This window comes from Cyprinus carpio, chromosome B13 (assembly GCF_018340385.1).
Source record: "Cyprinus carpio isolate SPL01 chromosome B13, ASM1834038v1, whole genome shotgun sequence".
In the NCBI taxonomy this organism is placed as follows: Eukaryota; Metazoa; Chordata; class Actinopteri; order Cypriniformes; family Cyprinidae; genus Cyprinus; species Cyprinus carpio.
The window spans coordinates 26,151,316-26,295,494 of NC_056609.1; the positions used below are offsets into that span (position 1 = coordinate 26,151,316).

The 144,179-nt window shown below is 35.5% G+C and overlaps 4 protein-coding genes across 7 annotated transcripts in view; 2 read left to right on the forward strand and 2 right to left on the reverse strand.

Moving 5' to 3' along the window:
* LOC109100451 (dapper homolog 2-like) overlaps positions 1-4,801 on the forward strand; it is a 5,727-nt gene extending 926 nt beyond the window's left edge. For both annotated transcript variants that reach the window (XM_042737466.1, XM_042737465.1), the window contains exons 2-4: positions 1,630-1,762; positions 1,964-2,257; positions 2,415-4,801. In XM_042737466.1, the coding sequence (XP_042593400.1) occupies positions 1,630-1,762; positions 1,964-2,257; positions 2,415-4,243 (2,256 nt within the window). In that variant the 3' untranslated portion in view covers positions 4,244-4,801. The remainder of the gene's footprint in view (positions 1-1,629; positions 1,763-1,963; positions 2,258-2,414) is intronic.
* A 26,957-nt stretch (positions 4,802-31,758) lies between these two features.
* On the reverse strand, positions 31,759-76,974 carry LOC109100450 (actin-binding LIM protein 1-like). The gene is given in 25 exon segments (XM_042737467.1): positions 31,759-32,984; positions 33,637-33,717; positions 33,916-33,990; positions 34,192-34,199; positions 34,400-34,460; positions 34,575-34,636; positions 35,330-35,438; positions 35,516-35,601; positions 36,524-36,670; positions 40,310-40,348; positions 41,652-41,781; positions 41,966-41,992; positions 43,213-43,257; positions 43,602-43,757; positions 44,691-44,768; positions 46,006-46,064; positions 47,080-47,129; positions 47,131-47,165; positions 49,337-49,430; positions 49,520-49,646; positions 51,132-51,244; positions 52,094-52,280; positions 58,553-58,687; positions 73,200-73,615; positions 76,839-76,974. Coding segments are annotated over 24 exon segments (2,115 nt in total). The 5' UTR covers positions 73,297-73,615; positions 76,839-76,974; the 3' UTR covers positions 31,759-32,870.
* Positions 76,975-79,738: 2,764 nt separating this feature from the next.
* On the reverse strand, positions 79,739-91,464 carry LOC109061487 (FHF complex subunit HOOK interacting protein 2A-like). 2 transcript variants are annotated; one of them, XM_019078591.2, is made up of 17 exons: positions 91,161-91,464; positions 89,868-89,946; positions 89,604-89,773; positions 88,554-88,658; positions 88,328-88,450; positions 87,985-88,233; positions 87,699-87,895; positions 87,046-87,160; positions 86,789-86,865; positions 86,474-86,666; positions 86,095-86,267; positions 84,985-85,128; positions 84,780-84,870; positions 83,514-83,657; positions 83,115-83,255; positions 82,710-82,813; positions 79,739-82,523 (listed from the first exon to the last, which is right to left on the reverse strand). In XM_019078591.2, the coding sequence occupies exons 1-17, from the start codon at positions 91,203-91,205 to the stop codon at positions 82,412-82,414; spliced, it is 2,262 nt and encodes a 753-aa protein (XP_018934136.2). In that variant the 5' UTR covers positions 91,206-91,464; the 3' UTR covers positions 79,739-82,411. The 2 variants fall into 2 exon arrangements, with proteins under 2 accessions (XP_018934136.2, XP_042593402.1); XM_042737468.1 differs by having other exon boundaries at positions 79,739-82,544.
* Positions 91,465-92,108: 644 nt separating this feature from the next.
* Positions 92,109-99,200, forward strand: LOC109061463 (zinc finger FYVE domain-containing protein 21-like). Of its 2 annotated transcripts, XM_042737469.1 has the most exons (8): positions 92,109-92,342; positions 93,630-93,680; positions 94,849-95,017; positions 95,515-95,590; positions 95,792-95,883; positions 97,300-97,350; positions 97,735-97,865; positions 98,500-99,200. In XM_042737469.1, the coding sequence occupies exons 1-8, from the start codon at positions 92,124-92,126 to the stop codon at positions 98,533-98,535; spliced, it is 825 nt and encodes a 274-aa protein (XP_042593403.1). In that variant the 5' UTR covers positions 92,109-92,123; the 3' UTR covers positions 98,536-99,200. The 2 variants fall into 2 exon arrangements, with proteins under 2 accessions (XP_042593403.1, XP_042593404.1); XM_042737470.1 differs by lacking the exon at positions 97,300-97,350.
* The last annotated feature ends 44,979 nt before the right edge of the window (positions 99,201-144,179 follow it).

Sequence of the window (144,179 nt, forward strand, 5' to 3'; positions counted from 1 at the left end):
GATCTTTTATAGTCAGTTCCTACATTATTAAGTAGATTTCCCAGCAGCAAATGAGAATCTTTGAATAAAACCTACATTCACATGTGCTCTTACTGTAGTGAGGATTCACTGGTGTGTGTATTTTGTGCATGGTTCGGCAGTGCCCTTGATGATTGGATCCAGTGCTGAATCACAGGCTCAGCTGGGGGTCATGTAGTGAGGGGTCATAAATCAAGGGCTCTGAGGGGGGCCAGTCTGTTTCTGATGATTAACCCAATTTAATGAGAATGGCAACAGAGGAACTGTGGCCCGGTCGGCGACACAGATTTGACCCCGCAGCCAATGCACGTTTGAACCTTTTGGACTTTTGTTGAACTCTTCTAAAGCTCGACGGTCAAAGTGACTCTGGTCTATAGACATATTAGACACTGGCAGTAGTGTTCATTTAAACCAATCACGAAATGGAATCTTTTTTCCAAAGCACATTGTAATTGCACAGTGGATATAATCTACAATAAGAGCTCTACCAATGCAGATGTATGTGTGCATTAAGATTCTGATACGCTGTTTAAGATAAGTACACTTCCAAAATTAACAGAAAGCTAAACAAAATATCAGTACATTTCCAGGAATAGTAATTTCCTGAAAAACTTATGAAGGTTTTTGTAGTGAATTACATGGTTTTTAGTTATGCTCTGCTCTAAATTTTCAGACAGAAATTGCTCATTTTGCAATGTTTAAAAAGAAAGGTTTAATTAGTCATATCTAGGAACCTTGAGAAAACATCTGGCAGGTTTACCTTCATATTCATTCAAATATCAGTACCCAGCTACAACAAACCCCTTAAGTTTAGAAAACCCTTCATCATAATATTAAACCTATTATCAGTAAGGATTTTCTCAGTTTAAGTGGTTTGTTTTAACTGGTTGCATTATCCACACAACCATAATTTACAGTAATACCCTCAGATAAAATCGGATTAGTGTTCCTCATTCTTCTGTTTCACTAACCAGCAAGTACAAAGAAGACAGACTAAAATTTGTGCATTGTCAGAGTTTGGCACATTTGTGACTCTTTACTTTGCAAATCTGGTTTACAGTCAACCATTATAGATTTTCTGTATTTGGCATTGTCATTTCCTCTTGTTCCTATACATTTGGTTTACACAATAGTTTGTGTTCCTCTCCAGGAGAGAGATTAGTAATCTTACAGCACTTCCCCCGGGCTACCCTTTATCCTTGCCTAGTTAATAGTAAACCTCTTTCCTTCTTTATTTGCTTCCTCTCTCTATGTCTTTTCTCCTCTTGCCTACGTCGTATAACAGCAGGAGTCATATGAGCCATTAAATGTCTGGAAGCTTCCAGTTTTCCATGTTTTCCTGTGGTTAGTTTGGAATCAGAATGAAGAATACCAAAGCACACTTAGTTCTGTTGTGCTTGACTGACTTGGAGTTTAATGCACTTCATAATTCTCAAACTTTCAGCTTAGTATTTGTTTTATGAATACCTAGTTTATATACAAGTCTGAAAATGTTGTTAATAAATGTACTAAACACTGCATGGTGCATTAAATAAATTGTATGTGATAATGCATGATATGAAGGCGATTTATTTGCATACTAATATTTGTGAATGTGTGTTGTACCTGCAGACACGCCTGCGCAAACAGGATGTGGGATTGAAGACTCATCTCCAGCAGCTAGATCAGCATATCAATGACCTGAAACTGGATGTGTGTAAAGCATCCACTGAACACCTAGAGAGTGACAGCAGACCCAGTTCAGGTGACTAAACATACCCATTCACATATCACTAATTGTAATTTCTGCTCCATTTGCCAACACCAAATGGAATTGTAATGTGTTTGACATAACAGTGACAAATTGCACACATCATCTTTAAAAAGATCAAGCAACATCAAGCATTTTTTTGTTGCACAAAATGAACTCTGTATTGATTCTAACAGTGCTAATTTCTACTCCCAGGGTTCTATGAGCTCAGTGATGGTGGTTCAGGCTCATTGTCCAATTCATGCACCTCCGTCTACAGTGAGAGTCTCTCCTCCTCATCTCAAACCAGTCTGCTTCCTCATCTCCCCACCTCATATGTGCCACATGGCCGAAGTGGTTCCAGACAAACCATTGTGTCCCGTCGTTGTTCTGCTGATGAGAGCACTGCCCAGTCCGATACACCACGATCAGGAGTGAAGCTCGGTAGCAGCTGTATACGAACAACATCAGCTCGAGCTGAAAGAGCAAGACAAAGACCTGTTTCCACAGGTAAGTGTGAAAATGTGTTATTTAGGTAAAGTTTTAACAAAAAATTATGGGTATAAGGGTAGAATCTTGTTCCAGGCACTATAGTCATAACCAGCTTAACTTCTGAAATGTAAAGTACATTTTCTTGATGCCCATTTCTCTTGTGTGTTTCTTTCAGGGGACCTTGACCGAATGATTGCACCTGGTTTTGGCTGCTTCAAATCTACTGATGTGAAGAGCTCCACCCCTTGTGGTAGCCTCCAAAACCCCTCAGTAGACCCCAAATACCAGAGTAACCTGGTATCTAGCAATGGGACAGAAGTGTACTGTTATCCCAGTCCACTGCATGCTGTGGCCTTACAAAGCCCCATCTTCAGTTGCACCACTGTTCAGGGAAATCCAGTAGCACTTGATGGAATGTCTGGAGTGGGTCTTGAAGAGGAAACCCAAAACCCAAATGAATGGACGACAAATTCCAGGACTGCTGGATACATCAACAAGCTACTACAGCGAAGCTCCAGTAAGATGAACCTGTTAAGCATGAAAAGAACTGACACTGTTAGCAGTACACAGGAGCAAAGACCCAGATCACAAGAAATGTCCTACGGGCAGCTGAATGGTCCTCAACTGCTAGGATGCCTTCAGCAAATATCAATGCCCTTAGAAAATGCACTGGAGACTGGGCAAAAATCTTCATCACTACAGAGCAATCAGCAGCAGAGGAATGCACCTGGTATGGAGCCCAATTCCGAAGAAACTGAGGTCAAGACATTGTGCCATGGCACACACTCAACACCTTCTATGGATCTCCAAAAGAATTACTTTCCCATAAAGAATGCCTCAAGCATGGCTGGTACTGAGTCTGAGAATGGACTCTCAGATAAAGGGGGTGGACAGTTTTCCAAGGACCCATCTATGATCCCAAAGCCAGTAGAGAGGAGATCAAGAGAAGATGGTAGAGCTTATTTTGGTGATAAAGGCGGCGCACCTCAATCAGAATTTGTCCATGCACAGTTTGTTCCGGCAGGGTCTCAGAGGGTGAAAGTGCGTCAGGCAGACAAGAAAACGAAATCTGTAAAACTGAGAAAGAAGAGCTCTGAGAAGCCTTCAGCCAAGAAACAGCAGCATAAACACTTGTCTCGGGCGTTCTGCACCAAAACCCAAGCTGACTTAAAACAGTCCAGCTCATGCAAAGAGAGAGTAACACATCTGGAAGAGTCCCAAATGAACTGCTCAGATTGTAGTTGTAATGGACTTTTCAACTCACACTGCATCCAGAACAACCCTCACCTTCAACAATGCCAAACCTCCAAGTCCAGTAAGTCCCGTAAAGCCCCAGAACCTGTGCACCTTCCTGTAGACCAAGCCAAAAAGAAACAAAGTTCTCGGAAATGGCCTTCCTCCTCTGAGATCCCTTTGCCCCCAGCTCTCCAAACCCAGAAATCCAAAGAGGTGTTAAACTCTCGAAAGGGGGCCATGGTAAGGAGTGTTAGTGCCAGGCCTCGCTCAGGTCAGTGGGGTTGTCCTCCACGGGCCCTTCCCCACTCACTTTCCACCTCCTCTTACTTCAGTTACTTGGAATCTAGATATCCAGCAGCTCCAATCTCCAGCCGCTACCCTGCTCGTTGTGAGTCAGAGTTTTCGGAGTACTCTGCAGAGTGTGCATCACTCTTTCACTCTACTATCGCAGCAAGCAGTGATGGAGAGATGAGCGACTACACCACAAACCGTTTTGGAGACAGCGAGTCCAGTCAGGGCTCTCAGACAGCCTCAGAATCGGGCAGCAGTCTCTCGCTGGATGAGGAGGACCTGTTGGAGGAAGAAGAGGAAGATGAAGGTGGTTTAGTGTGGGCTCAGGCTGCGATGGGGACCACAGCAGCGGGCTTTTCTCTTCAGCAACACCATCGCCCAGAGCCAGCAGCCTGTCGCATCAAAGCTTCCAGAGCACTGAAGAAGAAGATCCGGCGCTTTCAGCCAGCGTCACTCAAGGTTATGACTTTGGTGTAGCTTCACCAAAGCTTAGAATGGATCCTGTAAATAAACCTTTAGCTCTACCTGAAATTTGGCACACACATGGAGCCATATTTAACAAACTTGGACTAGTCATGGCTTACCTGCACTTGTGAGCCAATCAAACTCGTAAGAGTATTCGGAGACTTCTAATCCAAAAATGGCCAAACACGATCACTGATCTCCACCCAACTTTACCTTGAACATGACAGTGATAAAAGTTTCATACATAGACATGGTTACTTTGTACTTCTCAACAACACCAACAACTGTTGATTTGTATAAAAACTTTATGCCTGTAGCTTTCCAGTAACTCTTAGAACTTGTTTAGCTTATTAAGGTATGATTGATTAGGTTTGGAGCTGAACTATGCAGGACTGTGGATCTCCAGAACTGACGTTCGCCACTCCTGCTATATACTGTAAATAAGGTCTTTGAATATCTTTGCAAAATTACTTGTAATCAAATCCACCGTGTAAATAGCACAATGAAAACTTCTTTGGGAAAAAAACTGTACTTTATGTAACGCAATAAAATGTTGCTTTTTCACATTCATTTCAGCTGTGCATCTTTCCAAATAATTTATTTCTCTCATATTATTTAAAGACGTTTTCCTTTACCTTCTCATCCATCTATCACACTCTCAAATTATAGTGCAAATACAACTTACAGAAACATTTAGCAAATTAATTATTATTACTGAACCAGAAGAGTTTTCAAGAGTCCATTGTCCCACCTCAGATTGTCTTTGTATCTGTGTGCAGGCTTTTTATCCATTCAAGACCAGATCCATATACAGGACCTCTATTGTTTTCAATTAATCTCTGTATGATATGGATTTATCTGAACAAGGTGAGGGCTTTGAGGCTGCAGAGCTGTTATGGAGAAAGAAAAAAAAACAGTTAAAGGAACAGGCAATGAAAGATGAGTATTAAAGACAGACAGACATCAAAGAGTGGACAATCTCTAAATCTCATTCTTTTACTCTGTCTCAGAATCTCTATTAAAATTCCTGTAGTGTCACAGAGGTTAGAATGGGGTTTAGGGTTCTGAATAGACTCAACACAGGTGAAGACCAGATGGACCTTGGGCCCCTGGATGTGTTTTATCTTTGCTAGTCTGGGTTGAAAGGAGCTTAACTCTCTAACAGACTCTAATTTCATCAACTATTTATTGCACTGCTTGGTCTTATCACCATGGCAATGTACACATTCAACACATCTGACCATGTATTTTAGGGCTGTTTCTGCCTCTCGGAAGTGGTTTTTATACAAAAAGCACCTGTTTGACGAGCATTGTATTAAAAGTCCTTTGTAGTTTTTCTCCTCCCTTGTATCTGCAAACTAAACTGACTCTGATACTGACTCTGAACCCTAACCCTAACTATATCATTTTAATGCAACTTAATGTGTAATGTTGTTTCTTGTAAACAGCTAACAGAAAAAAGACAAAGGTTGTTAATAGACTAACTTTGATGAAGTCTTACAATGCAACACCTGATACTAAAATATTATTGTTAGTTCTAGCTAGTTTTATTTTGAGATTTTGAACACTAATTTCCTCTAAGTACATAGTGTCATAAAACCCAAAAGTTGCATTTGTGACTGAAAACAGTCTTTTCTTTCTTTTCTTTTCTTTTTCTTTTACGCTGGGTCAAGGCCAGCAAGCCTGACCCTGTGTTTGCATTCACCTCCACCAGCTGTCTAGGTGTTTCATCTCACACACCCTGATGCCTTACTATGGAGCTAGTCAACAGGTTCAACACAGAGGTCATGACCACACACTACCAAACCTTTCTTTCTCGTTTGGCCTCTAACCTTGACCTTCCAATGCGTTTAGTTGTCTAAATGAGTTGCATTGTGCTTACCCTTCATTTTAGATGTAGATTAAAGCCTGATTTATTAAAATGTTTAACACAAGTAAAGCTGTTAAATTATTCAGATATGTTATAGTCTACAGTTGCCCCCAAATAAGTATTTAGGATCTTAAACCACTGGTTATAAGTGTTCAAATATTTTGATGTGACAAACCCTAATACACTGCTTACTTCTGTTGCATATTGTAGTATCTAGCATATTAGTTGTTTTGTGTTTTAAATAAATTTTAAGTATTATTTTTGCAAGTTTTCTGTCTAGAGAAGGTTTAATAAATCGTGCCATGATAACTTAAAGGGATACTCATCAGAATAGTCCATCTGCCATCAGTGGTTAAACCATAACGTTATAAAGCGACGAGAATACTTTTTGTACACTAAGAAAACAAAAATAATGACTTTATTCAACAATTTATCTCCTCTGTGTCTCTCCACATCACCGTAGCATCATTTTGGAGAATATCTGCTGAACGCAAGCAGTTTACGCTCTTCTGTGTCAGCCACGCTGCACTGATGCGCTGTTTTCGTTCAAATCAAAGTGTAAATACACATAGAAAATGTATCCTTGTCTCGCAGCTGACACAGAAGAGCGTACGCAGTTCACATTCAGGGGATATTCTCCAAAATGGCGCTATGCTGATGTGGAGAGTCACAGAAGAGACAAATGGTTGGATTTGGTTGTTGTTTTTAATTTTTTTTTGTTTGCGTAAAGTATGTATTCTCGTCATTTCATAACGTTATGGTTGAACCACTGATGGCAGATGAACTATTCTGACGATGTCTTTCATACTTTTCTGGACCTTGACAGTGTAATTTACTTGGCAGTCAATGGGACAGTCACAAGCTTCCCGGTTTTCCTCCAAGATATCTTAAATTGTGTTCCAAAGACGAACACAGCTTTTAAGGGTTTGGAACGACATGGGGGTAAGTGATTAATGACAACATTTTCATATTGGGGTGTAGTTACCCTTTAATGCCATACTCTCTGACCTAGTTCTACTATCCCATGCCATTCTGTTGTGCGGTTGACCCTTTAAAATGCTTGTTTAATCATGTAAAATCTTATGAGGCAGTCCTATTCAAGCAACACAAAAGCATGATGAACAGCTTTGAAATCTTGTTTCAGAGTATTTTCACATGTATGGTACTTACGCCAATTATTCTTAATTACTTGAGAATGTATATAAAAAGGTCATGTAAATGCCTTAAACATTGTTCTTCTATCAGATAAACATCATAAACGATCTACACAAAACCTATTGGCACACCTAGATGTTTGTGTATTACCCTAATTTCATGCTGCATCAAAACCGGTGACAAAAAAAACCCCTTCAAACTCAGCTTGCATAACTGCTTCTGACTTAAACAGTAGTAGTATTGGGGCTTTTATATAGCAAATAATAAACCTCCAACATGTGACCACTCTACTGTTAATGTGTAAAACCAGGGGTTTTCATGCTCCTCTATAGTGCAGAAAGATGAGTGAGAAAGGGAGGAGAAAAGGGTAGTGAGAGGATCAATACACATCAGGAAGATGCTTGATTCTCAAAGCAAACCTAAAGAAAATTAGACATACAGGACAAAAGATGAAGAAACAGACAGACGGCTGGAATAGCTGTGATTTCTGGTTATCCACAGGAGGGATATTACTCTGAAGGGTTACTGCTGTTATTAGGGATCTCATTATGGCTCAAGTCTTCCATGCACAGTCAACACCCGCTGGGACTCCAGCCTCCACTGACCTGGACAGCCTTTGAAAGATTAATCCACATGGATGATTCGGTTTGAACATGCAAAATTATTCCTTGGAGGTTATTTTGATACTAATGTTTAGATAAACTAATAAACTAATGCATTTGACCAAACAAGACTTGTAGATTCAGATAGTAAAACTTTTAAACAATGGTTTACATTGCCAAAAAAAAAGGCTATATATAAATGACATGTTGCACAAATCTGTTTCCTATAAAACTGTAGCACTTTACTTTTTAGCGTGACTCTTTGCTGATACTACTGTGTTGTGTTTGGTTTAAAAGTGTGCTGCTAACTGCTCTGTGTCAATGTCACATCTCTAATACAATGTTAAAGTGACAGACAAGTGAAACAGAGTTTTTAATGGGGTTGAGAGATAGAGAGAGAAACCACAAAGGAACAGTGGCCATCCAACAGACGGGTGATAATTAAAGCCAGGATGGCGGGAGGGAGAAAAGCAGAGAGGAGAGGGGGGATGTAAGGGTCTCTGCTTTCTTTTAGTGATGAGGTAATCCCCAGTCCAAACACATGGCTGCCCACTGTCATCTGTGTCACAATTCACTGACTGTCCCCCTGTTCAACAGATGTCTCCTCTAGCAATGCTACAAGTCTCTCTCTATTCTTTCAGCCTGTAATTTTGTGCATGCACAGAGCATGAAACTTGGTCATTGTTGTTTTGTAGCAAAACTTAACAGGAAGACAATTTCATACAGTTCTGGAAACCTTTTCATACGTAGATGCATTGCGAGAAGGAGGGGTCTGATATAAAGCTTGCATTATACGTGTTGACAGGTGGGAGATCGGAGGCGTCCGTGATGAGAATGATTTAGGCGATCTCTGAAAACCAACACATATTATTGTCAAATTTATTGTGAAGAGGAAAACCCCTTGAGATGTAACATCTCGTTTTCGAGGGGACCTCAAAAAAACAAAAAACAAAAACAAAACATACTTCACATACAACATAGCCTACATACTAACAAAAACAAAGACAAAAGCTCTTCATCACATCAAAACCACCCATTTCGTCTCCAATTCAACCATTAGAAATTAAACAAACAATTATTAGAGTCATTCATATAGACAAATATATTCCTGTCAAACATTAGGAAACAGTTGCAACTGGTATGCAAATGATTAAGAAGAGAGAATATTAAACTGGTAGAAGGAGGAAATTGATCTAAAAGACCTAGGTAAAGCATTCCTATCAGGAGGGGCTTTAAATTTAAATGCTCTCCTACCACTTTCCTTGGATATCTTTGGTACAGAAAAGAAAAGATAGTCCGTGTCTCTTAGGCTATAAGATGTTTTGGTATGGAAATCAAAATATTGTTTCAAATAAGATGGGATAGTTTGAAAAAAATGCATTTGTAAACAAACTGCAACCAGTGAAACTGCCGTCTAGAATTTAGTGAAAGAAGATTCAATGACTGATACATTTGGCAGTGATGTGTTCTAAATGGACACCTCAAAACAAATCTGATATACTATTATAAATCACATCAAAGGTTTAAGATTGAGATCAGCTGTGTTTGATGATAAACAACATCCGCATAATCAATTACGGGCAATAATAGTTGAGTAATAATTTTTAATCTAATCTGTTTTGTAAAACAATTAATTGAGTGGTATAATATTCTTAAACTACATTTATGTTTTTTACAATAGAATCTATATGAGTTCTAAAGGTAAGTTGGGAGTCGAGCCAAAGGCCTAGATATTTAAATTCCTCAACATTCAAGAGGTGTACCATCCACAAAAAACATGAAGAGAATTATTTTGCTTATGGAGTGCAGATCTAGTTGCAAAAAGCATCCTATAAGACTTTTTTTATATTCAGCAGAAGTAAATTAGAAGAAAACATGTTTGAAATAAGATTAAAAAATCAAATTGAAGTGAGGTTTGAATCTTAGATATATCGTAGCTGGATGTATACACAACTGTGCCATCTGCATATAGATGAATCTGACAGTCTGAGCATAATTGTGGAAGATCATTTATAAAAATGGAAAATAAAAGAGGGCCCTAAGGAAAGAACCTTGAGGGACACCTGTTTTCAATAATTTCTAGTCTGGGAGAGAACATCATTAAAAGACACGCTTTGACATCTGTAAATGCAGATATGAATTAAACCAGAGAACAGCTGATTTGGAAAAGACCAATAGCATATAGTTTTGTCAAGAGGAGAATATAATGATTGACCATGTCAAATGCCTTAGTGAGGTCAATAAAAGTTTGCACACCAGTAGACCTGTTATATCTTGTGCTGAAAAAATATCATTGGATAATGTAAAGGCTGTTGTTTTCGAGTGATGAGGTCTAAAAATCTGATTGATTTGGTGTTGATTTGGAGGATAAGAGGGAAAAGTCATTAATATACTTAGACAATTGCCTAAAAATCAGCTTTTCAAATATCTTAGCTACATTATTGATTATGGAAACTGGCCTATAATTATTGACTTCAAGTGAATCACCCCCTTTGTGTAATGGTATTACCTTTGCAAATTTCCACATTAATGGGATTACACAGGTGGAAAGTGATAAATTAAATAAATCACATAGTGGAACTGCTAGTACATAAGAAAAAAAGTTTAATAAACTTCATGTCCAGACCATCAGGACCAGCACCATTAGAAGATTTTATTTCTGAGATAACCTGTAGGACTTCAGAGGGATAAATTGTTGAAAATTAGAAAGATATATTGTTCACAATATTTGTTGTGGTAGAGTAAGAGAGCTTTTTTTAAATACCAATAATAGGAGAAGTGTTTTTTTAAGGCATTAGCCATTAAAATAGGGTCAGTGATAATGTTATTATTCACTCTAAGTTTAGAAGGAGGACTTGTCTTGGTTTTGTTAATTAAAGAGTTAAGTCTCTTCCAAAATTGCTTAGGGTTTTTGATGTCATCTGATAAAGAGTGCTTATAGTAATTTGATTTTGCATTCCTTGTTTTAGTTGTACAAGCATTCCTTAATTTCTTATAATCAGACCAATCAGCAGCTTCCTTTTGTCTTACGAAATCTGACCCAGGCTTTATCACGTTGTTTAAATAAATATATTAAATCACCATCAATCCAAGGTAAATGACTACCCTTGACCTTTACAGATGTCCAAGGTGCATGTTTATCAATGACTAAAATTAAATCTAATAAGTTTAGCTAAACATATCATGGATTCGACAATTTGAGAATGCAACATCCTGCATATAAAATTGTATTTCCCTATATAATCTTATATGTCAAATGTTTAGACACATCTACTCACTAACATGTATGTATTTAGCAGACATTCTTCTCCAAAGCAACTTATATTCCACTGAAGGGCTACATATTATCCACCCATGCATTCCTTGGGAATCAAACCTATGACTTTGTTTGAACTAGGAACACCTGATGAACCCTTTTACTTAAAATATTAGTCAAGTATATTTAATATATACATTTATTTTAAATTGTAACAATCTTCCACAATATTTAACAAAAAAATGTAACTTTACTGAGCATTAGAAAACAACAACAACATATTATATAAAAATCTTACCAACCAAAACTTGTCAATGGTATAGCAGTGATCAAAAACATTATTTAAGCATTTAAAGCCATAATCAAGAAACATAAATTCAGTCAAGTGTGTCAAAACTTTTGACTGGCAGTGTTTATGGCCGCAAATGTAATATAATGAATGTGGAAAGCTGACCACAGAGTGCTCATTTCCTTACTGCACAGACACACATACACACTTCTAATAACCAGTGAGACCCGCTCGTCAGGCCGGTGTCCTGACTCCATTCACATTCATGAGTTCAGGGGTTCCTGTCCCTGCCTGCATCCATTCATATGTACAGTAACCAGAAGGACAAAGGGTATGACCGCCCCTCCCCCCGAGTGTGAGTCTGTGTGTGGGATTGTGTGTGTATCCCAGAGAATGGGGGCTGAGGTAAAGGAGACACTGACGAAAGAGGACACTGTGAGATCTAAAGATCTGACTGGCCTGTGTTTGAGTATGAAGAGCAATAAGGGTAAATTCAACTAAATATTATGCTTGTTGCTCTCTCAGGCTCTTATAGGGATGTTTTAGACACACGTGAAGGTCTACTGACAATATATGATGATTTCCTAGATCAATTATCCAAAATAAAATGTAGTTTTAAAGCAAAAATTAAGGATACTCTAACGTACATTAGATGTAAACAGGGACCAGTGTTCTAGAAGGCTTAAAATCAGAAATGTTTATTTTTGGGCTAAATATTCTACTTTTTGTCTAAATCATCCTACTTAAGAAAAAACAGCAAGAAACACTGAATTAAACATGAAATTTGGAAGTAGAAAAACAGAATAGTATTTTCTTTTAAAACATACTCCAATCATCTTTTTTTTTCTTCTTTTTTTTCGCAACTTTTAAAAATCATATTTTACAGTCTAACTGTATAGTTTGAGCAATGCAAACAGACTTGTTCTAGTGTGATTCTACCCTCTAATCTCAAAACATATTTAATGTTTAAGCATCATGGTATATTTCTACAACAGTAAAGATTTCAGTGTTTATTGTGGTCACATTTTTAAGTGCCTTACTGTAAAAGGGATGAGGCAACATTTTTTTCTGTGGTAATCAGCGTTACGCCACAAATGCAGGGTAGTTCAAGAGTTCACAGTGAGCCCAGGGACACCAAACTCATCCAAAGTGACTCTCACCAACAGGGCATTGTTAACATAAAGATGCAATGTTCATTTGCATGAATGCATGTGTTGTCTTCCACATTGCTTGCCTGTAAATGTGGCGTTTGGGAGAGAGGATGTTGAGTATTATGTCAGAGCATATCCTCAGTTCCTCCGTTGTCAACAGCTCCAGACAGGTGGTGTTCTCCCCCTAACAGCAGCCGTCCAAGACTACTAACCCTCTAAACAACCTCCAGATGTTTCTTCAGCACTTCCTTTAAGCCATTTAAGAAAAACGGGAAATGGATTAACTAACCAGCTCTATTCTCATGCCTTTGTTCAGTAGCGGTCAGATTACTTCCCAGGATTACCCATAATTCCAGCTCACTCCCCAGGAATGGTCTAGTCAGGAATACATACACTCTAAAAAAATGCTGGGTTGTTTCAACCCAACTTTGGGTCAAATATGGACTAACCCAACTGTTGGGTTACATTTTTTAAATAAAATTTTTAACCCAGTATTTTTTATAGTGTATGTAACATATACACCATTGAAAAATTTCAGTCAGTATTTTTTTATTTTATTTATTTTTTTATTTTTTTTGGAAATTGAAAATTATATTTAGCAAACACGCATTTAACTGATCTAAGGCAGAGATGCACAATTTAGGGCCGTGCCATGCTCAACACAGGAAGAGGGGGAAACACATGCGATTGAAGCATATCTTCAATTATGATTTCTTTCCTTTTAACTTTTTTTTTTTTCATTGAAATGTAAAAAATAAAAATAAATAAATAATGCAATTAAAAATAATTTAACATTTAACACAAAAAAATGTATTTATATTGTTTAATGATTTAATTAAAATAATAATTTTAATGTAACTGGATAAAATGCTAAATTTACTTTTGGCCCATGGCCCTCGGTCAAGTTTGAGTTTTGGTCCTTTATATTAACATTTTGGGAACCTCTGATCTAAAATAACATGGATTAGAAAAGAAGCCAAAAATTTTTTTTTGATATCAAGGGGTCTTGAAATAACTTCAAATGTACATTCTCTGAAGAAAAAAAAACAACACAAATCACACTGGTAGTGGTTCCTAGATGTTCCTAGAGTGGCAAAACACTGTGGGACCAGTTGCACACCAATGTTTTATTCTTAGAGTTTGACACATGTTTAAATCCCTCACCCTGAGTATGTGCAATAATAATAGTGATCCTTGCCTTTGCATCCTGATGAGTTCAGAAAGCCTTTTCCATGGCTGTTGTGGGAAACAGATAAGTGTTAAAATAAGGTTCATGTGTTGGTGTTGACCACATCAAAGACCCTGCAGAAGAACAGATGGTCTTTCCTGTCCTCCGCACCGTGCAAGGTCTCAAGATAACAGAAGCCTCAGAGGAAATTAAGGATATCCCTGAGGTTTAACTGAATCATTCTGTTCCACACCGGTTGATGAATTTTAACTGTGTCTCTAAGGTTCTATATATGGGGAATTGAAGAGGAACAATTAGGATTTCCTCCCAAGCTTCAGTCAGGATTTCCTTCCTTTTTTGAAACTTCCAACCACTAATGAACGTGCCAAGGAAGTTGCAGGTCTTCTGAAACAGTTAAAACAGTTTGGTTTAGGTTGTTTCTCTGTCTGGAGTGCTAACTTTTCAAAGCAGTATTTTTTTGTTTTTAAAAGCATCCTAAAAGTCATGCCCTGACAAAGAGACACAGTGTTTTTATTGAAGCTTCAACACTCCTGGTTACATCCATAACACTTCAGCAGACAATAAGCTCAGACTCAGCAGGACGTGTCTTTTCATCCTCCTGAGGAAAACTGCCCCAGTCAGACACCTCTCTCTCCTCCCTTCCTGTATCTCCTCCTGCACGTGCCTGGACAGAAACCATAAAACCATTGGAAGTGCTGCTACGATGACTGCTTGAAGGACATTGATCCTTCAGATCATGACCTAATGGACTCTTAAGCCTGTCACCAGTGAATGATACTTCCGTTATATATGTATATATATATGAGTGAAAAGGAGGAGTGATACATGAGTGATACATGATACACCCTGTAAAAATGATTTTTGGAAGATGTAAACAAAACTACTGGAGTAGGTTTTACAATAAAATAGCCTACTTCTTTCTACTTAAAAATGTAATGTTTATTTCAGTGTTGTTGTTTTTTGTTTTTTTTAGATTTTTTTTTGTGATTTTCGAGAGATTTTTGTGTTTTAATATTTTTTAAATATATATTATTATATAACAGTTTTTCAGAGTAAATGTAAAATCATTTGCTTGGAGCAACTGTCAATTATATAGTTTAGTGTAGTGTTTCAGCTGTAGAATGCTGGAATTGGCCAATCAGATTTAAGTATTTATCAGCATTGTAATCATCATCTCTCTTGACTCTTCTCTCGTAAAGTAAGCTGTGACCTGCTGGTTCTATGATCAGGTGATTGGGGCTGAATGGTATGGACATGTCCCTGCAAATGCAGACAAACCATTACTTTTGTTTCTTTCAATGGATCATTAACACTCAATCTTGTTGCCTGTCTCTGTTGAATGAACAGGAGAGAACACATTACAATTCATATGCATTCTAGACAAGCTGTTGCAAGTTTCAAATGCCAGCGAGGTGAATGGGCAATACCAGGAATCTTATCATTCTATATCATCTGCCCAGATTGAGAAAGCAGGGTATTCGAAGTTCAAAAGCAACAATAACCGATAAGCCTCATAATCACCCACACATTACATACATTATTGCTGATTATACTGATAGGTACTTGTAAGGGATGCCAAAGTGACAAGATCATACAATTGTGTGCAATTTACAGGGATAGAGTGTGGTGCTCTTTAACGGAAAACACAATATATGTGACAAACATGGGGCCATAATTATCCACAATTATTAACCATAGACTTATATAATTTAAATGTATATATGGCATTTTACTGTTACTGTTCAAAACGAATAGTTTTATTTAGCAAGGATGCATTAAATTAATCAAAAGTGATAGTAAAGAGATTTTTGATACATGAAAATATTATTTCAAATAAATGCTGTTCGTTTGAACTTTATATTAAAATCCTGAAAACATTTTTTTTAATGGTTTGCACCAAAATTTAAGAAACACAACTTTGATAACAGTATGAAAAGTTTCTTAAGCAGCAAATCAGCATATTTGAATGATTTCTGAAGGATCATGTGACACTGAAGACTGGAGTAATGATGCTGAAAATTAATCTTCGCATTACAGAAATAAATTACATTGTAAAATATAATCAAATAGAAAACTTTTATTTTAAATTGTAATAATATTTCACAATTTTACAGTTTTTTTTTTGGATTCATTTCATCAAATAAATGCAACCCTAGTGCACATAAGAGAATTACTAAAAAATTACAGGTTACAATAACATTATACTTTCATTTGTTTATTTGCAAAGATGAAGTTTAGAGTTTTAATTGGGTTGTTTAAAAACATGGCAACAACAAAACTTGATCTCTTCCAGTGTTTAAATCAAACGTATGTCTTCCTCACAAGCTCTCAGAGCAAACAGTCTCACTGGTGCTGACCTTTCATTTGTTTGCCGTCTCAGTTTGAGTTCTCCACCTACTCCTTCAGACAACGTTGAGCATCATTACTCTGTTTACTCGAAGGGAAAAAATTAGCATATTCTATTTATCACTTTCAAGGAATAAGTGAACCAAAACAGCTCGACCTACAAGCTCATTGCTCAAACTTTAGGGAATATCCAATTAAATTTATACCAAGCATTCTGTGTTTAATGCTTGTTACAGAGGAAAACATCATCTCCTCTGGGTCCCGGGACTCTCTCTAGAATTGTATTTCAGCGTCTCACAGGAGGAGCGCAGCATGAGTGGGCATCTTCTCTACCAAAATTGGGGCGTGTTGGTACATGCCTTGATTTTAGGCTCTTGGACTCACCTCATCTCCCAAAAACAGAGCTGCTGAAGAAAGACTGAAAGGGAAAGACGACACAACTTTGCATATTCATAGGGAGAATATATCGGGGTGGAAATGGCTGCTGTTTATCCCGTTAACAATCATCCTGACACGACTTTTTTATAATGGAGTAAATCAAATGTTTTTTTTTTTCTTGTTGATTTTTGATAACATTTGGATATGTTATGCTTGACAAATTACAGGTGAACTTGTTAATGATGTCACTTCATCTTTAATATGTCATTTAAAGTGACAGTTCACTGTTGTTATAAGGCAAATAAGTGGAGTGATGGGGGAAATTAATTTACAGATCCAAAAATAATATGCACACTATAATTGATTTTTATATATAAAATGTAATTGACCTAGCAAAAGCCATATATATTTTTATCTTAGCAAATTAAAAACGTTTTTATTTTAAGAAATATTTAATAGAATTTTTATTAGAATTTCTATGACTGACTCTGAATATATGCAATATGTTATATAAAATTTTAATAAATAATACATTTGAATTAATCTATTTACGCTAGCAAAATAAATAAATAAATAAATAAATAAATAAATAAATAAATAAATAAATAAATAAATAAATTCATTAAAAAAAACTGGCAATTGGCAGAATTACACACTCACACCAAATAATTACAGAATTTAAGAGGTTAATGAAACTTATTTGATACATTCTTTGTGTATTTATAATCAAAATGGTTTCATATACTTTTAATATTTTAATTCATTGTTCTGTTAATCACTAAGCCATATTCACTCAACATTGCTGGTGGTAACATCCACAAACCTGAGGTCACCTGGAGAGGTGAGGGTCCAGCGTCTGTCATCCTCTGTGTGGCCCATTCCATTCAGTTTCTGCTCCAGAATAAATCTATGCAGTGTTGACAAATGATAATGTCAGCAAATTTCTCAGCTTCACTGAATCAGTGACTAAAATGCAAAATGCCAAAAATTTGCTAAGACTTTAGACTGAAGCATTAAAGTTAAACTTCCTTATGTGGACATTTAAGGAATATAGTCAATACCCCAAAATGAAATTCCTGTCATTAAGAGAATTCAACTCAATTCACATAGTTTTTTAGATGTTAGATGTGTCTTAAAAAAAAAAAAAAAAAAAAAAAAAAAAAAAAACTTTAAACACATATACAAAAATCAGGAAATGCAGGTCAGAGATTAGCAACCTTAATGAGTTTATTGCATTTGTTTTCATCCACCTCTATCTGTTCATCTTTTCTCTTTGCTTGTTTTTTTGCACTAAAGTGCATGTTTGAAGACAGATTGCTAAGTTTTTATTTGCCTTTTTCATTATGTCCCATAAATTCCAGAGGAGATAACATTTTCTGGATACTTTGTTCTGGCCATAAAATCCCATAAGACATTGCCATTAGCAGAGTGTTGACATGAGGCATGCGACAGCTGAATGATGGATGTTAAAAGCCCGACACGCTGCAGCAGTTGCAAAATGAGGACGGCGAGAAAAAGGGAGACAGAGAGAGTTAAAGAAAGACAATCCACACTCTCTTTGCAGCAGATAAGACGTCTTTGTTCTCTGCTGTCAGTGATACACGTGAAAGACTTTAGACAGAGCTGCATGGGTGGGAAATTAAAAACATCTCCAAATCTCCACTCATCCACTCAAAACAAAGCGCCTTCATTAGCACTAAGTACAACATCTCCTGCAACACATTAATCCAGCTCAGAAGGATTGTCTCACAAAACTCTGTTGTTCTGAAGACACTTTTGAGGTATTACAATAATTACTAGATTTTTATATGATCTGAATAAGATGGTGCTTGCCTTTGCAAAACCCGCCGGCACAATGTTAGGGTGCAGTGGTTGTTAACACATTGCAAGGTTGTTTCTAGGTGGTTAGTAAGGGTGGTTGCTAGGTGGTGCATGTTTTACGGTCTTTCACACAAAAATTGTAAGTTTGATCATTTATAAAGTTAACCATCTAACACAAGCTACAATTTGAGGTGTCATTCATGTCTAGCACAAACAATGTGAGATGAATTGCATGCCTAAATTTTTAGGTCAACCCAAAAATGAAAATTTGCTTACAATTTACTCAGGCCATCTTAAAGTGTGTTGCTTCATCAGAACAGATTTGGAGACATTTAGCATTACATCACTTACTCACCAATGGTTCCTCTGCAGTGAATGGATGCCGTCAGAATGAGAGTCCAAACAGCTGATAAAAACAATTTTAATTTGTTAATTTTTTTATATATAAATTGTGTGTGGCTAATACGCAACTAATATTTATAATCTGCATATATTAAGGTTGTTTTGAGTATTCTGCACCTGATTAAAGTTGAATTAAGATGCTATCAATGTAATTATGCAATGATATCCCCAATCTGCCCTGAAAACACAAGGATTTTTATTGCCATTGCTTTTAGTTTATTGTTGTTTGTGAGTGAACCATTAGTAAACATACCAGCTGAGTCACACATCTGGAGTCAATTATGCTTCATTAGACGGAGTCTATCCATCATCACATGCAGCGGTTAATGGCTCTGGGATTATAGTGTGTGTGTGTGTGTGTGTATGACTTAACACTGTAGCTCACACACCCTCAATGAAAGCCATTTCCCATGGAGCTCAATGTAAACAGTAATCCTATCGGCTCTCAGCAGGGTGGCGTCGGAGTGTCTCCCCTGCACGGACTCCCAGCATGCACCTAGCTGGCATCAGGCCAGCGGCCTCCTCGAAACTCTGGTACCAGTCTGCGACCAAAGGATCAATGGCCAGGATCAATGGCATTAACAATAAATTAGTCATTCAAAAAAAATTGTTGCTGTTCATCTTCAAATCAGTTACTATGAACTCATTATCCAACAAATGGAAATTCACCCAACATTGATCTCATCTGCTGAAGTGGACATATATGAACCACATTGTTCTGCTTTTTATGTCGATGAGATTCAACATTCATATATATATGCACACTATATATACACATATATATGAACACTATCATTACTATGTAAAATGTTGAAAAGAGTAGCAATTTCCACAGTATTACAACATTTCCTGTTCTCACCTGTAAGCTTCCATCAGTCTTTAGTGGTCACTCAGACTACAGTCCAGACAGCAGGTGACTCATTTGTAGAGTAAACTGCCCCAGAGAGTAATATAAACCAGACAGAGGTCAAAACTCTGGCACATCCTGAGGGCGAAGGGCACATCGGGTCAGTTATAGGTCTGCTTTACAGACCTTGGTCAGTCTGGTGGATGGTCATCTTTAGGGAAAAATATATTAATATAAACATTTCAGTAAGATTTTTATTAATACATTTATTTAACAAGGACACATGCAATTGATCAAAAGTGACCGTAAAGACAGTTACCTCACATGATTATGTTCATAGATTGTGAGCTTTGTTTGGATTGGAAATATGTATATTTTATTTGCAAACATCATACTTTTTTTACTAATTTCATTTAATGCCATAAAACTAGCAAGCTATATCAGTACTACTGACAGTGTCATGTAAACATGGTAATAAAGATGCTAAAAGTGGAGGAACAGACAAACCAATTCAATTGAGTGAGTCATTTACGCTGGATCCGCTCCATTTGATTCAAATTAGTGACTTAAATCATTCAAGTTCAAGCGATTCACTAGCAAATGACAAATCAAAAGAGCACCAGAGCTTTCAGAACTGTCTGAATCAGTTAAACCATTGCAGTTTGTTGTGGTGGGTGGGTGCAGGTCTGAGGTCGGTGTGTGGTGCACTCTGGTGTTCCCCAGGGATCAGTTTTGGGCCCTTTACTTTTAAGTTCTTACATTTTTCCACTTGGCCTACTTTTAAGAACACTTGGTGTTAACTTTCACTTTTATGCCGATGACATTCAGATCTACATGCATTCAAGACCTGATTTGTATTTTCTTTCTCAAAGTTTTACTGGGATTAAAAATGGATGGTTGAAAATTTTCTCTGTCTGGGGAAATCGTGGGCTAATGGTTAGAGAGTTTGACTCCTAACCCTAAGGTTGTGGGTTTGAGTCTCAGGCCAGCGATACCACGACTGAGGTGCCCTTGAGCAAGGCACCAAACCCCCAACTGCTCCCCAGGCACTGCAGCATAAATGGCTGCCCACTGCTTTGGGTGTGTGTTCACTGCTGTGTGTGTGCACTTTGGTTGGGTTAAATGCAGAGCACAAATTCTGAGCATGTCACTTTTTTTTATTGGTTTGCCTCACCAGTTGCACAAAGCAGAGTCTGTAACCTTAAGTGTGGATGGCTCTGCTTTACAGTTTCAAACTAAACTAAAAAAATCTGGGGGTGATATTTGACACCAACTTATCATTTGATCCACATATTCGTAATATAGTCAAAGCATCTTTTTTTTTCATCTCAGAAACATTGCCAAATTACGTCCCATGTTGAATTTTTCTGTGGTTGAAAAGTTAATCAACACTTTTGTTTTTTCACTTTGCACTTTGCTGGCTGGAGTTTCAAAAGCTACACTAAGCAAATTACAGTTCATACAAAATTCAGCTGCTAGAATTCTGACTAGGACCACTGCAAGGGAGCATATCACACCTATCTGTGAAAAATTGCACTGGCTTCCTGTTAGTTTTTGTATTGATTTAAAAATTCTCATGCTCACTTAAAAGGCCTTGAATAATTTGGCTCCTCAATATTTGTGTAAGCTTTTAACCCCTTACACCCTTACACTTGTTCTACGCTCTTCTGAAGCTGGTCTTTTAACTGTTCAAACAACTCTGCTAAAAACTGGCTTTTTCTTCTTTGGCTCCTAAATTGTGGTATTCCCTGCCCTCTGAGATTAGGAATGCAGAATCCCTTAGTGTTTTTATATCGTCCCTTAAAACTTACTTTTTTAGGATAGTTTTTATGTGATTACTTTGTCTTTTATTATATTAGCATTGTATTGATTGGTTAGTTCTTTACTGCCTGTATTGTTGTGTTTATCTTTTAACTTCATATTTTTATATGTATGTAAAGCGCTTTGAGATACTGCTTTTAAAGGCGCTATATAAAATAAAGTTTATTATTGATTCAGATCAGGACATCGCTGCGGCCCTAGGAGCGTGGATCGCAAATCATTTAGATTGGGACTTTAGAGCAGGTTCCCAGATCTTTTGATTTAGATCGGAAATTAGAGTAGCTATGGGGAATCATTTGTTTCAGATCAGGCCCTCAAAGAGCCGATCTCAAATCATTTAGTTAGGGACTTCAGAGCAGGTTCGCAAATCTTTTGATTCAGATTGTAACTTCAGAGTGCCTATCGCAAATATTGTTCTGACTGCTTTTTTCCTATTAAACAGTACAAAACATTAACCCCAATAAGACCCCAAAATATATATAAAACAAAGAAAAAGAAATACTAAACTACAAATACCTTGCTTGGTTAAACTATGGTTAGTGTAGCAATACCATGGTTAATTTATAGTTGCCATGTTTTAACTATTAGTAACCATGTTTTGTCACCTTATGAAGACATGAAAATAGAGATGCAGATTTTACAGCTTTATGATTAACAGAATTTTGGATAGTTTCAATATACTTGTCTAGATCAACTTTGAATGAAGAAAAGAGAGATTTGGAGCCAGATTTTTCTTTATGTATGTGAAATTCAGCTAGCAGGAAACTATAGTTTCCAAAGTCAGACATTAATTGTTATGACTTTCAAGGAATAGAATTTAGTAGGGACTCTATAACATATTCCTACCAATATCCAGTCACTACTAAATTGACCCTAGCAATAATTTTGATCAAACAATTAAAAGTCTGTTGTCTGCAGTTATGTCCCCACCAATGCCAAAATCAAACCTACACATACACCGTTGCTGTCGGCACATCCAGGGAATCTCAGGACCATTCTCCCTACACCTGCCCTGCGGTAGAGAGCACTGAGCTCATAGGGTGGGGTCTGGCTGTAAAATCCTGTGCTGACCTCAGACTACGTACCTGCAGGGTGTAGCAGCAGTTCAGGTCACAGGGTCACGAGCTCTCATTTATCAACTTCCTGCAGTCTTTCTCAACATGTGTTTTCATTGTAGGGTCACAGCTCATCACACACACATGTGGATACAGGCACTCAAGCACTGATGGATGAATAACAAAAATGATTTGATTGATCCCTTACGAAAAAGAAGTTTATACAAGTGTGCTATTAGTATACTTCTTTTAAACTAAAAATTGGAAAGTATGCTTTTAGTTTACTTTTTTTGTACTTCTCAGAAATGGGCTTTATGTACTCCTCAGAAATATACTTAAAATGACATTTAATTAAATTTGACTTACAAAAAGTCTAAATATATTTGAGCTATACTTGTGCTCCTAGAATCCGTGTTTTCATTATTATATGGTAGAGGGCGCTAGTACACATCTTCTGTACATAATTTCCAAAAAAACACAAGTGAAGAAGAAGAAGAAGAAGAAACAACAGATACTAACACATGTAATCTAACACAATCATCTGACGTGAAACCGCATCAAAACTGTAACGTTATGGAATAAAATGTCGACCGATGAAGAGGTTATAATTACAGTCAAGCTTTGGGGTGTTGATCGATCATCCCATCTACGTTTTGATTATCATTCTGAATCCAATTCATATTCTTTTTTCAGCTTTTTGTTCAAAATATTATTTCTTTATTTTTTATGAAAAAAAAAAGATTGCATGAAGCTAGAATAAAATGTTTTTGTTTACAAGCAGATACCTTGTTCTTTCTTTGGATGTTTTGTATGTTCAGATATTCATATAACAAAATATATACAAATTAAAACCTCAATATAGGGACCTAGTAGTATACTTAAAGTATGATGTAAAGTTCACTTAAAGAAAACTTATGAGTATACTTGCAGTATAAAACTACTAAACTAGTAGTTTACTGAGACTATACTTCAAAGTGTACAAAGTATTTAATTAGTAAACTATCAGTAACCTATAAGTTCACTTTTAGTATAAATGCAATACAAACTACAAACATAGAGGTAAACTAGTTTGGTTTGCTACTGTTATACTTTAGAGTTTTCTTTACTTATAGTTTTATTTATTTTATTTGATAGTGGGTGGGTTTATTTAGTTGAATTATTTATTAAGTACGTTTACTTGTATGTTTATTTATATATGATTTTTGTTTGTTTGCTTGATTAATTATGCTTAAAGAAATACTTGAACTTTACTCGAGTATACTTAATAAAATGAACTTGAAGTATACTAATTTTTGGTAAGGGATAAGGCAAACCTTTGCTGTTTAATGAATCAGTCAGTGCAAACTGGTGTCTATGAGTATATACAACATTAAAACCTCTCTATAAAGTGAAGTTTCCTGTGTCCTGTGACATGAAAAATGTGCACGGCTGACAGAAAAAAAGTATCTTGATTGTCTGAAGTGGCTCTGATGTGGTTTGCAAAGACACAGAAAGAGCAGACAGGTGTGTGACAACCGTGTTGCCGCAAGACTGAAGGAGGCCCACAAGAGTAAAAGCAAGAAATATAATCCACAAATCCAGTGTTTCATGGCTGAAATCAGACATTAGTTTAAATCTTAACTAAACCATTCTACATACAAAAAGAACAGGGCGTTTCTCCAACTACAGGTACTTTTGGCCCTCCCAATACTTTTCACACTCTAACTATGGTTTTGTCCAATATTAACAAATTTTCATCACCTATATTTTGTTTTGTTTTGTTTTTTCCTAAACAGTAAAGAACAAATGTAATTTCAACAAATTCTATAAAAATCTATAAAATCAATAAAATATGAACAGCTTCATATTTTTTATATAACATTCTTATATAACATGCAGTAGTTCACATTAAGTTGCAAAGTCATTCACAGAGACATCTGGGATTTATACATTTCTACTGAACAAAGAACTTGTTTTTTCTCAAATTCTAGGCCATGCATTTACATGTTACAGTGAATCTAAGCATGGTTCTGCGCTTCAACTCTAGGCTTTGTAAGTGCACTGAAGCTTTTATTCAAAAGGTGTTTGAAATCACAGCTTGTCCCCACAGTGGGAACCCCTGTCCAAACAGTCAGAGGACAAATCCCCTCACTTCCTGCACCATAAGGCACATTCTCCACGGCAACCCACAATGGAAGCTTTAGAGGGACACATTTACAGAGTGCTAAAGGCTAGTACAGTCTAGCCTAAAAGTACTAAAGAAAGCTTAGAATGCCTAGAATTAAGACCAAAATTGTAATTTTAAGTCATGGTGAAGATTTAGGACACATATAAATATTTTTACATTACTGCATGTATATCTTCTCTCTTACAAGTAAACCATTTTGACCACTGATAGCTGGATATGTCTGCCATGGTATTAAATATACATACATTTATAATAAAATATACCAGTTTATACTCACTTTACTTTTGCACTGAAAAAAAAAAAGGATTTATATATATATAAATATAATTATCTAAAAATCCTTGAAACAAAATAAATTTACTTGAGTAAGACAACATGCATTTATATATAAGATACAATCAATGAAACTGCAAAATCTTAATATCATATTCAGTATTGCTTCTCTGGTTTATTTATCCTGTTTTAACTAGAAAACCTGTCAAACTTTAATATATTTCTTAAGCAAAACTGCATAAGATATACTGCATGCACACATACGTATTTGATTAAAAATGCAGTAAAATTGTTAAATATATTTACAACTTAAAATAAATTTAAGTTAAATTTAAAATATATTCAAAAATATTTTAAAATGTAATTGATTCCTTCAATGCAATCATTAGTCCAGTCTTCAATGTTGCATGATCCTTCAGAAATCATTCTTATATACATTCTAAATACAAATACTCACATTACTGTAATAAAGTTTTTTTTTTTACTGTAATTACCTTTTTTAAATATTATACAATGCATTCGATGAGTATGTTTACTTAAATACATTTTAGGGCATCTAACTCTACTTTTAATTGACTATTTTCACTCCGTATGTGGTTGTTACACCCTTGTCCTAATTTTATTTTCAGTGAGCATACAAGACTTCATTCAGAAACATTACAAATCTCTATTATTTCAATCATTTGAAACCAGTGTGTGTGTAAAACAAGTCAAAAAGTCTAAACAAAAAATTTTTTGCAGTGTAATTTTGCATGGTAATTATTTCACCAAGCTCTATAGTCAGTCATCAGTAACTCAGCTAGAAGCAGTTTTAGTGGATTTGGTCACTTACATACAGTTTATTTATATCAGACTATGCACTATCCACATGCTTACTTTAATATGGCTTATGCATATAATATATGCCTTGAGACGGCAAAAACCTGAGGTGAGATATCCTGTAGCCCAACATGTCAGGAACATTTAGCTACCATACACACGCACACACACACACACACACACACACACACACACACACACACACACACACACACACACACACACACACACACACACACACACACACACACACACACACACACACACACACACCAGCGTTAATGAGATCCGTTTAAATGGCAGCATGAGGTCAGCGTTGTAGACACAAGCAAAAACACTTATTAAATTACATGAACACCTCTTACGTTGCTAAAAAACCAGGTGCTAACAGGCGGCTAACGTTTTCTTCCAATGAAATATGTAAACAAACAAACTAACTTGAATGTGAGGGGGAAAACTGGTTTATGCTGGTTAGTGCTGGTCTATTTAGCAGGAAACAATCCCAAGAGGCAAGGATTGTTGAGCTCAAGTAGGCTTGAGATCTAGACCAGAGACGTGACTCTGACTGAAGGAAATTTATCACTGTCAGCTGTCTTAGTCATGGGATATAGAGGCTTAATAATGTTTGGGTTACTAGGGAAACCTTCTCTCGTGTCATATCGTAAGCCTCTTATTTTACCCGTGACCCCTGGTCCAGTCTTATTAATTAAAGATGCCATAATTTAAAGCAGTAATAAAAGTCCAATTACAGACATCAGATAAAATCAATTCAAGAATCAATAGCAGCTGAGCTAAATCTGCTTCTTTTTCATTTGAACAACAATTTCCTGTTAGGAGATGAGCTTCACAGTCAGTCCTGCTTTATGAAGGTGATAAAGTGAATGCTGGTGTGAATGGGTTTCTGTGCTTGAGTTTCATTTGGATTAGCAGCTGTTTGCATGTGGCCATCTTTTGCATCCTGAATAATCAATAGCACTGAATATTGAGCACTTTAGCCAAAGGTTGCTCGTAAAGACCCTTAACAAGGTTCCAGTTCTAATAGTGTGCCCTTTTTTTCTTTTTATTTGTGTCACACTGATTAATAAAGTGTTGTTTCCATCTTTCAACAGATGCAAAACCAAATAAATCCTGCAATTATGCAGAGAACGTAATTTACCTTTCTTCATTATCTGTACAGACTTTATATTGTATTTATTTATATTAAACTCCATTTATTGCCTTATTTACAGTAGTTTTTAAATGTTATTGCCAGTGTGGATTGCACAATATATTACTATGGAAGCCCGTTTCAAAACGGCGTTATTACTGGAAAAGAAAGTGAAATGTAAAAAAAAAAAGTAAAAGAAAGTGAAATGTAAAAAAAAAAAGTTGATGAAGTCTCACAAAAGCACATATTTAAAGTTGATGAAGTACCATAAAAAACAAAAAAAGAAACAGTAAAAACAGTAATGTTGTGACCTATTATGAAAATTTGACATAACTTTTCAAATTGAATATTTTTTTTTAATGTAATTTATTCTTGTGATGGCAAAGCCGAATTTCCAGCAGCCATAACTCTAAAGCATTTATTTAAAATATAAATCTTTTGTTAGATCATCAGTGTGCATCCTTGCATAAATAAAAACTGACTTCAAAATTTAGTTATCAGAAACTGTGAAATTAAACATTAAAACACAATAAATAAATTCATTGCTTCGCTGCATGGCTACGATAAAGATTAGTATACAACATTATAGTTGCAAAATATTAATGATCTTTTTAAGTGGAAGCAGAATCCATCCACGACTGGAAAATAACAACATAACATTCTTGCTGATCCAAAACGTTTAAAAGTGCAAATCTTCCCACATAATTACAATTCAAAGACATAACTAGACTTTTAGTTTTAATCACAGTCTGAAGGATCTCTCCTGCAGTGCTCCTTAATCACACGACCACATACCAATGCGGTTTTATCAGACGGCCCCACACTGAGGAGCAAAGGACAAACACGGCAGATCTTCACCCCCCTCAGAGAGAAAACAACCCATCGGACAAACCAGAACCATGCGTCAGGGAATCTGGAGATAATCAGCTCTGAAAGCGGTTTGAGTGAGTCACAAAATGTTTTGAACCCTGTTTACACTCGTATCTAAAACCAAACTGGGCCATTTTTGCACCACTAGTGGCACCAAACAAGTTAAAGAATAAACTCAGCAAGTAGCATCGCTCTAAACTAGGCTATAGGTTTATTATTATCTAAAAAAGAAATAGATTACAATTCCATTTTGTGCCACTAGTCACATAGATATTGCACACTTGATCTTGAATAGTAAATAGGGCCTGTATATGACTCTGTATAACTGCCAAATGTCTGGACTCTTATCTCAGTCCTGCAAACAAATCAACAAGTAGGAACATGACATAAAGTCATCATCAGTCAAAGCAGAATATGTTAAAAACACATACCAGAAATCATATGTGAGATTAAGACCCATTCAGGGAGACGTCAGGGTTCCTCATCCGCTCATAAGGTCAACTGTCACATATTGTAGTTATGAATATGACAGTGAATAGAGGGGTTTGGGAACTGGCTTATTCTCTGTGAGCTTTGACTCGGACGGGAGGAAACTCTTTCTGCCTCACTGACATTGAAAAGTTCATATGACGCACTGACGTTTCGTTAGCATGGCTCTTTTTGTCTCTGTGAATTGTGTGGATTTGTAATGTTACGTAAACCTGTTGTTGATTTCTCAGTTTATTCTGAAATGAACAATGCAGTGCTGAAAATCTAATGGTGTTGTGGCCAGAAGCAAGACAAGAAACCAACTGAAACAACTCAGGGATGTCTGCAACCAACACAAAATGACAGAAAACAAAAAAAGAAAGAACAAAGGATAGACAGAATGATCGATAGACAGAACGATAGAACGATAGAACGATAGAACGATAGAACGATAGATAGATAGATAGATAGATAGATAGATAGATAGATAGATAGATAGATAGATAGATAGTCACCTGCACCAGATCACTCTAAGGTCAACAGTTTCAAGATTCACTGGATAAGAAAAAGCTGGAAAGAGACTCAGAAATGGATGTGTATTTAAAAATATAGAAGGGTGTCTGCATCTCCATTTATGTAGGAAAAACAATGCATAAGCAGATATTCAGATGCGTCCAGACAGAAAACACCCAGAATGAGTGCACATGAGAGAGAGCACTGTGTCTGCTGAGCTGGACAGTAAACCCAGACTTAATGGCTTTTTATGATCTGTTTGCTCTTTCCTGCTTATCCAGGTCAACATCTGACAGATGACACACAGCACATACATACCTTTCAGCCATCAAGGCACACACACAGAGAAAGAGAGAAAACTCATAAGTAAACAATTTGGAAAACTCTACTTAAACTCGACTCTATCCATCACATCACTTAACCCAACTCAATCCGAGCAGCTGAATCCTTAGCCATCTTCAAAAAATCGGCTAAAAACACATCTTTTACATCTTTATTTGACCCTCTAACTCTAGCACTCTCTATTCTAATTCTATTCTCAAAAAAAAAAAAAAAAAAAACTTTTATTACCTTTTAGATGCTCTATTCATTTACTAACTGCTTGTTTAACACTATTCTTTTTGTATTCTATTTATTTTATTTTTAATTATTACAATTAACAAAAGCAAAAGAGGCCTCTAACACTAGCTTTTTCTATTCTATCTTTTTCCTTTTTATTTAGTATATAATAATTATAAAAAAAAAACTTTTTTGTGTACTGCTTTAAGCTAAAGGATACTTGTTATAGCACTTGCATATCATTGCTCATTTGTTGATTTTGACTGCTTCCAAAGTCCTTATTTGTAAGTAGCTTTGGATAAAAGCGTCTGCTAAATGACTAAATGTAAATGATAATAAATATATAAAATTATCTTTAATTATTTTCATGTACTAAATTAATTTCAACAACATTCTTTTTTTATCTGTCATCTTGGATGTTCTTTAATTATTTTCATGTACTAAATTAATTTCAACAACATTCTTTTTTTTATCTGTCATCTTGGATGGATTTTGTTTACACGAAAGAAGAAGAAGAAAAGAAAAGAAAGAAATGTAAAAATTAATTTCAAAAAAGAAAGACTCAGGAAGAAGAAGAAGAAGAAAGAAAGAAAAACAAAAAAAGGCTAAAGATTAATACATGCCCTGCTGGTCCACATGAGTTTAATTAAAGACAGGACTGTTAATAGCCCAACCTACAAAGACAAACAGGAGTCACAGAACTGATCACTGTCTGGCACCACACACACACACACACACACACACACACACACACACACACACACACACACTACATGCATTCTTATGTCATCTGTTTCACCTGCACCTAGTGTCAACATATAGCATCATCAAGACAGTGTCTCTGCATTAGATTTTGCTATATTATAGAAACCAAGTGTTCATAAAAGTATAAGTAATCTGAAATCATCTTAAATATTCATGCTAAAAATGTGCTGCAAAATCTAAGAAAAATTAAAAAGGTTTCTCTGAGGGCTTGTGGATAGAATAGCCTACATAACTAGCTCATTATGAAAACAACTGAAGTCAACGGAAAGTCCCTACACGAAAGAAAACAAATGTATGTTTGAGCTCTAGAAAGCTGTTAAGTTTCACCAATCATACTGTTTGTCTGCTAAACGTCTTTTTGCATGACCCACGTCATTCGCTGGTGATATTGCACTATTTAATCCAAGATAAATATCCGTTATAGGTTGGACTGTTTGCTGAGACATCATCATAAGATCTAATACAGCTCTATTGTGATGGGTTTTTCTTATGATTATGACTGAGGCTAAATCGGACGGTTAAGAAATACATCATTTGAATGTCACAATTTAATTAATAGAGATTTAGAGTTAGTTACTAATTTGCTAATTACCTGTGTGTCTCTGTTAACCTTTATGGCAGTTTTATGAGTTGTGATTTACCATCCCCATTCATGCATATTATTATTGAACTTTTTTTAAAATCAGGGTCAAATGATTGAAACCAAAAGGTCATATGAAGCTGCACTGATCCGAGACAAAGAGATATAATCATTGTAGAGGATTCTGATTTACAAAAAACCTGTAAGACAGACTTTTATGTTCGTATGGACACCTGCAAATATACACAATGAGACACTGTGGCCCTCTAGTGGAGAAAATCATTCCTATGCAGGACCTTTTGAAATGTAAAAATAAAATCAATATACTTCTGTTGTAATTTAAAGAATCATTATAAAAGGGCAAACCAGACATACAGAAATAACTTAACAAGGAAATATCATCAAGCCTGACCGAATGAGAATAAACAGTCACTGCTCTGTGATAGAGTAAATGTTTGTTTACAGCTTGAGGTTCATTTTGATATATTTAACCCTCTTTAATAAAATTTTATTAGATGAGATGAAATGTTAGAGTGAGACAAACTAACAAGTAAAACAAAACACCACAGAGCTGAATAAAAACACATTGCTTACTTACTGATGTTTGATTTGTGGAATAATTCCCTCCAAAATAATGTCATTTCCTGTTGAATGATGTCATTATTATTGAGAACAGCCCAAAACAACAACAACAACAAAAACATTGGACTAGCCTAGTCCTTAATTAATTGCCGGTTCTGCTCAAACCAAAAAAAAAAAAATTCACCTGATTTTGTGTTGAAATATAGCTGCCATAATCTCGATATTTTAAAATTAATGTTAAAATTAGTGTAATATTTTATCCAATATATTAAGATGCATTGCATAGAATAGTCCATAAAAACTACTATAGCCTACCATATGTTATAAAAACTTACAATATCGCTGAATAATAAAAGATGGGATGTAAATAGTATGGTTTCCAGCCATGGAGAAGGAAATATGAAATCTATTTTTAAATGACAAATTTAAAATATATGGAAATATTTAAGTGTATTAACTTATTTCTTCATGCATCCAGTCTCAGTAAAATGATTAAAAGATGGAAATAATGGAAACTGGAAATTCATTATTGACAACCACCCCAGTCAATTACACCTAATAACATGAATGTTTGTAAGAAGAAAAAGAGAGAAGAGGAGGAAGTAAATGTAATGTTTCCCCAAATTTTATTCAAACCTGTCAATGTAGTAATCATGGTGTTTAATGGTAATATTTTCATCTGAATTCATTGATTTGGTCCAGCTAATAATTCACTGTAGTCCAGTGCACTCTAAAGAAATCTGATTTGATGAGGATGAAAAAAAAAAACAGCTGTAGACTACAGCTCTCATAGAGCCAGTTTTTTTTTTTGTAATGCCTTTGGTTTTTACTGAGAGTTGCACATTGAGATATTGCCCTTTACGCAGAAATACAATTGAAATACAATAAATTGGCAGTGTAAGTATCCACTCTTAAAAAAAATCAAAATCAAATGCAGTTCATTTTTACTTTACCTCTGTATTCTATTATTTAAATATACAATATACTAGGGACATCAGCATTGATTCAGCAGTTTAATCAGTATCAGAAAGTGTAAAGGTGAAGTGTGTCACTTCTGAACAATTAGTGGCACCAAATGGAAAAATGACCAGTTTGAAAAGCCAGTAATGATGTGGGTTTAACTGATGAACGTGCATCAATATTTGTTCAATTCCGTTTAGTGCTGCTGTTGGCACAGAAATGAAACACTTGACCTTTAATTAACAGATGTTAACTGGAGTCTGGTACAGTAGCTAAGGGTGAATACATGGATATGTGTTAGTATTGATTAAGTCTCTTTGAATGCATTACATGAACAGGTACAAAGACTCATTGTAGCATCTACAATCCCTCCCTGAACTAAAAGTGACGCAAATGGAAGAGTCTTTACTGGAACAGAATTAAAAGGATTATAACTGCAAATTTACAAAGGTTTGGATAATCCGACCTGCATGAACATGATTCACAAAGATATGCAAGAAGAACAAAGAACAAAGAGAGGAAGACTCATTTCTGGAAGAGGGGAAATTAAAGCGACAGAGACAAAAAAAATATAAAGAGAGAGGGAGATTTGAGAATTTTGGAGATACAGCTGAAATGTTCTGTTCTTTATAAACTGACATCATATTGCAGCAAAAAGCTTCCTTCTGGCTATACTTTTAGCAAGAATTAACAGAAGAGGTGTAAACAGCTGGATGATACATCATGTGAGTGTGTGCAGATGTTGTAGACCCTGGTCAGAAGAGTCTGGCTTTCTTCTTCAGTTCATTGCGTTTCCACAGAGGCAACCTGTCGAATTCCTGAATTTCCATCCCAAAGATTTCAAAGAATGTCTCCGGAGCCAGATGGCGCTAGAAATGCAGGTGAAAAAGAAGAAAAAGCAAAAATCACTCCAAAAAAGTAATCAGCCTTGTTATGATTATTATCTTATACAAATTCATTAAATTTGGCAAAACAAGAATGGCAAAGCCTAATGATGAAGTGTAAAAGAAGAAAAGGGTTGTATCGGTTGATTGTGTTTCTCTGCGGCTAGCTTGTCAGTATTGAGATTTTTTCCCCCTCACTTTTATTTAAATTCGTTTTTTCATTTTATTACTATTATTATTTTTTTAAACCCTGTGGTGGAAACTGGTTTCCATGTAAAATTCATAAATGAAACAGGTAAGATTTCTGCACTAAAAAAAAATCATGGCATAGTTTAGGCTATTATTAACAGTTTGCATCTCTTTGATTTTAAATGCAGTTTATATTATGCAATTATTTAAATTGCTTATAATCAGCATAGATGTGTTTACATTTAATTAAAAGTGAACATATTTAAAATATGGCTAAATCTTGAATCTTTGTTTAATTATTGGGTTAAGTACTATTTCCAAAATCTTACCCCTTTTCAGTTCATTTATGTATTATGTTTATTAGTTTGTTAATACTGTGTTAAAACTGAGCAATCCACATGGGTGGAAATTTAGCATGCAATTTAAATCTTAAAATCTTAAAAATTACCTCTAGTCTGGTTCTGTCCACATCTCTGGGCAGTCTGGAGCGACTGCGGCTTGTTACCACAAGCATTTCATATGGATATACCCAATCGACACACATCAATCAATACAAAAAAATTAAAACTCTCCACAAACTCGTTTTAATGTCTGAAATGTAGGGTCTAATAAATCAGGCCGCATAGTTGCATTACATCCAAGTAATTTGCTGAATGCTGAACAGCCTAATAATTGAACTCATATTTAACATTAGATAATGTTATGCTAGTTTATATGTTACACTTGCTTTTGGTTCCAGCATGTTAGGCATAGACACTCCTCTGTCCATTCTGGTGCCTGTACGGTAGCCATCATGCATGGGCTAGAAACAAATCATTAATAGAGAGAGAACATGAAGCCAGTACTTTAAAGGGAAGTCAACTGTATCTTTCAATCTGATGTAGGATGAATGAGTATGAACGTATTTTTGAAAGAATATTACATATTAGTTTCAATAAAGGTGCAATAAGGATAGATGGAAACACACATTGAGTGATTCAAACAAGTAATCATATCTACATACCTGAAACTCTGTTAAAAAGAAAATAAAAAAGATTTTTATTTTTATATTCATACATTAAATTATAATGTATTCAATGCACTATATGATGCTTTATCATCTATATGCATTATATTACTCCCACAATATACATGCCTACATGTGATTACTGTCGCTGTCATTACTAATTAATGTATTAAAGTTAAATTAAATTAAAAACAGATAAACTAACCTCTCATCCCACCACACACGTCTCCATAACTGTTATACTGAGTGAAATCAGTCGACTGAGGCTGGAGCAAAATATACAACAATTCAATAACATATCTTTTATCATTATTATATTATATTATATTATATTAATAAGTAATATTAAATACTCAACGACAATAATAAAGCCATCTTACCCGATGTAGTCCATTACGCCCATATCCAGGCAGAGAGCCTGTTTTAGAGGGTGAATTTCTATCTGCAATTTTATTAACATAGTACACATTTACTATGAAAGAAATGGGTTCAATAATGCACATATATGTGTAATTGTAAAAGTGTTACCATTATTCATTTTTAATGTACTTTAAAAATGTATTTAAAATATAACTTTTAAAAAAAATATATATAATATACATATTTAATATGTATTTAACTCAATTCATTCTGGATAGTCCCCCCGAAAATCAAACTTCTGTCATAATTTAATCCCCCAATGCATTTCTTTCTTCTCTGTGATATACAACAGAAGATATCTTGAAGAAGTTTGTAATCAAACAATTTAGACAAATTTTTATGCAAATGTAAAATAAAATTTATTCATAGAACTGTTTCGATCCCACTGACATCCACTGTATTTTATGGCCGTCTTATGGATGTCAGTGCCGTTTTGTTATTAACATTCTTTAAAATATCTTCTAATGCATGCAGGTTTGGAACGAAATGAGGGTGAGTAAATGATGACAAATGTTTCCTTTTGGGGTGAACTACCCCTTTAAATTCAAATTTGAATTGTGCTATTTGCTACCTCAATTGAAATTCAAGAATTCAGGTGGAATTGTAAATTCTCAGTTATATTCTGAATGGCTCACAACCCTGTTTCTGACTGAAGAAAGTCAAGACCTAGAAAATGAACGTCTAATATGCAGTCTATTGTACTGAGGAGCATTACTGCTTCCATGTTCGTAGCGCTGTGCTGAGAGGCTCCGTGCATGATGCTCTCGGGTCATCTCTTTCTCCATCTCCTCTTTAAGAATCATTTTCCCCAAACCAGATTGGATCTGGAATCAGAAACAAGAATCATTTTAGACTTTGAATTGCATCGTTGAGCTGGTTGCGTCAACAGACATCTCCAGACCTTGTTGAGATGTTCCTCCTGAATCTGTCTGCGTTTCTGGAGCTCCTCCTCATCCTCCTCTCTTGACCTTCTCCTCCCGTCTGTTCCTGAGCAGCACAACAACAGCAACACAAACATATGAATAGGACACATTCACACACACAAACGTATGACTCAAAGATGGAGACAGGAGAGCTAACGTATGACTCAAAGATGGAGGAGGAGAGCTAATGCAAAAGACTGAGTAGAAAGCCAGTCTATGTTTTTCTACCTCCTGATACTGACAAAGCTAAAGTTTACAGAATAGAAATGAAATAATCATGTGTATTACATCAAGAAAAATGATTACACAGTAACACATGGACAGAAAGACAGAAACACAGACGTTTGAAGTCAATCTCTGTATTCAACCAGCTAACAAATATGTTCTGAAAACATTTTGCTACAGTAGCTTTCACATTAAGTTATGAAAACTATATAACTGAATGGTATCTGAACCCAGTTGTTGAAAGTTTTTTTTTTTTTGTTTTTATTTAATTTTTATGCCAATTCACCATTAGAAAGATGCTGTGTGTGTGTGCGTGTGTGTGTGTGTGTGTGTGTGTGTTTGTTTAATGGAAAGAACAGCATCATTTAAATAAAAGAATAAACAATAAACAAACTCTTACAGCACTGTGAGAAAAACTACTATATATAAGAATTAAATTTGATATTAAATATTAAACTATATTTTTTTTTCAGAGCAAAAGCAGCTTAATTAACACTAGTATTTTACTTTTTCTGCAAAAATCTGTTAATACATCTGCTTTAAATCCTCAGATCAAGGTTTTAGTTCACTGAAAATTTTAAATTTACTCTTTTTTTTCCTTTTATTTTTGTGAAACACCTCAATTGTGTAATAAATAATACAGAGCCTAAGAAAAACATGTGGGTGAGTAAATGATGGGAAATTGTTGATTTTGGGTAAACTTGAACAAGGCAGAAGCATCGAGACTGTGGAAACAGATGTATCATGGGTGACCACAGTACCTAGGGCAGCATGGAAGTTCGGGAAGGACCAGCTGTCTGTCTGTATCTTTGCTGGGTAGTCTGGACCAGGGGTGTACGCTGAGGGGAATTTGGCCGATTTGATGATGTCATCAGCAGACTTGCTCTGGGCTGCAAAGGCAGCTAAATCTAGATCAATAAACCGGGGGGAGGCTGTGGACCATTAGTGTGGCTAGAACAACATCTAACCAACAGATAGCAGAAAAAGAATGCTTGATGCAATATGTGTGTGTTATTTGGTGGTTTTTTTGTGTCTTATGATAACCCACATTCACTATTTACAAAATGCAATATTACTAATGGAGGCTACTGAATGTCTGCTTGCATGCTAAACATGCATAGCTATATCATAAGCCATAGCTCATCACTCAGCCAAAATTAACCATGCATCAATCTGACAAACCAACACTGGTGTTAGAACACATTGCAAGAGTTAATACGCAGACAGTGGGATCCGACCTGCTATATCCATCTATGGATAAATATAGCAACATTTAATTATCATGAATAATCCAATTTCTCTTTAAGGTAAAAGAGTTTAATGTACTATGAAATCACACAGGAACAGTCAGAAGAAAAATGTCCTTCATAATGAAAAAAAGACAATTGAAACTAAGCTGAAATAAAACCCCCCTCTTGTTCTTAAATTACTGACATCAGATTGATTATAGACTAATATTTACATTATTTTCAATAGTATGGATGAAGACACATTCAGCCAAACATTGCGCTGTTCCTGGCTGTGTCAACAGTTTTATTTTTTTAATTATTATTATTATTATTATATTTTGAATTAGATTTTTTCATAATTTGTGTTTTCTTTTTTTTTGCATTTTCATTTTAGTAATTTTGTTGTATTTTTGTTTTTTATATATCTAAATAATTTTTATTAACATTTTATTTCAGGTAAAACTAAATGAAAAATGTTGCTTTGGTAACAGCTAATACACACACACACGCACACACACACACATACTGTACACACACACAATTTCATTTGAGTTAAAGTTAATTTAATTTAATTTTGCTTTGAAGTTAACTATAGAAATCCTGGCATGAAGCACCTACATCTCTGCATTTGGTTATTACTTATTTTCAAAAAGATCCCATCATTTTAATGCTGATCATAACAGATTTAGCTGCACATGCAGATTCGGTGGGGATTAATTAGGGATGGAGTAGAGCAATATGAACTCAACAGCAAACCTGCAGCTCATAAACAAGAGCAAAAGCGTTGTATCATTTCACATGCGAAGAAGGCATTTACATACAAGGAACAGCAGCGTACAATAAATTAAAACAACAACAAAAATATAAGAAGAAAAAAACAACCAGTTTGATTGTAAGGGTCAGAGAGGCAGTGGAAAACTGTTAACTTATAATATTTTGACATAGATATTATATACAAACATTATAAATGGACCCCTGGGGAAAAAAATAAATAATAATACAAAATTGTATAATAATGAAGATTTAGCCATTTTTTTAATACTTGTTGACAAACAATAATACTAGGGTGTAATTTATATTTTTTAAATCAATGTAATCTTTTTTATTATTATTATTTTTTTTTTTTCAGTAATACATTAGCAGATTCTATGCATATCTAACTTTAAAAAATCTTGCAATTTGTTTGCAAGTTTTGTTATTTATGAATATGAATGAAAGCTCATCAGGCACTCATCAGGAGAAGATGCTTTAATGATGATTAAGTGATCAGTTGATTAATATTTATAGTGAAATGAGCTCAGTTGAGAAGACTTCAAACAATACTTATATTTTTATGTTTAGGTTGTGTTTTGTTGTTTAATGGAGCAGATGTTAGTTATTAATGAGGTGAAGGGACTCACAGTTTCCAAATAAAAACAAACAAACAAAACACAGAAATATGGTAAAATGACATACAAACCATACACAGTCATGACGTGAAATATTCTTGATTTACTTCTGAATTTATTTTATATTCGATTTTATTTTTATGGATGTTTTATTGTTGATGTATTTTTAAGGTAACTTTTGATGTTAATTGGGTTTTAAATGGGATTGTTAATGAACTGTTAAGATCTGTCTTTTTATTGACCTGCTGTTGTGAGCCAAGCAGCATTAAAGAAAACATGCAGTCTTTGCACAGTATACATTGTCAGTCTTGCCTGAATAATATCTTTTAAAAGTCATGCAGATGCTAAATAAAACTGTGTGAACTGACTTTACCAGTAAACAGAGCATCTAGTTGCTCAACATGAGTGCTTTAATGCTTGCAATGATCAATCTATATAACATTTTAAACACAACCAATAAAAGTACTGTAATAAGTAAATACAGGCAAGCATCTTAAGAACACAATCAGATGCAATCTTCACAATGCAATACTTAAAGAAATAGTTCGCAAGAAAATGAACATTTGTTAAAAATTCGATGGAGATGCAGACTGGTTTGTTTCTTCATCAGAACAGTTTTGAAGAAATGTAGCGTTACATCACTTGCTCACCAGTGGATCCTCTGCAGTGAATGGGTGCCGTCTGAATGAGAGACCAAACAGCTGATAAAAACATCACAATAATCCACAAGGAATCCAAACCACTCCAGTCCATCAATTAACATCTTGTGAAGTGAAAACCTGTTTGTTAACAAGAAATAAATTAAACGTTAAGATGTTTTTAACTTTAAAACTGTTGCTCCCAGCTAAAATACGAGTCCTCTATCCAAAATATTGCTTTCTCCAGCAAAAATGTTTTCTCATCTGTATCAGGAGAGAAATATCCACAGATCAAGCAACGCTTACAAGCAAAAACAGTTCTAAACAAATATGCTGGTGGATTTTGATGTGAGAGGACAACAGGGGATGGACTCTGGAGGAAGTGTTATTATGTCTTATGTACTCGTATTTTGTCCAGAAGCGAAAGTTTAAAGTTAAAACATCTTAATGTTGGATTTGTTTCATACAAACAGTTATTTGCTTGATTAGACATTAATTGATGGACTGGTGTGTTGTTTTGTTTTTTTTAAGTTATTTTTTTGATTTTTTTTTGTGGTGTGTGTTATTTCATTGTTTATTGTGATGTTTTATGAACGGTCTGGACTCTCATTCTGACTGTACATCTTGGATGGCCTGAGGATTTTCAGCAAGTTTTCATTTCTAAGTGAACTATTCCTTTAAAAACAGCGGTTCCCAACCAGGGGTGCATGTACCTCAGGGTGTGCTTAAACTTTTTTGGATTTTGCATTGTTAAAAAAAGTTTTTGATGTCCTTTTTGGATTTTTGTTTGTTTGGAAATGTTGTTTGCTTTTGTTTGATATTTTGTACCATTGGCAATGCATTTGCTGTAGTGTGATATTTCATACTTGTGCAAATTACTTTAATTTTGACAAATGTTCTAGCTGTAATAATTAAATAGTCATCATTTTTATATTCAGTTACATAAAAGGGTAGACTGGTCTAATTTGATCTGAAAATTAAGACTTAACTCCTAATAGGTCTTAACATAGTGCCTGGATCCAGGAGTCTCACTGAAGACAGAGGAAGCAACCTAGTTACAATTAAATGTGCATTTAAATAACATTAATGATAACGCTAAGTGATATCCAGTATAATTCAAGCTATAAGTTTTGGGGTTGGTGACTTAATACTGAGCTGTGTGGGTACATAAGACAAAAATGGCTGGGAAACACTGCTTGTACATTATAATCAACAGGCATGTGTCAAAATTCTAATCATCTCTTTATTGTGAAAGATAAAGCATTGAATTCAAAGATTCTGAATGACTGTACCATACTGTTTGTAGATAGGGGGCTTTCTGTAGATGTTTACTCATTATAATCAATGTTTGTTTTTAATGAAAGTTGATATGGTAGAATTAGTTAGTTTTATTTGTTAATTTTAGTTATTTTTGTTTTTGATATTGGGTTTTAAAAGGAGAAACAAAATCAAATGCAAAATGCACCAATAAACAATCAAATCTGAAAAACTGACAACTGCACCACATACAGTTTGGATATGCTATTACCAAAGAAAGATCTCGTCATTTTCTGTTAGTGGTGTTTGATCGTGCAGACTTTTCATTTCTGTGTGTAAACTGTTGCTTTAAGACAGAGAGATAACCAGACACAGAAAGTGCTATGAATGGTGAACATGTGCTTAGACACAGGGGCATGCTGGGATTGACACACAGTGGGCCGCTGGAAGACTCCAACAGTACCTGGCAGGTGAAAATGTTTGGGAGTCAGAAGGAGAGGAGGGGTGCTGGCCCCTGGGGAACTCCGACCACTGGACGGCTCAGTGCCTCCAATCACAAACACGGTCAAAGGTCAGTAGGGAGAATAATTCAGATTAGGGCTGGGCGAAATATATCTATTGCCATGTTTACACACTGTTTTAATAAATAAAAATATACAGGTGTAATTTATTTTAAGGTGTCCTTGTTACAGTGTAATTATACATTTAAATACCGAGTAACATTAATTAACTTAATGTATTTACTACATGGTTAGGGTTAGAATTAGTTAGGCTTAGGGTTAATTGCATGTAATTATGCATAATTTATTGTTGTTATAATAGTAAGTACATGTAACTTGTGTAACAAGGACACCTTAAAGTGTTACCAAAATATCCACAAACTAACTAAAAGGATTAATCTAAAAAAAAAAAAAAAAACTTAATTTTAACCAAAATCAAAGAGACAGAGGTTAGAATTATTTACTAAATAAAAATATACACTAACTATATAGGGATTAATCTTTTTTAAATAAATAAAAGAAAGGTTATATGATCATTTGATGTATATGCACTGATTTGGTTATTTATAACTAGGCACTGTTACATTTATCTACATAAAACCATTTAATACATGGAAAATGTCATATAAGTAAACATTAAGTTCACAATTAAATATTATGAAAATTCAAATGAAAATACTTGCTATAACACCCAGCTCTTTGTAGAAAAGATTTGGACCGGCTAATTTATTTTCTATTTTAAAACTCAATTTGGAACTGTGGGAGCACAAAGCCACATTAGATAACTGTAAATAATCCATGGAAGGGAAAGAGAAATTGATCTGATGAAATTTTAATATTAGTCTTTCGAGCACATCAGACAGGGCTCATAGCTCACCGGGTCTGTGGAAGTGCTGTGGTGAGCGTGACAGGGTGGGAGTGTAATTGTGGCGGCTGTAAATGGGCGAGCCAATGGAGCCCTGACTTGTTGACCGATGGAGTATTCGTTCTCTCATCTCGTAGTAACCCTGGTAAAAACAGGAAACATGCACCGCTTAAAAAAACACTATCGGTTCATCTGAAAGTCTAAATGAGATCCACTTACAATATAACATCTTTGAAGAAATTCTTGAATATTTGGAATGAAAATTAAACTGCATTTTCCAATAAAGCACAAAATAATAAATAAATAAAACTCTAAATCTGACTCACCTCAGCAGTTGGTGTGGGTGACCTGGTCTGAAACAAGAGGGGAAAAAAAATAATACATATACAAAGAAAACTTTTTTTTTGGTTTGATCGTTTTTGTCATATATATATATATATATATATATATATATATATATATATATATATATACATACATACAGGTGCATCTCAATAATTAGAATGTCGTGGAAAAGTTCATTTATTTCAGTAATCAAAATACATGTGTGAAACAATGAATTACTGAAATACATGAACTTTTCCACAACATTCTAATTTATTGAGACATGCACAATTGTATATATTTTATCTAAACAAATTGTGAAACTTGAATATATATAAATACATATATATATAATCTACAATATTATTATAATATTATATAATATAACCTGTATATATATATATATATATATATATATATATATATATATATATATATATGGCAGTGAAACCAAAATCAAATTTGAGAAATGAGAAATCATATTTAGCTTTTTTATTAATTTATTCATTGCTTTATGTTAATTTATGCATTTTGGTCTATATATTCATGGAAATTAAATACATTATTATCATATTGAAGGCAGTGCTGCATAATAGTTTTGTGGAAATGGTGATACTTTTTTCAGTATTCTTTGATGAACAGAAAGTTCAAAAGAACAGCATTTGTAAAATTATAAATATTTCTACTGTCACTTTTTACAAATTTAATGCATCGTTGCATTCAAATGTATTCATTGTATTATAAAAAAAATGAAGTATGTTGATGTACTTAAAAAAAATAAGTACACTGCCTCAAAAAAGACAGCTTTTTAAAAATAAAGCATTTATCATGGTAGCTTTATATGTGTTGTGTTGTCTTGAATTTATGATTATTTATTTATTTATTAAAAACCACTGCATTACAATAATGAAACACAAAAGCATTTTTGTTTTACTTTAAAAATAATCTAATGAGAGTCATCAGTGAAAATTATAGGACTTTAAAAAGTTGAAGAAGTTAAAATAAGAAAAATATCTGGATGCCCTGCAGATAATTTGTGTGGCCTTAGCGGCTACAAAAGTGCACTCTTGAGCATCCATCTGAATCATAAAATCAGAAATCAGAAATAGGACACAATACAATCTCCTGGACTACTTCAAGACTGCTAGTACACATCGAGTGTGGGGTTTAGGACAGCACCAATAATATGAGAAAGACTGAGTGGAACCACCTATCAGCAGACAGGTGAAAGGTCATGTGACTAACTTACTCTGTCTTCTGGCATAGGTGAACACTCTCTCCTGGAGCTCTGCAGCTGTCAACAGAAAGGTGTAGCCAGGTGAACGTGAAATAAAGTACTACTGTAAGTGAATAAATATCACTTTTATACAAGCAGAAAAAGTGTATTAGTCTGTGTTCAAAACCATACTGAACTCAGAAGCTCTGTTTCAAACCCAAGTTCCTGATAAAGTGCCTTCTAAAGCAGCATCCTATAATATAATATAATAATTTAATGCTGCTGGAGAATTTGCCTAGAATGTGGCATCATTTTGCTACCTACTGAACCAGTCTTCACATCAGAAGCGTGTGACCTATAGTGCTGTCTAGACAGAGGGTTACTGGGGCTTGGAACAGAGCTTCGGTTTGACTTATTTGTACCTCTCCCACACTCTCTCTCTCCTCTGACTCATCCAGTGAGGTGGTGTAAAGTGGCTCATAGTTGATTAGATCTGGACGCTCAATGTCATAAATGGCTTTGACCTTGGGAATGGCTGCTAAATCCCTGTAATCAAGGATCTCATTGTCTACTTTTGCCTAGGGGACACAAACACACACGGAGTCACACATACATCTGCAGCAGTGAAAATATAAAGTTCCATGAAAAGCCTCTTCCAGGCCAATGAAAGGGTCTGAGCATGAGCATTTAAATAAATAATAATAATAATAATAATAAAGACACTTACTGTACATTAAAGTTACTACAGTTATTACTTTAATAAGTTAACATTTATATTTTAACACTGCTGTCAGGATTCACAGGAAAGAGAGCCATCGATCTATCAGACAGAGGACTTCTATAAGTTTTAATAGCTAGAAAGCTACAGGAGGTTTCGGCTAAGCCCATTTATAACACTGTAAAGTTCAATAAAATGTATGAAAGTTAAAGATATTTTAGCATCAGCTTTAGAAGCACTTACGCTACTGTCTACAAGGTTTATTTTTTTAAATGTTTTGGTAACACTTTATTTTAAGGTGTCCTTGTTACACTTCACAAGTACATACTATTACGATAACACTTAATTATGCATAATTACATGCAAGTAACCCTAAGCCAAACTTTAATCCTAACCCAAACCAGAGTAAGTAAAGTACATGTAGTTAATTCATATTACTCAGTACTTACATGTATAATCACACTGCAACAATAAAGTGTAACCAATATTTTTTGAAAAAAGTCACCAAGAGTGCTTTTATTTGATCAGAAATACAGTAAAAGTGGTAATATTATTAAATATTTTTACAATTTAAAATAACTGTTTTCTATTTGAATACACTGTGAAATGTAATTTATTTCTGTGATCCAAAGCTGAATTTTCAACATCATTACTCCAGTCTTTCAGTAATCATTCTAATATGTCGATTTGCTGCTCAAGAATCATTTATAATCTTTATTAATGTTGAAAACAGTTGTGCTACTTGATATAGTTGTGGAAATATATTTACACTATGGTGAAGTGATACACTTACATAAATGGTGTGACCCGGTGAGCTAGGTATGCTTGAACCAGGTCTGGAACATATACTCTCGGATGACGAGCGTGTCGGCTGTTGAACAAGCATAGGAACAACATAAGTAATAAATCAAAACATCTGCATTTGCATTTTCAGCTAAACCACTGGATGTTCACCACTGACGTGATTATTCAGTAAACCTGATAAATGTTGCATTAGCCTTTACCAGAAGAGCTGTTTTACTGCGCATCACATGATCCTAATGTAGTCTAACTTTTATACGTCAACACATTTTGTGAGTGCTTGCACATGGCTGTAAAGAGATACATTATGATACATTAAAATATTAATGATCTACTGGCCAATTATGCTGCAGAAAATCAATCAGCTGATCAAGGCTGAGACTCATCATAAACAACAAAGAATGCACAACACAAGTGCGACAAATAACAAACAAACAAACAAACAAAGATCTACTAAATATTATATTTATATATATATATATATATATATCCTTCTTAGCATCAAAATATACATGTTGTAATAAATGTAAGAAAACTTTAACCTGTAAACAATGATATATTGTGAAGGATAGGACTAAATGATGACAGCATCCTGGAAACAAACCTAAAAGAAATCATTCATTTGCCTTCCACACAATGAATGAGACTAATCAATGGCAATTTCATGTTTCCTATGGCAGGAAATGCTTGAGGATCAAAATGCAAGTGCATCTGATATTACTCAGCATATTGAAATGCTGAAATGCACCATGCGTGATTACATCAGCTTAGCTTGAGTTAAGGCCTGTTTGGCACAATAACAGAGGAACTGGGCTGAACTATCTGTTCCGTAGCACTAGCGTCTGTGAGATGGACCAAACCAGATGTTAATGATGGTTTATGGCTAAAACTATGAGCAGGCGGTCTGAGCGCTGCAGTGTAGCTGCCAATGAGGAGCACTGCAGCCTGCCGCCTCCAGGGGGCAGCACATGGTCATGCAATGCCATGGCGCCTTTAACAGCGAGTACAGTACCTGCCTTTCTGTTTTGCTGAGGAGAGCTAGAGATGCAGGCAATAGCTGTGGAGGAAGACACAGGGGTTTGGTTGGACATCACACAAGACTGTGAACCATCTAGTCTATAGTGATGTTCCCGGAATGATTGTTTGAGCGACAAGTCTACTAAAAACAGCCAGAAGGAGAAAGTACAACCTCACAGCTAACAATAATATCTGTTTACTTTCAGAAAAGTGTTAGCAGAGAAGAACATATAGACAGCAAAAACACAGGACACACATGTAAACACTGAATGACATGGAAAGGACCATACCCTCTGTCTCTCCTCGCCTCTGGGTGAATGTTTACAGCTTGGATGCCAAACTGTTGATCCTGAATAAACAGTAAAAACAGATGGTAAAAATAATTGCCAAGTCATGTCAGTCGGGTCTCTTTTTGACAAAGTAATTTTCAGAGGTGACCTTTTTCTGGCATTTCTTCAGTCATTCTTCTAAAATGTAATAAAAAATAACTATATAGTGAGAAATTAATTGTTTTATTCAGCAAAGATGCATTAAATTGTATTATTTCACAAAAGATTTCGATTTCAAATGCACTGGAGTAATGATGCTGAAAATTCAGCTTTCCATCAAAGGAATAATTGATCCTTTAAATTCTAATAATATTTCACAATATTATAGTTTTAACTGTATTTTTGATCAAATAAATGCATCCTAAGATAGAACAAGATACATTTCAAAAATATAAAAAAAAAATCAACCCCAAACTTTTGAATGCTATAGAGTATCGCCATGCTATAGATAGCATACATAAGACAATACAATACAATATAAATAAATAGAAAATACATACATCATATAAACTAAAAATAGCTCTTTAGTCCCAGGCATTCAAGATTTATTTGTCAAAATCCATGTTCTCAGCTAAAATGATCCAGTGAAACAACAAAAACCTCACTGTAAACCAAAAAGAATAAACACTATTTTAATTGATCTGTCAGTGTAGTATTTGAATAATAAGAAATTTATCTAGTTAAACATAGTCCAGCAATTAAATAGCTAAATAATAATAATAATAATAATAATAATAATAATAATAATGAACAAAAATATCAAAAACATTAAATTCACGTGCTAAAAAAGCTCAGTCCACCGTAGCAAACTCGGACCAGTCAAATCCAGAGCACAGCTGTGATGAAACTTTCTACAATTATTTACAGTGAATTTACATGATTACGTCATAATAGTGCTGGTCACGATAGTTGACCAGGCCTGTTAAATCATAAATAAAGGCTTTTGACATTCTGTTTTAGTAAAATAACAAAGGTTCAAGCATTCTGCAGAATAAATGTATATTATATGTGGCATCTGTAAAGGATGAGACTCACCTTGCAGGTACATCTCCTCTCCTTCAGTGAACATCTGGTTACACCTGCTAGCGAGCACAGCTGGGGTGGTAGTGCTTGTTCCCAGCCTGTGGAGAAACACACAGTCAAAGTTAAACTGTATAACAGCTACAGATAACTCAAACAGACTGCTATAGAGAAGCTGATGTTTTGCATGTGTATCATGTGAGACGTCACATATTTTATTCAAATGACCACAACCAACAAGCTTATCAAATATAATACAGAAATGTTCTGTATTCACAGACTATCTTTAAAGAGTATAAATTATCGGAAAACTTTTGTTTTCAAAAAGATTTTTCAAGGCTGTAAATAAAAAATAATACTTTTCTACTTCAAAATTTCATTTAATTTAATGCTTAATTTAACAATTTAATGATTCATGCACAATCAATGATTATTTAATGTTTAATTCACTTGATGCTTCTGTAATTATTTGTTAAATTTACTAGTAATTTTAACATTGTTTACCATTTTAAATTATTATTTAATTTTATTTCATATTATTTATTATACATTCATAAACAACAACCAGTCTTGAGAGAGACTTACAGGTCCTGTGCAGTATCTTGTGACCTCAAACCCCTCAAAGTAATTTATACAGAATTTCACTCCTGTGCAGCGCTGCACAAACACATTCCATTATAGCAAACAGGAAAACAGTCACAAGTGTGATGAGAAAGGGCAACTGTCTCTCTCTCAGCCAATCAGATTCAATTAACTGGATGAAACTTCCTGTTGCAATACTGTGGAGTGTGCTGTGAGCCTGTTGTGAAACTCAAGACAGTTATCTATGAGAGATCAGAAGTGTATAACATGCTTTTTTTGCTGCAGATCTGTGTGGCACAATCAGTGTGTTTTATTGTGGGACATACAGGAGTATGATTTGTGTGGTCAAGTGATAAATATACTGTTCAACTAAGAACAGCGATTCGTATATGGTGGGTGAGGATTCCAAAATGGTTCACAGAAAAATAAGGAAATATGACAAAGACTTCATTAAATACATACATTAAATACTGACCAGAACGTTTAATGCAGGTAATTAAGCAACTGAATTCAATATAAACAAAACATTTCAGTACTGTGTTGGGTTTTCACTTGATGGCTCATTCGATGAATGCAATTTTCTTTCCTGTGTTGACATATTTCCTATTCAGAGAGGAAGTTGGACATATTCTGACAGGGTGTTGAAGTGTCTAAATGTTAGGCTATCAAATAATTAGCTTAAGATTTTAAGCTATTTTCTTAATGTTAATGCATTAGATTGGGTGCAGGTCAGGGTCAGAAATGAACTTTTCTATAAAGAAAAGAACTTCTATGATGTTAACAGATGTAAATTCTGATTTCAGTGAATTGCATTCATTCACTCAACAGAAACTTGTGTGGCTGGTTATAATGCTCATCACTGCAAAAATACATAAAACGACATCTGATGCAACAAGAGCAGATCTAAATTTAATGCCACAATCAACACTTTGCATTTCATTTTTGAATATATTTGCGACAGCCGAAATAGATTTGGTTTAATTGCAAAGGAGCATTTTTTTGCTTCTTAATTTTTTTTTTTTTTTTTTTTTTTTTTTTGTGGGGCGTTTTTTCCTCAAGCCTCCGTTAATGCTCCTACAAAGAAATTGCACCAATATATTTTTTGTGCATTTTCTAGAAAAAGAAATTGATAGAATCTGTTTGTTTTAAATGTGTGTATATCTGTGCATTATGTTCACTGAAAAAAAAAGTATAAAATATTTTCACGCAAAGAAACAGCAAGTAACACATTGAATTAAACATAAGTTTTGAAGAAAGACCTAAATAGTGTTTTTTGTAATACATACAGTACTCCACTAATGTTTCATTAACAACTTGAAAAACTGATTTTTTTAACAGTGTAGATGACCTCAAAGGCAGTGTTACTTTAATATTATTTATATATTATATTATAATACGTATTATGATTGAAATAGCTTTTTTTTTTTTTTGCAGTGTGCATTTCCAGTTTTAGCTTTAGTAATGTCATTTTAGAACTTCAGCTTATTATTTCAGTTAGCTGCCAAGTTTTTCATTTAATATTTATATTTTATTTCAATTCTAAAAACGTTTTTAATAGTTTTAGTTAACAATAACAACACTACTTAAACAACAGACACGAACTAAAAGCCACAAAGTATTTCAAGGTGTCAGTTAGTTATCAGTCCAGAACTCTCTCTCTCTCTCTGTGTGTGTGTGTGTGTTTCTGTACCTCCAGGACTTTCCCGGTGATGAACTGCTGACATGCTTCACACTGCACTCCAAACAAGACCTGATAATCATGCTCACAGTAGGGGGCGCCATCTCTGCACACATACAGAAAACAAACCAATGCATACCGTCATCCATCATTTTGGATGGAATTGGATGGATTTTGTGTATAAATTTGTCTTACTTGCTGATGTATTCTCCAGTCAATACTTTGGCACAGGCCTTACATTTAAAACAGCCCAAATGCCACTGACTCTCTAGAGCCAACAGAGCCTGACCGTTCTTAATATCTCTGCCACAGCCCGCGCAACCTGAAACACACACACACAAGAAAAACTCATCTGACACTCAGACTAACTTGATTGATGCTTTTTCCTATAAAAAAATAAAAAATAAAACCTCTTTGAATTTTGAAGTTTCACACAAACAACTCAGTTTGGGCTATTATTTTTGTGTAAAGACATGCAAACCATTTTTTAGAGTTGATCACTGTCATGAATCAATTTTGTGATACAACTTTGGGTCTTGATCTATTACATCAGGACACTATTGACTCACACAGTGGCATGTATCAACAACATTGCTGTATTAACTCCATTAGTGATATCTACCTGGTGTTTTTTCTTCACATTATACTTTATACTTTGTAGATGAAAGAAGATTATTGGCTTTGGTAGTCGAGCTTAAAGGCTTAAGTGGAAATTAATATTAATTATTTATTATAGTAAGTGGATCATAGCCAAAAAGCCCCCAAACGCACGGAAAAGGGTACAAAGGGAGATGGAGGTTCTGAATAATTTATCGTTTCACGTGTCTATCCATGCCAGAGAATCTCTAAGTGGCTTTAGAGGATTTTATACAATCACTTTCTTTTCCTATAAGTTTCTGTGTGGATGTGGCAGTTTACACTTTTACTATAGTTAATGCACGCTGATGGTATGTTTTATTTCTTTAATAAGTTTAAATATGCATTAAGGAAGTTGTGATTAAATAATCTGATTTATAAAGTTTATGCATCAAAATTAAATAATGAGAAATGTTAGTATGATAAAGTGTGGAAACAACTTTATCCCTTCTGGCTAGACACTTTTGGTTTTAAACTGAGAAAGATTTTGGCAAAAAAAAGATAAAATAAGGAGTTACACTCTGTATAAAAAAAGAGACTTTTTTGCATTGTGATATTTTATTTTATGAATTCAAAATGATGTAAATGATGGTCATTTACGGTAACAGTATTTCTACTTAAATATCTAATAGCTAAAGCTAATGAATTCATAAATATTGCAAACAATTCAAGGTGACATAAATTCTACCATGACGTGTACTTTTTTTATATTTTAAATATTATAACATTTTCTCTCATTTCACTAATGGAAATTATCTTTTTGTTGATTTGGCTGGAAATGTGTTTAATTTATTACTGATTTACTGTCTTTTTTATCAAATAAATGATTATATAATTATAATTATATAAAATACACGCACACAGACTCACAAACAAATATAAAAATGTAAAAAATATATATAATTTCAAATAATTATATTCAATATAAATATATAGAAAAATGTATTCAAAAATTCATAAAAGGTGCAATAACAAATGTATAAATACTTATTTAGATATTTTACAAATGGAAATGAGCTTTTTATTAATTGGAAAAGCTTTTAATTGTCATGAATAAAACTAGTTATTTATTCTAGATTTTGGGTTGAAATATGAACCTGACAATTTGAACTTGACTGGTTATGAGACATTCACTCATGTGGAGGTTTAGATGTGCGCTTCCTGCACTCACTGCTGGGTCCCACAACATCTTTGGTGGGTCCCGGAGACATGGGCTCTGCGCAGTGCTGACACAGACAGTCCTTGCCATTGAACGTCACTCTGTCTCCAGCAGGAAATGGTCTCCTGTAGGTCATAAAATATATGATCCCTGTTAAAACTCCTCTCATTGTTGGACTTGGAATAAACCACAATGACAATGACTGTATAATGTCGTGTGTGTGTGTGTGTGTGTGTGTGTGTGTGTGTGTGTGTGTGTGTGTAATAATGTAGAGATTGGTGTGTGTGTGTGTGTGTGTGTGTGTGTGTGTTGAGAGTGTCCCATAGGCTTGTACTTGAAGATTTGTGTTCTTGAAGTGTGTGTGTGTGTGTGTGTGTGTGTGAGAGTGGTGTCCATAGGCTTGTACTTGAAGATTGGTGTGTGTGTGTGTGTGCGTGTGTGTGTGTGTGTGTGTGTGTGTGTGTGTGTGTGTGTGTGTGAGAGAGTGTCCATAGGCTTGTACTTGATGTGTGTGTTGTTGGTGGCACTGTGTGTGTGTGTGTGTGTGTGTGTGTGTGTGTGTGTGTGAGAGAGAGAGAGAGTCTCCATAGGCTCGTACTTGAAGATTGTGTGTGTGTGTGTGTGTGTGTGTGTGTGTGTGTGTCCATGGGCTCTTTCTTGAAGATTGGTGTGTGTGTGTGAATGTGTGTGTGAGTGTCCATAGGCTCTAACTTAAAGATTGGTGTGTGTGTGTGTGTGTGTGTGTGTGTGTGTGTGTGTGTCCATAGGCTCTAACTTGAAGATTGGTGTGTGTGTGTGTGTGTGTGTGTGTGTGTGTGTGTCCATAGGCTCTAACGTGTCCATAGGCCTCTAACTTGAAGATTGGTGTGTGTGTGTGTGTGTGTGTGTGTGAGTGTCCATAGGCTCTTTCTTGAAGATTGGTGTGTGTGTGTGTGTGTGTGTATGTGTGTGTGTGAGTGTCCATAGTCTCTTACTTGCAGATTGTGCACACAAAGCATGTTGGGTGGTAGGTCTTGCCGAGCGCAGTCACCACCTCCCCTTCCACAAACTCTCCGCAGATGTTACAGCGGGTGCTGTGTCTGATCCGGGGGTAGTCCAGAGTGCACAGATATTCTCCATTCTTCATGAAGAATCCTCCCTGAGCCAGATCGCATCCACATACTAAAGCAAAACACAAACAAATGCATGATTTTTATGAATTATGATCAAAATGTTAGAAGGTTTAGAATTTAGTAGGGATGCTATGGACATGTCCCTACCAATATCCAGTGACTAGTCTCACTTTATTTGCATCTCTGATTTAAACTTCAGTAACCAAAATGGCAGAGGAAATAAATGTGAATTTGAATAGTGTGCAGTATTGATCAAAATTGTTTACTGAAATTCCTGTGTGGCATTTGCTAGTTGCAATAAAATGTTTAATTAAAATATATGCAGGTAAATACTGCTGTTTATTACTGTATACTGATATACAGTACTGAATTATATACTGAAATTTGGAAAATATGCCCTGAATATTTTAACTAAAATATAGGTAAAATATTCAGAGCATAGAGAGTATTTTAGTTCTTACATGCAAACATTTGAATGCAATTGCTGTTTAGCCAAAATTATGGTTTCTATAAATGAATAAAAAGTACCCTTTTAAGCTGGTTCAGTGCACAAAGATCAAAGTACATAAATATAGAGATATATCGTAATGATGCCTACTGTATCTCTCTCTATATATATTTATTTATTTATTTATATATTTTTTTACTAGTCCTATATATTATACCAGTCCTAACTCATTTTCCAAAAATATTTTGTAAAAAATGTCACAAAGATTTGAAACAACAGCCGGTGAACAAATTATCACAACAATTTGGGGTTGAACCTTGATTTTGCAAAGGATATAATGGTTTCTTTATCATGCATTTCTGTTCTTGTAACAGGATAATGCAGCATAATTGGCTCCCTAGAAATAGCAACTGTAAAAACAGACCTCAGTGGAGGACCATGGCCAAACCATGATCTTGAGAAAACATAATAGTCAGAAAACCTTGAAATGTCTAATCTGAACCAACAGGCTATCTGAAACATATTTAGAGCTCATTGTGTTTTATTTTAAGCTCTTAAGAGCTCCTTTAGCCACTTTCTGTTTGGAGTCTGGTTTTCCAAAGTTCTAACACAAAAACAATACTGACAGGTAACCATCTTTCATGGCTTTCCGCACCTCATTCTGGGTCCCTGTGGGGAGACTCCAGGCCGTGACTAATGCAGCGTGTGAGATTAACAGAGAGATCGAGTGAGTGGAAGTATAATAGATGTGTACAATGTGTACGTAGTATGCAGGAGAGCTCTGCAGTGCTGTTATGTAACTGACTCCAGTGTTTCTCATAGCCTTCTACACCATCTGTTCCGATAAATTCAGTTTATGCACTGAGAAATTTTTGTAGGGGCCGTATGAGGACAACTCAAACCCATGGTAGTTTCACAGATCATGTGAGAGAAATATGAATTCTAAATATGCAAATTACATGTATTATTTTAATACTACAACTAAATAAAGTGCTATTTACCATGGAAAAGGGTATTTAATACAACATTAACACAAGTAAAAGGGTCTAAGAGCAAAAAAATACACAAAAATAGCATCCCTAAGTTAACCTGAACCAAAAAACGCACCACAACAATATCAGTCTACTAGGGAATAAACAATATGACAGCATGTCCTTTGAAAATGTGGAGATCATCACTGAATCATTTGATCTGATGAATAAATGAATAAGAAATAGATTCAGTAACAACATCCTCTGACACATTTCCTACAAGCTGACTTTCATCTCTGGACGACCCAGACACAAAGGAATTCATTAACTCCAAGATTCAGATTCATTTTCATTCTGAGCTGCTAGTTTTAGTTTCAACTTTAAAATGGCATGCATTTGCATGCGTTTAAGAAATTTAAGAACGATGTAAACATTTTCTAAAGATAAACTCTTAAAAATAGATATGCAATTGGAAAACTGGAATATGTTCATGCATTAAAAAAATATTTAAAATGTTTAAATATGTCTTTTATTCTTCAAAACCCACTTTCTTAAAGGAATATTTCACCCAAAATTGAACATTTTCAGAACGTTTACTCACCCTCTGGTCATCCAAGATAAAGATGAGTTTGTTCATAATTTGAACAGATTTGGAGAAATGTAGTATTACATCAGTTGCTCACCAGTGGATCCTTTGCAGTGAATGGGTGCCGTCAGAATCAGAGTCCAAACAGCTGATAAAAACATCACAATAATCCACAAGTAATCCACACTACTCCAGTCCATCAATTAACATCTTATGAAGAAGATAAAAAGAAAAGATAAATACATTTTTTATTTCCTCCCCTCTCCATAATTTTGCAGTCTCCAGTGAAAAAATATCTTCTGAATAAGGAGAAAAAAAAAACCATACAAAGATCAAGAACCATTTACAAGTGAAAACAGTCCAAAACTGTTCTAAACAAATATTTTGGTGTTGGAGAATAACAGGGGGTGGACTTTTTCACTGGAGAAAACAATATTATGGATTATGAACTGTGTAAAGTTAAATTGCCTTAATTATGTATTTTTTCTTACAAACATGCAGCTTTTCCCTTCACAAGATGTTAATTGAAGGACTGGAGTCGTATGGATTACTTATGGATTATTGTAATGTTTTTATCAGCTGTTTGGACTCTCACTCTGACGGCACCCATTCATCCATTGGTGTCATCCATTAGTGATGCAACGCTAAATTTATCCAAATCTGTTCTGATTATAAAAACAAACACATCGACATCTTAAATGGCCTAAAGATGAGTCAATTTTAAGCAAATTTTCATTTTGGGTAAACTATTCCTTTAATACACATTGGTCTTATTGTACATAATTCGTCACATTATGGAAGTAAAGCAGGTTGTGTGCCTACCAACGCATAAAAGAATGATCTAGTCGTCTTTATGCTGCTCTGAAGTGATTAGATGATTAGATAAGATGATTATTATTACACAGATTTACAGTAAGGATGGCATAATCCCTGAGGGTGTTGAACACAAAGTAGATGATTGGCTCTTACACGGATTATCTGCTCAGATTACCACACGTCATGTTCAAATTCAACTCCAGTTTCTGTGTAGTCTGATCAAGAGTTGGCACAAAAGAGTTTAATATCTCATTCTCATTATCACCTCGCACATTTATAATTTAAGAACTGTTAAATCCCTAGTTCAAAAATAGGCCTGCTGAGTCACTCTTTCTATCTTTTCCTCAGTCAATGTCATTGTCTCTGTCTGTGATTTATTCAGAGGCCAGTGAGGTCAGAGGTCAGAGAATGACATGAACTCCGTCCTGTGTGCGGAAAAAAGGGCTGGGTGAGGTATTAAATATTCAACATACTGTATATTTGAGCTCTTTCTGTCTAGCTGAAGCTAAAAAACACAACAAAACCAACAAACGATGACAAACTAGGCTGCTTTTTAGTGCTAAAAATGTCTCTATATGCAATGTGTTACTTTTTAAGTAAAGCAATTATTTAAGTTATACACTAGTTACTTTTAAAAGTGTTGCCCAAAAACACCTTCAGAGTGACAGAAAGTATTTATCAATTTAAAATAACACAAAGAGTTATGTTTTCATGTATGTAATTTATCCCTGCGACTGTAAAAAAAAAAAAAAAAAAAAAAAACTTATTATATATATATATATAATATACTATATATATATAAATATATATATATATATATATGTACACATAGGAACATGCAAACTTTGCGCAAGAGTTGCAGCTGAACATTTTAATCTCAGTCAATTCACTATATAGAAAGTAGGGCTGTCAAAAAAAAAAAAAATCATATTTCAAATATACACATTCAAATTTTAGGTCTGCATCAGCCGTCAGGCAGCCTTATGTACGAAATGCGACAATGATGTAAGTGTCATTGCATTTTAATGCTTTTGTTAGCCTATCCAATTGAACCCACTAGATGTGGCGCTGCTACGTTGTTCATTCAATATATTTCAGAAAACGAGAGCATTAGTGTGAAGAAGATGATGTTTACGTCAAAACTGAAACCAAGCCGTTCACACAGAACGCATATTTCTCACATTTTCAAGTTCAACTTTTAAAAAACATGTCTCAAAACTTTATGGAGGTTTTTCCCCATCCCACTGTATCTCATGTTTTTAAATAAAGAAAGTAGCCTACTTTTATGATTGGTTTTCGGTCCTTTATATTAAACTATACATACATGCATGGTGCTGTGTTGTTTTGTTATTTTTCTTTAATTGTTTTTGAAATTTTTTTTATTTTGTTTGTTTTATTTATTTTATTTTTTATGTTATGCAATTTTATTTGATAGTTGTGTTATTTTATTATGCTTTGAAGAAACGTACAACTGTTTTAAAATACCTTCAAAAAACATTTTAATTGAGGAGTAAATAGCCTAATCTTTTGTTTGTCATTTGGGCTGCCTTGTTGAGCGCGGTGGCACTGAGAACATTATATTTCACACACTTTAAGCTGTTTTATTTTCCAAATGTAATAGGATTAGTCCAGCGAAACGAATCTTTCGGTTTTTAATGCGAACTGAAAGCCTCGTAACTGAACAGTTCAATACGAATGCGTATATCGTATATCATTACACCCCTAATATATATATATATATATATATATATATATATATAATATATATATATATATATATATACATATATATATATACATATATGCATACATATAAACACACACACACACACACACACATACATATATATCATAAAAAAAAAAATTCAAATTAGTTTTGTAGAAAACTTACATTTTATTTAATTTTATTTGAGTTGGAGCAATGCAGGAACTGTCCAGCATACCTGTGAACTTCAATTCTGATCACTACATAAATTCCATATTGTGTTATTTCATAGTTTTGATGACGATTAATTTAAAATGTGAAAAAATTTTAACAAAAATGTACAAACTTTGACCTGTAGTGTATATATGTACAAGGCTCTTTCCATTTATCAATCCCTAAAAATTGTCATGTGCCACATATTAGATGTGACTGTGTCAGTCAGCTTTGCTTGTTCTCACAGAACAGACCTTACATCATAATGCTGCACTCTCTAATTGAAGAGGGACAGCGAGACAGAGGGAAAGTTTCTGGGTTAATTGGATCACAGCTCTGGCATGACCGGATTTACTTCGCAATGTAGGACTGTATTATATCCAAGTCTATACATGACTCAAGTGTTGCTGACAAAATAGTCAGCATAATCTTGAGTGTTTTGTTGAAAGCAGATGGATTTGGTCGGATTACTATAATGACCCTGAAGTGATGTGGTAAATCAGACACTATGTCAGTAAGTTCAGCACAGAGCATTGAAGCAAGAAAGGTAGTCAATGATAGTGAATGTCACATAATTACCATTGTTTTAAAAAAGCAAAAAAATAAAATAAAAAATAAAAAACAGAAAACAGTTAAAAATACAGTATATACATTTCCAAGTCATGTGAGCCTTATGATATGAAATTAGCATTACACAATGATTTCAGTAGTGCATGAATGAATAAAAAAACAAGTTAATAAAATATAAAATTTTTTGTTAATATAAAGGTTTTAGGTTAAAATGTACATAAAAAGTGTATACTGTATGTTCTAGTTTTTCATTGTATCATTCAACAACTTAACACTCTAATGCAATATAATAATTACAATGTTTAAATTAATTATAGAAAAAAAATATTCAAGTTCATGTTGTCTACTGCCATTTAAATTGTGACTCATTGTTGTTGGTAACCTCACCTGTCCATAGAGAGGTAATGCGCTATATACTACAAATACAAGTGGGTCAGGTATATTTGTAAGACTTATTGTAGATTCTGAGAAACACATGCTAAATAGGTCAAGCTGGAGCTCATCTATAACAGTTACACAGTGATCCTGAATTCTGGCAGGAGAGACGAGTCAGGAGACGCACACAAGAGGTGTTAAGACAGCCTTCAGGAACATTTATAGGAAAAACTCAGCAAACCAGAACTTACAGCATCTCAGACAGGGAGGATTTCACTTTGAATATGCAACCACATGCACAAAACCTGTCAAAAACTGTCCACTTAACATTGTTCAGTAAAATCAAAAGAAAATTAATTTCTTATGCTTTTCTTTTGGTTTTGTGCATGGTAAAATATGACCCAGACATTAGTTTGACATTAGTTTGTTGTGCTCTCAGTTTAAGAGCTATAACATAGACAACATTAAAAGTCCAGTTTATACCTCTCCTTTTCTAAAGACTAATAGATTCTGTCTCTGAATATTTCGTACATATCTTTTCATCATTCAGCATTTGTGTTCATGGCACTGAATGTCTCCAATGTATGTTACAGGGACTGGTGGTTTGTTTATGATCATAAGACATTCATTCACTCACCTTTGCATGTGAAGCACTTGATGTGGAAGTGTTTGGCCTGCACTCGTAACACCTCTCCCTTGCATACTTCCCCACATTTAGCACAGCGTATTAAAGGCTTCTCCGTCTGTTGGTGAGCTTCCTGTGTATGGGCCACTGTACAGAAAGAACACAAGTTTTGTCACTGTCTCTACTAGTACTTACAGAGCGACAGCGCAAGTATGTGTGGAATATGAGATGAGATGCTTGTGAGAGCTACTGCATGTGAAATACAATATTACATTCATTAACATAATCCACTTTGGCCTGTATTACAAAGTCAAGCTTAAGTACACTACTGTGCAAAGGTTTAAAGTCAGAAAGGTTTTCTATTTTTTTTTTTTTTTTGTCTGGAAAGGGTGCATTAAAATGATGAAAAGTGAAGAAAAGGCATTTATAATGTTTAAAAAATATACAAATAATTTGCATTTCAAAAAATGTTCTTTGGAACTTTGTATTCATCAAAGAATCCTGAAAAATAAAGGGCATTATGTTTGTTTCAACAAAAATAAGCAGCACATCTGTTTTCAACATTGATAATTTTTTTGAAATGTTTCTTGAGTGACAAATCAGCATATCAGAATGATTTCTGAAGGATCATGTGACACTGAAGCCTGGAGTAATGATGCTGAAAATTCAGCTTTGCATCAGTAAAATAAACTACATAAAAAATAATATAGAAAACAGTTATTTGAAATTGTAATAATATTTCACAATATTTATGTTTTTACTGTATTTTTTTGAGCAAGAGAAACATTTCAAAAACAAACAAACAAAAAAAAAAACATTCTTAACACAAACTTCTGGATCGTAGTGTATGTCTAAACAAAACAAATATCACTGCCCCTTAAAATCATCATGAAAAGGCTGTAAACTGAACATTCAATAAGAAATCAAATTGCAAACAGTGCTGAAAACATAAAAAAGTCACAAAACTGTATAAATGCATGTCTCTGCCTCCAATAAAATCCACACAGCAGATCCTGTACCATCAAATATCCCTTTCAAAAATACTGCCACATCACCTCAGATGTCCACAAAACCTGATTATCAATTGTGCATCGAGACATACTGCACGATTTCTCATTCCCCTGGAGAAAGAGTTCAGCACAGACTGAAACACACAAAGCCTTTACTATTATTGATCTGCATTTGTTTCCCCAATTATTTTGCATTAGTTTGAGCATCGCTTTATCACAAACATCCTCTACTATTGCGATCCTCTATTTGACAAGGTTCTGCATTGGCATCGATGGTTTCATGAAGAACCTTGGAGAGCCATGGAATCTTTCCATTCCACAAAATGTTTTTTTTTATAGTGGAATAGTTTTCATATTGTTAAAATGCTAATTTTTAAGAACTGTTCATTGAAAGGTTATTTGGGGAAACCAAAATGGTTCTTATGGTGAAAACCCCCATATGGAGGCTTTATTTTTAAGTGTACTCCATTCTAACCAATCATTCCCTCTCTCAGCTGAGTCTACACTAATCCAGGAGGAGTGACTGATTCTGTCCCGGAGTGTCGAGCATCAAACAGACAATCCCTGCACTGCCGAATCACCATCACAGGCAAGGGCTGGAGTCTCGTGGGACATTCATTTCGCAGACGCAGTCTTTTTTCATACATATTTATGAGGCGACTCTCATTCCCTGCCCCCTTTCCACACCCTCTCCACCTTACCGTCCCAGGCCAAATAAAGCACTGGAAAGTGGGATCAGAGCTGTATCTCTCACTGCCTGAGCTAAAGCACCATTATCCTCCCAACATATTCAGTATTCATGAAAATATCAATGAAATTGCATTTAAAAACATGAAAAAGGGGAACAAGTACAGTGAGATAAAATGTAAATGAACCAGTCTCAATTGTTTCCTTGCTTTTATGAGAAAGTGGTGCTTGCTCATGCAAAATTCACTGACATGATGCTATGGTGTTGTGGATGGTGCTAGGGCATTTATTTATTTGACTATATTAGTAGGACATTGTAGAAGTGACCGGAAGAAAAGTGGGAAAGAGAGAGAGTGAGTGGGTGGGATCAGGAAAGGTCCTCTATCCGGGATTCAAACTCAGGACACCCATAGCACAACAGCGCTATATTTTGGTGCTGCCCGCAAGGCTATTGGAGCCAACTGCTAGGGTGTTTCTCAGAGATTGCTAGGTTGTTTCTTAGTTGCTTTAAAAAAAACAGGAATCAGAGGTAGGGCTATGCAATTAATCGAAATTCAGTTTCGATTTTGGCCTCTAACGATTATGAAAATATAATAATTGAAATAAAGTGATTATTGTGCCCCATTCCGCCCCCTTACCAGCAGTGAGCTTTCACTCCTCCATTAAAGCCCTTTTTCACGTGCAAATAAGTAAAATCATGTAACGTGACTTTTGCAACATGGGACGTGCTTGAGTTATTAAAGTTGATTAGATTTATTAATGTTGTTAATAGCACGAAAGAGAACATGCGCTGTTCCTCAGGAGGCTTGTGCTCAGAGATGAAACAACACGTCCATCTAAAGTCATCTTTTAGCTGAATGTAAGTGCCTTAACAGTCAAATGCATGGAGAAATGTGTCAAAATGTTGTGTTTAGTGATTATTCATCTAAACCCACATTGGTTATGTAATAAATGAATGTAAACAGATGAGAATGAAAATGCGTGTAACAGTAAATTAGATCCGTGCGGCTCTTAAAGTGACAGCAGGCTATATTCCTCCTGCCGACTGTGGTAGTGATTATATTAATCAAAAGACAAAATCACTCACTGCTCTTCTCAGAAGGTCTTTTGTAGCTTTAATAAGAAACAAAGGAAGTTTAATTCTTACAGTAACGACTATGCTGTTTTATTTTACATTTGATTATTCCATTTCTACAGGCTGTTAACTGAATGCTTTAGACTTGCATTAGAATATATGTATATTATATATATATGTATATATATATATATATATATACTTTTTTTTGGTTATATGGACCACTAGTATAATAATTTATCGTATATCTATAGATATATATATATATATATATATATATATATATATATATATATATTATTTACTCACACAGAGTACACTGTAAAAATATCATAATTTTTCATGGTAAAAGACTGTAAAAATGATAAATATAAAAACTGTTAATTGGTTAACAATAAGATCCATTACCCTATATGGTGAAAAAAGCGCCAGTAGTTAACTGTAACAAATACTGTAGCAACATTTTAAGTTTTACAGATTGAACCTACATTTACAGTTAATATTTCATTAACATCCAACCCTAATGTACTCTAATGAGAATTCCGGAAACTCCAATTTACAGTTTTTACTGTAAAGTATAAATAACTTGTTTGTTTTTGTTGTTGTTGTTGTTTTGTTGTTTTACTTCCTCAAACTGAACATTTCACAGTATTTTACTGTAAAATTACATGTAAAGTTTTTATTATTAAACGTCTTATTATTATCATTGTTAAAAATATCTGCGCTGGTTTAGGGAAACAAGTAACTTTTTTTTCAGGATTCTTTGATGAATAGAAAGTTCAAAAGAACCATTTATTTGAAAATAGAAATCTTTTGCAACATTATAAATGTCTTTACTGTCACTTTTGATCAATTTAATGTATCCTTGCAAATAAAATGTATTTATTTCTTACAAAGACTCCTAAAATTCTATTAGAAAAAAACTATTTATTTCTTACAAAGACTCCTAAAATTCTATTAGAAAAAAACTGTTAACAGTTAGTTCATTTTTGATGTTTTTTTTTTTTCTATAGATGATCTAATGTTCTTGTGTGTGTTTGTAAATATGGGTCTTTTTATAATTTACACATAGATATTCTGGTCTCTAAATATGAACCAGGTCCTTGTGTAATTGTCTGTCGTATAACCGTTCTTACAGTCTACAAGTCATATAAATGACTCACTAATGTAAAAAAACTGCACTGATCTGGTGGGTCACACATGTTTAGTAGTAATATAAGAGTAGATGACAGCTACTGTACTTCAAGTACTTCATCCAAACTCTTAGTGAAGCTTTATAGAACACTTCCTCCACACAAGCAGGCATTTCTGTTGATTAAGCTCTGAAGTGGCACAAGATTAAGTGGGCTGGTCAAAAGAGTTAACCTCCAGCTCTGAGAGCACAGCATTACTGATATTACATCAGCATCACAGACACTACAGGAATGAAATGAGATTAGTGTATGATAGGGAATGCAATTCATTTCAGTGTTTTGCACTATAGTATGCTGCTAAGCTAACAACACAATACTCTAGTAACCAGAGAAATACACAGAATACACAAAGATGAAGTACATTTTTATCAATACTTACAACATTTGTCCAGATTCATCTATCATTTTAGATTTATTTGCTTCCCTGCAAGCTCAGAACAGTTCTTTATAGGAGTGGCTTCTCATGCAATTCCATCTTAGAATTTGGACAAAAATACCATGGCATTAACATTGAATTTACCATGTTTTTGGGCCTTAAATTCCAAAGTACACTACCCTTCAAGCTTTCTTTGGTAAGAATTTTTAAATGTTTTTGAGAAAAAAGAAAAAGCTCTTATGCTCATCAGGGCTATATATTTATTTGATAAAAACACTATGAAAAACAGCAGTATTAAGAAATAGTGTATTTCTATTTAAATAAAATTTAAAATAGAATTTAATCCTGTAAGCTGAATTTTCAGCATCATTACTCCAGTCTTCAGTGTCACATCATCCTCAATCAATCATTCGAATTTGCTGATTTGATGATTATCAATGTTGAAAGATCATCATTTATTTGAAAGAGAAATATTTATTATATTATTGTATATAGATATTATTTTTTTATCAATTTAATATATATATATATATATATATATATATATACATATATAATATAGATATATATATATATATATATAAATAAAAATTTAAAAATGTATTTTATTATAAATAATATCTTACTTTTACATGGTGAATTTATTTTTGCAGTGTTTGCTTGTCCCTTTATGCATAAACATATAAATCCTTTTTTTTTGTAGAGATTTTTTTGTAGAGATACTTTAGTATCATATTATTAATTATTATCAAATTACTTTTGATTTTAAGGATTTAAAAGGAAAGAGCTAAATATATTCTCAAATAAATCAATAACAAAAGTCTATAAGGATATAAATCTTAAAATAATTAACTTGGTACACTTTTAATTCAATTCTTGCAGTCTTCCCTCTGCAGCATTAAAAGACTGTAATAAATGTTCCATTTATATTGATTAGTCAGTGCTGGATATGAACCTAACCACTGCGTCTCTGCAGATGAACTGCAGCAGGGGTGAGACGTCTTTGAAGAGACACCCTAAAAGCGAAAGAGGCCACTGCAGGCAAGACACAACAATGGCCTCTACCTTCCTGTGAGCGTTGCTATGGCGACGGCTGCGGTCTGCGCGTGTCTACCTCACGCTTCTGCGTCCCATTTAAAACTGCAACACTGCCGAAACAACGGAGATGTGCCGCAAACTCAGTTTAAACAATCCCACAAATAACTGACTGACAGCTCAGATCCAATAGCCTGCAGACCTGACCGGTACGACTCTCTCTTATATAACAGTTCCTGTGATTCAGATAGCACACGGTGCAACCTGGACATAAACTAAGATCATCAGCATGTGTCGAGCCAATACAGCATCACAATCACCTTAAACAAGAGGTGGGATCAATCCAGCATCTCTGCAGATGAAGAACAGCATGTGATCCTCAAGATTCACTTCTGATAAACCTCTCGAAATGTATAGAAGTGACTATTTACTCTTAAAAGTGTGCGTTAAGATATATAGATGGTCAGTAACTATCACCAAAGCACACACACTCAATTACCTTTCTTCTTGACCATGACCATAAGTGATAAGTGCAGCTGAATCAATAATCAGCAGCTGCAGAGTCGTATCCAGTGAGATGAGAAATGCAGCATCCAAATAGCAAAGCAAAAAAATTAATAAAAGAGGAAAACGTGAATGACAGAAAGCCGAACGTGTCCTGTAACAACAGAGGCAGGCTGGTGCGTGCCTGCTCCCCTGTACCCCTCTGTCTCCTCCTCCTGACGCCCCCACCCTCTCTCCGTCCGTCTGTCCCATCCCCCTTTCTGTCTCATTAATCTGAGGACTCGCCCATCTTCCCCTGCAGTCTAGAAGTTACCGGCTCTGCCAAGCAGTAGCTGCCAATTTGGCTCGATTACACCAAAAACAAGCATCAAACAGGTGAGGTTGTTCAGGTTTAATATATATATCTGACAAAAACCTAGTGTTTTTAAAAAAAAAAAAAAAAAAAAAAAACAGTAGCACAGATTGGTAAAGATTTAAAAGAGTCATCTAATGATTCGTTCTTGTCCTAAATTAGCATGACAAGATTTTTTTGGTAGATAAAGTGTTACACCGAATTAATTTTTTTGTGTTCATTGTGGTAAAAATGTATGATAATAAAAAATTTTTTTGCTCAGAAAAAAATAAAATGAATCAGGACATATGCTTAGGTACAGATTTAAAAATAAATAAATAAATAATAATAATAGTATTAAACTTTTATTAGTTTGATGCTTGTAAATCCCCTTTTGTTCTTCGAAAAAGCAAATAGAATAAAACAAACATCTATAGCACAGAACAGGCCTAAAATATATAAATAGAAATATAATATATAAATGGCAATAAATAAATAAATAAATATTTTGACAATTTGAAATAAAAATCTAAAAATACATAAAAAAAAAAAAAAAAAAAATTCTTCACTACAAAAATCATTTGCCCAACATATGTAGTCAGAATAACTAAACTGCCAAGTCAGCGACTGTGCTGAGACAGTCCGGCCGTGCCGTCTTCACCTGACAAATCCTTACAGATCACACAGCCTTGTCTGGATTATGAGAGCAGACATGACATGATCTGGTTTTAATCAACCTTGAATATCCCTGTGATCCTATTAGCATCATCACAGTACAACAGCTGTCTGAGTGACACTCTACATCAGCAGAAAGGACTCATTCTGCAAGTATCATATAAATTGTACATATTGTAGTCTGTAGACTCTTGGATCATAATTTCTATTTGTTAAAATTAGTACAATAATTTCACAAGCATAAACCAAAAGCAAAGCAGAATGCACTTTTCTGATTGTGAATATCTGGTTAACTTGCTTCTAAGTGCCAAAAAACAAAAAAGTCAAAGATTTAACCACTAACCTGGAACATTTTTAGCAAATTTAATCATTATTTCTTCTTCAAAAGTGCTTATTCAATGTAAACACAGCTTATTTTCCAGGTTTACTGGTACATCCCCAAAGGCAATTCGAACGGGCGATCTGTTTGGTGTGCCATCTAAGGTTGAGACTAGATCCGAGGGAACTTGAGGATCATCAACCTGAGAAGGCAGCTTGACCTCAGAACACTTCCTTTGCATGCCTAGAAGCATCAATGGATGCCTTTCCGTAAGTAAAAACATATCTTACCTCATCATAGACTGGTTTAGTGCACAGCTAACACAATTTTTTTCTCATGAAACAAGACGACATGCAGTTCTGTATCCAATTTAGTTCTTAAAAATTTTTCACATGCGTCAATCTCACAGCAATTTGCTCAAATGACTATGCAAAAGCACAGCACTATTAAATAATTATGACTCACTGTTATTTACATGAGAGCATTTTCATTGATTTGTCATCCCATTAACTTTCCCAGTAACACCGCTGCAAGACTCCACACTTTCAGTGTGTCTCTGCCCTTGTCAGATGACCCTGTAAAAGCTCTTAGTTCTCCACTGTATGTCAGGAAGTACACTCCTCTCACTGGGCCAAACAGATCTATACAGAAGATTCTGGAAAGCAAGGCTGAGGAAAATGTAATTTGAAAATAAATCGACAAATATGTTGTTACAGGCCTTTTACACAGGATGAGTTCTAGCTGCTGTAGATAGAGTGCAATGCAATGAAAGAAAGGTTGCAATAGATGCTTTTTGACTACTTTTAACTTAAATTAAAAATGTAAAAAAAAAGAAATGTAGATTTAACTAAGCGACTGTTGTTGTTTCTTTGTCCCCATTATCTACAAGAAACACAATGACAATGGGAACAGACAGTTCAAATGTTTGGGGTTGGTAAGATTTTTTAATGTTTTTGAAAGAAATCTGATGCTTTTCAAGGCTGCATTTATTTGATCAAAATTACAGTAAAACTGTTAATATTTAAAATTTTATTATTATCATATGAAATTATGGTTTTCTGTTCCTGTGATGCAAAACCGAATTTTCAGCATAACTACTCCAGTCTTCAATGTCTCATGGTTTTTCAGAAATCATTCTAATATGCTAATTTTATTTTCATTTATTTTATTTTTTATTTTCTCAATGTTGAAAACTGTTGTGTTGTGAAAATCTTTTTGTGGAAACTGATACATGTTTTTACTTTTACCTTTATTCAGGATTCTCTGATGAATTAAAAATCTAAAGAACTGCATTTATTTAAAACTGAAATCTTTTGCACCATTTTAAAAGCCATTGCTCTTACTTTTGACCAAATTTAATGCAGCCTTGCTGAATAAAAGTATTATTATGTTTTTTTTTTAAAATACAAATACATTTTTAAAAATCTTATGGACCCACAAATTTTGAACAGCATAATAATAAAAAATGTCTTCCTTAAGAAAATCTAAATTAAGTTCTGTTTCCATAGGCCACTGATCAGTATGTGTAAATCTTTACCAAAACAACAGCAAATCCAAATAAATCCAAAGACTGAGGAAATCTGACATGCTGGATTTGACTGATGGTTCTCTTGTAATATTAAAGTCTTTTTGGTTGCCTCAAGCATGCTTGAATATGTTTACAGTTACATAAAACTTAAACTCATTTCCAGCAGCAGTCATTTTTGACATCCATCGTGTGATTAATACATTGCATAATGCTCTTTCCTCTTCATACACACACCCAGAAAAGTTTTATGTGTTAAAATGTTTCCTGTCATTAAAGATGGGAACTACCTTTTGATTAGCATAATTAATTACTTCCATCCCATTAACAGCATGCAATCCCTTTTAGCAATTGAGACATACACTTTCATAATCTGCTTTAGCACACTTACAACCAGTGTAAACTCAATGCACAGTCCACCACTAACACAAGCGAAGCATTTCTACTGAACGGAAAGGGGTTTTCTAGCCATTGAACATCTGTTAAGACAGGATGATCTCATTTGTATGCATATGCAAATTGTTCATTGTCCATTTTTGAACATTCGGAAAGACAATGACAAACACAATGTCCGTATGTATTGTACTGACAGTATCCAAAATGTACAGCCTTTTACATTAGTAAAACTTTTAAAATTCTGTCAGAGTCAAGACCTTTTTATGAGGAAATCCAGACGGAAACTGTAAAAGTTGGTGGCCCTCTTTAAATATATAACTTTTACTATTTCTGTCTGGATTTCTATATACGTCTGGATATATATATGTAAGATTTTCAACTATCTTCTCTATTTGGGTTAGACACTCTCGTGATGTTGCTATATGTGGTCACGAAAACTTTTCATTTCTATGCATACTTAAGCATTGCGGTTTTAAAACAAGTAATTTGAAGCTGTTGAAATGCATTGATATTCATTTCGGAATATTCAGAGCACATATTAAACAGAGTTATTTTTGCCGCTATATAGGCCTTGAACGGTTAAGTACACACACTTGTATGTGTCAAAATGCCCGTTTTTGCAAGTTTCCTTGTAAACACAGTAATTTATGTCTCAAGTGAAAGGAAACACATGTGTAACAGTATTTTGGATCTGGGCAGTCTAATATTCGGGCTGTCTATTATTTCTTTCTGTCTTTCATTCAAATGAATGAAAATATATAAGTGATATTGTCTAAATCACTTTTGTAATTTTTATATTTTGTATATTTTTTATTTAATATGTGTTTAATATGCAGAGTTTTTGCTTGTAATTAGTGCCTTATACTTATTTATTCACTGATTGTTTACTTGTCTTCAGTGAGTTTTTTTATATATAATTTTTTTTATTTAGGCTAGTATTAGTTTTTTTTTTTTTTTTTTTTTTAGGTTGTTATTAGTTTTTTTTTTTTGTTTTTGTTATATGAAATTTGGATAAAGTTTTTATTTTATTTGATATAAAATAATTATATTGTGATATAAGATTTTGATCATATCGCTCACGCCTATGCAAATAAGATAAAAAGATTAATGTGTGCATACCAATGTATTTGTGCTAGAAATACACTTAACATGCAAATATGTGAATACTAATGAAATTATGTTGGAGGCAAAGACACAACATAACTAGGAAACACTAAGTTTCTTATAAATTTACCATTAAACTGGACAATTACCATTGCTCAGTTGATCATTGGACTAAATTTGACTGAGTTCTGGAGCAAAACGAATTTAAATGACATTCAGCTATTTCCATAACTGTTCATACCAGGTGATAGGCTCTCAATCAGGTAATAGTCTTCAGGGTTGATGAACGGCAGCTGTTGCATCACAGGCTCTTTCGGGACGAGGTACAGCACTTCTGCCACACGTCCGTTTTCTATGACAGATATGCGTTTGACAGAGTTTGTGCGTTTGATCCGGGTGCGATCCACTTGCTGACTGCGTCCAGATCCGCAGAGTTTCCCCAGGCTGTTCAAAGTGGGAAGGGAAGGCATGGCGGCGGGACCTCGGAATTCTCAATTAGTCCTCAAAACTAGACAAAAATGCTTTAGGAATTTGTCTTCTCCACAATAGACTCAATATCCAGGCTAAATGATGACCATTGATCTCCCAGAATGCCCTTTGACCCAGCGGTCAGAGGTCACGATTCAAGCAAGTGAGTCTGCAGAGAGGGCCAAACTCCAACCAAAAGACCTCTGATCTTCAGATTAACAAATCTTAAATCTTCAAACAAATGCTTGCTTGTCCCCATTAGGTGACTGCCAGATTTAATGCTCTTCACCTGAAAATGATACGTCTTACCTCTGCTTCAGGTGAAGACCACGGGTGAACCCCATGCCAGAGTGGAGAGCAAGAAGTGGCTCAAATAGCTCCTGCCTTCTCCTAAGCGGATTAACCCTGACGTCTACTCTGTGATTATCTCTCGGACGGGGCCAAGCAATGCCACCATAGTATCTGCAATGGTACAAGCTCCTTGGTGAGAGACGTTTACTGACACAACTAAAAATACTGTGCTCTATATCCAAATCAAGAATGATCAGCTTTTAGACAATTCCCAAGCACAGGTTGTTTTCTATTAATACACTCTTAAAAATAAAGGTTCTTTATTGGCATTCATGGTTCCATTTAATATCCCCAGAACCCTTCCATTGCATCAAAGGTTTTTTTTTATGGTGGAATAAAGGTTCTTTAGAATATTAAAACGTTCTTCACATAAAAACAAGGCATTTAAAGAACCATTCACTGAAAAGTTCATTGGGGAACCCAGAATGGTTCATCTATGGCATTGCCGCAAAATCCCCTTTATTTTAAGAGTGTACAACTGAAATGTAATGAAAAAGATTAGCTGGAAACAGCCAATTCTGATAGAAGCAGATCAGTAATAATGCTTAAATTAACATTACAATTTCTAATTTAGAAAATCTAATTTTCAAAGAAAAGCCATTAGAATGAAACAATCAAATGCAAAAACAATAAAGAGACTATATTGCAGCAATAATCAAAATGTAATGTTCCCCCCATACTTTAAACTACTGTAGCCCAATTAATGTCTTGGCAAGTCTTAAAAAAGATTAGAGATGCAAAAACCATTGCAAATTCATGAATCCCACCCACACCTCACCAGTTGTTCCTTCACCCCGGAGAAAATAGGTGAGAACATATGGTCATAAATTAACACCGGGACTTGACTCTCTGGAAAAAAGCCAGTTTATGCTACTGGGGATTGTCTCTTAAACATTCAGTATGTCTCTTCTGTTACACAGTCATTGCAATCAGCTTTTCATGCTTTTCATTTATTTTTGACCTTTATTTGATATTGAAACTACAGCTAAATTCCCTGTTGTGCTGCCTGGTGGACCTTCATTATTGGTTTTAAACCTTACTGCCAACTTTCTGGGTAGAATACCAGTTGGTGGTAAGTAGTGATTGCATCCAGCCAATGTAAAATAAAATAAAATGTAAAAATTAAATTAAATTAAATTAATTAAACCAGAATTACAAATATAAAAGTATATATATATAAATATATATAAAAAAATAAATATATATATATATATCCACACACACACACACACACACATTTTACTAGATCAACATTATGAAATGAGCAAAGAAATAATTGTAATATAATTAAAATAAAATATAAAAATTATATAAAAATATAATTCTAAAATAATTATATAATCATTTACTGAAAATAAAACTGATGAAATAATCAAGTAAATAAATTATAATATAATATTTTATAATACAAAATGCACATAACACACATCCAAACAAGATCTGATAAAAACTAGTTTGATAAATGACACTGATATTAATCATTGTAATTCAAACATTGTTTAGGAAAAAACACTGTCCATATAGTGCTTTAGTCACTGTCCTTAACTGACCGAGATAATTCACTGAATGGTAATAAATCCTGGAGAAAAGCACCAACCCACAGCCTTTATAAAATTACATGGTGAAGAATCAGATTTAAGAACAGAAGTGTGGTGCTCTGACAGACACTCAGATGCATCAGAGAGAGGCTGTGGATCAGCAGTTTATGCTTATTAAACAGACACATGCTGTGTTCCAAAAGCTACAGAAATGCCTACATAAGCAGCATTTTAAGTAATGTTGTTCAAAAAGGCAATTATCTTGCTTTAAGAACTTCTTTTGGCCAAACTGCAGTGCTGCATCATGTTTACCCTTGACGAAGAAGTGAACTCCATATTGCAATACAACAACTTTTACTGAAAAATCAGTATAAGGACACATTTATGATATACATTTGTGTGTAGACATTTACGATTTATTTAATTAAAAAAAATGTGAATATTATGTTCAGTTTTTGTGTCATATTTAATATTTTCTAATATTTAATAATATCTTATAACATTGTAGCAATAGGTTTTCATAAAGAGCCTCAAAGGGTTTTGCAGATGCTGCAGATTTTATAACAGACTGAGAGGAAGTTTAGTATTATGCATGTAATCTTTAAACTGTCAAATGTTGAACATAAATAACATGTCAACTGAAAATTAGATTTTAAAGGGAGGGGAAAAGAGAGATGTAAACTAGATGGATTTAGAGTGATTGAGATGGAAGAAGGGATGAACTTGCATTTCTCGTGATGTTTCTCTGCTTCTGAGTGATATAGGGTTTCATGAATAATACAGCTCTGCTGTCTCCGTTATATGAAGCGCTCTTCCGATCTCTCTCAAGGCCTTTCACATGACTCATGCACTGCTTTTACTGCCTCTGGATGCTCTTGGTGAATTTAAATTAAGAATGGCATTCAAATACATTGGACAATGATGATGCTAAAATGTTAAAAGTTTAAATGCCTCAGGCTAAGGTGGGGTTTTCAGTATTTAGCCAATCAGAAACGCTGCTTGTCTATCAATGTGTGTATTTTGAACTGCTGGCATCAGATTTGACATGTCATTGTTTTGAAAAGAGGTTAGAAAAATAGCTAAATCCCTTTAATAACAGTAAAATTTTAAATTGCTGACAATGAAAATCGCTGAAATTGAACACTTTAAACAGTTTATCCAATACAACATCACAGACGCGTAGATATTGTTTTTGGTGAATATTCAAAGGAAAAATAAAAAAACAACAAATGAGAATACTTCTGTTAATTAATCATGTATGCATATCCATATAAAACATAGAAATATCTTACATATATAATATATATATATATATATATTTCTAATATATATATATATATATTTAAAATAGATAGAGAGAGAGAGAGAGATGAAGAGACAGATAGATAGATACTAATTTTGATCAGTGCAGTATTATAACTCTAAAACGGCACAATATTTGCTGTAATCCTCAAAAATGGAAAGTAACTTTCAGCTGTTTTTGTTTGATTGCAATGAATGCCAAAAAAAATGCTACATCATCTTAATCTCTACTCATATGATACTCGAGCTCTAACATCATAAACATGCCTCGAACTTGAACAGCAAATAGACTGAAGAGTTCAACATGCTCTTAAGCACTGAAATCATTCATCCACTGATATCAGTTCAGTATCTGAGCAAAGCCACACTGACACCACAGAGCACCAAAGTCAGTGGATGGGCAGGACAACATGTCCTACTCATGTATGTTTTAGCTCTCACATCTACGTTAATCTTTATCTTTCAAAATATGTATTTTTCTCTTCACTCACTTCCATCTTCCTTTTATGGAGGACTTTTTTCTGTGAAGTGAAGCATGCAGCAAATTAGCTCCAACTAAATACAGCACATTAAAGGCAGAGGTAGAGTGAGAATAAATCTTTCTGCTGCACTGCAAACCGCCCTGTTTCTCCTTACAAAAACCAGTCCTGCTTCAGCGCACATATTACAAAGCAAAACAATGCCACATGAACACAAATCAAGTGCAAACACAAAGAAAACAAGCCTCCTATAGAGACAAGCACATAAATCATGTGCAAAACTGTGCTTACCATCCAATCCGAAGCAGGACGTAATTTTTTGGGCGTAGTTGCACAGTCCATCGTAAGGAGGCTGTTTTTGCTGGTGCACTGCACTCTTCTCCCCCATCTCTACTGACAGACATAAACACACTCACACCCTTCCAACCGCACACACTCACAGGACGGCCCGACAAGACCTTCTGAGGCTGCGTCCTCATCAATAATTCACATTCGCACGCGGCCACGCACACTCACGAATGTGCTGAGGCTGTATGTCCTTGCTGCATGCATTCTGGTGTCCGGACTGGGAGGAAGTGTAGGAGGAGACTCGGGTTACCGCGGTACCGGTTGTCAAGGATAGGCCAGTGATGGCGCAGTCTAACAGGTAGAGGTCTGCTGCCCTGGTGCAGAGACAGGGCGGGGCATTTACGGGATGAGCAGCGCTACTGTCAAACACAAAGAGGAAAGAACACACACATACTTGCATTTGTGGTTTATGGGGACTCTCCATAGGCGTAATGCTTTTTATACTGTACAAACTGTATTTTCTATCAGCCTACACCTAAACTTACCCCTTATAGTAAACTACTGGCAATTTTTTAATTTCATAAAACACAGGTTTGTATGTTTTTATGCATTTTTTTTTTTTTGGATTTTTGAAGTGTCCTGATTTTTGTTTTTTGGGTTGTAGTGAAGATGTAATTATTTTTACATTTGTGTCCTCATAAACCATATATACCAGTACACACACACACACACACACACACACACACACACACACACACACACTCCAATCCAGTCTATTGTTAGAAAAATGCTTCTTACTAGTTGTCCACTGTGTCTGGTACGGAAGCCGGTTTCTGTCACAGTTGATAAAAAAATTATTATGAGCTAGTATGTCATTATATTAAGAAATTTTCTCTTTATTAGCATACATTAAGTCATGATGTTTATCATCATTATTATAAAATATGTCATTGTAATATCATTATATCCCATTATTATTTCCTACAGAACCATATTGTTTAACTGTTAAAAAACCCAGCTTTCATGGTTTGCAATAACGATCAGCTGATAAGGTTTTTTTTTTTTTAATGTTGATATCTAGGGTGGAAGGTGGCCAATATAATGCTAATACACACTTTGTTTAGCCAGTAAGATTTTTAATTATTTTTTAATTAAAATAATTTTTTAAGCAAGGATGCATTCAATTGATCAAAAGTGACAGCAAAGACTTTTACATTATTACAAAGATTATTTTTTGAATAAATGCTGTTCTTTTCAACTTTCTATTCATCAAATAATCTTGAAAAAAAAACAGATTCCACAAAAATATTAAGCAGCACAACTAGTTTCAACATTAATAATAATAATAAATGTTTCTTGAGCAGCAAATCAGCACATTAGAATGATTTCTGAAAGATCATGTGACTGAATGATGCTGAAAATTCATCTTTGACATTAGAGAAAAAAATACACTTTAAAATATTAAAATATAAAACAGTTATTTTAAATTGTAATATTTTTAATATTATTACTGTTTTTTATGATCAAATAAATACAGCTTTGGTGAACATAAGATACATTTGACAAACACTTTTTTTTTTAAACCTTACTAACACAAATTTCTGAATGGTAGTATTTATTTAATAATTCAATTTAAAGATTGCTAATGAGATGTATTCAGGTTACAGTTTCAAAGTCCAAAACTGCTTCCAATAAAGTAGAGAAATAAACCGTAGGATTAGATTTAAGGTTTAAACCATTGCTTCACATAAGATCACAAAAATGTTAATTTAAATATCAAAAAACAAATTTTTTGATTATGGGCTTTCCCATATGAAGGGATGCTAATAAAGTATGATAAGATGATTTTATCTTTCAGGATGTTGCTCGGATGTGCATTAGAGGTAAAGCTGCTTCACTCGACTGAACATGGGAACATGACCGTTGCTCAATAACATGGACTGATATATTGATTTACCTAAGAGCATCAGCATTAAAACAATAAAGCGCTGAGCTGTGATACGAAACCACTTAGACATTCCGCAAACCTCAGTTGCACTTAACATTGCACCATTAATATATTATGTGTATTTAACAGTTACAGTTAATGCCGTATGTGTAGCTCATGTGTCTAATGATCATTGCAGCAGCATGTTTAGAAACAGGTACATCTAATAGCATCATATGTGTAGACACTGAAGACATGACTGTAGGGTTGATGCACAATGATCTACCTGCTGAGAATTCATTGATGCACCAGAAACAAAAAATATATTAGGCCACAAATGTGCTAACTGTAATCTAGACACAATTTAAAGATTTAACAACATCATTAAGATTGACGGTCATGTCCCTGGAAAAAAAAATATTAGTCACATTTAGTCCAACAGACCTTGACCAGGTTAGACGCCATACTGCAGTGTATGCTGAAACGATAACTAGATTTTGAGGGATAGACTTATAATCCTTAAAATTAATGTTCAAATTTTCAAAGCTGTAGAAGTTTTGGTCTACTGGAAGACTTTCAAATAAGTTTTATAGAGTTTTTGTCTACTGGAAAACAGAAAGATGTTTCATTGTTAAACAACAGTACAATCCATTGAATTTAAGCACTATACTTCAGTTACTCACAGCATCGTTTCCATTCCTTTTTTAATTTTGTTATGTTGATGTAATTAATTTGTCTAGCATGACATTGAAGTCTGCTCGGCTTCCCCTAAATAACAGCATGTAATCTAAGAGAGAGGAGAGAGAGAGAGAGAGAGAGAGAGAGAGAGAGAGACAGAGAGAGAGAGAGAGAGAGAGAAATTGTGTTAGTAAGGTTTAAAATATTAAAATATAAAACAGTTATTTTAAATTGTAATATTTTAATATTATTACTGCTTTTTATGATCAAATAAATGCAGCCTTGGTGAACATAAGATACTTTACTCCATAATTTACATAATAACCTTACTAACAACCTTACTTTACACTGGACCTCAAGCAACGTGGATTGTGTGCCTCTCCTCTCTTCCTCCAGACTCTGGGACCCTGATTTCCAAAGGAAATGCTAAATTTACTTTCATCAAAGAACATAACTTTGGACCACTCAGCAGCAGTCCAGTCCTTTAGGTCGTTGTCTTTCTGGGGGATTAAATACAAGCTTTTGAGCGGGGTTCCCCTGGTAAAATGCGCATTTTAGGGGCTAAATATCACGTTATTGGGGTCGCTTTAGCCCCAACACTGCCAAGGTTATACCTTATGCATCTACAGCTATCGACTATTTCAGGCATAAACGCACTGGAAGAAATAATGACTTTAGGAAAGAGGTGTGACAACTAGCCCCGGTCTGCTTTATTGTAGTGCGCCATCTGTTGGTTATCTGAAGTGTTCCTATACAATTTTTTAATCTTCGCAAAGAAAATAAAACTATATTCTGACACACTGTCATTAAATTATGACAAACTTGCATTTCCTTATGGAGTTAAGTGCGACTTATTGAGTAATCGATATGTTATATTATGGATGAGAGTTCCAGAGAAGATGGAAATTGATTTTCATATAACATATTCACGACGAGCCTGGTAATAAGCGCTCAGATTCTGCAGCATGAGCAGGTAAAGCGGTGAATGGAATTGATGATGATGATGATGATGATGCATAAACGCGTGTTCCACTCACCGCGCGCAGACATGCCTGATAACGCCGCGTCCGGTCCGGATGGAAGTTCCTTTCTGTTTTGTCAGAGAATAACGAGCACGGATCTGTTAAGCCAAGGCTTAGAATTTAGGGGCGCTAGTAATATACTGCGACCTGCCTAAATAATTTCCCATAGCAATAGTTTTGATCAAACAATGTGTAGGTCACCGGCTATCACTGATATTACCTCAGAAGTAAATGCGCTAAATGCACAGTTCAGTTGAATGATAAAGTTTCCCCGCTTTTAACTTTGTTGTTATGCTGTTTGTCTGCTTCTTGTTCTTGTTACACTGACTATACAGACCAATACAATCAGATAGCCTACAACAATAATTTTTAAAATACATGTTACAATATGTAGCTACTGAGAAATGTAACATTCACTTCAGTGGTGTGATTTAAAATAGTGAATTAAGCTACAGACTCAATAATAATGCACGGTTGTTTCCAAATAACATGCATTTTGTGGTGAAGTTTCGACATCGCTTGTAATGACGGACAGTGATGGGTGAAACGGCTTTTCGAAAACTCTGAATCGAATGATTCACTGGTTCGAAGCGCTCCGATCGAATCTCGCGAATCGGAGAAGATTCGCAAATCTTTTGATTCAGATCGGAACTTCGGAGACAGAGAGGACACTTAGGATAATGAGATGCAGTTTTCACTGCTTTAGAACTAACAGAATTTTGAATAGTTTCAATATACTTGTCTAGATCAACTCTGAATGAAGAAAAGACAGATTTAGAGCCAGATTTTGGTTTATGTATGTGGAATTTAGCTAGCAGGAAACAAATGTTCCTATATTCTCCTTCGAGTAGGCAAACAATCCAAAGAAAACATCTTTAAAACAGAAAGAAAAGCCCAGCATTACAAACAGCTGTGAGCTGCAGGATGTACGAATCCATGGAGGAAAGAGGCACGTCTCTTTATGAAGCTGCGCTTGCAATAACAGGTTAATATAGTATTATTACAGTATCTAATAATAATACACAGCTAGTCTAAGGTTGCCAGAATGTTTTATATTAATTATAAAATTATATAGCCTATTTTGTTAAAGGGGTCATATGATGCAATTTCAAGTTTTCCTTTCTCTTTGGAGTGTTACAAGCTGTTTGTGAATAGATAAGATCCCTAAAGTTGCAAAGACTAAAGTCTCAAACCCAAAGAGATTAAGTTAAGACTCGTCCACACCCTCCTAAAACGCCTCGTTTAAACCCGCCCCCACATCTCTACGTCACTGTGTGTGAAGATTTGCATAATGCCGCCCAAATGTTCACGCAAAGAAAGAAGGCATAACTTTGATTCTCGCTGTAGTATTGTTGCTGCCGCTGCCACCATGTCGTGGAGACGCTGTGTGTTTTTGTTGTGAAAGCTAAACTACTTTGTTTGGCCTTCCAAAAGAGGACACAACTAGTAATCAGTGGTTAAGTTGTATTTACAACACTGTTCCAGAACAGTTCAACCCAAATATTCAGATGTGTGCAGCGCATTTTATGGAGGGCTGTTTCCTGTGAGAGTAGCCAATGTTCTGACTCACAGCATGTTAGTATGTTTTCATATTTAAAGGATTTGCCACTGACGATTCAAACTCAAGTTTTGAGCAGTGTAGAGTAGCGCTTGTTGTTTCTCTGATCACAAATGCAGACATGGTTTTATGTTTACGTGGCGCGATGCAACACGATGCATTATAATCAGTAATTATGTCCCCACTGGATGCAACAAATGCCTCATTTATAATGGGTTTTATTCTTTTTGTCTGGTCGTGCTGGGACACGGCATCACATTTCTGTCACCCACTTGAGGTATTCAGCCAATCACAACGCACTGGATAACTGGCCAATCAGAGCACACCTCGCTTTTCAAAATGATGAGCTTTGTAAAAATTTACGCGTTTCAGAAAGGCGGGGCATAGAGGAGCAACAATAATGTACAGTATGTGGAAAATAATGTTTTTTGAATCTTAAACCACATTGCATTACACCAAATGCACAAAATAATGTTATTGTTTAGCAAAGTCATATGACCCCTTTAAACTTAAAACACAAACCATCTGAGCAACCTAAAAGTTTTACTGATAACCACAATGTTAGAATGCAACATGGTGAATATTAAAGTTAATCAAAATGTGAACATACATGTTGTTATTATTCACATTATTATTAAAAATAAAAAGTAGGCTACTAAGTATTATCACATATAGTAAAATTATTTAAAAAACAATAAAAATTATTAAAATTGTGTAATCATTTTGATTGTATATACTTGGTTTAAAGTCAAGATGGAATAAAAGTGACTTATTTTGCAAAATGAATCAGTGCACATCATTGTTTGCCTACTTTTTTCTCTTTTTTTATGAACTCCATTTTTTTCACCTGTGAAGTGACCTTTTTTTTTTTTTTTTTTTTTAATCAAATCCCTCCTAATTTCAACCCCTCCTTTACCCTATGAATAGTGATACCTGTACAATTAACCAGTTGAGACAGCTCCTCTTTCTGGTGGAAACATTTTCAATGGCCACGGACACGCTGTATAGTTTTGGGAGTGAAAATTTGCAAGAATGAAGGTCCAAACTACAGCCCACGGGCCATCTGCATCAGCCTGTGAGTTTAGAACATAAGCTGGCCCACCACTGTGAAATGAAATGAAACTCATAATCTGAACTAACCGGTTGTGTTGCCCTCTTGTAACAGCTAAATACACCAGCTCCACAAACTTCATCCACCGTGAGAGTCAAACGGGAGTTCAGAAAATGTTCGATTTATACTGGGAGAGACCCACATCCCATCTGCATCTTCTGAAATGAAATATTAGCAATACACAACAATGCAAAAACATTCAGTTTTGTCAGAATAAACTGCACATCAAAACCAATCAATAACAAATTTGAAGAAAGCAACTGTTTTAATTAGGACGGAGTGAAACAAATTAAAAGTAAGCCACAGGACACAGCAAACCTCTTTAAAGAGATTTACAGGCCCAGCAGAATCAAGCAACTGAGATCACATGACATTTCATCCCTAAAATGGTAACTGGTTAACTTTCTTTTTCTTCAAAAAGTGTCACATTGTGACACCATGGCAGTGGTGTTCAAATTCAACAGAAGATCCCCCCTGACAAACGAGTGAACTACATCTGTACAAGTGACGGGAATAAATCAGTCAAGCAGAACAGTGATTGGGTCGAAGCAGATGAATTACATATTCAGAGAAAACAAAAATAAGTTTACAGCAGAAAGCTTAGAATTATTTTAACCAATGGAATACATTGCTTTACAACTTTTTTAAAATAAAATAAAATGGACAGTAAAATAAAGACCAATTGTTCTTAGATGTATAACTCAAAACCAAGAATGCAGAGGTTATAGGCTATTAACCAATTACTGCATTTAAAATAAGGCATCACAAATATCCCCATAAATAGGCAAAAGAAGACAAAAAAAAAAAAAAAAACTAAAAAAAAAAACCTAAAAAACAATGGAAGGTCAGATAGAGAAGGAATATGCTTTCCTCTGCTGCATATTAAGAGATACGACCTCGCATGCATTTCACACCAGACATCACTACTGTTATAACTGTACATTCGTGTATATACACAGTTCTGAACTCGGTATAAAATGTGCATGATCAAGAATAAAAAAAAAGGAAGAGATGCATTATTTTTCTTTCTCTCTGAAGCAGTCATGTTGCTCCTGTGATGATACATCCTTTGGTTTTAAAGAAAATAAAATTAAAAAGACAGACACGTAAAATGCATAAACAGACACTAGTGTGCAATTTTTGAAAATAAATGCAAATCTTCACTCGATGCCACTTTAAATATACTCATATATTATGGATGGAAAAATGCAAAGTAATGATTGCGATACATTAATCTAAACCCTGTAAAGATTGTTAAATATAGCCAAGATGCCAAGGCATTGTGAGAAGGCCCTGGAAGCCAGCCGTCCAAAAATAAAATAAAAAACCCAACCCTACTTCAAGCTGTGCCCCTTCTTTGCCAAATGTACACGGTGTGCATTTAGCACAGCATGTCCTTTACAAAGAGCAGGAGCAGATGAAGAGAGCAGCCTGATGAATAACACTATTGCTGGTATAATACCACACTGCCACATAATGCAAACATACAATGTTAAAGATCCCTTGTAAGGAAGCAGCTAAACTCTAAACCAGCTGATCGTTTCTGAGCTTTAAAAGGAATAGTTCACCTAAAAATATTACATTTTGTCATAATTTACTCACCCTAATGTTGTTCCGAACCATATTCTTTCTTATAATTCCATTCACATATTATGTTTGATACCAAGCCTTAAAAAAGCTCAAATAAATGTATAATATTACTCATGCATTATATTCCAAGTCTTCCTAATTGTACAACAGCTCTGTTTGAGAAACAGACTGAAATAAAACTCATTCACTGAAAATCTTGAGTTATGAAATTTCCCTTATTGGTTCACACAAATCTATCGCAATTGCTTTAGACAACTTGGCATAAAGAGCACAAATTAAATGAATCATTTTTAGGGTACTTTTTTGTGTCTATCACTATTTCAGGTACATCCATTGCATGTTGGGTTTCAACAACATAAGGACAAATGCAGTACATTATCATTGTTATGTTAGATGAACTATTCCTTTAAAATGATCTTTTAAATCTATAATAAATATGTGACGATACAGGATGAAGGACACAGCTACTGTCTAGCTGAGACCAAGGCACACACACAACATGTCAAGTTTAACAACTAAAATGATTTAGGAACACTGTCAGGAACATAAAGGATGAACAGCTCTCTGGGGATGCACCGGTGGAAACCGGTTTGAGTGCAAATGTGCCCAATCTCAAATCAATCCAGACCGCATTGCTTTCTGTCCACTTAAAAGAAAAGAGTTGACAAACGCTACCAGAAAAAAAAAAAAAAAAGAGGATTCACTTAAAATTTAGCAAATTTTCTGGTTCTCCAATTATTTAAAAACAGATAGACTTTGAATCCTGAGTAATTGTAATTTTTCATTACAAATTAACTTTTGTTGCATTTGATATTTGTATCATCAGCACTATTTTTCTCAGAGGAACAGAGAACAGATGACAGTATCTTTGATACTGCAAATGACAAACAATAATTAATAATTAAATATTTAATTTAGCACAATCAGCTTTTTTCTTTTTACTTACTATATGTTTTCATTACTTAAATCGAATTTAAGTCTATATCATTTTGTACATTTGAACCGAATTTTTTGGCATTAAGTTATGAAGTTTTATACTTTTTTTCTTTACGTCAATGCTACAAAATCCTCTCCAGATGGGCAGTTCCACGAAAGTCACAATTCTCATTACGAAATTCTCCTCTCTGGTGCATTTAGAACAGTACGCTCAGTCAGAGTTATGGAAACATCCCAGAGATAACGCGAATGAAACATCCTTGAATGCGAGTCCTGCCGCAGGCAGCAGTCTGCGCTGAGGGATGAGTGCAGTTAGGTTTGTCGTTCCTGTGACATCCGCCCCCTTTCGTCTGTTATTCATCTGTTTGTGTCCTGTGCACAGTTGTGAGGGGATCAGGGGGAAGTGGAGGTGGATGCATGGAACTTCACAAAAGCGATAGCCGCAAGCTCTTTGCAGAACTCCTCCAGAACAATCACCCCTTCGAGCAATGTCACGTGATCAACGCTGTAGGACAAAGATGAACCTCTTGATCACAGAAAAACAGATACTCAGCAAAGAAATAATCTATTTTGAGGCTGCACAATACATACAATGTTTATATAGTGAATCACAATATAGTCACATTGCTTTACGATTAGGAAACATTAACACTGTTTTATGCAAATACACATACATGCAGCTAAGCCTTACCTCATTCCCTCTGGCTCAAGTCCCAGTAGTCTCTTCCTCACCAACAGGAGTTTAGGGGTGAAATCAGGAATGCGGTGAGTTCTCAACATCAGATCGCCAACCACCTGATCAAAGCATCCATATAAACAATGGGATTAACAGTCTAAGAGGAGTCTAAATTAAAAAAATATAACCTAAATTAATCCTGTTAGAGTCAGTTTCATTTAAACCATCCAACAACAATCTAATATGGTCATCATCAAAGGATAGCGAATAATTATATAATGCTGTATGTTTAACATGCTATATGAAGCAGTCCATTAAAAAGGGCAGGTTTGCTCCTTGAGAACTGCAGAGCTAGGATCATTTTGATTGGCACTAATTGTGTTTACAGTAGCGATTCAGTGTGGAGGACATTAGACGTACCCTGACGATGACTGAGAAGAGAGACCTGCAGCCTGGCGCCAGGTTAATGTACGGATCCAGCAGGTACTCGTGAAGATGAGCATGAGGCAGCAGAGACAGCTTAGACAACACAGACGTCACCTGCAGGTTAACATCATACGGCTGGATGGAGACAGAGAGACCAAGAGAGACATCAGCAGGGCATCCAACACTGACTTTAGGATTGCTTAAACAAATATAAAATGTATAAACTATGTAATGAAAGTGAATGAGCCCTAAAATGACAAAAACACTATACAAGTATGATAGTAGTAGTACATAATCGTGCACTATATTCTGTATCTTTTGAAGCTACATATATATAGATATTGGGATATTGTCATGTTGACACATATTAGTAAACATCTTAGGTTCACACACCTGATCGAGGATTCGCCCCATTCTGTCAAACAACACTTTGAGGAAGTGTCCTTCGAAAAAAGGACTGTCCAGATTACACTTCTCAAAGGGTTTTGGACTGCTACGCCAGTCCCACCTCTGACAAACTCCACAATAGTCCCGAAACTGTCAACATACAACCAAATACGATGATAATCACATTTTAAGAGGAAAATATATATATATAAAAAAAACACTCACATTGCAGCAATAATACTGTATTGGCAACATCAGTGTCACTTCAAGAGTATTTGAATATGCATCCCCCAAAAAAACATATTCACTGCAAACTTCTGATGTGATTAGGAAAATATATAACAATAAATTCACAATTATTTTTGTAACATTATAATAATGATGATATAATCGTGCCATTGGTTGCCAAACAGATTAATTCACTCCATTGGTTGTGACAATGTTAGCATGTTGCAATGCATGCTCAAATAAACAGAGATTTTTATAGCACCACAAAACCTTTTTTTTTTATTCTTTAATGTATTATAATAACTCTTATAATAATTGTAGCATACTTTTACTTGTTAATTATTTTATTTATGTAGGTCTGTAAACCCTCAACTTAATCCCATGAATGAATAACACAAAATATATTCAAAATACCGTAATCAAAGTTTTAAAAAAAAATTCAAATAATAAAATAAAAATATTACATACAAAATACTGTATTAGTAACACCAGAGTGCTGATTTTATATTTTCTTAATCTTATCATTATCTCATATACATTTGTTACCATGGAGTATTGGGAATGTAGAATATGGTATATTTGTAGCAATAGCCAAAATACACTGTATGGGTCAAAATTATTGATTTTTCCATGTTCCATGAAGATATTTTGTAAATTTCCTACCATAAATATATCAAAACTTAATTTTTGATTAGTAATATGCATTGCTAAGAACTTCATTTGGACAACTTTAAAGGCGATTTTCTCAATATTTTTTATTTTTTTGCACCCTCAGATTCCACATTTTCAAATAGTTGTATCTTGGCCAGATATTGTCAGATTTCCATACATCAGTGGAAAGCTTATCTTTTCATCTTTCCAATGTATAAATCTCAATTAAAAAATTACCCTTATAACTGGTTTTCTGGTCCAGGGTCACATTTGTAAAATCATATAATTATCACATGCTACGAGAGCTAACATTTGTAAAGCAATGGTGAACTAAAGCTATGGAATACATCGAACATTCACTGTTTTGTTCTTTCTATTTGATTTATTTCTCACCTGTCTGTGTGCATCTCTTAAGTAGGTGTCATAGCCCGTGCCCTCCACCTGATAGGATGATTTTGCTTCATCAGGCACCAAACACAGGAAACTACAGGAAAAGCACACTAAATTTTTATCTGGAAAGTTTTTATCTTGTCACAGATTCATAAATCTGGCACATCACAGCTGGTCAGACGTGCCATGGAAGGGTGTCCTGCAGTACCTGTTAACTATTTTGTGAACCTCCGTCTTCCCATCAGGCTTTGTGTGTTCTGTGCTTGGTGGTGGAGAGCAGCTTAACCAATCAGGGCTGGAGAGTCTGTTATCAGGGGAAAGATCTGAGAACAGCGGGTCTTCTTCAAGATCTCTGAGGAAACAAAACAAAGCAATATAATCAGATGATTGCATGCATGCTACATCTCACAGATAGAGCGGTTTTGATCTCTGAAGATACACAAGAGATGATCTAAGAACAAAAATTAAGTAGGCTACAGAATAAAGCATCACTACAGCAAAATTATTAAAGGAATAAAGTGTAGTGCAGTGCTACCATAATATAGTTTTCGCAACATAGTCCCATTTATATTATACTATGGATTCATGTCTGGCACATTTTTGATGAATTAGACTTATGTTATTCAGAAGAATTGTTTGATCAAATTATTATTACTAACTACTTCTTGAACAGTGTCTTTTAAATGCTGTTATCAGCAATCCTCTCCAATCAAAACAAAATCTGAATCAGAATAAATGTACTATTGCTTGCTCGTTCATTTCTCAATGCATGAAATGCTGTTGTATTATGCATTCATTTAAAGGTAAAGTGTGTAATTTGACTGTTGTCAAGCAGGTTTTCCCAAACACTCTCCCCGTTTGCCACTGATCACCAAACCGATAATTCTGTCTTAAATTCAGTGCATTGGTCGTGATAATGTTGGTATGTTACAATGCACACTCAAACAAACAGAGCATTGTTAAAGTGTCACAGAGACTCAGTGTTAAAGTTTTTAGGGGAAGTCAGTCTCCTAATGGCTTAAATTATAAATTATATTAAGATTAAAAAGTCTTAATTAAAAGTCTAAGATGTCTACACATAGAAATAATTACACACTTCACCTTTAATTAATCAAAACCTCTAAATCCCTTCACAAACAGTATCATTATACAACATCCAACAACCAAAACAAATTTAAAAAGTATCACATTGGTTGACTTGCAATTAAGTTTTATTCATTCAGAAATTGCAGTGCAATGAGTGCTTATTGATCTTGCATGTTCTAGAACGATCAGAACGATCTGGAAGTTTAGCAGCAGCGGGGGCAGCAGCTCTTACACGGCGTCATGTGGTTGGCCATTCTCCATGTGTTCGCGCTCCTCTCGTTCCTCTGGCTGTTTGTTCTCCATGTAGTTGCGTTCTTCCAAGCAGCGCAGCACCAGGTTCTGCAGAATGTGCTGACATGGTTTCTGCAGCAGATGCTCAAAGAGCCGTAGGGTCATGATGCTTATCTACAGCCAGACACAGAACCAGAAATACATGAATATAAAATCATTAAAACTGCGGCAGAAGATCTATAAGGAGTTGTCCATCCAATGATAATATGAGACTTACCTATACATTTATATTCACATAAATATTTATATATTTCTATATGTAATATAGTCTAAGGAGGATGAAATGCATTGATTAATGCAGTCATGGCAGCCAGGGTTACCTCATCTGACAAGTGGTCACAATGTTCTATGAGTCTGTGTCTCAGGGGATGCTGGGTAATGCCGACAGGTGTCTCTGGTCCTGTTTCCTCCCCCAACAGGAAGTAGACGGTCTCCTGAAGCAGGGCTTCTGAAGTCACCTGTCTGATGATCCTGTTTAACAGGGCTGTTGATGTCAGAATGCCAACCTCTGACCTGGAATGAGTCAAAAATGAGAAAGTACGAAAAAATGTATGTGAGAAAAGAAACAACTTGCTGCTGCAATTGCAAAGAATGTGAGACTAGTAAACAAACCTGAGATAGCTTCCATAACTTACGTTTGCATTAGCTGAGGCTCCATTATGGCAACAAAGAATCGCTCTCTCACGGCCCGAGCCAGAACTGCAGCAGCCGTCTAACATTACAGAGGAGCAAAACACAAACATGTTACAAAAACAACTACTCAATCTGCAAATTTTCATCATCTGATTCAGAAAAAAAATTCCATTTATATGTTCTTGCAATTTGCAGACAGACAGTCTGAGCATGACTCAATGTTTACTCATTTTCTGGTTTTTGATTGAATTGTCTTTACCTTCTGTGCCTCTTTGATGAGCTGATCACAATAGTCCAGCCACGATAGGAAAGAAATAAGTGCACGTTTGCCTGCAAAAGCTACAGCATCTTCTTTTAGGTTATACACATCCAACCTACAAATACACAGACTCTCAATAAACATTCAAAACAGTTCCATGAATCTTAGGCAATGTAGTAAATATTCATAATATATTTGTGATGATTTTGCTGGCAAGTGGCAATAAAAAATAAATCATCATCTTAATGATCACAATCATCTAAATGCGTACAGCTATTTAAATTTTCTATATTAACTGTTTAGTCTTTGATTTAAATTAAATGTAGAAAACAGAAAACATGCATAAAACATTACATTCTATATTTAGTAGAAAAATTATATGCATTATACTTCTTTCATTAAACATTTTAAATTGAACTGGCAAGAAAGTCTGTTTGGTCAAAATATATAATAAACAGTAAAGATATATAATAATAATAATAAATATTATTATTATCATATTATTTTTTATAAATACATGCACAAAATAAAAATACAGACTAAAAATATTATTAAAAATATTTATTAAGAAAAAATTATATTTATTTTAGTATTACGCTTAAAACATAAGTATTAACAATACAACATAAGTATTGGATTAGAAAATCATGTACCCCCAGTTTACAGACTCCACAGTTTCAATGTCAAGAGGGTCCATGGACTGGGGAAGGGCCCGGTAGAATTGTGCCAGCCGGTCCGTGAGAAGTTGACTGAGTTCGGTGTTCTCTGTGAGGCATTTGGCTGCAGCTGGCTCAGGCAAACTGACTATCAGCATCAGTCCCTCGCATGCCTTCACCACAATACGCCCATCCTGAGAAAGAGACAAGATCAGTTAATACTCAAAGAATCAGAATCATCAGGACAGCCTGTCTTGTGTCAGAGACTAAGAGCTAAACTTACTGGACTCTTAGTGAGGTTAAGAAGTGAGCTGACTAGGTTGTAGTTGTCGCTGTTTGGCAGTGTAGTGTGGACGGAGGATGGACTAGCTTCCCCTGGGCTGGTGGCTTGACAGGCTGCTGCTTCTTTGAGTGCAGATGTGACCAGACTGGGATTTTGCTTTTGGTTCTGTCCTGTATCAGGAGAAGATGGATCCTTTTTCACCAAATCAGCTCCACCGTCTTTAGCAGCCTCCAACTTTTTATTCTTATTCTGGAGAAACACATGGAGACATGCCAATGGGAGATATAACCACTGTGCCTATACGCCTATACACAAGCAGATCCCATATATCTCAATCACTCACTTCAAGGAAGAAGTTGACGAGGTAAGGGTCCTGCTTAAGTTTGGCACAGACGGTACACAGAAACTGGATCTCTTCATTCTCTGTAGGAGCAGCCAGAACCTCTCCACACAGGCGGACCAGTTTCTGAGGAAACACAATCAGATACATCATGCATGGTGGCTTTGATGGCCATTTTTTTTTTTTACATTTAAAGTGCAAAAAAGTTTAAAACTGTAATTCTGGTCACCTGTACAGGTCTGTGCACGTTGATGTGAGGCAGGAGTGGTTGGCGAATTCGACCCAACAGCTTGGTGTAGAAACTCAGAACCTGCTGTTTCATACCAGGAGGGCACTAAGGAGGAGCACACAGGAGTGACAAAAACAAAACAAAAAGACATAAACAAAACTTTAATTATCGCTTTACTGGTACTTTAATCAATGATTCACAGGTATTAAGAAAACCATTTAGTTTACAATCATTTAGTTTACACCACCATTCAAAAGTTTGGGGTGGTTCGATTTTTAATGTCCCTGAAAGAAGTCTCTTTTGCTCATCAAAGCTGCATTTATTCAAACAGAAATCCAATAAACAGTAATATTGAAAATTATTTTTACGATTTAACTGTTTTCTATTTAAGTATATTTTGAAATGTCATTTATTTATGTGATGGCAAAACTAAATTTTCAGTTTCATGACTCTTCAGTGTTCAGATTCTTCAGAAATCATTCTCATATGCTGATTTGCTGCTCAAGAAACATTTCTCTTTATCATCAATGTTGAAAACAGTTGTACAGATTAATTTTTTTGTGTAAAGCATTACACAATTTTTTTAGGATTTCTTGATGAATAGAAAGTTAAAAAGAACAGCAGACATCTTTTGTAACATTTATTGCACACCATTAATACTGTCAGTAGGCAAAGTTTGCAGATCTTGCAAAAGCTCAAAATTAAAATTATCGCATAGGCCAATGGGTTAACATAGTCTTAGATTTTTTTTTATCTCAAATGTGAGCAAAACTGAATACTACTATTATAACAATTAAAATAATGATATGTTATTTAAATGGTAAAGTATTTCTACATTACTGTAGTATTCCACGTACCTTGAAAGAAATATATATAGAAAGCCCTTCTATGCCACTGAATGGTTAATGGCTAGCAAACAACATAATATCTTCTAGAATTAATAGTGCGGTCACAGGTGTGCATTTGTCAACATTTAACAAAGGGAAGGGAAGCCGTGGCCTAGTGGTTAGACTGATAGAAACCAGCACTAATTCTAAGTAAAACACTCACATCTGCTTTGCCCAGGGTGTAGAGCGTCTCCAGGATCTTGTGATGGAGAAGATACTCCATACAGGGTCCCGTCTCTCCTGACTCTCTCTCCCTCTCCTCCTGGGTCAGAATATTCAGCATCTGCTCCAGATGTGAGGGAATGTTGGTGTCTGTCACTGGGGCTTTGTCATCTACAAAAACATGAACAGATGATGAAGACATATGGTTCTTTGGTGTAAAAAAAAAAGACCAATAAGCAAGACTGACTATCACTGCAGCTCTTACCTGAGGTTTCTATGTAATAATGTGTGATGGCCTTCCAATGATAGACAAAGTCCTCTTGCAATGGCAGTGATGGCGCAAGCTGAATTACACAACATAACAAAACAAAACAAACATAAATAAATGAAATAAATGCCTACTACATGTATTTTAAAGCAACAAAGCATGTGTGTGAAAAACTATGTTACAATAGTGTATACTACAATGGCCCCTGAAAGATTTGGACATTTACGTCTGAAAGACACTGTATTAAACAAACAAATAAATAAATTGTCCTCTGCAAACTGTTACTCTGCAAATGTTGCTTTTCTCAAAATTATATCTTTGATAAAACTTTTTTATCAGTTACTTTTAATTGTTGTTTTGCTGAATTATTAACTGTTTTAATTCATTTTTGCTGTAATTTCACAAAATTGTCACAAAATAAATTATGAACATGATTCACTAACATTTCAAACAAACAAACAAAAGTGTCACAATACATTTTATCTTCATTTTGAACAGTGAATCTATTATTTAGAACCTAACAAACTTCTTTTTGAGAAACATTTTACATAAAAAGAGTAATTGAGCGATCTATCTTCCAAATAAACGCAAACTTGTGTTGACATTTTATCATCTAATGTTATGACATTCGTACAACTGTGTTTATAAAACGCTTTTTGGGACACTGTGTATTAACAAAATACACAGTTTTTATGAACATTGTATGAACATTCATACATATATTTGAATACGTACATTTAAATGTTATCATGTAAATTAATGTAAAGCTAATCGTACTTTTGTTCGCGTGTCATAGTAACAGCCGTTTTGTTTACATCCTGCAAATGAGCTGCTAGCATGCTAACTGGCTAACGCTGATTAGTTTAACGTACATTTCACATTATATAACCAATATATCTTAGAAAACATTATAAATATCACTTTAAATTGATTAAAACCCCTAAAGGTTCGCGTGCATAAAGACCTTTAGCCAAAACCAGCCGAGAATTGCGCAAGATTTAGCTCAGCTGCTAAACTATACAGCCAACAAAGGCTTAATATGTCCCGACCAATCATAAAAACACAATAAACGACAATCGAGCGGAAATACACCCTTAAACACACGCGAGGAGACAGTTAAAACAGTTTCAGATGTTTTGTCTGTGATCTGTTATTAATTACACAAGCGGTTAGCTCATGTGTTTGGCTAACAGGCCTTCAGCACATCAACACTAACCGACTCTCACTTTCACATTTTCCTAGTCAAACAGTCATTTAAATACGGTCAGATGTAGTTTTAAAAGCTCTTACCGCCTCGACAGCGTGCTGTAGGATGGAGGTGAATTTGGAGAACATGTTGTTTTTGGACAGGAGGAGTTTTGCTCTGGAGATCTCCTCTCTCTTCCCTCTGCGGTGATCCAGATTGAACACTTAGACTAAAACACACCTGAATACATGTGTACCGATAGCGTGCTAGTGTGTATTTACATTTGAACACACGCTGTAATGCAGGTTAAGAAAAACACGAGCTGCTGAAACTGAAATAATAATATGGGTTCGTGTTTTAAAGGCCACGGTGGCACTTTCATTGCGCTCGAACACACACTGAGATCACTGATCTCTTCTGCCAAAGCACATCAGACCACGGCAAACTTAAAAATAAATAAATAAATAAAATAAATCGATATTCAGTTACATGCTATAATGATATTTCCTTTTATTTCAGGTTTTAAAAGCGTTGAGAATTGTAAAAAGATAAAAAAATATATATATATTGTAAAGTAAATGAAAATGGACAGGGCCATGAAAGACGGGGCATGCACAGTTCTCTGAAAATGTCACACATTTTTTTAAACTGTGTACATTATTGTTGTCGTTGTTAATAATAATAATAACCAATTAAAAAAAAAAATATTATTAATAATAATAATAAAAAAATGAAGAGGACTCTTATTATAAAATCAGGGACTTTTATACTTTCGCTGTATGTGGGTGCCGTCAACTTTGTAAATCACAGTTACCGATATATATTTTTAAGGCATTTCTAAAATAAAACATTTGTTTTAAGTATTGGCTTATTTGAATGTTTCACTTAGCTTTAATCTGATGCATTTTGGCATTCAGTTTTTTTTTTTTTTTTTTTTTTTTTTTTTAAATAATATTTTTTAGGGTTTTTTTGGATACTTTAGATGCACAAACACTGATAGGATTTAGGAAAAATTGTGTATAGTTAGATGCTAATATTTAAGCTATTATTGTTATTATTCTAGCGAGATGAAGGACTCTTATGCTGAAGGTGTGTCTGTGTGGCTGGTGGTGCTGCTGATGTCTCTACTGTTCTTCAGCTGCGCACTCATAAACACAAACATGTCCGCGGTGCCTGACGGCAAAAAGCTCGTCCGGAGCCCGAGCGGACTCCGCATGCTACCGGAGAACGGCGCTTTCAACAGTCCGTTCTCCCTGGACGAGCCGCAGTGGGTTCCGGACAAAGAGGTAGTAAATACTGATCATAGATTATGGCTATGATGATGCTGTGGTTGGTCTGTCTCTGTCTTTGGGCGTTGTTTGCTTAATGCACTAAGAGCTAGTGGAAAATATTTTTGTAAGTTTCTCAGATGGTGTTATAAACAAACAAACAAAAAAGATTACCAGACTTGTATCTTTGGAACAGATTTGATCGCAGATGCATGTAAATGAATGCATAACTGTGGTTTTTAGAATGTGTATATGAGCGAACATCCCCGACTATGGGCAACCACAGTCTAAACTCTTCATATGGTTAAATGTTTAATATTTGGGGCGTTTGTCATGAAACAAACTTTGTGCAATGTTTCTGTATGGCGGAAAAGCGACTGTCAAATATTAGGTCACGCCCACTTGTTAATAATATTCGGATGTATGCAAAAACCGCTTACGCACAAATGCATAAATAATCTTACATAGTATATTTTGAATTTTTTTTTTTTTTTTTTTTTGGTCATCGACTCGCCCTTATGTCGTTCCAAACCTGTATGACTTTCGTTCTCCTGTTGAACACAAAAGAACATTTTTTTTGAAGGATGTTGGTAACCAAGCAGTTACTGATAGCCATGGATACTATGAAAGTCAATGGCCAATTTTCTCATACTTTTTTACCCTTCAAATCAAAGTTTGTAATGTTGTGATTAAACAAAGATTAAGTCAAGACGTTTTAAGAAATCCCTGTGGGAAAATACTCACAGAACCAAGGCTGCTTAAAAGGTGGACATGCACTGTTGACCTCATTATTGTGATACATATTAAGTTTTACCATGCTTTACATGGGTTTAGCAAACAATTTACCACACTAAATGTGTATGTGTATTTTAATGTTTATTCTGGTGAAGTACCTTGCCCCACAGATCTCTACTGTAAGCACACTACTGTAAACTTTAAGATGAGTCAAATCTTTTGTATTTTGATCTTTGAGGGAGGAGCACAAAGGTGTACTATATTATGTAAGCATGTTAATCAGTTACACAGCTGCTAATGGTATTTAGGGCTGTGTTGGCAAGAATATGTATTAAATGCTTAGACATCAAAATGTGATCAGACCTGAACTGTTTTTTCTTCTTCTGTATTTAAACAGTTTGTTCTGGGTTGCTGCGGTTGGTGTCAGATGACTTTACCAAAACGGATGTTTTGCCACAACTTTCTTATGAAATGTTATTGACTTGTGCAACATATATAGAGTTATAAATGTGTTTGATTTTTCTTATATTTGCGTTATAAAGGTTATTTTTCATTCTTGTCCTCTCTTAGTGCCCCAGATGTATGCAGTGTGACACTAAGTTTGACTTCATCACCAGGAAGGTAAGCTGACCCTTCATGTGTCAGGAGTAATTTCAAGTGACAAGTCCCCGTTGAATTTAAAGTTGACAAGTGGCTGTATTGTTGCTCATAAGTGGCCTTACATCTGGATGTCCTAGTTTTATTGATGGTCTTTGTGTGTAACTTTTGAAAATCTGATAACAAATGGGATATATTGATGGAAAAATAGCATTTCACATTTGTCATTTGACAATTTGAATTGAAGAAAAAAAAAAACATATTTATATTTGTATATGTCTGTATGTGAGTTTCCCTCATTTTGGTAATTGCTTCATTTTGTCACTGTTCATTCAGTTTTGTCACATCCCTACAATAACTGCTGAGAAATGTAATTGATTGACTTCTACCAGCTTCAGATGTTGCTTCAAATCTGTGTGTATGTGTGAATGGCCCTTTTTGAATCTCTTCCTTAAGCTTTAGCAGTTTTTTTTTATTGTTTTTTTAATGTCTTTGTTTTAAGTTTTGCAGTAATATGCCATTGCAAGTTTCCTTCCTGTTTCCTTTTGTCTCTTTTTTTGCTTCCCTGTTCTTCCTGACTTTGTTATGTGTCTGAATCTCTGTCTTTGTGGTTATATGATTTAGGGTAAGGGCTTAATTCAATCCATAAAAAAAAAAAAAAAAAAAAAAAAGAATTCACATACATCAAATTGTAAAATCCCCTTTCCTCAGAGATAACACTTTACACATCTTACCAAGTAACTTTATAACTATATCAACTACCAATCATTAGAGTATTAGTAGACCATGATATAAAATTTCTCATACTGTAATTTGATTTATTATGATTATAACTGTAATTTAGATTTTGGTCATATCACTTATTTATGATTGATAAAGGGATAGTTCACCAAGAAATAACAATTCTCTCATCATTTACTCACCTTCATGTTGTTCCAAAACTGTATGAGTTTTTTTTCTTCTATTAAGCGCAAAAGAAGTTATTTTGAAGAATGTCGGTTACTGAACAGTTGACTGTAGCCATTGCCTTCCATAGTAATTTTTTTGTTATGAGAAAGTGATGACAGAATTTTCATTTTGGGTGAACTATCCTATGCTATGTTTAATGCTTTATTATTCTGTACTGTAGCAGTTGTGTTTGATTGAATTGTGTTGGATTTAAAGCACTAAGTGTTTCTTCTGTGTATGTCAGCATCACTGTCGGCGCTGCGGTCGGTGTTTCTGTGATAAATGCTGCAGTCAGAAGGTGGCTCTTCCCAGGATGTGTTTTGTGGATCCGGTGAGGCAGTGTGCGGAGTGCAGCCTCATCTCACAGAAAGAAGTGGAGTTTTACGACAAACAGCTTAAAGTGCTCACTGCCGGTGGGTTGAACAAACACACACTCAAATGCTTTTAACTTGAAACCACTGACACACTTATACCCACTTTTCCATTCGCATACTCATTAAAGTTTATGATGTTGCTAAGTAAAGGCCATGGAGAGTGTATGAATGTTACGTAATTTAGTTTAGTGTACACTGACTTAAAGAGTTATCCTTTACCTGAGACTCAACTAAACTGCTGCTGGAAACAGAATTTAGTCACTGTGTTTGCCTAGAAATGCCTGATATATTAGTACTATTTATAGATTTTCACTTTTTTTTTATATTTAACAGACTCTTCCCATATTGAATATTAATTTTGCATGCTCATTTTGCCCAATTTTATGCATGCCTATTTTATCTGCATACATTGATGTTTGAAGATGTTTATTAATGCAGTGTAATGATCTCTTTTATTGATGTAGAAGATGTTTTCAAATACATTAATAAGTCTTTCCACCCACAACCTTACAGCCTTTTATAACCTTGCATTGTAGGAGGAACTTTCCTGGTCAGAGTGGATTCCTCAGAGAAATCAGAGACCATGGTCTGCCGTTTGTCCAATAATCACAGGTATGCATGTAAGAACCCACAAATGTACCTCTTTAAATGTGACCTATCCTGTCTTGAATCTCTTCTCTTCTCTTCTCTTCTCTTCTCTTCTCTTCTCTTCTCTTCTCTTCTCTTCTCTTCTCTTCTCTTCTCTTCTCTTCTCTTCTCTTCTCTTCTCTTCTCTTCTCTTCTCTTCTCTTCTCTTCTCTTCTTTTCTTTCAGATATCTCTTCCTAGATGGTGAGAGTCATTTTGAAGTGGAGCTCTCTCGTATTTCCAGTATGCAGGTGTTGACTGAGGGCTCAACCCCAGGAGGTGAGGCTCTATGTGGACAAACGTTTCACAGCAATACAACATTTTTTTTTTTTACTATTCTCTTGACAATAGCCAAATGTAATGACAAGATCAAGAGCAAAAACACATTTGCTAGCACTGACTACACAGTTGTTGATGCTAAAAAACCTCTCTGAAAAGTTACATTGCATTACTTGTATGCATCTGATCAATGCTTTTATACAAAGCTACCTAAACTACTGTTAAAAAGGTCAGTATAATTTTTTTAAATACTTTGAAAGAATCACCATGCTAGCCAAAGCTGCATTTGCTGCATCTAAAATACAGTCCGAACAGATTATCTAAAATAACTGTTTTCTATTTGAATGTATTTAAAAATATATATATATTCCTGTGACGCAATGCTGAATATTGAATGATTTCAAACTGAAATCATTCTAATATGCTGATTTGCCACTCAAGAAACATTTGTGATTAGTATAAATGTTGAAAACAGTGCTGCTTAATATTTTTGTGGAAGCTTTTAAATTTAAATGAATCAATTTAAAAGCACTGCTGCTAAACAGTAAATCCAGGTAGACTTATTAGTTGTCCTCAATAATCTAGATGGTTGTTGTTGGAATTGGCGAGTACTAAGTTTGTCTGGGAAACACACTGCCCACTTTTATAGAGCATCATTAAGTCTTCCTATTAGATTGTCATAAATTACTTATAATGGACATGTTTTCCGGGTGGATTCCAGATGCTCAGAACTTCCTGTAATACTAATCAATAAAGACTTTTACTGCCTCGATTCTGTTTCAGAAGAAAGCGAGGTTTCAGCATGAATCTGGTCTTGGGGTTTGTTTTTAAATATAAATTCTTGCATGTAGATATAAAGGAATATATAATATTATGAGCTGAGATTTATTTTGTTAATACAGTATGTTATATGGAAATATGACTTGATCTAATACTGATAATATGATACAGAGAGATTCTTTGAAAGCTTCACATATGACACTTTAATCTTCAGATACTCACATGAATATACAATTGCTTCATTGATTTCTGCTTTAACTGAATGCTGATGGCTATTAACATTACACTGTAGAACTGAGTGATCTTAACAATTCTATGCAACTGACATATACACAATATCCAGTAGCCCCAGTAGTTTTTCTTGGACACTTAAGAATGTCACTGCATTAAACATAAAATATCAAACATTTCTCTGAAATAACTTTCAGGTGATTTTTAATGAATGTATGAAGTCAGTTCACCTTAAATTCACACATAAATGCCATTTATTTAGATATTTTGTAATTACATGTTACCTGACTTCAAAAACATCTTATATAAGCTTCTTATGATGCATACATACACTTGAATACACTATATTTCTTTCCTTTTAATGTTCTCTTCTTTTCTTTAATTTCCTGGTTATCTTCTGCATTGAGAAAGATATATGCTCGTACACGAGCTTGCTGGACAGTCAAATATCTGAAGGTCAGATGCCCTCTATATCTCTCTTTTATTTTTTATTTTTCCTCATCTAAAATACAGTATATGCCATTTAGTTTGTTTTCCTTGTTGTTCCCTTCATATGATGTAAGTAACCTCGCATGCACTCATTTCCTGTGACATGGCTGTAAGTAAAAGTGTCCTTGCAAGGCAGTCTCATGAACGCTGCATATGCATGTTTATTGTGATGGTCCCTCAGACTTCTGGTGTTCAAGACATCATGTTATTCATGGTTTACCCATCATTTATGTTTGCTGGAGATATTACAGTTGCACTTAAGCACCATGTTACTGTCGCATTATGTGAATCACATCTGATAAACCCAAATCTTTGTGTACACCCTACCACTGACCTTTGACCTGTTTTTAGGGGGTTCTCTTCGAGCCAGCGGCATGATGCTTCAATACAAGCCACCAGGATCTCAGAACTTACAGCAGCTCCACATGGACACTGCCGATGACAAGCGCATCGCATCTGCCTGGCTTGCAGCCATGCATAAAGTAGGTGTGAATAAAGGAGTGCACTGTATTTAAAATATATAAAAGTGACAAAGCGACAAAGTGACGTGACATACAGCCAAGTATGGTGACCCATACTCAGAATTTGTGTTCTGCATTTAACCCATCCAAGTGCACACACGCAGCAGTGAACACACACAGCAGTGAACACACACCCGGAGCAGTATATATATATATTTACTGAAATCCCAATCAGAGATGCCTTTGAAATATTTGCAGTAATTGCATTTATTATGTAATTAAGTTTAATTTTATATTCCTAGCAAAATCACTGTGAATATATTCCAAATATTATAATATAATTAAATAAGTCTCTAAAAAAAAAACAAAAAAAAACATTGCCTTAAATAAGTCAATTTAAGGCAAGTCAGCCATATGTATATTCTGTTTAAATAGGAAGAAAATCTCAAACTGTTTGTTAAAATTATTTTTAAATAATACATTTCAAATCAGCAGTGAAACCTGATAATAACAGTATCATAGCAGTGGTAATATTAATCAGCACAATATCTTCCATGCATTATTCTGTCCCTGGTATCACACAGCCCTAGTCATAACTAAGAGAGGATTCCTCGTTATAACATAATATTATGTTTTCTATTCCGTTTGTCTCTAGGCTGCCAAATTGTTGTATGAATCAAGGGACCAGTGAAATGACACAGTGCTGGTGACAGAGAGGGATGGACAGAACAAAACGGAGGAGAGAGAAAGAGATCAAAACCAAGTATTGTGTGTCATTCAGTCTTACATGTACTCTAAGATGCTTGTATGATTTCTATTCAATCTTTTGCTTCTATTCCCTGTCGAGACAGACTAGATTTACTTACAACCTCTCTGTCTGTGCCAAGGGGAGGACCAAGTTTTCCGACGACTCTCGTGCAATATGGACCTGTATGATAATATATAAACACCATTTAACAGATGCTTTAAGTGTAGTCTCACCTATCTAAATTTTGTAAACAAAATATATTTTGTCAGATATTCTTATTTTAACACAAAATGCTGTGTATCTACTTTTTACTGCCCAAGTATTTACAATATGTAATGTTTTTTTTCTTCTTTCTTAACATATTTGAAGCACTTTTGAAATTGTTTTCACTACACTACACTACAGAATGATGTTTCAGGAATTCATTTGTTAGTAATGTGTGTGTGTCTGCAGAGCAAGATTTCCCTTTTTTTTTTTTTTTTTTGAAAACTGAAATTAGAGCAGCCAGATTGCCTTGACTTATATTAAACTTACTTTGTTCTAGGTCATCAGGTTTTGTTTGCTAGTTTTCAATTTTCAATGTACACCAAATAAACATCTTCAGTCCACGACTGACCATTTTTTTGTCTGTGCTAAATTGCTTAGTTTTTAATTCAAGTTTAGTAATCTGCTAAAAGTACGTTAGAAAATGATCTTGCTTAGTACAGTACTCATGCATTCTTGAAATCTCAAAGTACTAGATATTAACATTTTGTATAAATATTCATCTGATGCATACATATTTTTATGTGTGTGAAAAATTACAAATTTAATTTTTGTTTGTGATGCAGAAACAACCTCTGCGACAGATGGCAGGTTTCATTCTTCCTTCTCACAGGGCTGCAGAGAAATCATCTCTGTTCTCATGATGGACTGCTGCTGCCCTCTTGTGTCCCGTACACAATAGACCAGAAACTGAAGCTAACAAGTACAAGAACGCTTATCATATTACCACAAACACTTTTATGCTTTTCCATGTTTATACATTAAAGATGAAGAGTTCAACTTTTAACAACCTAGCAACAACTTACATACAGCAATGGCACAGTGACAGAAATTACACCGAAATTCATCTTTAAGTGTCTTATCACCAGATTTACATATTTATTTAATTATTATGCCTTTAATAAATAAATAAATGCAAAGTGTGATTTATTTCTTTGGGTGTAAAGGCGTGGATAATGACTACGTTTTTTAGTGTTTCCTATGCATATTTTTATTTATTTATTTTTGTCTAGGAATGTATTTATTTAATAAATTAAATGGAAAATGTCACTGCTATTCTGACCCACCTGATGAGTGTCTAGAGAATGAAGCTTCCCACTTCTTGAAGATCAGGAATATAAACCAGTAGATCAGAAAATAACCTGGTATGAGCACTATCTTGAAATTTCCTCATCCAACGTATAACCTGAAAACACACATATAAGGTGAATAAATGAATGATGAATCACTAGCTGTGACAACACTTTAAGTATAAGTTACCTGTGACAAGAAGTGACAGAGGTTCACTCTCAGACAAGAATTTTTACTATTGTCCTTTGACCACCTAATTTGGAAAAAACTAAATTAGGTATAAAATTCCATAAAGAATTTGGGTTCAGAGTAAAACGTATAATCCAATTAATTTTAAAGATGTTATTTAGAAATCAAGAAAGTTCAGTCCTCCTGATTCATATAGCCTATTCATTATTGTAGATTTCCTAATGTAATGCGTTGTGTTCCAGAAAACTAAACAAAGCGGTATCAGCAGTTTACACATCTCCTTAGAAACACTGAGAGAAGTAGCTGCATAGACTAATTTTGACAGTCCCTCTCCTTTGCTAAGGGATAAATCCATTAAAAGTCAATCATTAAACTTTACCTTGGTCTTCTAAAGAATAGATTCAAAGTTCATCTTACACCTAGATTTTTGATCTTTTGTGATAACAATCCCCACGTATGTTACAGAATCCTTCACTGGAATATTAGCAGTTTGTTGTAACTCACAATCTTTAAAGGATAACACTTCACATTTATTGATGTTTAAACAAAGGCCAGAGGCTTTAGAAAAGGCCTCTATTACTTCAAGAGCAATTGGGACCTGATGATGACTTTCAAAAATAAAAACTAGTATCATCTGCTAGTTGGGATATGATAATATCCCTACCCTGCTACAGATATACATTTTAAGTGGCTTGATCTAGCAAAGGGTTATTACAAGTTTCGGAAAGGTTTTTTTTTTTTCTTTTCGATTCATGACGTAATGAAGGGTGGAACTCCTTATATGGGCACTTCTCTACATCGACTGGAGCAAGAGCAAGAGCTCACTCCACAGGACTCGTTCGGGAAGAATGTCTCCAAAGAAGAGCAGTTTTTGGTTGTAAGGGAAAGATAACTTTGTTCAGCTTCCCAAAGAACCCAGCGTTACATGAACAGTGCATGCAGTTTGTTTTTCGGGGCAGCAACGGAGTTTCACTTGTGTGTTTGGGGACGAACGTTTTATAAACGAGGCCCAAGTCTACTTTGGATATGCACATCGTTTGATACTGAAAGATGGAGCGGTCCCAGCTATAACATATCCCGGCCATGATTCGGAACTGTGTAGACAGTAAGTGAATTAAATGAACTGCATCAAATGTCTCTGTTTTGGCGCTCTCAAGTGCTCGTCACTCTTTAGCTCCGCCCACGTCGCACCGGCTGTTTTCGGACAGAATCAGAAAGCTGTATCTTTCTTTTATACAGGTCCTTCTCAAAAAATTAGCATATTGTGATAAAAGTTCATTATTTTCCATAATGTAATGATAAAAATTAAACTTTCATATATTTTAGATTCATTGCACACCAACTGAAATATTTCAGGTCTTTTATTGTTTTAATACTGATGATTTTGGCATACAGCTCATGAAAACCCAAAATTTCCTATCTCAAAAAATTAGCATATTTCATCCGACCAATAAAAAGAAAAGTGGTTTTTAATACAAAAAAAGTGAACCTTCAAATAATTATGTTCAGTTATGCACTCAATACTTGGTCGGGAATCCTTTTGCAGAAATGACTGCTTCAATGCGGCGTGGCATGGAGGCAATCAGCCTGTGGCACTGCTGAGGTGTTATGGAGGCCCAGGATGCTTCGATAGCGGCCTTAAGCTCATCCAGAGTGTTGGGTCTTGCGTCTCTCAACTTTCTCTTCACAATATCCCACAGATTCTCTATGGGAGTCAGGTCGGGAGAGTTGGCAGGCCAATTGAGCACAGTAATACCATGGTCAGTAAACCATTTACCAGTGGTTTGGGAACTGTGAGCAGGTGCCAGGTCGTGCTGAAAAACGAAATCTTCATCTCCATAAAGCTTTTCAGCAGATGGAAGCATGAAGTGCTCCAAAATCTCCTGATAGCTAGCTGCATTGACCCTGCCCTTGATAAAACACAGTGGACCAACACCAGCAGCTGACATGGCACCCCAGACCATCACTGACTGTGGGTACTTGACACCGGACTTCAGGCATTTTGGCATTTCCTTCTCCCCAGTCTTCCTCCAGACTCTGGCACCTTGATTTCCGAATGACATGCAAAATTTTGCTTTCATCTGAAAAAAGTACTTTGGACCACTGAGCAAAACAGTCCAGTGCTGCTTCTCTGTAGCCCAGGTCAGGTGCTTCTGCCGCTGTTTCTGGTTCAAAAGCACACGCCTGTGCACGGTGGCTCTGGATGTTTCTACTCCAGACTCAGTCCACTGCTTCCGCAGGTCCCCCAGGTCTGGAATCGGTCCTTCTCCACAATCTTCCTCAGGGTCCGGTCACTTCTTCTCGTTGTGCAGCGTTTTTTGCCACACTTTTTCCTTCCCACAGACTTCCCACTGAGGTGCCTTGATACAGCACTCTGGGAACAGCCTATTCGTTCAGAAATTTCTTTCTGTGTCTTCAATGATGGCCTTCTGGACAGCAGTCAGGTCGGCAGTCTTACCCATGATTGCGGTTTTGAGTAATGAACCAGGCTGGGAGTTTTTAAAAGCCTCAGGAATCTTTTGCAGGTGTTTAGAGTTAATGAGTTGATTCAGATGATTAGGTTAATAGATCGTTTAGAGAACCTTTTCATGATATGCTAATTTTTTGAGATTGCAAATTTTGCATGTCATTCGGAAATCAAGGTGCCAGAGTCTGGAGGAAGACTGGGGAGAAGGAAATGCCAAAATGCCTGAAGTCCAGTGTCAAGTACCCCACAGTCAGTGATGGTCTGGGGTGCCATGTCAGCTGCTGGTGTTGGTCCACTGTGTTTTATCAAGGGCAGGGTCAATGCAGCTAGCTATCAGGAGATTTTGGAGCACTTCATGCTTCCATCTGCTGAAAAGCTTTATGGAGATGAAGATTTCGTTTTTCAGCACGACCTGGCACCTGCTCACAGTTCCCAAACCACTGGTAAATGGTTTACTTGACCATGGTATTACTGTGCTCAATTGGCCTGCCAACTCTCCTGACCTGAACCCCATAGAGAATCTGTGGGATATTGTGAAGAGAAAGTTGAGAGACGCAAGACCCAACACTCTGGATGAGCTTAAGGCCGCTATTGAAGCATCCTGGGCCTCCATAACACCTCAGCAGTGCCACAGGCTGATTGCCTCCATGCTCCCACGCCGCATTGAAGCAGTCATTTCTGCAAAAGGATTCCCGACCAAGTATTGAGTGCATAACTGAACATAATTATTTGAAGGTTGACTTTTTTTGTTATTAAAACACTTTTCTTTTATTGGTCGGATGAAATATGCTAATTTTTTGAGATAGGAATTTTGGGTTTTCATGAGCTGTATGCCAAAATCATCAGTATTTAAAACAATAAAAGACCTGAAATATTTCAGTTGGTGTGCAATGAATCTAAAATATATGAAAGTTTAATTTTATCATTACATTATAAATAATGAACTTTTATCACAATATGCTAATTTTTTGAGAAGGACCTGTAATTATGATAAAACTAAGGACTTTTTGGAGATATGAAGGATGCAATACTACTCAAGATTAACATGACAGACACACTGACAGGAGTGGAGAAAGAGATGCTGGGCTTTCGTCAGGAGCTCAGAAGAGAGAATGTGAAATGCTTAGTACTTTCAAATGGATAAGGACAACAACAGGAAACATGTTAGTATTATTATAGAAAAGAGGCCTGGGAAATGACTTTGGGCACTTGAAAGTTTGCCAAATCTGCAATAAAATGCCATTATTACAACTGAGGGTTCTATTGATTTCGTTTGAGGGTGTTTAGCACCCTCTAGCACCCCTGTAGAATCGGGCTGTGAGGGACTGAAGTATAGATTGTTCTCTTCCCATTGTTCAGCAGACAAAAGGTCTTTCTGAAGAAGTAGAAAAAAAAATCTGTAGACAAAACTCCATAAAACTGTTTTGAAAGTTGTGAAAATTACATGATCTAGAACCTTTATACACTGTGTGCCATTGTAAGTCAAGTCCTCAGTCTACTTTAGTTAAAGGGGTCATATGATGTTGCTAAAAAGAACATTATTTCGTGTATTTGGTGTAATGAAATGTGTTTATGTGATTTAAGGTTAAAAAAACACATTATTTAATACTTAATATACATTATTGTTTCTCCTCTATGCCCCGCCTTTCTGAAACGCGTCGATTTTTACAAAGCTCATCGGTCTGAAAAGTGAGGTGTGCTCTGATTGGCCAGCTTTCCAATGCTTTGTGATTGGCTGAACACCTCAAGCGTGTGACGGAAATGTTACGCCCCTTACCATACTGTGATGCCGTGTCCCAGCACGACCAGACAAAAACATTAAAACCCATTACAAACGAGGCATTTATTGTATCCAGTGGGGACATAATTACTGATTATAATGACTTATACTGTCTTTTTATGTGCCAAGTTGATGCATTTCCTCAGCGACCAGCCCAGATCAGCTCCAGGCGGATATCATCCTCATTTGGAAGGCCAAACAAAGTAGTTTCGCTTTCACAACAAAACACACAGTGTCTCCACAACATGGCGGCGGCAGGAACAGCAAGAATAAAAGTTACGCCTTCTTTCTTTGCGTGAACATTTGGGTGACGTTATGCAAATCTTCCCACATCGTGGAGGCGGAGTGTATAGAAAGAATTTTAGTTGCGGCTTCTTTCTTTCTTTAGTCTTTGCAACTTTACAGATCTTCTTTATGCACCAAGAGACACTCCAAAGAGAAAGGAAAAATTGAAATCGCATCATATGACCCCTTTAAATTCAATATGGCATCTAAACTAATTAATGTCTGTTTACCATGATCCTTTTTCTGGTGATGGGCTGTTGCTTCCCTCTTGTGTTCACTTGACAGCAGAACAAGACATTCATTCTTTAATTGGCCAAGAAAAAAACAAGACATTGCACTATTACAGCTCTTCTAACACTAATACAGATATTGTAAATGTCAATTGTAAATTCATTTGGTTTTCATAAAATAACAAATGGGCCACCATTGTGGACAGTCATGTGCAGTGGAACATTTGGGACAAGCAAAATAACAATTTTTATTTAACTAGTAACTGGTCCCAACCTGTTTTAATACAGTCTATGGTCCCAACATTGAGATTACGTGACATACTGTTTAAATTACTGCAATTTGCTAACTTTTTTTTGTAGTCTGGTATTATTTTTTTTGGGATAGTAGATAATATTGTGGTATTTTATATTATTATTATGGGGAATGTTTTTGTTTTTCAAAATCAAATGTTTCTGAAGCGCGCTCTTTTGTCTTGCTTAAAGGGATACTCCACCACAAAATGAAAATTTTGTCATTAATCACTTACCCCCATGTCGTTCCAAACCCATAAAAGCTTCGTTCGTCTTTGGAACACAATTTAAGATATTTTGGTTGAAAACCGGGAGGCTTGAGACTGTCCCATAGACTGCCAAGTAAATAACAGTGTCAAGGTCCATACAACATTTAAAGATTTAGTGTGAGTAGTATGTCTGCTGTCAGTGGTTCAACCGTAACATTATGAAGCGACGAGAATACTTTGTGCAAGCGAAGAAAACAAAAATAACGACTTTATTCAACAATTCCTTTGTCAACAGTCTCCTCTGTGTCTCTCCATATCACCATATGCTCTTCTGTATCAGCCACGCCACAAGGATGCACTGTTTTCTTTCAAATCAAAGCTAAATACATGTAGAAACAGCGCATCCTTGTGGCGCGGCTGATACAGAAGAGCATATGGTGATGTGGAGAGACACAGAGGAGTCATTATTTTTGTTTTCTTTGCTTACAAAAAGTATTCTCGTTGCTTCATAACATTACAGTTGAACCACTGATGGCAGATGGACTATTCTGACGATGTCTTTCATACTTTTATGGATCTTGACACTGTTATTTACTTGGCAGTCTATGGACAGTCACAAGCATCCCGGTTTTCATCCAAAATATCTTAAACTGTGTTCTGAAGACAAACAAAGCTTTTACGGGTTTGGAACGACATGGGGGTAAGTGATTAATGACAACATTTTCATTTTACGGTGGCGTATCCCTTTACTCATGAAAAATATTAGAAAATAAATTAAAAATTTAAAGGTCACTTGCATCTGTGTTCAGTGAAATGAATTTGTTTGGCTTCACTGTATTGGTCACACACTTTAATGCGCAGACCTGCAGATTATCTTTAGATCATGGTCAGGAAATAAATGCAGCTGTAATGGAAAATAGTTTTTTGAATGAACAGTAGAGGAGAGTCAAGTTCCATGAAATCCACCAGTGTGCAGAATGCACTTTGTGTCTCTCTGCTGCCCTCTTGAGGAATGTAACAAAATAAGCCTTAAGATGCAGTTATTTTTAAATATAAATAAACATATCTTTACTGTTACTGATTCATCTCACAGGCTATCTCTCTGTACTTCCCTGTACTGTACTGTTCTATCCAATAAAGAAAAGAAAAAATATTTATTTTAGGCATAGATACATTTATATTTTATATTTAAATATTTATATTTTATAAAATAATAATAATAATAATAATAATAATTATTATTATTATTATTTTATGTTTTCAGGTCATTTATGTGTCTCGCTTTATTTCTGTTTTAGGTCCAGATCTATAAGTTTTCAAAAATAAATTAAAACTCCAATTCATAAACATGAATTAAATTTAAAAATGCCTTTTTAAAAACCTTTTTGAAAATAATATTGAATCTGTTTTTGTTGATCTGTTTTAACAGATGAAACCAACATGAATACAATGAACTGCATTTTAAACAACATTTTATTTAAAAAAAATATATATATTTTTTTCATCATCTCAGACACCTTTGTTTCACTGACCAGACAATTTTTCGTGTTTTTTTCTTTTCAAAAGCCGAACTTCTTTTGCAGAACTTCACCCCCCTTCTATTTGTCATTTTGGTCCTTCTACTCTCTCTCTCTCTCTCTCTCTCTCTCTCTCTCCCTCCCTCCCTCCATCCCTGGCCTAGATGCCTGGATTCTACCACTCTCTATGGCTGTTTGTTCCTCAAGGGATCTTATTAGAAAACACTCATGTATTATAGCACCTGTTAAAACCCTCACTGTGCTCTCTCATAACCTTGGCACTGCTGTAGAAATGGCCTCTACTTTTATCAGCTTAATAGTTACCAGCAGGGCAAGGAGTTAAACACACACACACACAAACAAACTTTAAACTATTTAATATAATCAAAATAACTCACAAAAACTATTTCCATCACATCAAAGACAAAAAAAAAGCATGTTATACCATGTTGGTACAATGAGAAAGTTAACTTCAGAGTTTTGTTTGATGCACAAGAGCAGAGCTTTAAATTCATATCAGATCAGGATATATTAGATTATACCAAATCAAACCACATATTTTCCAAAATTTGCATAATTTATTTTCCATGATTGCTTGAAAAGTGTAATTGTGCTGTCATTCTTTAAAATAAATGCCCCTTGATATCGTGTTATATGCTGAAATTACATTTGCACACTTTTAAATGTGACTAAAGTGTCTCAAAAGTATTCTTTTTTTTGTAAATATATTTATACAGGCTGTGTACTCGATCTATCCACTAAACACCCTTCTCTCTTATTACTTTAAACATAACCAGTCCACTTTTCATCCCTAATCTGGCTTTGTGCAGCTACTGCAGTATTGTTTATAGACATAATTCCTTGAGTGAAATAAATGAAATTGATGGTGAAAGGCCACCAAGGCCCCCCACCTTCTCTCAATGAGGGGGGTGGCTGTTCCACACCTCTCATTTTGATGTATATTGCCCCAGCTTCAAATGAGCGCCTGGGCGATGTTTTATCTCCTGGAAATGTTCCATAATTCATCATTATCAGATCCAATTATGGGCAGCAAAGCACAATGCAATATCCCTCTACATAAGCTAGAACAAATAAACACCCCCATCAACCCATATTCTTTTCCTGGCTCTATATTTTCTTCTTCGGCTCTCTCTCTCTGCAGCTCTTTTGCTCTCTAGCACTGATTAATAAATGTAATTAAATTAAGGCGTGAAACACATTCATAACAGGAGTCTAGTTGTGATTACCACAAGCAGTATTCAATCTTTGTGCAATAAAGTAGAACCCATGAAGACTTAATTAGACACAAACATGTTTACAAGCAGCCATTTGCAGGGTGATGGCCCCGCCCACTTAATCACATGAGAATTTCATGATTTCGGTAATAATAGAAACAAGATAAAGATGAGATACAAGGAACTATTCTTTAGAGATTAAAGTCAGGGACTGTTTACTGCAGTCTAGATGACAGAGTGTTTTCACAGGCAGAGATGGCCTTATTATTGGGAAATACCAGTTCTACTATTGGAGAAAGTGTAATGGTCAATTTGGATCATGTGAGCCTTGATAACCAATCACGTTACAGCCTAGGTGTCATTGAATTTCCATCAGAGTTGTGCGACAGACTGTTTGCTGATACCATAGAAATTATTGAGAAGTATCATAAACTGAATCCTGCGTGTCACAAAACTGTCTTATAAAATAGGGGTGTGCACATATAGTCGAATATTCGCTTTCTATTTGAAAAATAAAAACACTACTTGAATTTTACTTAATTTTACGTTACTTTTAATAGTTGAGTGAAAAGCAGCAAAACTGTTTGCCAGGAACCTCTTGAATTTAGACAATTCCAGTGATGAGTACTTTATTACAAATTGTAGCAGTTTTTAAAATACCAGTTATTAAAACACCAGAGGTTTGTAACTCTGTGGAATAAACTGGAGCTAGAGGAGGATTAGAGGATTGCTCTGAAAGGAACTTAATTGCATCACATTGCCATTTGGTTCACCAATCACTAAAACTCCAGAAAGATCACAGGATGCAGCCTTTTCTGCTCACCCAACCTTCCCCTATCTCTGATAAGGAGTGTGATTTGTGTTTCAGTGGTTCACATCAGCCTGCTGCAGTAAAAGTTTGATCTTAAATCAGTGGAAAACTGTATAGTTAACCGCACAGTATGGTCAGCCGTGACTTTGCCAGCTGATGGGGTATTTCCTGGATCAAAAGCTTTTCGTTCTCTCCGGTCTTTTTGCTCCATCTTCTTGCTTCGTAGCTGGAGGCATCACTCAATCAAGAGATGAGGGGCTGATACAGAACGTGTTCATGGCAAATCAAGGTCAGATGCAGGCTCTCGAAGGCAAAAATACAACACTTTCACAGATCAGCTAGAGAAGTAGTTCAACCAAATTATGAAACTTCTGTCAATATTATCTCAACCCCATTTTGTTTGCAAACTTTTTTTTTTTTACTATACAAGTCATAGTGACAGAGACAAAAACATGTGTGTATATATATATATATATATATATATATATATATATATATATATATATATATATATATAAACGAAGAAAACAGTTGTATTTGACTTGTGTTTTCTAAATACATTCAATAACTTAATGAGGTAACACTTTAGTATATGATACAATTGCTTATTAGCTTGCCTATTATTAACATATTGGCTGTTTATTAGTACTTATTCTGCACATATTCTGCATGACCATAATCTACATCCCTTATCCTACCCAATACCTAAATTTAACAACTACTTTACTAACTATTAAAGGGGTCATGTTGTGGAGTCGCTGTGTGTTTTGTTGTGAAAACGAAACTTTGTTTGGTCTTTCAAAAGAGGACACAACTAAAAATCAGTGGGTTAAGTTGTATTTACAACACTGTTCCAGAAAAGTTCAACCCAAATATTCAGCGCATTTTATGGAGGACGAGGACTGTTTCCTGAACCAGTAGCCTACGATGCTTCTGTGCACAAAAGCTGTTTCTATAATGTGGGCCAATTCCAACTCTGCAAGGACAGTCTGGTGCTTCTGACTCAGAGTTGTTTCTCTGCTCACAAATGCAGACATGGGTTTATGTTTATGCTCTGCGATGCACTGTGTAAAAAGACAGTATAAGTCATTATAATCAGTAATTATGTCCTCAATGGATGCAACAAATGCCTCATTTATAATGGGTTTTATTGGTTATGTATCATTGTGCTGGGACACAGCATCACAGTATGGTAAGGGGCTTAAAATTTCTATCTTATGCTTGAGGTATTCACCAAATCACAAATCACTGGATAGCTGGCCAATCAGAGCACACCTCACTTTTCAGACCGATGAGCTTTGTAAAAATCGACACGTTTCAGGAAGAAGGGGCATAGAGGAGCAACAATGATGTACAGTATGTGGAAAATAATGTGTTTTTTTTAACCTTAAACCGCACAAACACATTGCATTACACCAAATACACAAAATAATGTTCTTTTTAGCAACGTCATATGACCACTTTATTATTATTCTTGTTATGAGGTTTGTTGTGAGTGTCATAGTTAATGGTTTGTTAATAGCTAGAATTATACCTTAAAATAAAGTGTGAACCTTTATGAGATACAGACCCAAATTTAAACTGTTATTCACTGTAAATCCCCCTTCTCTTCATTCAGATTAAAATCGACTTTATCTTTCAAATCTCATTCTCTGCTCTGCATATTTGAACGACTATATTGTGTGCTACATGTGATATGTCAGCACTCAAGTTTAGAATGTTAACGAAGGAAAGGGAAGATTATTTGTGCTTAATGTCTTCAATTTCTTTGTTTTCCTCGCCCAAAGCTGTCATATGACTTCTGGAATACAATTGTATGGGCTACCTTTATGGTTCTTTTTTGTCCTTTATCAGCTTTGTCAGCTGTGATTTGTATTAGAAACTTATGCTACACACTTCCATGCTTCTTTTCTATTTGGGATACACACACTGGGTCTAAATTGTTTTATAGAGGTTTATTTTCAGGAGTGACTCTCATCCTGATTTAGCAGAATAGCACGATGCTGGAGATAAATGTATGGCTTGAGATGCAGGAGCGAGCGGTTGAATTTTGTGCAAGGTGTGACTCCATTTGTTTTAGTTGTTCAATAAGTTTTGGAATTGAAAAGTATCAGGTTAGACAATCTGCGGAATTACTTTTGTAAAGTTTTTTGGTTATGGGATGGGACGACGCGATTGTCAGCAAAGGTGCTGCTTGCCTCTGAATTCAGGTGTTATGGAGGTTGCACTGATATGTTGGAGACATTTTTAAAAGCTAAAGACCCCTGTTACTTTTTCCCAAATTCTCTCAGAGTTTGGTCTTTCTCTTTTCTTTACTTTCTCTCTCTCTCCCCCTCCCCTTACATATATATCATGTTCAGTTCTTTGAAAGAAATTTACAGTAGAGTACAGCAGCATAGATACAACAAAATAAAGGTGAAGTGTGAGTTATGTTCAAAGTTAAAATAAACAAATAAATAAATAATAAAAAGAGATTTGTCTGAGTTGGATAATTGCATCTTCTCAACAAAGTTATTTATTATAATAATAATTACTATTATATAATAAAATACTATTTCTATTAATAATTACTATTATATAATAAAATACTATTTTCTCAAGTTCATTTATAATAGTTTTACACTACCTTTCTTTTGCAGCCTTCCCAAGCATTTAACTCAAAATATTGAGTCCTGTGATTTCATTCATCTTCTAAATGTGGTGTCCAACACCTGTCTTTTTAACTAACAAACATTATCTCTGCGGTAAAGATGCTGATAAAAGATGTTTATCATTTATTACATGCGCTTGCTGATTATAATGATCCTAATATCAGTGATTGTTCCCTCTTTAATGACTCTCCCCTGTTGTTTTTCATCTTCTCCTGTCTATTAGTTTATGAATTCCTCACTGCAGCTTTACCAAACCACAAATCACCTCCTCTTTGTGCCCTGGTCTGCGTTTACTCAGGATGCGGGATTGATCCATAAAGCGATATGGTCATACAGCGTTTTTTCCCTCTTAACATAACACTAGATCAGAGCAATTATTTTGTGCTGCAGGTAGTTATGAAATATACATTCATGCCTTCTTGTACATAGAGATTATTGACGAATCTCACATAAACATGTCACAGTTCAACCCAAAATAAAAGGAAATGCATGAAGTGATATATTATTTAGAAAATGTAGCCCAGTTATAGGAGCATTAGGATTGATTGACTTATTTATGCATGGATTGTAACATTAATTTAATGACCTCATCTTCAATTTTCCTCATTATTGTGAGATGTCAGGATGTTTGTTTGAGGTTTTTTTTTTTTTTGTGATTTATTGATTTTAATTCTTTTTTCCATAAATATATTTCATATAATGAAAATTTGGTTATTTTGAAATGCATTGCAATGCATTAGAGTAATGAGGTGAAATATTCTTAATTCTGATTAAAATATGCTAAAAATAGGGGTATTTTTAAAATGTTAAATCTTTAGGCCTATATAATTATATTTATATAATTACAATTTATTTCACTTTATGTTAGATGTACTTGACAGATTTAGTGAGAAAGGCATGTGACCTTATTTTATTACAATTTGTATTAATAAAATACATTTAATATAATTACATTTATTTTGTGTATACGTGTATGACTCTACTATTCAGGAATAGTATTAAACATGATGTAGCATTATGCAGGGTTTCATGGATGTAGAGTATTTAGTAGAGACAGTAACCATAGAAACAAGGCCTTGTATTCCGGTTTTGTCATTTCTCATAACAATCTTTATATTATATACATTTGCATAATTCTGTTTTCAGAACTTTTGATTCTAACTTTTCCTAGAGTTTTGTTTCCAAGCTCTGTTTATCACACTTGACCTAGGTTTCATTCGGAACACCTTAGAAACCACCTAGCAATGCCAGAACAACTACCTAGCAACCACTATTTAAAATGTTCAAAGTATGAGAAATGTTCTTTTTCTATTTTTTTGTATCAAGATGGTCAGTTTAGGTCTGCAGTTGGACTTTATTTTATTTGATGCTGTTGTTCAAAATGTTAACTCTGAGCACAGTTTAAGGACAATTTCAGACTCAAGTCTAGGGAACATTTAAATCATTATAAACTTACACTCTGCATTGTCTGAAACAATCTATGACAAAGCAAAGGCTTCTACTGATAGAGCGATTCCAACACTGTCAGCATCCACTCTGTCATTTTCAAGAGATTCACCTTTTAACAAAAAAGTATGCTGTCTGTAAATATTCAGTCACTTAAACGTTCTGTGGGAACAGTGATCAATAGTGCATTAAAAATAGAATGAGTTTTTTTGCAGATCTCTCCAATTTCACTCCAGTTGTTCTGTGACAATTCAGAGAGTGTGATATTACCTGCCAGAGCGTTCAAGAATGCAGCACAAGGCCAGAAGCAGGTTCACGTTAAATAGCTGCACTCTTATGTTTTTCACAGCTCTTTGAATTTCAATTAATTCTAAAGCTCTTAATGGATCTGTCACTGCTGTTATATTCAAAGGCAGAAGAACAGAAAAGAAACCAAATGCTATCTTGTGGCCAGCCATGCTGGGGAGAAATGCAGCTTTCGTTCAGTTTTCCACCCTCCTTGTCCTTAATCTATTTCACAGCTTCATCTCAGAGTGACAGCAGAATGCTGAAATGAAGGCGTCTGATCGATTGCCTAGCAGAGATGCTCATGGTAAATAACAGCAGCTTAAAACGCCACTGACAGGAACCTGTTTAAAAAGCTATTAGACTTGTTTCCAACTCTTTCTGAAATAATACAATAGAGAAGAGAATGCGTAATGAAATAAGAGCTCTGTAACCCAATTGCGCTGCAGATCCAATCGCATTTATAAAGTCAACAGAGGTTCAGTGGATTCACAGAGCCTTTCTCTCTCTCTCCGAACTCTCCTTTTAATCTCCCTGAGTGATTCCAGAACGTTCTAGCGCACAATCCTCTGTGAGGAGGAACACGGTACTTTCTGACCCCTCCATCCCCTGCTATCTCTGTATCCTGAGGCCTCAATATATCCTAATAAATGTTGTGCTTGCACTGAATTACAGGCAATATCACTGCAACTTTTCTTCATTTTGACCACCATTACAGCAGTTCTAACTGGGGTCTTTGGTTTTCCCTGATCAAATCAGATGCCTCGTCAGCCCCCGGCCACAGAGAACCGACTCTGACATACTTCAAGTAAACACGGCACACTGTCAGAAACATCTAATATCCGTGTAAAACTCCTTAAAAATCAGCGCCGTGGGTGCAAACATTCGATTAAAAAGATGTTTTAACATAAATGAAAACATATTCAGCTGGTTAACAGTTGAGAGAGAAATCTCAGACTTTGGTGACACTTTGAAATGTGCATTATTGTTGGATAATCACAGATAACTGTACAAATGAGAGCAGTACCTTATAAATGGCACTTTAAATGTGTCATCTTTTTGATGTTAGAGTACTATATTATGTGAGCAGAAAGCCTATTTCTGCACTGATATACATTTTAAAATGGTCATGTATTCTGAAGAAACACATTTTGCAAGCAACAGATGAATAGCAAATGTTAGGAGAATACACAGCTGCATTGTCAATGGAGAAAGATGCATTTTGGCTGCTTTGAAGGTCCAAGTACCGCCCAAGAGGCCATGTGACTGACAGGTAAAGCAACCAATCACATTTTGTTTTGTGCCGCATCTTGTTTAGGAGCGTGGAAATATTCCCACAATAATAGACCGGTGTGTAAAACTCTTTGACATATTTTAAAGATCCTATGCGACAAACTTTAAATATTTTACATACTTTTGAAAATCCAGCATTTAGTTGATCCTGATAAGTGCTCATCTTCACAGTTGTAAACACAGTTTGTAAGATGGTGAAATTGTTTAATGCAGTAAGATGTGGATTGTAAAAATGTATGACTTTTTACAAAGTGTAAGTGTACTTTTTACAAAAATGTATTTTGACGACTTCTCGTGTGAGCAGAGTAAACAGATGTGTGTCTGCGCTTTTTTTTTTTTTTAATGAACAATCAAACTAATCTTACTGGATGTTTTCATAGTGCAATGAACTAAATGAACTCCTCATGATGTGGCCCTACATTTCAACAGGAGTTACTTTCTCAAATAAGATACCAAAAAGAGATATATGCTGTGTTCTGGCATTCCTTAGTAGATTGTCTCAGATTGTCTCGGTCCACTGTAATAACTGTAATCTGCCATTGATATGAAATATATAAAACGGTCATAGTGATAGCCAATTTTCACCTCTTGCTTTGTCTCTATGCTGACTGAGAGCTCTTTAGACGTAATCTGCCAGTGCCTGCTTCTGAAAAATGCCCCAGTAGGGTCTCTGTAGGTCTCGCGTCGCAACGAACGTTGGAAATTGCTTTCTGTCCATTGGAAACTGAGCAATTTACGCTGCTTGTTCCTCTGCCCCTCTGAGAAATTGTACTAATTTCACACCTTTCCTGAGTGAGTCTGCATCTTTCCTCAACATGCATCAACATAACTGTTCTCCATTACACAAGCACTTAAAGAGACAAGATTCTGAATGTACGGGAGTAAATTAGAGGTGAGAAAGAAATAATATGGCTCTTTGCCGCTTGATCCCACAGCATTTCTCAACACGTATCTGCAGCGACTCTCACAAGAAACCTTCAGTAGCTGTCTGATGTGTTTAATCAAAGGAGGTTGTGTTTGAAATGGCACTATGTGCTGCTGGGTTATTTACATTAATAAACCGCATACTTCTGAAACATTTTAGGTCACATTTGATGAAATCAGAACATCTAAGAATCAACTAGCCCCCACCAATGACCCTTGTAAATGTTTTAAGCATTGAATAAATTTATATATGAGTACAAGTCTACACTTAAAATGATAGTTCATCTAACAATAAAATTCTGTCAGTATTTGCTCACTTTCAAGTTGTTCTGCTGAAAACAAAAGAAGATAATTTGTATTCAGCAAAATGCAATACATTGATCGAAAGCGGCACTATTTATTTATTTTTTTACATTGTTCCAAAAAATTATATTTCAAATAAATGATGTTTGTGAACTTTCTATTTCTATTTATATAAAATATTAAGTAGCTACTGTTTTAACATTGATAATATTAAGAAATGTTTCCTGAGCAGCAAATCAGTATATCAGAATGATTTCTAAAGGATCATGTGCACTTGGGCTAACTTAATTTCATAATTTTTTTATGGAAAGTAATGCATTACATTATTTTTGCATTTCGTTTTGTACACCTTTGGCTGAAGGGAGTGCCTCTGCTTCTGTACCTCACTCCCAATTTCTCTCTACATGAGCAGGAGTTACTTTACTAGCTACTTAAAAAGGGATCTGATTATATACTTGCATTACCTGTAGTAGAATGTTCATGTGACACTATAGACTGCAGTAATGCTGCTGAAAATTCAGCTTTGCATCACAGGAAGAAATTACATTAGAAAGTAGTTATTTGAAATTGTAACAATATTTCTTTATATTTGTGTGTGTGTATTTTTGATCAAATAAATGAAGCCTTAAAAACATTAAAAAGTCGCACAGAACCGAAACTGGTAAGAATATATTATTTTTTTGCAGTTATTTCTACTTATGCACTTGGCTTTTATTTGACCTAAATTTAATATATCTTAGGTAATCTCTCTGAGTCTGGACTTCTGCAAGTTTTTCAAAGCCCTGAGAGACTGAGTGCGTCTCAGAGGGATATGATGATGGATAACCATCCATCAAAATGTAAATATTCATTACTCACCTAGCACAGAAGACTGTTACCATGACAGCACAGGGATGTAGGCTCTCCAAAAGCTAGTCTTGACAGCCTTGAAAGCCCACAAGTACTAATGCCAAATGAGAGATGTCAAGTGGGTACAGAATATTACACAAAGCCATCAGGTTGGCAGGGCAGATCCAGTGAAAGTTTGTATAATGTGAATTCACCAACCTTGTTCAAATGCAATGGCTCGTCTTTAACTTGAGATTCTTGCACACTAAAGCTGAAAGAAAGAGGCTTTTTATCACACAAAATGCATTGCTAAACGATCAAAACCTGCGAACCTGAAGGCATTTATGCAAACCCCAGTTACTGAACATACCAACAGTCATGTCTCAAGGGCTCTTCCAATACTGTAGGTGGTTTTGCTGTGCAGCCCACCATTAATATTCTTTGAGCTAGCATAGGAAAAAATGTGTTTTTAATGATTACTCCTGACATTATCAACAAAGCTAATTCTCATACAGTTTTATTTAACAAGGGTTAATTGAAAAAGAAACTAGGTTATTTGATTTGCCAGTGTGTTAGTTTCTTTGAAATATGTTTAGAGGTTTTGTGTTGACTTTGCTGCTAAAAATTAGTACATTTTGCTTTGTTTTCTGTCTGTGAAATAATCCATATGTATTCATTTTGAATGAGAAGAAATTCTGATCAAAAAAGCTTTGTCTGAAATCGCATACCTTCTAATAGTTCGTAGAATTTCTCCAGGTATTAAAAACTTTTTACTCAACCTTCCACAAATTATGGCCTTAAAGGGTGTTAAACTGGAGATTAAAGTCTAACAGTTAGTCAAAGCAATAAACATTGCATGCACTGAAAAAAAAAAAAAATCAATGAAAATTTTCTTTCCCTTTTCTTAAATTAAGATGATTTTTTTCTGAGCCGACTGGCAGATAGTGGGTCTTGTTTTAATCATAAACTCTTCATGTAGATACATTTCTCATAAAACAAGACTTCTCATGTTATTTTACTTCTCAAGTAAAAGTATCTTGATTTAAGAATCTTTAGACATTTACACTTGAAAACAAGCCTATTGTTTTATGACATACTAGTCTTATCACATACTGTTTTTTGGCAACTTGTAGGCAAGTATTTGGACACGGGGAAAGGGTTTTCTTCTGTATTTTTGTATGACCATTCATGGAAATCATGTTTCAATATTTCAACTTACTGTTTTCTCATTACTACACTGTGTGTGAGGTTTTGACATCAAACTAATGTTCAGCTTTGATTCAGACTGTTTTGTGTGACTTCCTATGAAGACTTTGACCAGCTGGGTCTCTGTTCAGCATGTTGTCTTCCTCAAAGCTCCTTTAGACTCCTTTCAAATACAGAAACTAAATGAAACAAGACATTTAAAGTGATAAATGGAAAGCCAACTGCATACATACAAAAAACGCAAGCGCATGGGGATACCCTGGCTATGGTCTGAAAGAAATAAAGAGTGAGGAGATAAATGAAAGCAAAGAGGCTGTCAGAGGAAGAGACGAGTGTTGTTTGGTTGTGCTTCAGGGTTTACCACACAGAAAACAAACTAGTGTTGTAGTATATAGGAATAAGAACATACAAACAAATCACCATTTTGATAGATATATATATATATTTACTCATTTGGTTCTGCATCATTCTTTAGCTGATTGAAGATTTATGTGTATTTTTTTCAAGCACTTTGAGACTTTGTGATTGTCGTTGCAAATATGAACAAATTTTATGATGTTGATCTCTTCTGAAACTCTATAGGAGACATATTTTTATCTTGCAATTGAGATATTACAGAGATCAAGGTTTTGATTTTATTTTCTTTCCTACCGGCTATATTTGCTGTGTTTATGGTGCAGACATCTGCTGTGATTATTGCATAAACACCTGCACAGGGACAAGTCTCTGATATCACAGTTTGACCACTGGCTCCTCATATTAAAGAATATATCTGTGCTCTCTCAGTCCTCCCAAATCAAAATAAGATCCAGCCAATAAGTTTAGCTAGGAGTCTTTAATTTGGAGAGGATTTAATCGGTCCCGGAGAGTTCCATTCCCGCCGTGTCTTGTGATCGCGCCATGAATTTGTTTAGTGAAGTTTAGTGAAGGCCAAGTGAAAGTTTACAGATTTTGATGTATAGACCAAGTGCTATAACCCCAACACACACACGTTTACCACTGGGGTCTGTGGCACACAGATGTTTTAATTTTACTTTACTACTTTTAATTTCTTTTGTAGCTGCCAAACTGAAAACTTTTAGAGATTGAATGAATATGTAAAGCCTGGACTGTTGGAACTTTATAACCCCATGCACTTTATAGAATTCTGGAACTTTAGTATATTACAGGACATTTTCTACATGTAAATGATTTCTAAAGAATGATTAAAGGTAATTAGGTAGCCTTCAGTAAAAAGCTTTAATGATTGAGGTGCCTCTTAAAAGCAGGATCAATTGTGGAAATTACTTTCGGAAATAATAACAAATTAGCCATTACCAGCGTTTATACAATGTCTGAATAAAAATGGAATATTAGCTTCCAAGAGGAGCTTTTAAAAGACAATAAGGAATACAAGAATAAAAAAAAATTATAATTCAGGGCTGCCAACAACCTGATCCAATTTTATTTAATAAGGAAATTATTTTTATTTTTTTATTTTCTTATTATTTTTTATTTTTTTTTACAAAAGGACTGTTTGCTTCATTCAAACATTATTTCATTATCCAATAATGATACAAGGCCGATCTGAAGTGAATTAACTAGCTCTTAAATTCAGAACACACTAAAAGTTAGATGTTTATTGATTGTAATATTTTAAATCTGTCCTTCTTGGCCAAACAACCTCTCTCTCTCTCTCTCTCTCTCTCTATCACTCACTCACACACGTTGAATTGTGAGGACTTTCCATAAACTATTACTTTTATGCTGACCAAACAATATTTTATATTCCCTAACCCAACCCTAATCTGAAACCTAACCCTTACAGAAAACCTATTTGCATTGTCACACTTTCAGATAAACATCATTTACTATTTTCAATAATTTTTTCCCCACAGGCCGGGCACCACAATGTCAAAAATTTCAGGTTTTAGTATCCTTGTGGGGACATTTGGTCCCAACAATGTAGCATAAACATGTGCACACACACACACACACACACACATACTGTATGTATATAACTTTCCATAGACATAAACTTACCCTAAACACAACACACACACACACTAGGTGAAATGCTGAAACAACGCACACCTGAACTGCAGAAAGCTGTGCTCAAATTATTCAACAGTGTACTTACTACAGGCTGCTTTCCTGACATCTGGAGCCAAGGACTCATTACCCCTATTCATCAGAATGGAAATAAATGGGACCCTAATAATTTCAGAGGCATTAGTATGAACAGTAATCTGGGGAAGTTACTTAGCAGTATTTTAAACCATAGAATGGTAAACTTCCTTAACAAGCACAGTGTCCTGAGCCCGAGTCAGATTGGCTACCTTCCAAATCACAGAACAACTGACCACATTTACACCCTACACACCTTAATCAATAAACACGTAAAACAGACCAAAAATGGATTTTTCGATTTCAAAAAAGCATTTGATTCTATTTGGTACAATGGATTATATTATAAGCTTTTACAAAGTGGTGTAGGGGATAAAGTGTATGACATTATAAAATCAGTGTTTTCAAACAACAAATGTGCAATCAGAATTGGCAACAAAAGCCCCTTTCACACTGAACCTTGGTCCCGGAAAATTGCCAGATCGCCCTCTGTGTGAACGCAAACACGTCCCGGGATTGATTCCGGGATCGATCCCGGGTTGGGGACCTAGTAACATTGCCGGGTTCAGTCCTGGAATGAGCTCTGTGTGAACAAAATGAGGTAAAGGGTGTGTAGTAGTGATGACGCATGTTATCGTGCGACTCTTTTACCAGGTGTTTTGAAGGCAGATCAACGATTGTGATGAAAAAATAAGTGCAAACTGTAATGAAGCAAAGATCAGTTAGCTCCTCACTATCTGCGCTGAAGCTGAGATTAATGCCAGCTTAAGTGAAAGTTAACGTACCTAGTGTTCTCGACTTGTACATTACACGTCACATCCTGATGTCACGTGTCATTACGGGACCTTTACGGGTTGTGTGTGAACGCAAGGGGCTATACAGACAGAATTCGTCACCCAGAAAATTGGAGTGCAGCAGGGCTCTAGCCTGAGTCCAACGCTGTTTAACAATTACATAAACAAATTGGTGGTGCAGTTGGAACAGTCTACAGCCCCTGGACTCAATCTACAAGACAAAAACATCAAGCTTTTGCTGTACGCAGATGATCTGGTACTGCTGTCATCCACCCCGCAGGGACTACAGCAGCACCTAGACCTGCTGGAGAACTACTGCCAGAACTGGGCCCTGGTAGTAAACCTAAAAAAAAACAACAGCATTATAATCTTTCAGAAAAAGCCCAGATGCCAGGAACACAGATACCAGTTCCATCTAGGCAACACCGCCCTAGAAAACATGATGCAGTACACTTACCTCGGCCTGCTCATCACTGCATCGGGGAGTTTCAGTTTGGCAGTGAATGCTCTCAAAGATAAAACTTGAAGAGCTCTATACGCAATCAAGAAAATAGTCCAAAATATTAAAATACCGCTTCCGATTTGGTGTAAAACCTTTATAGTGTGATTCAGCCCATAGTGCTGTATGGAAGTGAGGTTTGGTGTCCACTCAGTGATCAGAGCTACACTAGATGGGACAGACATCCAACAGAAGCCCTACACACAGAATTCTGCAAAATGATTCGAAAACTACAAGGAAAAACACCCAATAAGACTCCCAATAACTGGTCTGTATATTTTAAAAGTGAATTTTGTCCTCTTTAGCAATAGCTCATGTAGCTTCAGTTTTCCTGTTCACACAGCTCAGATCATTGCAGACTGACTCTCCCAAGAGGGAAGAACCCTGCTGTGATCTCTCAATGCGTTCTTATATTACAACAACAATTAAATGCCTTTTTTGTATTTCAAAGAACCACACTCTAATGACATATTTTTAAAGAGAGGAGGCGTATTTTGAAATGTATTCATACAGACGCGGAGAATAATTAATCCCGACAAAGTTTTCACAGAGCGCCTTTTCATTCTGGATCATTAGCATCTAATTGCATTGTAAAAACTACAACATGTCGTAATCTTTAACAAAGAAACGCAAAGACGGCCCAGCCATCTGTCCCCATGACCGTAGGGACTACGCTAATGCATTAAAGCTCCGATTCGTATCGCTGTCGGTCGGGGATTAAAGCACTTCCTTGACTATTGCCTTCTGAACTGGGATGAAAGCAGCACGCGATGGTTGAGGCTGATTAATATTCTGTTTTCTTGGGGACTAAGAGGCTCCGTGAAACACAATCCCTCTTCCTGTGATTAATTAAATTGTGGGGAAAATGTGGGTCTAGCTAACCCTTCTTGTTGTCGAGTCTTGCTCTAGCTGTTTAATTCAGTGGAATTGAACAGTAAATACTAATATATGCTCAGCAAATTGGCCTGGGAGAGAGGAGATGAGGTCTGGGTTTGATTTAAAGTGATCGTGTCTGAGAGAGAGACCGTGTGTGTGTGTGCACGCTCTCAGGGCTTGCTGTTCATTAGTAAGTTTTCAAAGGGAGAGAGCTAATTGTCGCCTGCCCTGAAACAAAAGCAGCCGTGGTCCCCCACACCCTTAATGAGTTTCTGTTTGTAATGAGACACTTACTGTGTTTGGAAACGGATTTTCCACAGTCCACAGATCAATAACGCACCCAACAAAAACTTTATCTCATTCGTTCGTTCGCTCTTCTTCTCTCCGGCTTTCACTCGTGGCTCATAAAAATGTCTTGAACTCCAAACCCTGGCCATCTCTGCAGCTCAAGCTATTACTTGAGTTTAACATATATTTTGTCAATGGTCACTTAAATTGTCAGCTTCAGAATGGCCATAACAAAGTGAGTCTTTTTATTTTTGCTGTGGAAAGATGTAACTGAACTAATGAGATGAAGAAAAGCTTTTTTAGTTTATCTGGTTTATAAGAAGACTATTTAGAAATGTGTGAAAGTAAACTTTTTGTTAAATGTATGCACCAAAAAAAAAAAAAAAAAAAACGATGCATTTTAAATTGCTCTCAGTGAAAAAAAAAGAGATGCTATTTAACAGTTTATATTGTGCATCAAGAAAGATCTAATATTTAGGTTTACATTCATGTTCCTTTTTAAATAGTATTTCATACAGACACATCAATAAACAAACACAAATACACTACCATTTTTTGGTCAGTGAGATTTTTGGTAACACTTTACAATAAGGTTCAATTTGTTAGCATTAGTTAACTACATGAACTGATAATGATAAATACTTGTAAAGCATTTATTAATCTCAGTTCATATTAGTTTCAACATTCACTAATACATTTTTAAAATCCAATGATTTATCTGCTAATATTAATTAACGGACCTGGGCATGAACTTAGAACAGTTGTATTTTTATTAATTTAAGTTAACACAGACAAATTAATATATACTGTAACAAATGTATTGCTCATTGTTAGTTAATATTAATTAATGTGCTAATGTGTTCATTAACTAATGAACCTTATTGTAAAATGTTACCAGATCTTATTTATTGTATTTATTTTTTAAAGAAATTAATATATTTTTGTTCAGCAAGGATACATTGATTAAAAGTGAAATTGATATGTATTTCAAACAAATTCTGTTCTTTTAAACATTCTCTTCATCAAAGAATCGTGAAAAAAACATATTGCAGAAAAAATAATAATATTAAGCTGCACATTTTTTTGGTTTTGTTTTCAACATTGATTATAATAAGAAATGTTTTTTAAACACAAATAAAATATTCAGCAAAATGCAAAATAGCAAAACATTTTTGGAAAAAGAATCCATTCACAAAGGAGTGTTGTTGTGACAATTATCTGAGCAAAAGGCATAAAGGCATAGTACTGAGATATACTTAAGAAATTCTGATAAGTACTTAAACCTCTGTGAATTATGTTAAAGTGCACTTGCAGACATGATACAATCTCCTTTCGCCAGCATAAATGTCATGCTTTCTGGCTTACTGACAGACAGAGATGCAGCTGCTCAGACATTTTGCTCTGGAGGGACAGCAGAAACAGAGAGGCGGCCACAGATGAATTCAAACCCTGTGTTCCTGTGGTGGCGAGAGATGAGAGAGATTTCTAGGAATGATGTGTCTGGACGGAGGGTCTATTTTTGTGCAGTCGCTCTGATATCTCAACAGTGTGGTGCTGCCCTGAAGTGCTATTGTTTAGCAGTAGTGGGGGTCAACAAGATGATCTTTCAACACGCTGACAGAACTCACCTACACACACACACACACCCAGCGGACATTATCCAGGACCGTCTCTGCTGGATGTTAACATTTCTAATTGTCAGAACCATCAGCACAGTGTTGTTGTCTCTAATGAGAGACGCTGTGATAACGCTGTGCTTTTGGACAGGTGTTCGTATGTTGTCTCTGGAGTCAAACGGGCGACACTGTGGAGAGAAAGTGCCACTGTGGATGGATCACACACTTTGCAGGTCCTTAACATGTTCATGATTAAAGATTGAAAAAAAAAATAAAATAAAATCTGAATAATACATATAACTTAAGCTTAAAACATAACATTACATAAACTTAAAACATGCAAAAACACTACAATCTATTCACTTTTATATATGACTTGTATATTCACTATCGTAAAGCAACAAAGCAGCATATTAGAATGATTTCTGAAGGATCATGTGACACTGAAGACTGGAGAAATGATGATGAAAATTCAACTTTCCATCACAGGAATAAATTACATTTTAACATATATTCAAAGAGTAAACAGGTTTATTAAATTGTAATAATATTTCACAATATCAAAGTTTTTACAGTATTTTTGATCAAATAAATGCAGCCTTCACTCTTAAAAATAAAGGTGCTTCACGATGCCGTAGAATAAATTTTTTGTCTAAATGGTTCCATAAAGAACCTTTAACATCTGAAGAACCTTTCTGTTTCATAAAAGCTTCTTTGTGGCGAAAGAAGGTTCTTCAGATTATAAAAAGGTAAAAAAAAATGGTTCTTTAAAGAACCTTTGACTAAATGGTTCTCAGTGGAACCAAAAAGGTTTTTCTATGGCATAGCTTAAACAACCTTTTGAAGCACCTTTATTTTTAAGAGTGTTGGTGAACTTGAGACTTCTTTCCATTGAAAAAATCTTACCTACGCCAAACTTTTAAATGTTATATTTTCACTTTTCCCAATTAGTTTTAATATAAAAGGTGCTGTCAAGGCTTTGCTGACCTTCCTGAGTCAGATGTTCTGTTCTTTCTAAGTGTTTCTACAGAATAAACTGCAAAATGGCACAGATGTTGCTAGTCAGAAGTCTAAGACTGAAAGACCACAATTACCACACATTTTATTCATCAGCATGATTAGAACTAAATCTTTTCAATTCTTTTTGAGGGTCAGAAAAAGGAAGAATTTAATTTAAAATCATTGCACTTGGCAGTTCATGATGCAATGCTGTGCTGAATGTGGCAGTGGTATATTTCCTGCAGTTTGGCTGCTTACTCCTCTCCCTGACTTTGCTTTCACAGTACAGCGGGCCTACAGATGCATGCTGGGATCAGATGGAGTTGTTGGTTCTGTGTCGGCTGGTGAGCTTGCTGTAAGCCGGACTAATGCATTTGCAGATAGATGCTCTATTCTCTCTGGTACTCATGCTGGGGCACATTTGGAGGGATAAAAAGGACAGGCGGAGCAGACAGATATGACTAATGCAGTGTGTTTATGCTGGAATGAAAGGTTTCTGAAAAACATGCTCCATAGGTTGTCTAGATGAGATCTCTTTTTCTTATTCATCTGTGTGTTTTGCATTTTTCTTATTCTTTGCTTTAATAATGGCCTCTGAAAAGGGACATGTTGTTTTTCTCCTTGTGTTAGCTTAATGAGATTTGATATTGCATTTCTCTCTTACTGTGGATGTGAGTGTGATATGTAGAGGTACAAGTCCTGTATCTTACATATTGATGTATTGGACAGGTTTATAAAGTTGTCATTTCACGAGGAATAGATTTGTCCCTGATTTTTTGAGACAAAAGTGCTTGATTTTGATTTTCATACTGGAACTTTCAGAACTCCAGTTTTGAGTTTTTGCATTATTAGTTACATTAATCATAGTAAAATTTAATCGAGTATTTACAGTACACTCTTAACAATAAAGGATCAAAAAGGGGGTTTTCGCAGTAGAAGAACCATTTTGGCCTCTTCAAAGAATATTTTGGTGAACAGTTCTTAAAAGATTTTTTTTTTATTTCTTAGAACATTTTAATAATCTACACACTTAAACATAAAAATTCTTTATTAGCATCTATGGTTCCATGAAGAACCTTCAGCTCTTTCGCCGCCATTGACAGAATTTTCCGGCTTTCTGTGTTGTCAATGTTATATGATAGAAGGCGCTATTACACATCTTCTGAAAGAGTATTGAATCTCTGGATCAAAACAGCAAAGAAGACGCAGAAACAAGCGATCGCATATAAGCAGATGCATACTGTATGGAAAATAATGTGATCATCAAGCATTAATCAGAATATAAATCAAAGTTGCATTACCGAATGAAATGTCGACCCAGGAAGTGGTTCAGGACTGTGAAGCTTAAGCCATGTTGATTGAAAAAATGTACTCTCTTTATGTTTTGATCAATGTTCTGAATCCGATCCAAACATGAGTTTCTGAGCTTTATATGCAAAAAATGATTATTATTTTATTTTTTTTATTAAACTTACCCACGTTCTTGTGTTGACACAAAAAGAGTGCACAAAGCTAGAATTTTGTGTGTGTGTATGTGTTTGTTTGTTTAAAAAGGCTCTGTTCTTTTTTGACATGCATGTGCAGATATTCATACAACAAAATATTCAGGGTGCCATGTAAATTTAGTGAAAATTATCAAAAGTGCTGGTGGTGGCTGGCAATGTGTATTTTTTTATGATGGCGAGGAAAGTGTTAACACCCATAGAATCTTTACATTCCACAATATGTTCTTTTTTATTTTTTTTTATTGTGTAAAATGTTAAAATTGTAAAAAAAATAAAATAAAAAAACCCCAAAAAAACACTGTTCTTTAAAGAACTGTTCATTGACAGATTCTTTGGAGAATCCAAAATTGTCCCTCTGTGGTGTCTCTGTGAAACCCCCTATTTAGAACCATTACAGTGAAAAAAGGTTCTTCTTTGAACCACAAATGCCAATAAAGAACCTCTGATCACTGCTTTAAATGAGCTGTATGCATAACCACCCAGTCAAGATATCACAGTGTATGTGCTAATGGATTCGGCTTAATCAAATGCATGTGTGAACTTCTGTCTGTCATAGATGGCTGGAAACGACAACAGAGTAACAGAGACAAATGCTTTGCTTATCAGAGCCCCTGAGCAATGATCCGTCTGGCCTCTCCCGCTGTTCTCATTAAACAGGGTCGCTGGTTTCAACCTCTCTCTATGATTTTGACCTCTAGAGCTCTGATCCGTCAGCTAACCACCCACCCAATTACACTGACCCCGGCTGCTGCCGACTGCGCAGTCATACACAAACACACATTTCAATTAGCAGCCTTATCCAAGGCTGACCATGGCAAACCACAACCACAAGCAAGACATATAAGTGAAAATCTCCATTTTCTCTCTATTGAAACTTGTTGAGATAAAGTTGATAGTTACTTGTTATTTTTCTGTCCTATTCTCTCACAGCATTCTATTCTATCACAAACCCATTGTTTTTAAGGTTCCTGCTGTGAGCTCTGCTACTGTGAATAAGCCTGCTGGCTTTTATTCTTATTTTATAAACTCACTTACTGTTTCTCAGTTCAGTGAAGATTATCTAGCTAATGCTGTTGAAAAATCTATCTTGCATGCTGCAAAGACGTCCTATGGGGCTGACAATTTGATTTCCCTTTTTTACACAGTTTGTTCTAATATTTTAGATATGACGACTGCGTTTAAACTGAAACAGCCAAAGATAAAATCCTATTACTGGTTGGATGACAACACTCGCTCTCTTGAAGACAGGCATGCCGTAAAGCAGAGAGGAGATGGAAGCATGATCATCTGACTGTGTCTTTTGAGATTTTTAAAGAGTGTCTGGTTAAGTTTCAGAGTCCTGTTAAGTCAGCTAGATCAAAATATTTTTCAGATCTGGTTACTGCACAATGTCATAGACCTAGGATCTTATTCTCCACAATAAATTCAGTAATTAATCCGAATTCCCAGTTTTCTAGGGAGCCGTCAGCAGGGCTCTGTGAGAAATATTTGAAATTTTTTGTTGTCAAAGTGAGTGCCATTCGTTGATCTTTTACTCCACAGCTCTCTGACCTGTCTTTAAACTCGCAGGCCAGTCTACTGTTGTTTTGTCATTTTCAACTTCTCTTTAATTGAACTCTTTGATCTTGTTAACAAAATGAAGACAACTACCTCCTCACTTGATGTTGTTCCCCCAGAGATCATAAAAGCAGCCAGTAACTGGCCCTAGTATCCAAGTGTTAATTAACTCATCTTTGGACATTGGTGTGGTTCCAAATTTGCCTTAAGCATGCAGTCGTTCAGCCTTTGCTCAAGAAGTTATAATTTTTGTCAAAACTTTTAAAAAAAGTCATGCAATTACAGTTGATCCCATTCTTAAATACAGCTAACTTATCAGAACCTTTTCAATCTGGTTTCACTGCTTTGCTTAAAGTGTTCAATGATATTTTGGTTGCAGTTGATGCCGGTAAAAATACAGCACTGATTCTACTTGATCTTACAGCTGCCTTTGACACTGTAGATCATAATGTTCTTATTTGGCATTTAGAACATTTGATTGCTATCAGGGGCACAACCTTACGATGGTTCAGCTCATATCTCAAAGACAGGTCTTTTTCTGTAGAGCTAGGCAAGTTTTCTCATCATCTGCTCTAATCATTAGTGGAGTACCTCAGGGCTCTATTCTGGGGCTGCTTCTTTTTTAATTATATTTGCGCCCTCTGGGGATATTATTAGGAAGCACAATGTTTCTTTTAAATTATATGCTGATGATACACATTTGTACCTCCTGCTAAAAGCTGGTGATTCCATTCAACCTTTGTTGGAATGTATCTCAGAAATGAAAAAAATGGTTATCAAATAACTTTCTCCAACTCAATGAGAACAAAACAGAAATTGTTGATTTTGGTCCCCTAAAAATGAGGACGGATATCATTAAGGAGGTGGCTAATCATTTCCCTTCAATTTCCTTACAGGTTAGAAACCTGGGCCCGGTTCCCCGATAACGCTCACTCTTAGCGTGCTAAGAAGACTCGAAAGATATATCTTACCAAAGTTGTTTATGTTTCCTAAGGTGTGTTCCCCGAAGTGTCCCTTAGATAGCTTCTTTACACGCTGCCTCTTACGTTCCGACGTTACAAAGGCGCTGTCCCAAGTGAAGGTGCTGAATAAGTTGGCATCGATTGCTCAGGAATCGATTTTCCACTTCACGCGAAGGTGCATTACGGCGTTAAGAAAGACAACACGTTCTATGCAATTGAAACATTCCTCAAATTATTCCAGTAACATTTATTTTAACATAGTTTAAGTAATCCGTAAAATATAGACTATTAATTAAATTATCAAATTGTCAGTAATATGTTCACACGATATGTTGTGACTGGTAGACGAACCGGGTATCCCTCGCTAATCATCCACCCTCCTTATCCCGTTGTGCCACTTGTGCCGCTTCTTGACATGGGTTTAACGACTTATAAAAATTATGTAATACACTTTTATATTAATGGTAAGGTACTTTACAATCAGAATTCCCCTGCATGGCGCAGAAGGGCGTTGGTGACAGTGTGGAAGCACCTCCACACCGAGGTCTTGCTTAGGCCGTAGCCCTCTCCCACGACCTCGATGAAGCTCCCTGTAGCAAAAAAACCTTAGCGCTGCAAGCAGCTGGACTTCAGGGCTTAAAAGCAAAATTCCGCCGCGTTAGCCTGGCCTGGCAAGGTCTGAGAAGGTCCCAGCAGCTCCATAATGAGTTGTCTTGGGAGGCGAATTTTTTTAAATATAGCCACGTCAGGCAAAATGTCAAAATGGCTTAAGTTTTGCCAAATAAAAAAATTGACATGGACTAAACGGCTCCGCGGCCGGCGCCGTCTTTGATTCAATAGAAGGACACGTTGAATCGCTGCCTTAGTTGGTCGCTTATTGGACACCACCATGCTTACCCATTTATAGATCTTAGCCATTTAGAGCCAAATTGTTTGCCAGATTTTAATTATCAAAAGTGATTGCCAATTTAAACGCTTTAATGACATTACGAAATAGCCTCGGCTAATTAACACCATCTTAGTTCTGATACCAACTAAAGTCAACTTCATAAATATGCCTGTATCCATTGCGAACATATTTATTAAAAATGTCCATTACATAAAATCATTGTTGAGCCACAACATTGTCAACATATTGACTTGTACTGCGCTGCGCTGATTTCTAAAGAGTGCTACAGTGGCGGCGACTAGCGTCTCGAGCTCAACAAACGCTAAGAGAGAGCTTACGAATGGTCCAGACCAACCTTACGAAAGTGTGACTTACAGAAGATATACTTAGCGTACGAATGTGTCGGGAATCGTGCCATAAGGTTAAGAGAGAGGTTAAGGAATAGGTTAAGAACTACTTAGCGATAAGAACGTTTTGGGGAACCGGGCCATGGTTGTTATCATAGACTAGGGGTTAATTGTGTTTTGTGGTTCTGAGTCGGTCGTCTACCTTTGCCTAATGGGTAAGTCGGCTATTCTTCAGTTTTCATTTATACTTCTGCGTTGTTGTCCGCGTCGACAAAAGCAGAAGAAGAAGCGGCTCATCGGAGAATCATTATAGCCGTGACAGCGGCAAATCAATATCAAATCATTAAATCATTATTTAAAACTACAAAAGGAGACAACAACGGAACAGGAGAATATATGGCATTCTTTCCATCTCCACGAGGACTTGTACCACGGCAGATCTACATTTTTTGTCGCGGACAACTACTGATGTATAATGCTATGTAGTATATAAAAAAAAAAAAAAAAAAAAAAAAAAAAACTTGTTCTTTGTTTTGTTTTATTTTATATAAGAAGGTGTAACATTAAAATATATTAAAGTGCACATAAACACACACAAAACTCAAGTACATACAGAGTAAGGGTTTCTAGCAGACCAATCACAGCGCTTGCTGTCCACGTAGAATTGATGTTAGATTATTGGAGAGGTGCACATCAGCCTACGACGTAGCTACTGTTGTTAGGAACAGTTTTCATCAACTGCGGGTCATTTCCAAACTTAAATCGTTTTTGTGTTTTCAAGATTTGGAGAAGGTTATTCATGCTTTTATTACCTCTTTTTTAGATTACTGTAATTTGCTGTACTCAGGTCTTCCTCAGTCATCGCTTTCACACCTCCAGTTGGTACAAAATGCAGCACCAAGGCTACTGACTGGAGCAAAGAAATATGTCCATGTCACCCCAATTTTAGCTTCCCTTCACTGGCTTCCGGTCCATTTTAAAATTCAGTTTAAGATTCCGTTGTTTGTTTTAAAAACTCTTAACCATCAAGCTCCATCTTATCTCAAAGATCTTTTTATCCCTTTGCCATCTACCAGACTTTTAAGGTCCGCTGATAGGGCTCTTTCATTTGTCACTCGTTCCTGTTTGAAAATGAAGGGTGACAGAGCTTTTTCTGTCACTGCCCCCGGTCTGTGGAACCAATTGCCTCTGGACATCTGCCTTGCACCTTAAATTACCATTTTTGAGGTTGAAAACGTATCTCTTCTCTTTAGCATTTTAATCTCACTTTATTGTTGTTTCATTGTCTGTCTTGTTTGGTGCTTTTCAGTTTTTTTCTCTTTTAAATTTATTTTATATTGTTCAGCACTTTGGATAACTTTGCTATGTTTAATTGTGCTATATAAATAAAATGTGCTTACTTGCATACTGGGCACTGAACTATAAAAAAAGTCAAAAAGTCTCATGATGCCACATTCTTGTGCAGATAAATTATCTAATATTCAAATCATTAAGATGTGATTAACAAAACTGACCTGAGACAGAACTTTGGGAAAATTCAGAAATCTCATAGGTTGTATAAATTATTATTGCAGTACTATCTGTAAAACAATCAACTAATGCTTAATTTAATCTTACTGCTGTCTAGGATATCCAGTTAAATATCCAATATCAGCCAGTATCAAATGATGGACCAAAAGCCAATAAATGGTAGATACATGTCACATAAATATCGTTTTAAATGCAACATTTTTATAACTTAATATAAATTAATAAAATTTTGAGATTTGCCAAAGAATACATTTAACAGTGTTAAAAAAAAATCTTATTTAAAAAAAAAAAAAAAAAAAAAAATTAAGATTTGATGGCAAAGGTGCTGTAGTCTAAAGATTAAAAATACTGGAAATTAGCATGCACAATTAAATAAGCAGTACCAGACAATATTTACACAATATTGACCAATACTGACTAAAAATTGCGTTTAGGCATCACAACATTCTAATGTACATTATTAAAAATAGATATTCAGATTTGCTAAACACTACAATTAACAGTGTTATTAAATTATTAGTGTTAAATTAATTTCTTACTTACCTGAAAAAAGGCTCGGTTGAAAAGTCTGTTGATAACTTTTGCCTAGGGTTTATCTAATCCTTATTAATTTGCTAATCTAATTAAATTCATATTTATTTTAGGCGATTTGCCATATCTTTTGGGCTATTTGTTTGACTTCAATTTAATACGTTTATTTTATTTATTATCTCTTTGATCATTCTTATTTGTCATGCTGCTCATGTGAGGCACTTTGTATGCCATTGTTTGCTGGAAAGGTGCTGAATAAATAAAGTGTGAGTTAAATTAGATTTCAGAGGTGTGTAGGTGTTGAGGACGAACAGACTGTTGAAAGAGAAGTGTAAACTCAATCAGTTTTTCGCTAGCTCACTCACACATACACACACACACACACACACACACACACACACACACATGCGTACGCACACACACAGCCTCTTTTGTTGCTCACACATCCACAAAACCAGTGAAGCAGGTAAAAAGAGATAGAAAGTCTAGCTTCATCTCAATCTCTTTGTGTCTCGGTGTCCATCAACTGTGTATTTTAAAGGCACTACATCAGGAGCATCCTCAGTGGATTGAAGTGTAATAATATAAAAAATGCTAATAATATCACACAAATCTAGGAAAGCCCATCATCCCCTCAGCCAAAATGACCAACAGCAGCTCCCACACAGTGCATTTTACAAGATTAGACAGATGTGAATGCTACAGCTGAGCCAAACAAAATGTAAACATTTAAGGAAGAGCGCTCTAAGATCTCTTTAATGTCTCAGTAGTTTCTCCTGCATCAATGAAAGTAACTGCTGGCAGCAATATTCTATGTCTATAGAAAAGAGCAAAACTATAACTGATGGGAAGTTATTTAGAAATTTTGTGAAGTAAATCGTGTGAAGAAGTTTTGGATTTTGCTATGTTCCAATGTTAAAGTTTGGCAAACTCTATCTTGTAAATTGGTACTACATGGAGCTATAGGGCTGTCACAATGTTAGATTTTTTTACCCCACGGTTGATTGTGGCCAAAAGAATTCATAATATTGATATATCATGATATCTATAGAAACCTTTGGGAATCAGCCAAATTAATTTTTACGTTATTTAGTTTTTTTCTTTTTACCCAATGATCATGATACTGATAAACACAGGGCACATGCATTTTCACTTCTTCTTCTTCAGGTCACAGCTGACCTGAGATTTTGGCTCCTTCTGTCTTCTTTGAAGCTCCCTATGAAATAACAAGAGAGAAAATACTGTCAAGTTCAACAGTATGATGAATAACATCAAAACTGATACTTTAGCCTAACTTATGTATTTTAATCTCTTTAACCTGTAGTTGCACTGGCAACAATGAAGTCATGCAGTTAACATGCTTATAATTCAGCATTAATGCGTGTCTAGAACAGCCGCAGATGAGGCATTAAGTGCATGGCACTGCGACCAAATAAACATTTTAATAGTTTAATGTAGCAATGTGGTCACCCAGTTTTTCTAGATTTGTTGTAATCGTGATCGTGTAATAGGTTTGAACAAATAAGATGTATTGGCCATGACTTGATTATAAATACAAATATAAAAATCAGGCGAATAAAGAAAACGTGGTAACTTAATAAAAAATAGAAGGCAAGCCTGCAACCATTAGCTGAAAAAGCGTAACGGCTAACGTGATCCGAGTCAGACGTTATACTTTCTCCAATAGTAAGTAATACAGACCCTCTCATCTCCCTTTAGTAAGACAATCTCTGGTAGCTCAACCGCATGCTGGTCTTCTTCTTGTTTGACAGGTATCAGTGTTAAGGCACAATACTGCCACCTGGGAGGTCAACCAGGTACCGATGCTGGAGTAGGCTATTTGCCTGTCATGTTGTCATAAGTGCAGCATTGCAGGAAAGTGGAGTAGATTGTATATTTTTACATTTTGCAGTTGTTATTTGTTAAATGTTTAATACATTTTTTTAAAAAGGCACTGCAGAGTGTGACATCATATTGCAACCGTTTGAGCATCTGAAGAAATTCCGCATGATCAAAGTCTAGTGTGACTGTGTCTGTAGATGCAATGTGAATTGGCCTTTATACCTCAATAATCTTATTACATGTTCACAAATGACTCATTTATGTCTAGTTTTGTTTTTCTTAATCTGTTTTAGGCTATCAAGACTATATGAGACATAACTCTGCCATCATCTAATTAATGGGATAGTTCACCCAAAAATAAATATTCTGTCAATAATTACTCACTCTCATGTCATTCCAAACCTGTAAGACCTTTGTTCATCTTCAAAACCCAAATTAAGATATTTTTGATGAAATCCGTGAGCTTTCTGACCCTGCATACACAGCAACGCAACTACCCTGTTCAACACCTAGAAAGGTAGTAAGGACATCATTAAAATAGTCCATGTGACATCAGTGGTTCAACTGTAATTTTCTAAAGCTACAAGAATAGCTTAATTTTTGAGGGTCATTAATGACAGGATTTCAATTTTGGGGTGAACTATCGCTTTAAGTCTCCAGAGCTATAAAGTTTCAAGAGAGGAAGAAGAAGAAGAAAAAAAAAAAACTATTGATGTAGGTTTTTTTTTTTTTCAAACAATGGTATGTACAGTAGTGCCTTTTCAAAACATTTTCTGCTGTATTCAACATGCTAAAAAAGCTCCGCTGAAATTCTACTTGCGATTACAGTATTTTTCTGCTACACAAAGCCATTCTTCTTAAATATGCAGTGTGACTACTGTAACCTGCTAATGTTGGTGCTGAAATAAACACGCTCTGTTTGCAGTGTGAAACCTGTTTGATTATTATAAAAATAATGTCAAAAAGCAAAACAAAAAAAAGCCACAAAATAGTCACTAAAAGAGAAAGAAAGAAAGAAAGAAAGAAAGAAAAAAAGCCACAAAATAGTCACTAAAAGAAGAAAGAAATTTATGGTGGTTTAAAGAAGGGTTTAATTTCTTAAAGCAAAATCTAAAATTATGTTACTTTTTTATTTTGGTTTTGGGGTGAAATGTGACCTGGACTTGTTTTTTTGAGTGGTTTTGTATGATTCCATTATATACATGTTGTGAACAGACATCTTTTCCCCATCTTTTGATCTGATCGGAACACAAACTTACCATATGAATCCACACTGACAGTACACACAGTACAGGGATCAGATGTCTCCAATGCAGACGAGTTTCTGAAAAGAGAGACGGATAGAGAGAATCGTCCCATGTGAGATGCTGTGTGGTGCGGCTATCTGTGGAAAAGAGGAACAAAACAGAAATGAGAGAAAGCAAAGGTCAAAGATATAGAGAGCGCCAGAGGAAAAGGACGATAAGACTAATGGACAGACAACACCACATTCTGTTTGTGCTTAAAAGAGACCCAACACAGATATAAATCTTCCACACCAGTCAGTAAAATTCATTTTATTTAGAAATAAAGATGTCTCACATTGCTAGATGTATTTGAAATGAAAACTTAAATGGTTTTCGTACCATACATAACAAAATGTTGCTGCAGTTAAATGAGTATTCATTAAAAAGTGACAATTCTGTTTACTCACCGTGATGTTGTTCCAGACCCGTATGACTTTCTTTCTCTTTGAATACAAATTCAAATGTGTAATTTTCTTGATGTTAAAATGGAGTTTAAAGGTGGGACTGTATGTTTTTCTGTCAGTTGCAGAGCAGGGTGAAGTGTTTTAATAACACTAATTATCTTTCCAGTTCCTTTTTGTGACAGTAATGGTGTGGAAATTAGACACTAAGTTTTTTTTTTTTTTTAAGTTTGTTCTGTTGCAGCTCTCAGATGTCTTTGACATATTCAAACGTGACATGTCATCGTTAATGTCAAATCTAAAGCAGCACATCTTGACATGACATGTTTGAATATACACTAAAAGTCTGTTCACAGGTGTTTAAAAACAGCTAGATTGAATTTCAAATGAATAATGCAGTATGCATGATCTTGAGATGAGTTTTTTGGAAATAGAAAGAACTTTTTAGTTCAGATTTTTTTTTTTTTTTTTTTTTTTTTTTTTTTACTTCACATGACATCTAAAACAGCAAAAAAAGAAAAAAGAAAATGTCGAAATGTCCATCAGACACGGTTTCACATTTTCCATCAAATAAAAAACAGCACAGATGGAACATAAGAATAAGTCCTCCATGAACTTTCCTTTACATTAGTGAGATTTCACATCTGCTTTTGTGTGTATGGATGAAAAAAAGCCATACTGGTTTGGAATGACATAAGTAAATATATATAATGTGTGTGTGTGTGTCTGTGTGTGCATGTATATATATATATATATATATATATATATATATATATATATATATACACACACACACACACACACAGGTCCTTCTCAAAAAATAAGCATATTGTGAAAAAGTTCATTATTTTCCATAATGTAATGATAAAAATTAAACTTTCATATATTTTAGATTCATTGCACACCACCTGAAATATTTCAGGTCTTTTATTGTTTTAATACTGATGATTTTGGCATACAGCTCATGAAAACCCAAAATTCCTATCTCAAAAAATTAGCATATTTCATCCAAACAATAAAAGAAAAGTGTTTTTAATACAAAAAAAAAAAAGTCAACCTTCAAATAATTATGTTCAGTTATGCACTCAATACTTGGTCGGGAATCCTTTTGCAGAAATGACTGCTTCAATGCGGCGTGGCATGGAGGCAATCAGCCTGTGGCACTGCTGAGGTGTTATGGAGGCCCAGGATGCTTCGATAGTGGCCTTAAGCTCATCCAGAGTGTTGGGTCTTGCGCTCTCTCAACTTTCTCTTCACAATATCCCACAGATTCTCTATGGGGTTCAGGTCAGGAGAGTTGGCAGGCCAATTGAGCATAGTAATACCATGGTCAGTAAACCATTTACCAGTGGTTTGGGAACTGTGAGCAGGTGCCAGGTCGTGCTGAAAAAACGAAATCTTCATCTCCATAAAGCTTTTCAGCAGATGGAAGCATGAAGTGCTCCAAAAATCTCCTGATAGCTAGCTGCATTGACCCTGCCCTTGATAAAACACAGTGGACCAACACCAGCAGCTGACATGGCACCCCAGACCAGGTCACTGACTGTGGTTACTTGACAAAGGACTTCAGTGCATTTTGGCATTCCTTCTCCCCAGTCTTCCTCCAGACTCTGGCACCTTGATTTCCGAATGACATGCAAAATGTTTCCTTTCATCCGAAAAAGTACTTTGGACCACTGAGCCAACAGTCCAGTGCTGCTTCTCTGTAGCCCAGGTCAGGCGCTTCTGCCGCTGTTTCTGGTTCAAAAGCACACGCCTGTGCACGGTGATGGCTCTGGATGTTTCTACTCCATGACTCAGTCCACTGCTTCCGCAGGTCCCCCAAGGTCTGGAATTGGTCCCTTCTCCACAATCTTCCTCAGGGTCCCCAGCAATTCATTCCCCAGGGAACTTGATTTTTCGACCTCGGAATCTTTGCAGTGGTTTTGCATTCAGCGTTTTTTGCCACACTTTTTGCCTTCCCACAAAAAGATTCCCACTGAGGTGTTGGTTGCAATACATATATTTGAAAGGGAACAGCCTATTCGTTCAGATAATGAACTTTTCACAATATTCCATTTTTGTGTTCTTACCCTCTCATGTATCTAATGAGGGGTGTCAATGATGGCCTTCTGGACAGCAGTCAGGTCGGCAGTTTACCCATGATTGCATTTAGCGGTTTTGAGTAATGAACCAGGCTGGCAAGTTTTTAAAAGCCTTTTTGGAAATCTTTTGCAGGTGTTTACAGTTAATGAGTTGATTCAGATGATTAGGTTAATAGCTCGTTAAGAGAACCTTTTCATGAATGCTAATTTTTTGAGATGGAATTTTGAGTTTGGAATTTTGGGTTTTCAAGAGCTGTATGCCAAAATCATCAGTATTAAAACAAATAAAAGACTTGAAATATTTCTTTAAGTTGGTGTGCAATTAAAATCTAAAAATATATGAAAGTTTGACGTCTTTTTAGGTAAATATTTATATATAATATCATTACATTATGGAAAATAATGAACTTTTTCACAATATGCAACTTTTTTTGAGAAGGACCTTTATATGTAAAATAAATAAATAATAAAGACATTAATTCAACATACATTTATGGCAATTGTTGAATTTATTTTGAGTTTTTTGATGAGATTGTATGTTTCTTTTTTTTACTTACCCCCATGTCGTTCCAAACCCGTAAAAGCTTTGTTCGTCTTCGGAACACAATTTAAGATATTTTGGATGAAAACCGGTAGGCTTGAGACTGTCCCATAGACGGCCAAGTAAGTAACAGTGTCAAGGTCCAGGAAAGTATGAAAAGCATCATCAGAATACTCCATCTGTTATCAGTCATTCAACCATAACATTATGAAGCGACGACAATACTTTTTTATACATGAAGAAAACAAATATAAAGACTTTATTCAACAATTGATGACTTTATCTCTTTAAGAATCTTTAGACGTTTGCACTGAAAAACAAGAATATCACTAAAACAACTCACTGTTGCTCCTTAGACATTTACTGACATATTGTGTTCCCTTCAGTTTATTCTCTAAATTTTACTTTATCATAAAAAGATCTTACAATTACCTTCATCAAACCTGCAGAAACCCCGTAGTAGTAGTACAACACATACTGCTGTCTAAAATTCACCTTATTTTCTTCCATCATCTATCACATTCATTCAGACCTGTTGGCGAAAGCTTTTGAGTGAGTATTAATGCATATGTGATAAAAAAGTATGAGTTCTGGATGGATGTAAATTTTCAGCGACAGCTTCCAACCCCAGTATTTATCACCCTAGGTCATCCTTTACACGCACACATGCAGGTTTAATAAATGTACCGCAGATGTACCGTCATCACTGACGCACACCTCAGACAGACTACATATTAATGATTCCTTCAGGGCGTAAAATATCAGATTTACCTGTCACGTATCAAATCGATAAGCCAATGAGATACCAGATAATGCTGCTGCTGCCCGAAATATCTTATGAGTCATATCTGGAAAACTTTACACACAGACAGACTTATGATTGGCCAGAAGATCCTGCATGAATCATCTTTTGGATGTGTCTCACGGCGCCAGCTGTAAAATCCAGTGCTAAAAGTAATCTACATGTCTTCTCTTATATATATCATTTCCTTTCCCCCTTTTTTTCTTGCTACTGTTCTCTCTTACTTTTTCTCTTTTGTCTCATTCAAACACATGACCTCTGCATCCCTCCAGCCTTGAACCGATAAAGACACTCAGATGCCTAGAATAGACACCCTGCCTCTCATTCAGAGCTATTCTTGCTGTGCCAATGCCGAGCTGATCCTGACAGCTATGGAGGAGAGAAACATGAAAATCGCAGCCTTGTGTTTGAAGGTGGAGGCTTGCCCTACCAATTAAACTGTTCTCGAGACCATCAGCGCTGCGTCGGAAATAGTGAAAATGAAAAAAGGATTTTACCTGCCGTTATTCTCCAGGTTGCAGCTGTGAAGCGGATTCCCAGAGGAAAATTTTACGGCTCAGAGGTTGCTCTTTCAGGAGACCCAGGAGTTCTCAGTTATGTTTCATATTTAAGTATTGACTGAGGGTCAGATCATGCGCTCTTAAAAAATAAAAGTGCTTCATGATGCAGAAGAAGAACCTTTTTTTGTCTAAATGGTTCCATAAAGAACCTTTAACATCTGAAGAACATTTCTGTTTCACAAAAGGTTCTTTGTGGTTAATGAAGGTTCTTCATAAGAAGAACCTTTGACTGAATGGTATTTTTGTGGAATCAAAAATGGTTCTTCTATGGCAGGGATAGGCAACTCCGGTCCTGGAGGGCCACTGTCCTGCAGAGTTTAGCTCCAACCCTAATTAAACACACCTGAACAAGGCAATCAGTGTTTTCGGGATTACTAGAAAGATACAGGCAGGTGAGTTTTTATGAGGGCTGAAGCTAAACTCTGCAGGATAGTGGCCCTCCAGGACCAGAGTTGCCTATCCCTGTTCTATGGCATCGCTGTGAAGAAACTTTTAAGCATCTTTATTTTTAAGAGTGTGGTCCCACAAGGCCTTTGAGGAAATATCTTAGGATATCAAAAAGTAAAGATGTAGAATGCATAACATAAAAAGTAACGTATTCAGATCACTGTTAATAAGAACACATGCTGTTAGAAGAATTAGCTGATATTTGTTTTTGGCTGGAATCTCATTGAAATAGTGGATTTTTTATATGGATTAGTGTTCATTTTTATTCACATAAAAATAACATGTATGTGTTCTGGGAAGAAATCGTTTGGAGGTTTTTCAGATATCAGCAAAAGTGGTACTATACTGTACATAGTGTTTCGTAAATGAGTTCTGTTTTCACTGTAGAGACAGTCTAGCAGATAATGGCGGAGTTCATTCAGAACAGGAAATTGTCACAGTGTCTTACTGAGTGATTCTCTAAGACATCCAGGTCATAAAAATTATGGTTGCATGGTTTGGTTTTGATTCACTAAAAAGAACGGCCTTTTAAGAGCCATTTATTTGTGAATCAGTTACACTGTACTTTTGTGACTCACTGGGTACGTCATAATAATTGTGGTTTATTTGTGAATCAGTTACACTGTACTTTTGTGACTCACTGGTTGTGCTGTATGGTTTTGATTCAGTAAAACGTATCGTTCGTAATAGCCATTTAGTGAATCAGTTTATACTGGTTGCACTGACCCACACTGTCAAAGATCTGGTTAATAAGAATTATTTGTTTGTGAAACAGCCTGGAGTGCACTGTAACTTTTTGAGGAACTAAACTGGTTGTGCTGTATCTTTCTGATTCAAACAACTGGTTCATATGAGTGATTTGTTAGTGAATTGGACTACACTAGTGGTGTTGTTTGCTTTTGCATGTAGAAGTTCAATGTTTTTTTTTTTTTGTTTGTTTTTTTTTCCCAATATTTTGCATTATTTAATCACATTAATTTTAGAATGACAACTCACAACTTAGGGTGAATTATAATTTCTTTTGTCATGGTAGTATAGATTTAAGCGGTGATCAATGCGTATGCGCAACCGATACCTTTGGCATGACTCTGGGAATAAAGTTCATGTTCAGATCTTAAAGTGACTGAGACGTTGAGATCTGTTGAACGTTAAATGGGGATTTTTTTTCTCGGGAGAAGAATCTGAGAAGTGAGAGTTGGTTTCCATTAAAAAGAAAAGAGATATGAAAGGGATCTCATTTGTGATTACTCTTTCCTACAGGTTCTTTCTCTCTATTCTGGGTATGAAGTAGGTCTGGACTATTAGTTAACAAATCCCACGATGCCACACTCCCGTGAGGATAAATTATCTAAAACTGAAGTCATTAAGAGGTGATGAGCAGACCTGACCCAGGACAAACGTTTGGGAAAACGCAGACATCTCATTGGCTGCATTCATTAAATCTCAGCTCTACCTGCGACAGTATTCAACGAATGATAAATGAACCTCAGTGTTTATTCTTCAAAATGCAGAAGAGAATAAGTGGCTCTAGAGAATGCGAGCCTCTAAATCCCTTTCCCTCTAACTCTCTCTCGCTCTCTTTCTCTGCCGCTTCCGTAATTACTTCTGAGCTGCAGTGAACTTGGCCATGGAGACATATAACTCTCCCTTCAAATGTCAGCAGCTCATTGCAGCTGCTCTAATTGGGCTGGTGTAAACGCGAGGTGGCTTTTTCTCCCCCTTCATCGATTTCTTCTCCTTTCCTCACCTTTGTCATTTCACACTGTCTGTGTGTGACAACCACTGCCAATCTCTCAAGTGTCTGTTAAAGCTGTTGAGCTCCTCAGGTCTGCGACTGATGTGGAATCAGCACTGTGGTGCTGTCAGAATCAGTCTGATGAACGCTGATCAGAAAGTTTTATTACATTCACCAATAGCAGTTCTCATGGGATTACTGAACTGGGATGGAATGCTTTCATTCCAATGGTAAAAATAAAATTACTGGAGTTACTACACACTAATGAAAATTAATGGACACTTGAGGTGCAAATGTGGTCCTAATGTGAAATAGTTGTATTGATATATTATTATCACAGCTTTTTTCATTCAATGTTGTGTCAGTAATTCAACTCAAATTGTGAAACTCGTGTATTAAATAAATTCAGTGCACACAGACTGAAGTAGTTTAAGTCTTTGGTTCTTTTAATTGTGATGATTTTGGCTCACATTTAACAAAAACCCACCAATTCACTATCTCAACAAATTAGAATACTTAAAAAAAAAAAAAAAAAAAAAAAAAAAATTTTTAGTGTATTGTTGGTCTTCTGGAAAGTATGTTCATTTACTGTACATGTACTCAATACTTGGTAGGGGCTCCTTTTGCTTTAATTACTGCCTTAATTCGGCGTGGCATGGAGGTGATCAGTTTGTGGCACTGCTGAGGTGGTATGGAAGCCCAGGTTTCTTTGACAGTGGCCTTCAGCTGATTTGCATTTTGTTGGTGTTTTGTTTGTTGTTTTTGTTTTGGTGGTACCGCATAGATTCTCTGTGGGGTTCAGGTCTGGTGAGTTTGCTGGCCAGTCAAGCACACCAACACCATGGTCATTTAACCAACTTTTGGTGCTTTTGGCAGTGTGGGCAGGTGCCAAATCCTGCTGGAAAATGAAATCAGCATCTTCAAAAAGCTGGTCAGCAGAAGGAAGCATGAAGTGCTCCAAAATTTCTTGGTAAATGGGTGCAGTGACTTTGGTTTTCAAAAAACACAATGGAACAACACCAGCAGATGACATTGCACCCCAAATCATCACAGACTGTGGAAACTTAACACCGGACTTCAAGCAACTTGGGCTATGAGCTTCTCCACCCTTCCTCCAGACTCTAGGACCTTGGTTTCCAAATGAAATACAAAACTTGCTCTCATCTGAAAAGAGGACTTTGGACCACTGGGCAACAGTCCAGTTCTTCTCCTTAGCCCAGGTAAGAGGCCTCTGATGTTGTCTGTGTTTCAGCAAATTCCTTGACACGTCTATGTGTGGTGGCTCTTGATGCCTTGACCACAGCCTCAGTCCATTCCTTGTGAAGTTCACTCAAATTCTTGAATCGATTTTGCTCTACAATCCTCACAAGGCTGCGATTCTCTCGGTTGGTTGTGCATCTTTTTCTTCCACACTTTTCCCTTCCATTCAACTTTCTGTTAACATGCTTGGATACAGCACTCTGTGAACAGCCAGCTTCTTTGGCAATGAATGTTTGTGGCTTACCCTCCTTGTGAAGGGTGTCAATGATTGTCTTCTGGACAACTGTCAGATCAGCAGTCATCCCCATGATTGTGAACCAAACTGAGAGACCATTTTGAAGGCTCAGGAAACCTTTGCAGGTGTTTTGAGTTGATTAGCTGATTGGCATGTCACCATATTCTAATTTGTTGAGAATTGGTTGTTTTTTGTTAAATGTGAGATAAAATCATCACAATTAAAAGAACCAAAGACTTAAACTACTTCAGTCTGTGTGCATTGAATTTTTAATACACAAATTTCACAATTTTGAGTTGAATTGCTTAAATAAATTAATTTTTCAATGACATGCTAATTTATTGAGAAGTACCTTTATATTTCTCTCAGTGCAGCATGGACCTGTTTTTTCCATAAAATTTGCTCTAAGACAGTAGAGAGTTTCCTGATTATTTTGAACCTACCCAAACTTCCTCTAATGACCACCAGAGAGCAGACTTACACCACTGACACACTGGCATCAGTAAGCCAGTAAGTGAAGGAGGGAGCTACAACAACACAAAAAGAGAGCAAAAAATGACCTGGATGTCATTTGTTTTAGTCATGGGCGCAGGTCTGTCTGATAAAGTCC

Excerpts from the sequence above, each read along its gene's own strand:
- LOC109061487 (XM_042737468.1), bottom strand. The coding sequence starts at position 91,205 with ATGTTCTCCAAATTCACCTCCATCCTACAGCACGCTGTCGAGGCG. Across the intron at positions 88,234-88,327 it reads TCGTCAACTTCTTCCTTGAA|AATAAGAATAAAAAGTTGGA; the intron begins GTGAGTGATTGA and ends GTGTTTCTCCAG. Across the intron at positions 87,161-87,698 it reads GTGGAGTCTGTAAACTGGGG|GTTGGATGTGTATAACCTAA; the intron begins GTACATGATTTT and ends GTGTATTTGTAG.
- LOC109061463 (XM_042737469.1), top strand. The coding sequence starts at position 92,124 with ATGAAGGACTCTTATGCTGAAGGTGTGTCTGTGTGGCTGGTGGTGCTG. Across the intron at positions 92,343-93,629 it reads AGTGGGTTCCGGACAAAGAG|TGCCCCAGATGTATGCAGTG; the intron begins GTAGTAAATACT and ends GTCCTCTCTTAG. Across the intron at positions 97,351-97,734 it reads GGACAGTCAAATATCTGAAG|GGGGTTCTCTTCGAGCCAGC; the intron begins GTCAGATGCCCT and ends ACCTGTTTTTAG.